The 135,247-nt window shown below is 48.1% G+C and overlaps 20 protein-coding genes across 24 annotated transcripts; 13 read left to right on the top strand and 7 right to left on the bottom strand.

Moving 5' to 3' along the window:
• Positions 1-113: 113 nt before the first annotated feature.
• LOC117835801 (protein ALP1-like) lies at positions 114-1,031 on the bottom strand. Its single transcript, XM_072290558.1, has 3 exons — positions 1,005-1,031; positions 653-878; positions 114-562 (listed from the first exon to the last, which is right to left on the bottom strand). Exons 1-3 carry the CDS (start codon positions 1,029-1,031, stop codon positions 114-116), a joined length of 702 nt encoding a protein of 233 aa, XP_072146659.1.
• Positions 1,032-5,753: 4,722 nt separating this feature from the next.
• Positions 5,754-9,849, bottom strand: LOC117839117 (inositol-3-phosphate synthase). 2 transcript variants are annotated; one of them, XM_034719373.2, is made up of 10 exons: positions 9,437-9,849; positions 8,732-8,800; positions 8,502-8,637; positions 7,775-8,022; positions 7,120-7,346; positions 6,925-7,040; positions 6,648-6,824; positions 6,346-6,534; positions 6,201-6,263; positions 5,754-6,106 (listed from the first exon to the last, which is right to left on the bottom strand). In XM_034719373.2, exons 1-10 carry the CDS (start codon positions 9,622-9,624, stop codon positions 5,987-5,989), a joined length of 1,533 nt encoding a protein of 510 aa, XP_034575264.1. In that variant the 5' UTR covers positions 9,625-9,849; the 3' UTR covers positions 5,754-5,986. The 2 variants fall into 2 exon arrangements, with proteins under 2 accessions (XP_034575264.1, XP_034575266.1); XM_034719375.2 differs by lacking the exon at positions 9,437-9,849 and adding an exon at positions 8,884-8,902.
• A 12,244-nt stretch (positions 9,850-22,093) lies between these two features.
• On the top strand, positions 22,094-28,649 carry LOC117837224 (scarecrow-like protein 21). Its single transcript, XM_034716810.2, has 3 exons — positions 22,094-22,418; positions 25,887-27,613; positions 28,165-28,649. The coding sequence occupies exon 2, from the start codon at positions 25,972-25,974 to the stop codon at positions 27,580-27,582; it is 1,611 nt and encodes a 536-aa protein (XP_034572701.1). The 5' UTR covers positions 22,094-22,418; positions 25,887-25,971; the 3' UTR covers positions 27,583-27,613; positions 28,165-28,649.
• Positions 28,650-28,804: 155 nt separating this feature from the next.
• Positions 28,805-32,005, top strand: LOC117837225 (putative yippee-like protein Os10g0369500). The gene is made up of 3 exons (XM_034716811.2): positions 28,805-29,913; positions 30,700-30,808; positions 31,689-32,005. Exons 1-3 carry the CDS (start codon positions 29,771-29,773, stop codon positions 31,767-31,769), a joined length of 333 nt encoding a protein of 110 aa, XP_034572702.1. The 5' UTR covers positions 28,805-29,770; the 3' UTR covers positions 31,770-32,005.
• A 5,118-nt stretch (positions 32,006-37,123) lies between these two features.
• Positions 37,124-40,239, top strand: LOC117840415 (uncharacterized). The gene is made up of 5 exons (XM_034720919.2): positions 37,124-38,319; positions 38,670-38,835; positions 38,917-39,080; positions 39,208-39,484; positions 39,582-40,239. The coding sequence occupies exons 1-5, from the start codon at positions 37,337-37,339 to the stop codon at positions 39,708-39,710; spliced, it is 1,719 nt and encodes a 572-aa protein (XP_034576810.2). The 5' UTR covers positions 37,124-37,336; the 3' UTR covers positions 39,711-40,239.
• Positions 40,240-40,247: 8 nt separating this feature from the next.
• On the top strand, positions 40,248-42,483 carry LOC140221239 (uncharacterized). Its single transcript, XM_072290557.1, has 2 exons — positions 40,248-41,205; positions 41,317-42,483. The coding sequence occupies exon 2, from the start codon at positions 41,365-41,367 to the stop codon at positions 42,481-42,483; it is 1,119 nt and encodes a 372-aa protein (XP_072146658.1). The 5' UTR covers positions 40,248-41,205; positions 41,317-41,364.
• Positions 42,484-42,834: 351 nt separating this feature from the next.
• Positions 42,835-44,221, top strand: LOC117837390 (putative pumilio homolog 7, chloroplastic). Its single transcript, XM_072290986.1, has 3 exons — positions 42,835-42,990; positions 43,077-43,240; positions 43,364-44,221. The coding sequence occupies exons 2-3, from the start codon at positions 43,143-43,145 to the stop codon at positions 43,887-43,889; spliced, it is 624 nt and encodes a 207-aa protein (XP_072147087.1). The 5' UTR covers positions 42,835-42,990; positions 43,077-43,142; the 3' UTR covers positions 43,890-44,221.
• Positions 44,222-49,689: 5,468 nt separating this feature from the next.
• LOC117839267 (FRIGIDA-like protein 1) lies at positions 49,690-53,208 on the bottom strand. 2 transcript variants are annotated; one of them, XM_034719563.2, is made up of 3 exons: positions 52,422-53,208; positions 50,676-50,854; positions 49,690-50,593 (listed from the first exon to the last, which is right to left on the bottom strand). In XM_034719563.2, exons 1-3 carry the CDS (start codon positions 53,083-53,085, stop codon positions 49,892-49,894), a joined length of 1,545 nt encoding a protein of 514 aa, XP_034575454.1. In that variant the 5' UTR covers positions 53,086-53,208; the 3' UTR covers positions 49,690-49,891. The 2 variants fall into 2 exon arrangements, with proteins under 2 accessions (XP_034575454.1, XP_034575455.1); XM_034719564.2 differs by having other exon boundaries at positions 50,682-50,854; positions 52,422-53,207.
• Positions 53,209-68,735: 15,527 nt separating this feature from the next.
• Positions 68,736-74,702, top strand: LOC117838584 (polyamine oxidase 1). Its single transcript, XM_034718666.2, has 9 exons — positions 68,736-68,901; positions 69,026-69,278; positions 69,482-69,628; positions 72,898-73,153; positions 73,230-73,373; positions 73,485-73,634; positions 73,759-74,016; positions 74,146-74,227; positions 74,335-74,702. The coding sequence occupies exons 1-9, from the start codon at positions 68,784-68,786 to the stop codon at positions 74,412-74,414; spliced, it is 1,488 nt and encodes a 495-aa protein (XP_034574557.1). The 5' UTR covers positions 68,736-68,783; the 3' UTR covers positions 74,415-74,702.
• Positions 74,703-79,947: 5,245 nt separating this feature from the next.
• Positions 79,948-83,687, top strand: LOC117838583 (polyamine oxidase 7). The gene is made up of 9 exons (XM_034718665.2): positions 79,948-80,109; positions 80,254-80,506; positions 80,893-81,039; positions 81,163-81,418; positions 82,274-82,417; positions 82,512-82,919; positions 83,048-83,129; positions 83,225-83,334; positions 83,427-83,687. Exons 1-9 carry the CDS (start codon positions 79,998-80,000, stop codon positions 83,433-83,435), a joined length of 1,521 nt encoding a protein of 506 aa, XP_034574556.1. The 5' UTR covers positions 79,948-79,997; the 3' UTR covers positions 83,436-83,687.
• Positions 83,688-88,536: 4,849 nt separating this feature from the next.
• On the bottom strand, positions 88,537-89,928 carry LOC140221433 (F-box/kelch-repeat protein At3g18720-like). The gene has a single exon (XM_072291049.1). It carries the CDS (start codon positions 89,768-89,770, stop codon positions 88,580-88,582), a length of 1,191 nt encoding a protein of 396 aa, XP_072147150.1. The 5' UTR covers positions 89,771-89,928; the 3' UTR covers positions 88,537-88,579.
• Positions 89,929-92,006: 2,078 nt separating this feature from the next.
• Positions 92,007-94,750, bottom strand: LOC117839658 (uncharacterized). 2 transcript variants are annotated; one of them, XM_034720050.2, is made up of 2 exons: positions 94,590-94,750; positions 92,007-93,619 (listed from the first exon to the last, which is right to left on the bottom strand). In XM_034720050.2, exons 1-2 carry the CDS (start codon positions 94,744-94,746, stop codon positions 92,265-92,267), a joined length of 1,512 nt encoding a protein of 503 aa, XP_034575941.2. In that variant the 5' UTR covers positions 94,747-94,750; the 3' UTR covers positions 92,007-92,264. The 2 variants fall into 2 exon arrangements, with proteins under 2 accessions (XP_034575941.2, XP_034575942.1); XM_034720051.2 differs by having other exon boundaries at positions 92,007-93,624; positions 94,590-94,745.
• A 2,205-nt stretch (positions 94,751-96,955) lies between these two features.
• On the bottom strand, positions 96,956-98,822 carry LOC117838573 (cytochrome b561 and DOMON domain-containing protein At2g04850). Its single transcript, XM_034718651.2, has one exon. It carries the CDS (start codon positions 98,704-98,706, stop codon positions 97,291-97,293), a length of 1,416 nt encoding a protein of 471 aa, XP_034574542.1. The 5' UTR covers positions 98,707-98,822; the 3' UTR covers positions 96,956-97,290.
• Positions 98,823-100,245: 1,423 nt separating this feature from the next.
• LOC117838576 (GCN5-related N-acetyltransferase 9) lies at positions 100,246-102,815 on the top strand. The gene is made up of 6 exons (XM_034718653.2): positions 100,246-100,538; positions 100,637-100,708; positions 101,407-101,494; positions 102,021-102,153; positions 102,228-102,266; positions 102,477-102,815. Exons 1-6 carry the CDS (start codon positions 100,295-100,297, stop codon positions 102,540-102,542), a joined length of 642 nt encoding a protein of 213 aa, XP_034574544.2. The 5' UTR covers positions 100,246-100,294; the 3' UTR covers positions 102,543-102,815.
• Positions 102,816-103,522: 707 nt separating this feature from the next.
• LOC117838575 (mitochondrial import inner membrane translocase subunit TIM22-3) lies at positions 103,523-107,238 on the top strand. The gene is made up of 5 exons (XM_034718652.2): positions 103,523-103,768; positions 104,351-104,415; positions 104,515-104,587; positions 104,674-104,727; positions 106,776-107,238. Exons 1-5 carry the CDS (start codon positions 103,594-103,596, stop codon positions 107,015-107,017), a joined length of 609 nt encoding a protein of 202 aa, XP_034574543.1. The 5' UTR covers positions 103,523-103,593; the 3' UTR covers positions 107,018-107,238.
• Positions 107,239-107,344: 106 nt separating this feature from the next.
• On the top strand, positions 107,345-108,798 carry LOC117836194 (cytochrome b561 and DOMON domain-containing protein At4g12980). Its single transcript, XM_034715570.2, has one exon. It carries the CDS (start codon positions 107,790-107,792, stop codon positions 108,624-108,626), a length of 837 nt encoding a protein of 278 aa, XP_034571461.2. The 5' UTR covers positions 107,345-107,789; the 3' UTR covers positions 108,627-108,798.
• Positions 108,799-110,012: 1,214 nt separating this feature from the next.
• Positions 110,013-111,891, top strand: LOC117835800 (auxin-induced in root cultures protein 12). The gene has a single exon (XM_072290966.1). It carries the CDS (start codon positions 110,271-110,273, stop codon positions 110,826-110,828), a length of 558 nt encoding a protein of 185 aa, XP_072147067.1. The 5' UTR covers positions 110,013-110,270; the 3' UTR covers positions 110,829-111,891.
• A 5,862-nt stretch (positions 111,892-117,753) lies between these two features.
• Positions 117,754-119,894, top strand: LOC117838086 (cytochrome b561 and DOMON domain-containing protein At5g47530). The gene is made up of 2 exons (XM_034717964.2): positions 117,754-118,482; positions 119,080-119,894. The coding sequence occupies exons 1-2, from the start codon at positions 117,874-117,876 to the stop codon at positions 119,629-119,631; spliced, it is 1,161 nt and encodes a 386-aa protein (XP_034573855.1). The 5' UTR covers positions 117,754-117,873; the 3' UTR covers positions 119,632-119,894.
• Positions 119,895-120,737: 843 nt separating this feature from the next.
• On the top strand, positions 120,738-125,768 carry LOC117838088 (uncharacterized). Of its 2 annotated transcripts, none has more exons than XM_034717967.2 (10): positions 120,738-121,049; positions 121,346-121,383; positions 121,715-121,761; positions 121,841-121,906; positions 123,267-123,307; positions 123,448-123,584; positions 124,022-124,112; positions 124,219-124,290; positions 124,844-124,950; positions 125,057-125,768. In XM_034717967.2, the coding sequence occupies exons 1-10, from the start codon at positions 120,973-120,975 to the stop codon at positions 125,359-125,361; spliced, it is 981 nt and encodes a 326-aa protein (XP_034573858.1). In that variant the 5' UTR covers positions 120,738-120,972; the 3' UTR covers positions 125,362-125,768. The 2 variants fall into 2 exon arrangements, with proteins under 2 accessions (XP_034573858.1, XP_034573857.1); XM_034717966.2 differs by having other exon boundaries at positions 121,712-121,761.
• On the bottom strand, positions 125,712-130,034 carry LOC117838087 (aminotransferase ALD1 homolog). The gene is made up of 8 exons (XM_034717965.1): positions 129,852-130,034; positions 129,666-129,724; positions 129,477-129,544; positions 129,282-129,398; positions 127,195-127,257; positions 126,970-127,074; positions 126,821-126,871; positions 125,712-126,725 (listed from the first exon to the last, which is right to left on the bottom strand). Exons 1-8 carry the CDS (start codon positions 129,875-129,877, stop codon positions 125,904-125,906), a joined length of 1,311 nt encoding a protein of 436 aa, XP_034573856.1. The 5' UTR covers positions 129,878-130,034; the 3' UTR covers positions 125,712-125,903.
• Positions 130,035-135,247: the final 5,213 nt, after the last annotated feature.

Below are 135,247 nucleotides of genomic sequence, written 5' to 3'. Positions count from 1 at the left end.
GTCCATAGCCTCAGTCTAGTTGTTCATACAACAAATTATTACATCATCATTGCACAAGTGCATAGGCTCAGCTAACAGAACAACAGTTGATCATTGCACACAAACAGCAAGCTCTACACATGAGAGGTGCCCCTATTGTTCCACATATCATTTGCAATTTCATTCCTTCTAGTACCCCAAGCTACATTGTCATCTATCTGAGTACCATCAGCAGGTGCAGTACTACAAAAATTAGGTTCCCATGTTGCTTCATTAGGAAAAACCTCATCTTGACCATGGCCAATTATCCAATTATGAAGAATACAACATGCAAGAACTAATTTGACTTGTGTCTTGAATGGATGGTAGGGATTGTTGTCTAGAATACGGAATCGATTCTTTAAAGCATCAAACGCCCTCTCAATTGTGACCCTTAGGCTTGAATGCCTCAAGTTGAACAACTCTTTCTTATTGGTAGGATAATTTCTTTCACCATATTCTTTCAAGTGGTATCTAGTGCCTCGGTAAGGGGGCACAAATCCAGGACGATATGCATAGCCAACGTCCACTAGGTAGAATTTACCTAAACAATTAATTAGATAGCCAAGAATCAGTTGTATTGGTTATGTGAAATCCCATTTGTCGTTTGCCTAAAAATTTCTGTTACAAGTACCTGGAGGAACCCTTAACCCATCATCCCTCTCTAGAGCATCAGCTAGAATGAAGGCATCATGTGCAGATCCCTCCCATCCAGCTAATACATAGGTGAACCTCAGATCAAAGTCAACTGCAGCAAGCACATTTTGAGTAGGATAGTGCTTCCTACCCTTGAATGCTGCAGATATCTTTGCTGGTACTCTAGCATGAACACGAGTACCATCTATTGCACCAATACAGTCCTACATTGTAGCAAGACTTGTGATTAAAGTTTGGTCAGGACTGCAGTTAGGTAGAGTTAAACCTTAGATTCATTTAATTAACTTAAAATAAGGATACCACCTTGGGCTTGTTCTGATTTTAAGTACCATCTCAGTTGATGGTGGCCTTATCATCTCTCCCCTAAGCTCACCAATAGTATGCAAGACCTCTCTGAAATACCTACTGACTGTTTCCATGGACCTCCAAAATGTTTGGTGGATTACTCTAAATCTCTGGTTGTGTCCCACAACATGGAGAAACATTGCTACTTGTTTCTCCACAATACTATTTATTGTGTCTCGTAGCAAGTTTCTATCCCTAAGCAGGTTACACAGGTTGAAAAGGGGAGCTCTACGCATACGCAACATGTTCACACATTCTATGTCATTACAATTAAAAATTTTGTTCAGGTTGGCTTGGCGTTCCTCATCCATGGCACTCATTGGGGCATATGTGATCCGAGTCTGTGAATTACGTGCCACTCTCAGCCTACTCATGAAGTATGCATAGATGACCGACACAAAAGCAGCAACTTTTATCACAAGCATGCGTCTTTGCTCGATAGGGTTCATCTATTGCAATTACAAAATGCAAAGCATGTCTCAGTAAAACAACAGATCATTTTCAGCATTCAACAAGTGGGTTAGGGAAAAAAAATATGCATCATCATCTAATGCACAAGTGCTCAGATATAGCTAATTCAGTGTAATAAGAATGCATCATTGGCTAAGGACATGTGCTCAGTTTTCATATTTATAAAGTAATATCATCGGCCAAGAACATGTGCTCACTTTTGAAAGTAAATAAGCATTCATCATCGGCTAAGAACATGTGCTCAGTTTTCATATTTATAAAGTAATATCATCGGCCAAGAACATGTGCTCACTTTTGAAAGTAAATAAGCATTCATCATCGGCTAAGAATATGTGCTCAGTTTTCAAAGTAAGTAAGCAACCATCATCGGCTAATGACATAGGCTCACTGGAAAAATCGTTACCGCTAGCTCCTTGCAAACAAAGTTGGAGGGCTTTATAGAGTTCAACAGGTAAGGCAAGATAAAGGCAGATCTACACACGAGGGAAAGGGATTAGTATCACAACATGGAAGATCCAACCGGGGGAAACAAGAACAGATCGAAACCCTAAAAGAAAAAAACTTGCCTTTTTACCTCCGACGAAATCACCAGCACAAATCGGACCCTACAAATGCTCAAAACATTAGGACCCAAAAAAACTGATAGGGGAAAGGGAGCAACACCATATCTGTGAGGGATTACAGGTTACCTTCTCTCTTTGCCACGAAACCCCGACGAATCGAACCTCAAACCTGCAGAAAATGAAAAGAGGGAGAAGAGATATGTCAGCCATCGATTGAATCGAGCCTCAAACACCATGGATCTGGAGCACGAGGAAGAGAAGATGCATGACCTGCTAGCACCAGTCGGATATGGACGAGCAGGAAGAGGGAGACACGAGGAAGTGGGAGAGCTCAGAGCGGAGAGCCAGAGGGCGAGTGCGAGGAAAGAGAATGGGGAGAGGGGCAGCGGCGGTGAGGATATAACGTGGATGGATGGCGCGAAAGGGGCAGCGGTAACCCTAGCTTCCCGCGCGGGTGCCAGCATCTCCCGCCTGCATCCGAAGAGCCAATTTTTCTGGTCACCGAGTGCTCGCTCGCGTCCCGCACGAGTCAGGCCGCCAAGAAACGGAATCCATTTTTGTTTCTCGGCAGCCAGGCTCGGGGGAGTGGTTTGCACGCCGAGGGCCACGCCCAGGACCCCATCCAGGCATCCAATCACTCGGAAATTGCATCCCGAGGGCCAGGCCAAGGTATATACGAGGAACCAAACGCGCCCTTGGCCGCACACACGCTATCAAGGTAGGAAACCCTAACCCTAACCCTTGCTCAATCGATCCCTTATCCCTAACCCTAACTCTTGTTTTTGTGTAGCCGTTGAGGAACCGGGGCACGGGCGTGTGACGATGGGCAGATCCGACGACAACGAGACGGTTCAGGGTGGGTCAAACCAAGAGAGGCGGCTTTGTAGGTTGGTCAGAGATGATGACGAGGACGACATGCGCGAGGACGCCGCAGAGCTCTTCAACCGTGTGGCTCAAGCTCCCATCGTCCTCGAGCCCTGCGATGACCAAGAAGTGGACGAGGACGGGGAAGAGAATAACGGTAAGCGCTCACGCCCCTCTACCTCGACCGTGTGGCTTGATTTCAAGAAGCTATTCAAAATGGTGAATGGTAAGAAGGTAAGGTATGCATCCATTGCTCTAAGGAGTACTCTGGGCGCTCTAGTGGTCGCACTGGTCACCTCACCCGCCATAGGGATAAATGCCCTAGAAGGCGTGAGAAAACTCGCATGTCTCAGTAACAAATCTCTTTTAATCCTGATGGTAGTATTCGTTATTGGGAGTACTATCCTATAGTTGCCCATACTCAACTTGTTAGACTGCTTGCTAGGCTTGATGTTCCTGTCTCTTTGGGTGAATCTTATGCATTTGAAGATTACATTAGAACTGCTCATAATCCTAAATTTGTTGCAGTATCTAGGCAAACCACCACTAGAGACATGCTAAAATACTTCAATGATTGTAAGGCTAAGCTTGTTGAGATTGTGAAATCTGCTGGTGTTAATTGTGTGTGTCTAACCTCTTATATTATGTCTGGTAATACCAAAGAGGACTACCTCAGTGTTGTTGCTCACTACATAAACTCTGATTGGCAACTAAAGAAGAGAGTGCTTGGTCTTAGGCTGATTGATTGTTCACACAATGGTCAAAATATTGTTGATCGTGTTGCATCTGTGCTTGATGACTATTGTTTGACTGAAAAAGTTTTTGCTGTTACTTTGGACAATGCATCATCTAATGTTTCAGCCATGCAAAAACTTAGACATGTTCTTTCTAAATATCTTGGTATTGAAGTTGTGGAAGATGATAAGGATGACAATGCACATTCAGTTAATTCTTTGTTGTTGCATCAGTGTTGTGCATGCCATATTATCAATCTGATTGTTAAGGAGGCTCTAACTGCTCTTAAGCCATTGATTGAGAAATTTAGAATTGCAATATCTTTCTTAAACTCATCTAATCAGAGAATTGCTGCATATAAAAGTTATTGCATTGCCACTGGTGTTAGGCCTAGAAAGTTTCAGCTAGACATGGAAGTTAGGTGGAATTCTACATATCTAATGCTTAAGCATTTGTTTCCTCAGAAGATCCCATTCACAACTTTCATCATTGCTCAATATCCTAGGGCTGAAGGTGATCGGTTGCTTTTAACTGATGATAATTGAGCTATGGCAGAAAAGGTGCTAAGATTTCTTGAACTATTTTATGATGCTACAGTTGCATTGTCTGGTGTGTACTATCCTACATCTCCACTTATGATTAATTATCTTGTTAAGATTGCTATGCACTTAAAGAATTATGCTAATGATACTCACATTAGACATGTGGTTCAACCTATGATAGACAAGTATAACAAATACTGGAGGGACATACCTTTGCTTTATTCTTTTGCATTCATCCTGAACCTAGAGCTAAAATGAAAGGTTTCAATAGAGTGCTTAGGAGGTTGGGTACCCTTACCAGTACAGATTACAGTGCTTACCAGGTTAGCACTAGAGCTTGACTTACTGATGTCTACAACAAGTATAAGGAGAAATATGAAGGTGTTAGGTTGAGGAGGACTGTACCTCCTAACCTATCTGGTAAGAAAAGGTCTGCTTGGAATGAAATTTATGATGATGATGATGATGATGATGTTGGTTCTGCTTGTGGCATGCATACTCTAGCTGCTACTCTAAGCATGGCTAGAGATACATCTGCAACTGCCCTTCTGCAGGCTACAAGTTCTTCAGGTGGTAATGTTTCTGAACTTGTTTCTTACTTGGACTATGACACAGTGAACCATTTAGAAGACGATTTTAACATCTTGAACTGGTGGTATCAGCACAAACTCACATATCCAGTGTTGTCAACCATGGCCAAGGATATATTAACTGTTTCTGTTTCAACCATATCTTCAGAATCCACTTTTAGTATGACTGGCAGGATCATCGAGGAGCGGTGGAGGAAGCTAAAGCCTGACATGGTGGAGATGCTCACCTGCATCAAAGATTGGGAGGCTGCAGGCTGCAACACATGGTGGAGGACAAGGAACTTGAAGAAGCTTTTGAAGAACTTTATCTTGATTAGTTATCATTTATGTAATGGGACTGTAATATTAAGTACTGGACTGTGATGAACTTTATAATTGGAGCTGGGCTGCACTCTTTTTTTCTGTCTAGGGTTTGTCACAGGGGTGAGTTTTACCTAGATAGGTTTTTAATGAGGCAACCATTGCACTAAAGCTCCCAATAAAATGTTATTTTGTTATCTCTGTGACTGTCTGTGTGACTGTGTGTTGTGATTTTGTAACCTCAATTCTAAATTGCTTGTGAATACTTTATGTTTGTGAATACAGCAAGATAAAGTTCTAATTGCTTGTGAATCTCATTATTTCTGAATTGTACTTGTAATTCTGTGTAAAAAGAGTGGTAGACACACTTAGTGCTAGGGCCGGCACGGGCACTGCAGTGCCGCCGTGCCCTGTGGCACGGCACGGCACGCTAACTACCTGTTAATGCCGTGCCTATGCCGACAATTAGGCACCGCGGCACGGCACGCTAACTACCTGTTAGTGCCGTGCCTGTGCCGACAGTTAGGCACGACGGCACTACACGGCACGGCACGACTAAGCTATCATACAGTCCTGTGCCGTATAGGGCCGTGCCAGATAGTGCCCGTGCCAGTGCCGTGCCGAGCGGCCCGTCTGGCCACATATAAGCCTAAGGAAGCAAAGTGGTCTTAGGAATACAGAGGGGAACTAGCACCCTCGATCACATTACCATACGATACAATTACAGGCTTCATGCCGCTAATAGCAGAGCCCTGATAGTTACGAGCCTGACGAACCCATACAAAAGTGTACAACAATGACCGGAAAAAACTAAAAAAAAGAAACACGAGACGCCACACACAGCCCCACAGCTAGTCTCGCCTTTCTTGTTCCCTTCCAGGCTTCCAGTAGCCCGCAGCGCTCATTTGTACTCCAGGATCATGTTGTTCTCGGGGGCCAGCCCGACGCAGGCCCTCATGATGTTCTCCAGCATCGCCCTCTGCTTCGCCAGAGCGTTCACCACCGGTGTGCCGGGGGGAACCTGTTTGTTCAGTTTGTGCAAGACGATCAGGGCCTGGATTATTGGAGCTAAATGCAATTGAATGATGCCAGAACGCGTGAGACTGAGAGCTTACCAGGGGCGCCTTGGTGAGGTAGCTCAGGATGGTGGCCACTGGGTGGAAGGAGTGGAACTTCTCCTGCACCAGAGGAAACGTTGATCAGATGGTGTTGCAGTGCTGGAGCACTTGGCACGGGGTCATTCAGTCTGTGACCTCTTACCTCTCCCTCAGCTTTCAGCTGGATCCTGGTGCTGAGCTCAGCCAGGAGCACCAGATCAAGTATGATTGGTGCAGCGAGGAGCGAGTCCTCGCAGGTGTTGTGCAGCACGATGGTGTTCTTGCCGCCCATGAAGATCTCAGAGGTGTACTCATCCATGGCTCTCTTGCTGTCCCCGACGTAGGGCACATACTGCAACAAGGAGTGTCAAGTTTCAGAACAAATCTAAATTATTTGATACTATTTGATAGTTGTGGGGTCTGCACTCTGGCACTTTGCACAAGGTGGAAGGTTAGATGACAGACCTTGATCACGACAACGTGATCAGGATGCTCGCCGGGCTCATAAAGGATAGCGTTGCTCGAGACCATGTCATCCACCACATTGCTCTTGGAGATCTCCTTGGAGCGGAATGTTTGAGGGGCTGACAGGTTCATGCCATCGTTGTTTCCCAAGTGGTTGTAGCTCACAATTGAGGTGGGCTGCAGGAGCATAAACAAAATTTATTTTTAGGATGGCATTTCCCGATAATATTTCGTCAATTTAATGTAAGAGAAATATGGTTTCTCTGATAATTTGTACCTTTATTCCAGCACCAACAAGGAAATCAACCAAAACAGACTTCATCTTGGTCTGTCCACTCTTGAAATCATCACCACCAATCAAGCAGTTGTTTTTGATAGCAAGGTCAATCAGGCCTGCGTACAAGTAACTTGTATCAGCCATGAAACAGAAATGAGACGCCATAGAAAACTTTGCACGCAGCAGACTACTCACCAGGCACAAAGGTGTTCTGGGGGCTTCCATTGATGAATGGTACACCCTCCATGACACAGGCAATGGCATACAACGTCGATGGTGAGATCTCTGCCTCGTTCTTGTCTACAGATGCCAGGAGGTTCTCCACGGTGTCGTTGAGACCAGCACAGACATTGCTGTACCTTTCAGTGTTTGCAGTCCAGAGCACAACTATCTTGTCCACCTTGTTCTTCTCCTTGAACTCCCTGTTTAATTAGCCACATAAGCCATAGTTTTTGTAAGGGATTACTTATACTAGTAAACCATGTTGCTTCAGCCATGTTAATCTGGATCCTCAAACCATACCTACCAAATAACATCATTAACTATGATAAACTGCTAATATTGACAGTATTTTCAACTCTCCGAGTCCTCATGGAATTGCCAGTGACTGCTGTATAGTTCATATACAAATGACACTACTTGAGACTGTACTATTGACACATTTTTTAGCACGCACCCCATAGAAACTTTTATTGCATCAGTTAAAAAAAATACGTTCTGTGATAAGCAGAGTGCCTATCATGGTTCACATGCACGAATTTTGTAGTATTGTTCCTTTGTTTTATGTTCACCTGAGTGTAATTCACTTTTTTAATTATGCAGAGGCACATTATCATTCATGTATGTATACCTGATGTCCTTGATGATCTGGTCAACCTGCTCTTTCTTGGTGCCCTTGATGACATTGTTGGCGCGAGAACCCTGGTTAGCTGCAATGAAGTCCGGATCATAGATGCCCGGAAGTGGCACCATGGACTCCATGTAAGGCCTGAGCTGCTTCTGCAGGTCGATGTCCAGCACCTTGGCCCTGGTCATGGAATCGGCCAGGTTCATGTTGCTGATGTCCCAGCCTCCGAACACAATGTCATCAGGGTTCACCTGTAAACCAGATCAGCTTAACACATGACAGGAAGGGACAACTTTTGCAAATTTGCGGCCAATCAGTGACATCAATGTTGCAGGACTAATGAACACTGCTACCATTTTACCGTCCAAAAATGCTGGAACCTTTCAACTGACCCACAGCCTTTTGACTTGCACAAGTAGGATCACAATATGCCAGAGTCTTACTTTTTCAACACCTTTTTAGGCAAGACTTTGCCTTTTGTTATGCAAAGTTTTAACATTCCTTTCAGAAAATCAGAACCTTCATTTTTTTATGCAAAGTTTAACGTTCCTTTCAGAAAATCAGAACCTTGATTTGTTTATGCAAGGATTAATATTCCTTGCACTTCAGAACCACTGGCCTTAAAAGACAGGTTTATTGTATAACATCAACTAGCACCTTACGGCATATGCCTTGTTCTGCATGTGTGTTTGCTTTCAGTAAAACAAGACTGCACACAATATTAGATTACCATGGGCAGGAGGCTCTTGAACGGGGCGTAGATCTCCTCCCCGTTGTAGCTGCCGACCCTGATGGTGGAGGCCTGGGTGAGGGAGCCGAAGTAGTTGGCTTGCTGCACCTTGTCCTTGGTCGCCCATGAGATCCCCCTGAAAAACACGACCAGCAAGTTCAGGTTTCATGGCACGCAAACGGCACGGGAACATGCAGGAACGGGAGCAATGTTGAGCGAGCACTACTTACTCCCTGTTGGCGATGACCCCAGCCGTCAGCGTGGACCCGTTGTTGCCGCCCCACCCCACGAGCATCACCCTGCACCACCGCACAACAGGAATCAGCATCGATCTGTCGGACAAGTGGCTAACACTGTGACAGGACGATTGCACGTAGCAGACATGTACAAGAACAGGAAGAAAACAAAAAGTGTTCGAGCTGGCACTCTGGCAGCATCTGGCTTCTTCGCACACTTGCCAGTAGTATACTAGGTGATGAGCTCTGTCTGCTGCTCATCGTCCCTGCTGGACTGGATCTTGCAGAAATACAGTTAAATTGCAAGTTCAGAAGAAAAGGACGCCGATAACGTTGAACAATAGCCAGGCAATGTTCCGCTGGCCTCCTGTAAATCCAACCGAGAAATTAACAAGGAAGGCAATTGGCCTTTTGCCATGTCCCTCTCGCGGTCTCGGCGCACGAAAATAACCCCCGGAAAAAAAAAAGGGGGGCGAGAAAGAAAACAAAAACGGAAAACGCAGGGCACCACTGAAATTCAAAATCGAGGAGATTCGACGCATCCGGCCGGGCAAGTGTGTGTGTAACTGTCGACGACGGCGGGTCGTCATCAGGCGAAGCAAGATTCCAATAAATGGGAACGCCGACTCGCTGATCTCGACGGAGGATTTGACCGAGCGCGAGGAGGGGCGCGAGAGGCTGGGATGCGTCCGTACGTACCCGAGCTTGGGGACGGCGGTGCTGGTCCGGAAGTTGTACTTGACGGACTTGGGGCGGACGACCCATCGGGAGGCGCCGTCCTTGCCCTCGTGCACCAGCTCCGTCGTGTCGTACCGGTACTCCGACTCGATCTCCGACGGGCCGTACCGCACGTTCGGGCTCTCCACGCGGAAGCTCTCGATGAACATCTTGCCTCTCCTCCCCTCTCGATCGGACCACTACCCCGCTCGCTGCTCTCCTGGAATGGAATGCGAAGAGTAGCGCGAGCGAAAGGAGGGAGGAGGCGGCTGCGCTGCTCTGGGGTGTGATCGGGGATGGGTGCCCGGGGCGGGGAATTTATAGCCGGTTCGACGGCCACTGCCACGTGGCTGCACGCGAGTAGCTGGCTATTCCGGGCCCCGCTTGAAAGTGCGGACCCCACGGGAGGGAGGAGGCGCGAGAGACGGTTTGAGCCGCCGGGGGCTTGCCGTTGCCGGAGGTCCGCCAATATCGCAGGCAGCGGAGACGGGAGACCGGAACGGGGGGGACTGGGGGGAGGGCCGGAGGGGCGTCGACCGGCGGCGGCCTGTGAGGCTGTGAGACAGTGAGAGAGAGAAGACGGCGAGCCGTCGGGATGGACGATGGTTCGGGAGGAAGATGGAGGAGCAAAATGATTTGTGCTGTGTGAATTTGCATATTCATCCTTCTTATTTTCCTGTTTTAACAGCGGTAGAGAGGATCTCTGGGTAGGGACCACAATATGCCATAGTTGAAACGGGCAACATGCCATTCATGGAATCATGGTCATGGCTCATGGCAACAGAAAAAAGGGATGTTTCAAAGAATACCATTGCGCAAGCCACAACGAATGCAAATCTGGGATTCAAACCATGAGTATGGTACGACACGATCACGATTGATAATGATACTAGAGCAGGTAGAAAAACTCGAGACTCGTGAGGTGACATAGCTTAATCATAAATTTTGTTCGGTTTCATTCCGGCTCTACCTTTAAACGAACGGAGTCCTCAATCTCATCTTGTTTTCTTAACGAGTTAGCTCGTGAACCGCTCATGAGCTATTCCATCGGCTCATTAAGCCGATAAAGATCACAATACCAATACTGTTACATTACTATTATTTGGTTAAAATAAACTTTTTTATTTAACTTCTAACTCAAATTTTCTATTTTGATTCTCCAAATATCTATATTATCTCAATTTTATTGACTTATATTATTTATTTCTATGATATTATTGTGAGCTAAATTTTTAGATATTATTAGCAGGCTTAAATTCTCATATATCATTTAATATCATTGTTAATCCTAACTTTAATGTTGAACCATGTTGGGTCATGAGTCAAATGAGCTAGCTCTAACTTTAGAACGAATCAAGCCAAACTTGATTTTTAACTCGTCAACTGAGCCAATTTGATTTTTAGCTCGTCAACCTTAACAAGCTGAGTTAACTATATCGTTATCAAATGAGCCATAACAAGTCGAGCTGGCTCATCAGCCACCCCAATGATAACGATAAACATGTATTATCTCTACCTAGATATATTTTTAAAAATTTTCAAACACATTAGATTTTTTTTCTTACATGCCATGTTATTCAACGTCCATTCTATGGTCTAGAGAAACTATCCTAGTTATGGCTAGGAGTGCCATAAGGCTAATTTTAACGGGTTCTCATATTGATGTTGATTTTTATGACATGATTTTATAGGCTGTAAATAGCATTTAATGTCATGACTCATCAAGAGTCCATGTGGATTACATATGGTTTCACACTAACCCTAGCTAAAGCCTAAAGGCCTACACGCATTTTTTTTTAAACATAGTACATACGCAGATGCTCACGTACACACAAGCACACATGGAGCTGGTAGATTTTGAGATTGACGAAGTCACCAACGGACACGTTGGTACCACTAAAAGAATAGTTAAATTCTAAAATAAATCTAGCAAAATCCGATCACCCAGGTAGGTAGGTTCTTCTATAAGAAATCTTACTTGTTGGGTTACCTTTAGACCCATATCAATCTACACGATTAGGATTAGACATTAGACAGTTTTATAATATCAGGGATATGGTAGTTGTGACAATTTAGATTAGTTGGGCAGTACGACTGTTTGAGGGTTTTAGGGCCAGTAAAGCCCGTCCCATTCTGCGTTGCATCAGGACTTACCGAGTTTAAGTTCAGGTGCAGGTTTAAAAAACTTGACAGAAAAAAGAATATAAACCTCAGCAGTCAGCACCCGTTGTTCTGTTCCCCAGGAGCCAGGAAGCACATCCTGGTCATCCCGCATCTTCGCAGAATCGCAGCCGACGCAGCCCGCTCCATCGGAGATCTATCGTTTTCGCGAGCCGGACGTAAACTCCCGCACGCACGTCCGAAATTCCAGGCAACCACGGGGGGCAGTGCGCAAAAGCGGCGTGTGTGCGTGGCTGAGAACCGCTCGCTCGGCGAGCCCACCCCACCAAGTGGCGCTTTTGGTGGCGTGGAGCTCCTGCGCGGCGGTCACGTGGTGCCCCGGGCCCCGCGCGGTCTCGAGCGTGGCGGAACCTCCTGGAACGCCCGCCTCACGCCGTCAGGCGCGGGCCCCGCTTGCGCCGTTGTGCGGTACAGCTTCGTCCTGGCTCCCCCGCGGCCCCTAGGAGCGGTCCATGGACCCCAGCGCGCGGCACTGACTCCGATGGCGCCGAGCGCCAGGCACCCACGAGTGGCCCTGGGCGCCTGTGCGCGTAGGCAGTGCGCACGGGGCACATGTGGTGGGTGGCTGGGTGCGGTGTCGGCCGCACGGCACGGAGCCGCTCGGCTTGTGATAGCAGGGGCGCCATGTGGCCCGAATTTTTTGTCCTTGCATGTAAGGCTCTTGTCCTTGCATGTAAAGCCTGAAGGCTCTTGTCCTTGCTTGCAAATTCAGGAAGAGCACGACACTGCTACGGTGCTGCCAGTGACACACCGGTTCTTGTGATTCGTAGAATCAGCGGCGTGATTGTCACGTTCCGGTTCGTGTTTTTCCCGGGCGCAGTAGTTGTGGACTGCAATCTATCTATCGTTACCGGATCATGGTGGTGTTACTTTTTTATAGTTGGGGTTAATCCTTGCAGTGGAAATAAATGACTTCGTTATATTAATACTAGTGTCCCAATGAATTGAAGGAAAACATGAAAGTTTCTTCAAACCTTCAGGCTTAACTGTTCGTTATTGGTGGTTACGCACTTCTGCAAACAAATTTCCAATTTTGTCACACATGGAAACCAAGATCCGATGGTTAAAAGAAAAAAAAAAGGATGCCGAAGAAGCACGCATGAAGCAACGAGGTCCACAAAGAGTTCAGTCCATACCAAGACTTCGAGAAGATAAAACTCCAAGTGCAATCTATAAATGTATTTCGAGAGAGCTTCTGAATTCTTCTGACGGCCAGGAGACGAGATCCTCTGGAATTTGCCGAGCTTCCTTCCCAAAGTAGTCCAAAATAAAAGGATGGGCAGATCCGATCAAACTGGAAGGAAAAAAGTGTGGAAAAGAGCTGCTGACATGGATGGGCTGGGAGCGTCTCGCAAAATTCGTGGTGGCCGCGCCGTTGCCCGCCCCCCTCGCCCTCCGGTTCATGCATTCTGGGAGAAGACAGGAGGCACCAAAAGGATCATCAACTACTACAGGCCCATCTCGTCCCATCTTTTACTTTTGTCTCCCCGCTCGCCCTTTTTCGGCTTTCGCATTCACCTGTTATCACTGCAGTCACGATCGTGGCTACCAGCGAAAGCTAGCGCATGAATTAGAAATTTCTCTGGATGTGATGCCACGCGATATGACGGGGGCTCTGATTATTGGAGCTTAATACATGCACCATCTAGCTAGTTCTTGAAAGTCTGTAGTCTGTACCTCATCTGTTAAGCAAGTGTTGTCATTTGTCAGAGCCTCACAGGGAGAAACAAGTAACGTTTTTGCTCTACCGTGAAGGTATTGTTTCAGTGTAAAACAACATGTTGATTTGGTGAGAGCAGGTCTCGAGCCAGGAGCGCTTGTGGTGGAACCGTAGAGGTGTACACTGTACAGTATGATTTCACCCAAAACAACCAAATACTGATGCATACGAATGCAGAAGTGCGAACGCGAAATTTTTATTTATTTTTATATTTTTACGATTTTGCATAAATAAATAGCAGAGGAAAAAATTAGCAAATATAGACGTATGCCGCCGGATGAAACAGTTACCGCCGGTTACGACGGTAAGAAAAGTTACAGCCGTTTCAGCTGACGGTATTTGTGCAAGGAATTAAAAAATGGAAACGAGGCGCGATGTCAGCAAACGTGCGATATCGTGGTGACGCCATGTCAGCAAACGTGCGACACCGTGGCGCCAGGTCAGGAGGGAAACTGCTTACCACCGTTCAGACGGCGGGCGACACGTGGAATCCTGGCGGATGTGGGGCTCACGGAGTTACCACCGGATGAAACGACAGTAGCTGGTTACCGCCAAATGAAGCGGCGGTAACAGCCTTCCGCCGATTCAAACGGCGGGTGCAGGAAGATCCCGTCGGATCAGTCGACGGTAGGCGCCCTGCCCTTTAAAACCCGAAGAACGGCTAGGGCCGGGGCGCGCCGGTTCATTCGGAAGGAGAGAAAGAAAGTGAGGGATGAGAGGAACTGGGAGAAGAGAAAGAAAGGGAGGGAGGAGAGGAGAGGAGGGGAGAAGAGAGGGAGAGGAGGAGGGTAGAGATTGAAGCAAAGCTCTGCCGGTGAGGTATTGTTTGAAATCTCGCAGTTTATCTTAACTCGTAGTTAGTAGATGTAGTAGTCGATATGATGTATAAATGTTGTAGTGTTAAGTATTAGATTAAATCTAGGTGTACATATGAGACATAGACAAATATTAGTTTGTCGGTATAGTGAATTTAGCTTAGTTATTTTGGTTATAGTAAAATTAGTTTGTTGATTTATTTAGGTAAATTTAAGATTAATATTATTGGCAATGCTCGAGTTATAATTTTATATAGTTATTTAGAATGTAGGTGTAGCGAGGTTGCTTGTCCCTCTAAGAAATGTTGTCGTGGAGGGATTATCAAAGGATTTCACCATGGAATGAGCGCCCCAAATGCCACTGTGGCTTCCGTGCATGGTTGTAAGTATGGGAGGATCGATTATCTCGGGGAAAGAAGAGGTGTAGGTACTTCAAGTGTCCCGACATTGACAATGATGTCAAGGTCCTCCATTCATAAACATTCTAAACATATTTTCTATATACCGATACCTATAACTAATCACGAATCAACATGCATGCTTGCACATTTATGAAATGGACCGACACTAGGCCTTTAGGGGAGGTGGGCATAATCCCAGTGGTGCTAGAGACCAAAGGCTAATACTATGCTAGGCTGGAAGAGGCTCGAGAGGTGGCACGTCTTGCTCGGCTTGAGCAAGAGCGTCGTATTCGCCAACAACAGATCCATTTGAAGGGTAAGGAGGATGAACTGTAGAGGCGGCACGAGCAGTTAGGTGCTCGAGAAGGCAGCATTGAAACGGTAGGAGGAAGAATTCGAAGCTCGTCAAACACAACTCCTCCAGGAAGAAGAGCGACAGAAGAACATGAAGAAGCAGGATGGAGAATGTTCCTCCAAAAGAGCAAGGATGGGGAAACTTTCCCGGTTCATCCAGTAGAACATTAGTTGTGATCCACCAATTTACATTACCTAAGGTCTTTTATATTAGGCAAGGTGCTCTTTACGTTTGTCATGTTGGACACCTCACATGCCATTGTACTGTTGTTTGTTCTGTGATAACATTTTTTCTCGATGCTTCAAGTACTCATATTCCACACTGTTGCCATTATACGGCTCTGATGCCAGTACAATACTCAAATAGTGCTAATCCACTGTTGACGTGAGCCGTCACTGAAAATTCTACACAATGATGCAAGCACCCTAAACGTGAGCCTTCTCAGGCAGATGGGACTCCACACTGAGCCCTACGTCCCTGCACCTGTAAAGTCTATATCTAAACTTTTTCAGGATTATTGAACACGACGGGGTACTGAACAAATAGGGGCACAGTGCATCTCCATCTCAACACTCCTTATATGGACCTTCCTCTCCCGTAGCCTTCCACACCACTGAGTAGTAGGAAGAAAAACAATAACATCCGCAAGAGGGAGCGGTCGTGAGAGGAGGGGAAGAGGAGGGATGCTCCTATTCCCATTATCACTTGGCTAGGTTCTTTTAACCCAACAGAATAAGAGGCACCCTTCGACGACTTCCCTCTATATGATATGGCTAACAACACCCCTCCAAACTGCCTTAGGTCTTATGACGACCGCCATGATGCGTGGCCAATGTGTCACCATGGCGTGGCTTGCGTCGTGCAGCTGTTTAATGGCTACGATGATAGAAGCTGATGTTTCTTTCGATGCCCATATGGCTTGGTGAGTCATGTTATTACTACCTTACTCTTACTAAGCTTTTCGTGCTACAATCTAACATCATGTTTAGTCTTATCTCGATTGAGGAAACTGCTGCTATACGAAGTGGGTCGATCATCCACTTCCTGAGCCCAACCAAGAGTACATCACTACCTCAAAGTGCAAGATCTTTGACCTCGAGCGTAGGGTGGAGGATCTTCAATCCGAAGTTGATGCAAATCCTTGGGCGGTTAACATCGCAGGTGACTTGATTTGTACCGATCCATGGTGCAAGTGCCCCTATCACCACAACCAGGATCGCCCACCATCACCGTCTTCCTCTGTGGGTGCTGGCTACTATGAGGCTGGGCCCTCCCAGCTCTCGCTAAGTCAGTTCTACTAGAAAGTAGAGATGGCTTTATCCCCAACTATTTCAATTACCTAAGGCATATTAGGTTTGGCAACAACACATGTTTAGGATAGCATCTATGCTGCACATGTCACTACAATCTATAATTAATTGTTTAGTCTAGAGTCGTTGGTGTTTGTATGTTGTGCACGAATTTTGTTTTTATATACTATAATTTCGCTAGAAACAGCTATGTATTTAATGGTCATGAGTTACTTCAATTTCAATTATTTCCTCGAAGTGTTCTATCTCTCTCAAATTAGAAAGTTTCATATTGCAACCAATAGTGACATATTCGAATATTTAGTGATTCCAATCTAACGTATATATTTTTTAACTCAGAGAAAAAATTACACAAAATCAAATAATAAAAAAATACTCGAACTTATAGCTGTATCACACAGCTATAGCCGTTTCAATCGACTATAGGTGGCTTCACCTCCAGCCACCGGCGGAATGGCAGGCCGGCCATTATCGGCGGAATAGCGGGCAGGGGACTTACCGCTGTTTGAAACGGTGGTAGCCATTTCAACCGGCGGTAAGGCCTCAGCCACTGCCACATCACCATCATGTAAGCAACAGCCGTTTCAACTAGCGGTAACTGTTTTTAATTTTTTTTCTAACCTATCACCGTTTCAACTGACGGTATCTGCTAATTTTTGGTTGGGTATTTATTTAAAAGAAAAAATATAAAAAATTAAAAAAATTCTGCGAACGCTTCTAATGATTTTGTTAACTATTTTTTGCAGCCTGCTTTCTTTATTAATTTCCTCGGCCCATTTTCAAACACGCCTAGAGAAAGCCCAGCAATCTCGAGTCAACAGGTCCATGAACTCGCGGGCGGGAACATCAGACAGGCCTTTGCTAGGCCCATCAGACAGGCCCATCCTGCCAAGGACGTGATTCGTTGGGATGATGATGGACCCCAACTAGGCCCATCCGCCAGGCCACACATCGGGCAGGAACAGGGAAAAAGGAAATGAAAAAAATTGACCCGCTGACAGGTGGAGCACAGATGTATGCGTACAAGGAAATGGGGCTAGGAAATAGGGGCTTTTAAACTTGCATAGATTCAATATTACCAAAATGCATAACAAACGGGCATGATCTATCCTATTTTGGCATCCTGACATTATAGTTTACATGATTATAAATCTAGTGACTTTCCTTGACTGACCTCACTCCCATCACGCGTTGAGTATAGACTATGAAAAAAGGTCTTGCGAGTGGACTAGAGCTGGGCTTCTCTGGTGCTAATCCATCCATCTAATATAATCCTGACCATGACTTTGCGTAACAGTCCCTGCATAAAATAGCGGCACGACTGACGCAGTGACGCGGCAACAACACCCACCCACTCGGAAGGGCCAAAACGTGCCGACCCAGTCCCAACTCCCAAACAAAACGCAAACTCGTGTTGTACACTTGTTAGCCTCCCTTTGGTTTAGCTTTCTGGGAACCAAAGGGGCCAGGGATACTCCTTGACTTTCAGAGAAAGTTACTTTTGTGTAGTTCATTTTTTCACAGCAGGGGAGCAGGTGCTTTCTGGAGCTTTGGCTTTCACAAGTTGGAAGAAATTACCCACTGCCACTGGTTATATTGTACCGATTCGCTTCTTTTTTCCCATCTCCCTCACCCGCCGGCTCTCTCTTGCTCGGCACCGTTCCTCCTCTCCTGGCGGTGGTGCCCCTCCTCCTCTCTCGGCGGCGGCGCCCCCTCTCTAACGAGTCTGACCTTCTGCCTCTCGGTCTCGCCAAGCCACTCTCTGGTGGTAGCCGCGGTGGTGGCGCCGTCGGCGGGGTCTGTGAGGCGGCGCGTGATCTGGCGGACGCGGTCGCGGTCGGCGGTGTCCAAGGAGGGCTTACGGTCAAAGGGTTGGTTGTCGTCGACGTGGCGGTGCCCGAGCTCGCATCATGGAGGAGAGCACCTCCTTGGCCTGGCGCGCGACCCAGCGGCTGAGGAGGCGCGACTCCCGCTTGCGCGTGGCGGAGGACTCAGCCTCGTCGGGCTCATGGCCAACGCCCCCTCCCCTGGCGGTGGAGCAAGAGGAGGAGGATGAAGGGGCTGGCGAAAAGCTCAACTTTAGCGGCGTCCTGCTCGAGAGCGTCCTTCAAGGGATTGGATGCGGGCGCGAGCTCCTCCAACCCGCGGGCACCGGAGCCACGTGCGGCTCCCCTCCTCCCTTCTCCTATCGATCTGTGCGCCGGGAGGAAGAAGAAGATATTGATGAGTGGGGTCCGCTTGTCAGTGAGAGAGGAAGAGAGTTCAATGGGGGTGGACTGTGAATGACACGTGGGTCCGCTCGTAAGTGTTTCCAAAAAGCCATAGCTGTTTCACCATACGGCTTTCAGCTTTCTCACATTTCTCACAGCCCACAACCTACAACAGCTTTTTCCACAGCCCACAGCTACTTTTGCAAAAGCCACAGCTCAACCAAACACACCCTTAGTTGAGGAGTGGAACGAGCGCCCCCCCGGGCGACTCAGGCGTCGGCCCAAACCCTAGCCGCCGCCACCCCCTCCTCTCATCCTTGCCGTCGCCGGAGGGAACCTGCCAGAAGTCCGTGTGGCTCCCTAGGATGACGGCGGCGGGGTCTCTCGCCGAGAGGTCTGGACACGCGCACCGGATCTGAGCGGGGAGTTGTGTGCGGTGGCCATGGCGGCGCCGCGCGGTGGCCTGACATGGTTGCGCGCAGGCGAATACGCCCCGGTGTCCAGCCATATGGAGTGGTTGCGGCAACATGGAGGGAGGAAGCGGCGCGACGATGGATGCGTGCAGGCATGGTGGCAGCAGCGACGGCTGGATGTGGCTGTGCGTCGGATCCAGCTCCACCCCGCTCGTTGCCGCTCTGCGAGCTGCCGGAGCTCATACAGGCATAAGGAAGGCGATGGCGTCTGTATGAGCTCCGGCGGGGCTAATCACACAGGCTTCCTTCCTCTCAGCGTGCTTTGGTGGTGGCGGCGGTCAAGAAGGAGCTTTGGGCGGCGAATCTGGCTCCGCCCCGCTCCAGCGTGCCGCGACTTGATCTACCCGCCCACGACGGCCGGTATGACGGGCGGTGATTTGCTTCATGGTGATGGCGGCAGCCAGCAGGCTTTTCGGACTGGGGCGTTTCGTGACCTGCTATGGCGTGACTGGGATGACGGATGGCAGAGGTGGGTAGTCGTCAGGTTTTGCAGGTTCTTGGACGAAAGCCATGCTCGGTCTCCGACTGTTGCCGGCAACGATGGTGCCATGATACATCATGTCCCTTCTTGAAGGTATTGCTGTGAGGACCTCAACACCTAAGGATTTTTCTAGGTGAAAACCGGAGAACTGTCTTGTTGGTTCGGGCAGCGGCGTCTTGACACTGCTTTCGTGCTGGGGCATCGTTTTGGGTCCTTAGGATGGCGATATCAGGGTCAGCTTTGGAGGGAAGACATTGCCCAGTTTGTTTTTCTGGTGCTTCAAGTGAGATTGCTGGAGTTTGTGGTAAAGATCAACTCAGTGCGGTATCTACACGACAAGATATCATCATGAAGTATTTGGAAGTCAGGCAGGACGATCTTATCATCATAAGTTTCTAAGAAAATAACAGACGCGAGGAGTTTTGTTGCTGCACAACGACCAGAACAATGTTAAGATCGGATATTTTTCCTAATTAAAAAACACTTGCTTAGTTGCATGGTTCCGAGTCGTGGACTCGTGGCCCATCGGAGGGCACGCGGTTTCGTGTAGTCCGGTTCAACGAGCCGGTCAATGGCATGGCCCGACCGAGCAGCACCAGCCGGTTTCCGTGAAACAGCTGCGGCCCCTAGCTTCTCTGGGCTCTGGCGAGCGGCGACCAGCGCTTACGTCCGCGTGCCGTCGCGCTGCCGTCATCATCACCCCACTGTTGCTCCTTCGCTCGGCTCAAAAGAAAACTTGGATTTTAGGCAGAACTTGACTGAATTGCCCTCCAATGGCATCACCACTACTATGCTTACAGCAAAATGCACTACGTCGAGGCCAGTAAACTATCTCTCGGCCTGGCGTGGCAGAGTTGTGGAGCCACACCCAGTAGACTTGGCTCGTGTTGCTGGCTGGTAGATTCACATGCGCGTCCAACTTAGGGCCTGTTTTCTTCCACTTGCTAAATTTTAGCACCCGTCACATCGAATGTTTAGATACTAATTAGAAGTATTAAACGTAGACTATTTACAAAACCCATTACATAAGACGAATCTAAACGGCGAGACGAATCTATTAAGCCTAATTAGTCCATGATTTGACAATGTGTTGCTACAGTAAATATTTGCTAATGATGGATTAATTAGGCTTAATTAGGCTTAATAGATTCGTCTCGCCGTTTAGATTCCACTTATGTAATTGGTTTTGTAAATAGTCTACGTTTACTACTCCTAATTAGTATCTAAACATTCGATGTGACACGTGCTAAAAATAAGACACGGGAAGAAAACGCCCCCTTATACTAATGGATCACCGTGCTTAATTTATTTAAAACAAAAGGATCACTGTACTTAACTAGTGATGCCACTGTAGTTATACTGTCCTCTGCACATGCTGATACAGTTGGGAAACAGGATGCGAGTATGCGACGACGATAACGACGGTTTCTCTGCAAGAACCATCATCCATAGAGAGCGAGCATAGGACGGACCTAGGCAGGTAGGCCTATGCCTGTTGAATGAAATTTGAAAAGGACCTGAAGGAAAGAACTCCCTGTGCGGATTACTAAATGCCATGATATCTTCCTTGGGGACAAAAGTATCTTCGAACAGCTCGGCGATTTGACGGCGCGCCCAACGCCTGATCAGCAGCTGGTGTGAGACACATGTGCTCTGGACGGGTTGGTTTTAACCACACAAGCTGCAGTGTAAGATCACACGTAAACCGCCGACGGGAGCAGCATTTTACACTTGTCGGCTTACCTGTGAATCCTGCGATCGAGCCTCAAAGCGAAGGAGCCCGGCCGGCGTTTCTTCGTAGACCGCCAGCTTCTTAGAAACCTCGAGAATCTGAAGGGAGTCGGCTTAAAAAGGTGGAAACCTTATTGTATCCCGTAGTGGTAGTGATAAAGAGCGCGACAACACCAGATTAGGGAGTGCACCGTGTAATCCTAGACTATTCCTGTATCGCCATCGCATTTGACCACACGAGACTATGACAATTCGTGGCAGCTGACTAGTAAGACCTGCAAGTACGTTCTGCAGGTACAAGCGTACAGCAAACAGACTAGATGGCACTGGTGAGAAATATATCCAATGTCCAAAAATATCTCGCCTCAGGAGTAACCTTTCTGCAACTTGGACACGGCAACCCATCAGCTTTCCTAATTGCCATGCCGTTGAAGCCATACCCTCCAAATTATTCCCAAACCACTGCCACGGATGGGGCAGTGATTAACGAACAGTGACACGGACACCGGACGCGCCCCCCCCCCTCTCCAGCAACAGCGACGGCCATGGCGCCGGCGCAAAAGGCCAAGCACGACGAGCCAGAAAACTAGACGCGTCGACGCCGCATCTCGCGTCAAGGAAAAAGAAGCGTGGGGGAGGAAAGGGGGAAGCGATTAATTTCGTGCAAGCAAGCAAGCAAGCGGATCGCTGTTGGTTAATTAGGTGGGCTGTGCCTGCCTGGTCATTATTCTGTGCGCCTGGTGGGGGATCATGTTTTAATGCCTACTCCTTTTAACTAATCATCATCGGGGATTAATTAATGATTTTTGTTTAATTATATCAAGCCCTTCGATTGCTAGTACAGTACTACTGCAGTTGCCGATGATGATCAGTGATCGCACAGGAGAATCACATATGCGAAGTGACGGGAATACCCCCGCCGCGCCGCCCCCTCGGGTCTCAACTAATCAACCCCTTTTCTTCCTCCCCTAGTCCTCTTGTCCTGGGTGCTCGTCATTCTGCTCGCGGCCACGGTGAGGCAGCGGACGCCGCCACCAATCCCGGCTCCCGAACCCTCTCCTTGCCTTCTCCGTTTCCGCACCACCACGCCGTTGAACTCTCGACGCCGCTCGCGCACGAAGCCGTGCCGCCTTCCACCCAAGTGAAGCCGCTCCGCCCACAATTATCCTGTACTGGCAGTCCTCCTCCCCCTCTCTACCTTTTTTGAGCAAGCTCCGCCTCTCTACTGTCTGCCCTGGCGTGGAGTGGAGATCCGTCCGGACTTGGATTGCTTTCTCCTTTTCGCCGGTAAGGAAGGATTAGATTGCTTTTTACGAAGTGTGTGGGTTTTGTTCTGCAGGAATCAGCATCTATTATTTGCTCTGAGAAATGGAATCCGAATCCTGCTCGCCGGGATAAAATTCGGAAACCCTAGTCCATCCAGTTTATTGCGGAATCGTTTGTTTGTTGTGAGGAGCACTAGTAGCAGTTTATTTTCCAGAAATTTTGGTGGTCCTCATATAAAGAAGGAAAAAAAAACGTTGCTCATGTTCAGCTCCTTTGCTTTGACCGCGTTCATATCTCTAGGAGACTAGGACCAGGCAGATATGCATAGAGCGTGGTCTAGGAAAATTTTGCATGACCAAGCAGGGAACAAAGTTCATTCATTATTAGGACATGAGGCACTGCCAATTCATCATCTCAACTTTTTTGACTCCCTTGTTTGGTGGATGAATGTGGTCATCCGGTACCATGCTGCGTCGTGCGACCCTGCGTCACCTAGTAATTCCAGGCAGGCACTAGGCAAGATTGCTTATTTCATCTTTGGACCATGATTTATGATGGCCACAGTTGCTTCTAAAATGTTGCTGCCATACCAGATCCGCTTGGATTTTTGGAGACCCCAGCTAAACGATTCTATTAACTCCAATGGATCAGAAAATGACATCTCTCTTGCCTTTTGTTTTTCTCTGTTGTCCTTTTGCTTTTGCTCCTGTTCTGCTGCTCTAAGGGGGTGTCTTGCATCCTAATCCTAGTCCATTGGGAGGGACTTTGGGTACTCTTTAGCTACATCGGCGATGGGCCTATAAGTGGGAGTTCTCAAAGAAGTTCAATAATTTGACATTCATCTTTATGAATTTCTTGGTTTCTTATATTGTATAGGAATATGTCAGGAATTGCTTGCGAAACTATTGGGATTCAACTTGCAGATTTTGTAGTTGCGCATGTGTTCTTTTCCATGTCATGCCACCATCAGCCTGCTTTGATACGCTTCCCGTGCTTAATTTATCTCTAATTGTTCACTGTGACCATGATTGTATCTATTTATGTGTTGGCTGTCCATACAGTTACATCATACACGTAACTATTTGAGTTATCTTTAATATCTGCAAGTCTTTTGTTTAATTTTTCTCTTCTTTTTATGCTGAAAGGAGCAACATCATATTGCCTCCCAGTCTCTTACCGCAATCATGTTCATATTGCTTCAAATCTCACTGTTCTAATACCAAGCACTGCAGGACCAAATTGAACATTCCACCAGTAGTAAAGAAAAATAGAGAACCTAGGATGAAGGTATCCTTTTCCCCACAAGAGAAAAAAACTAGGATCTTTTTAGTGAAGAAGAAAGGTGTCCAACTTGCAGCTGACAAGGATTCAAACCTCATGGTGGCAGCCTACACCCAAAGCTTTCACCAACGATGCTAGACTTCGTTCCTTACGTGCCTGTAGTAATGTCGGTGAATGCCCCATGTGTTACTTGCACAGATGCTACAATACTTACACGGACACAATTTCTTATGTACCACTAATACCAGGGATCACAGAATTTCGCATGTCGTAATCCAGCAGTTGCTAGAATACATGGACTGGCACAACATGCAAATTAAATACTGTACAACACAAAACGTATATGAAATTGAACATTTCACTAAATTTTCCACTATAATGGCTCGGGTATATGCAAAAGTAAAACACGCCAAACAGCATATACTTTGCTAACTTCTTGGGGTACGATTTGTTGCATTATATATTGATTATAGCTATCGATTTCACATGCTGATGAGATAGGAGGTTGCAGTTTCTATCCAATAGCATTACATTTTTGTATAAAATTATTGATTAGCTTCTGATCTTATTTCCTAGCTGTAAGGGGTACAGAAGTCAGCTATATAACCAAGTGTTTATGGCATGGTGTTGCTAAGCACACCACATTTTATCAGACACAATTGTGGCATGTTTGGATTGGGTGTTACTCCTAACATGGTTTGCACTGCTTTTGCAAACATCAGCATATCTCCTAAGTCTTAGCAGTATTACCCATGCACCCTGTCTTACATTTTTTATATATGGCAGATTTCCCTCTACTAGACATTCAAACGGCAGTTCTTCGCATCATTGCAAACAAATGCAATTAGAGTTTGAATCTTTGTAGGATCTAGGAGACCAACTAATATTAGTTAACCCATTACATGACTGCATATGCATTTACTCTTTACAGACCCGTTCTCTGTTTTGTTAATTCCCAAATCATGGTATGGATCATGAAATATACCCCTTGTGGTCAAATGCTATTTCTCCCACGGGATATATGTTATTAAAAGACTGTTTTTAGATTTTGCAATTCTGGGCAATATTTATTGCTATTTTGCACATATTTTTAATTATTTTTCCGAAACTTTACAAACCTGTTTCATTTTCTGGTGTCTTTCGTTAACAAAAGAATAGGCATCTCAGATACAGTAGAGTTCGCACTTTGTGCCTGGCCGTTCCAATGTTTCCAGTAGGGAATTAGTTGTGCTGCAATGTTCCATAAATTCGGCAAAAATCATGTATTAGTGCACATGAAGTTAAGTAAACCGTACGAATCCAGCATTAAATTCATCCTAGATGTCAAGGAATAAAATAGACAATGAATCTGGCATTTTTTAATGCTCTCTGTACTACGTACATGGTGTTCTATGTATTCTTTTTCAAACACAGCAATGTGTTGTATCATTATCTATTCACTAATGGGATACCATAAGCTCTGGTCACTAATGAATTCTCCAGATATATTTCTGTTCTTGTAGCCATGTTGAAGTGAATTGGTGACCGTTTATTTTAGTAAAGCGTTACCTATACTGCCCATATCTAGCAATGACTGCGAGCATGATAATCAGCTCCAAGATAACATTCTTAAACAAAATATGCAAATCCGATTAGCGATAACATTCTTAAACAAAATATGCAAATCCGATTAGCAACTTACCAGTCAAAGTCAACAATTCTGTCAAGTTGAACCGGTGATTCTTTTATAGGAAGATGATAGCTCTGAAAACATTTTTGTTTCTGAATGCGTAGTCTTTCAGAGCCCTCAGAGTATTTCTTGCACATAAGTTTGGAATAGTATGGTCTTTTCTATGAACAAGTACACCATCCCATCCAGGGGAAGTATTCCCTCCGTCCCAAATTACTATTCGTTTTGGCTTTTCTAAATACATTGCTTTGCTATGCACCTGGATATATATTATTTCTAGATACGTAGTAAAACCTATGTACCTAGAAAAGCCAAAACGAATAGTAATTTGGGACGGAAGGAGTACCGTACCAAATAGTCCACTGGATGGTATGTTTTAAGTACTGACATTTGATTTCATGTGTTGGATGGAAATTAATTTGTCTTGTTTCTACCTTAGAGGTTTAGACTATATATTTGTTCTTTTGCTTTGCTCTACAAGTATCTTGTTTTTGTACAACTGCAAATTTTTCTTACCTTTGAATGTTTGCCCTTTCCAGTTGATGTCATCATGCTGAGCATTTTGTGGTAGAGACGGCAAGATCATCTTGTTGTGTTCCAGCATATACCTCCTCCCCAGAAAATATGTCGACACAGGCCTCTAACCGGTCGTACAGATATCCGGACAATACCCAGATATCGTACTACAATGGCAATCTAGTGCATGTTGGGGGCAATGGTACTTACTATATGCCACAAAATCATGATGATGGTCATTACATTTCCTCTGATGATGGATCGCAGACCAGCAATTCTAGAGCTCAAGGTTTTCAAGCACAGTACTGCACCCTAGACTCGTCCTCAGCCAATTGTGTTTATCCTGCACATAGCTCTACCTCTTCTCAGAGCATAAGTGGGAGTCCTCTGTCTCAGCAAGAGAGCCACTCAGATCATGCATATGGTTCCTCTCCAAGTGCGTCGTGTGTTACTCAGGTCCCGAGTTGGACACTTAAGGATCTAGAAAATGTAATGCTTGGACCTGATTCTGACATAGGCAGCCCTGATAGCTCCTTACTACCTGGCACTGCTTTGCATGAGAACAACTGGAGAGAACTTTTGGGAATTAAAACTGGGGATTTGCGGCAGGTAATTATAGCATGTGGTAAGGCTGTTGACGAGAATGCTTTCTATATGGATGCGCTGATGTCTGAGTTAAGGCAGATGGTTTCTGTCTCTGGTGAACCGATGCAACGTCTGGGAGCTTATATGTTGGAAGGTCTTATTGCAAGGCTTTCTTTCACTGGACATGCCCTATATAAATCTCTGAAGTGCAAAGAGCCTGTGGCTACGAGTTCTGAGCTCATGTCATATATGCATCTTCTGTACGACATCTGTCCATTCTTTAAGTTTGGTTACATGTCTGCCAATGGTGCCATAGCTGATGCTGTTAAGGGTGAAAACTTTATTCACATCATTGATTTCCAAATCGCTCAGGGGAGTCAGTGGATGACTATGATCCAGGCCCTTGCTTCAAGGCCTGGGAGACGACCATACCTAAGAATCACTGGCATAGATGACTCAAATTCTGCTCATGCCCGAGGTGGTGGACTGGATATAGTTGGACAGAGGTTACACAGCATTGCCCAGTCATGTGGTCTGCCCTTTGAGTTCAATCCTGTTCCAGCAGCTAGTCATGAAGTTATGTATGAACATCTTTGTGTAAGACCTGGGGAGGCAATTGTTGTCAATTTTGCTTATCAGCTGCATCATACTCCTGATGAGAGTGTGGGCATAGAAAACCATCGTGATAGGATATTGAGAATGGTCAAGAGCCTCTCTCCTAGGGTGGTGACTCTCGTAGAGCAGGAGGCAAATACAAACACGGCACCTTTCTTTCTTAGATACCTGGAGACTCTTGATTATTACACAGCGATGTTTGAGGCGATAGATGTTGCTCGCCCCAGGGATGATAAGAAGCGCATTAGCGCAGAGCAGCACTGTGTTGCAAGAGATATTGTCAATTTAATTGCTTGTGAAGGTGCTGAAAGAATAGAAAGGCATGAGCCTTTCGGAAAATGGAGGGCAAGGCTTGCAATGGCTGGATTTAGACCATACCCATTAAGTCCAGTGGTGAACAGTACCATCAAAACACTGCTGGATAGTTACCACAGCTACTACAGACTTGAGGAGAGGGATGGTGTCCTTTATCTTGGTTGGAAGAGCAGAAAGCTGGTTGTATCTTCTGCCTGGTGCTGACATTTCCAATTTTGGAAGAAGCTTTGTTTAGGTATGTTGCTGGCACCTCACACCAAACTTATGCATGTCTGTAGCAACTTTTTAGTTTCCAAGCTTGGAACAACATCATGTTTCTTAGGTGATGGTATAGTCTTCCATTTAGGTGAGGAAACTAATTAGTAATACCTGACTTGGTGATTGCTACTTTCCAAGCTTGGAATCGTTGGTCTTTTTGGGTGGCTATATTGTTCCATAGTTAGGTAAGGAAACAAATCAATGATAAGACCCACTATAGTTTTTCCCAGAAGATATACTGGGACTTATAGCCCAATGTGAGTGTTCTACCTGCCCCGGACATATAAAATGGGATGGCAAGTAGCATTGGCCTTGCCAAATCTCCTTAAGCTCATGAAATAATCGAATGTCACGCTTCTACCATGCACCTTAGCTTAATGCATTTTGTGCTGTGTTGCTGCATGATTAAATAACGTCAATTGAAAGAAATAAGTTTGTCTATGGATTGAACACATGCTCATGCCATTCATAGGTACATTCCTTTCAATAACTCTATTGCTTAGTTTGTTTGTATTTTGTTCCTTGCAGGTTCTTCCGTGGCTTTGTGTTCAGCACATGAATCCAAGGTGGAACCTAAGCTTCTCAACGTGGACTTCATAATGAAAAACAACTTGGCTGCTTCCTTGCTGCTTGTTGTTGCCCGCTTTCAAACTCTCCTATGCTCACCATCATTTCGGACTCAATGGTTGTCGCTACCTCACTGGTATACCCACCATGACTCGGTTCCATCCTTATATAGGGGCAAACAGTGGTTTCCCCACCTTCTACTGGTCTCAGTATTGCATTTTAGTAGAAATCTGGTATCAGCTTCTCAATCTGGACAGCTGAAATCGTGCACGTTGCATTTAGGTTGACTTGTACAATGCTTTATGAGTCTGAAGCTTATGCCGGGCTTCGGTAGTAGGCACAAGGAGTGCCATTAGAATCTGTATCTACAACCTGCTGCAGCTCGTGTATTGTACTATTATACAGTCTGGGTGATTTAATTTGGTACTATCTCTGGCTTATGGTCATGACAGTTCTGTTGGGCGTTAAACCGTCGTTTGGCGATTAAGTTTTACTCTGCATTGGCGTGGCACAAGAATGCTGAGCCAAGATGGTAAGCGGGACTGCGGGCGCAAGGAGTGTATAGTGAATGCCTTGTGATGTTCGCCTGATTGGATGGTCGCACGCCTGATGCGTGACTGAACCACTCTGTGCACCAAAGAAGCATGCCAGGCTTCCGGCTTCCAACTCACAGGATCTCTGCTGAATGCCGTGTTGGGCTGTGTTGAACGGTGATGCTGCTTGCTACCTCGGGATGGATTCAGAACTCCAGGCCCTTTGTTGTCTATTGCCTGTAGTGGGTCTAACCTTCGCATCGTCGCATGCGTGTGTTGACGTGTTGTGATGCTTTGCTTTGAGTTGGATCGCTCCATCACAGGTCAGATTTGCTTCGCGAAACAGTAGAATCCAATCAGTGAAGCGGCTGTCATCTTGGGCCTGTTCGCTTCAGCTTATAAGCCGGCTGAAAAGCTGAAACGACTGATTTGTTGTGAGAGGAAAACACTGTTTGATGGCTGATAAGCCGGCTGAATAAGCAAATTCCCTTTGCTATAACAAGGTATCAACTGAATAGATGATGAAGAATCGTGGCGCCATTTTCGGTTTCGGTCGGACCATCGCTATAAATACACAAGTACACAACCCACCCGCTCACGGCTCACGCCACTGGACGCGCCGCGCAACGGCTCCCCACGGTTCCGCGCCACTCACATGCTTGGCGCTGCGCCGCTGCTAGCTGTTGCAGGGCTGGGGTCGCAGTCACCCACACTCCATTCTTCGTCTTCCCTTTTCCCCTCCCTTTCCCTCCCCCAACCCATCATCCATCGCCGCATCTCCCCTCGGTAGCCATCCCTTCAAGGAAAGGAAAGGTTCCTCATCTTTCTTTCCTTTCTTGGGAGCCGGAGCCGGGACCGGTGCCTTGCCTTTCCTGCTGTTCCTTCCCCGTCTTGCTGCTTTGAGTGAGTTTCTTCTCCTCGTCGATTCTTGGTTGCTGAGAGGGTGAGAGGGCGCCGGCGGAGGTTGGCTCCGATCGCCTGGTCGATCCGTCGATTGGCCGGGCAGTGGCGGCTGGCGGCGGTGCGTTTCCGGGATGGGGCTGCTGTTCGTGGAGCGGCTCGAGGGGGAGGGCGTGTTCAAGTGCCGGCGCTGCCGCGTCGACGCCGCCTCCAAGGACGCCATCATCTCCAGGGACTTCTACGGCCGCACTGGCCGCGCCTACCTCTTCGACCACGTGTATGTTCTCTGCCCCCTTATTTAGTTCTGTTCAAGTTGATCCCCGTTGGAATTGAAGCGAGATTAGAGAACTTTGTTCAGGTTACATTGAAAAGTCGTGGTCATTACAGGTTCTCCAACACTACTAGAAATGCTGCTGTGAATACCACGAATTTTGGCTTCCTTGCCAAACAAACTATATCATACCTGTGATATGCCTGTAAATGTGTTCGAGTTTGATTAAGATGTCAGAGCCTTTTCAGAGTTGAAAATGGTTCAGTCCATTCTTTGTTACGTCTCTGTGATCTTTGAGGTCCCGACAGATATGGACGCTTGTCCGGCCATCAGATTGTACTCTTGTAACTTGTTTCACAAATCAGCGTAGTGTGCTGTTGGATATTGTTGGTAGGGGTGGGGATCACATCAGTATGGCAGTTGACAAGGAAAACTCGTAGGTGTATTTCAATCAAGGATGACAAAAGGTTGAGATCATGTTGTTTGGTGATGGGCTGATGGTTATAGCTGCAGTTTGCAGTGTTTGCCTCAAAAGAAAAACCATTATCATAGTTCTCGATGTTTATTCATTGTTTTCGTACTTGCCACAAAATCGATATCCATTCCATTTTATAAAGCCGTTCTGATAAGCTCACTGCCACTCTGCCAGATTGTGAATAAATTGTATCCAAAGCAGCACAAGTCAAAACCCCATCTGTACCTTCAGAGTTCAGACTATCTGCCTTTGATCCATGCATGCCTGTTCAGATATGGTCATTTAAACTCTTTTTTTTTTCTTTGGCCATATTTCAGTGTGAACATATGCCTAGGACCTAATGAGGATCGGTATCTTGTAACTGGGCTCCACACAGTGAATGACATCTACTGTAGCTGCTGCCAACAGATTCTTGGCTGGAGATATGTAAGTGCAAACATGCTTTGGTTTATCTTGCAACAATGATTATCTCATTCTTTGTTCATGCTTGAGCTCGACACTAGACACAATAGCAAAATTATTTTGAAAAAAATACAGCAGAATTATTCGGTGACAATTTGCTAAAAATGAAAGAATGCCGAAGAAGACAAACATATCATTTCTTTACGAAACATATTGAAAATCAAGTGGCCATGAATGGGAAGAAGATTAACACTTCATTCAGCATAAACTGTTTTTCTTGGAACTATTATCTAACACTGAAGTGAACTTTGTTTCACCTTTTGGGCTTAATTATTGGATAGCAAGATGATTTAAAATCTAGTCTTCTGCAGATGTCATGCTCACATTATTCTTCGTGCTAGTTTTTTTCCTCCTGTTCTTGAAAGTTTTACTTTGAGATTGCAGTGAAGAAGTCAGGGATTTACCCAATTTGATAATATAATTTGCACATCTATCTATTCTTTTTCTTATGATCTCTGCATACTTCTCATTGCGCTGGTGGCTGTTAGTTTTGTTCAACCCAACTTCAGGCCTCATTCTGCTGTGATGTTCACAAGTCCCAAGAACACTTTCACCCCAATCATATTAACTGTTAGTGGACAAATTTTCTCTACCATGTAACACTGTAGCGCCGGTATCATTTTTCTACCGCTGGTTGCTTCTAATGTAAAAAAAAAACATTACGTCTCCTAGACATGATACCATTCCATTCATCAAAATGCTAGTCGTCAGGTTTTAGGTGGCCAATTGCTACCATTTCCTCATGCATCTTGCTTTAAATTTGCATCAACCAGTAAGCACAGTATCCATATTGCTACCCTATTCTTCACATGATGTATCCTAATTCATGGGTGGTGTGCTGCAGGAGAAAGCCTACGACCAAAGCCAGAAATACAAGGAAGGGAAGTACATCCTGGAGAGAGCTAGAATGGTGAAAGACGGCTGACGGTTAAGTCATTGGAATGTTCTTGCACTACTGAAAACCCAAGAAGCGCAAACTATAAAGATGTTGGGCAGCTTGAGCTCACTGCCGATTAGCTAGGAAGATGACTGATTGCATATGCTGTGATTTGTGGAATATTACTGGTTCTGAATTCTTGTAAGTTGTTAGCAGTGCTAACATTTGGTGAATTATTGGTGACCCGGTGGTGAATTGAACCGTAATGAAGCTGATTTCTCTCTGATCATTGCCCTTCAGGCTTCAGTCCCTTGTGGCCTGATTCGCATGTGCTGCCCAGTGGGTCCCACGCTTCTGGAACTCGGCGGCTCCTGAACGGCATGCGTCTCTCGGCTCTCCAGGGGCCCGCCTCTATATAAGCGCGCCCGCACACGGCACACGCCTCATTTCGAAATCCGCCACGCAATCCAGCGCGACTCGATCGCCATGGAGCCGAACAACTACGGGCAGGGTGGCGCTGCCTCGTCCAACCCCGCCGCCGACCTCAGCCCTCCTCCACGCGGTGCGGCTCGGCGATCCCTCCTCGTCGCAACTGCAGCCGCTCCATCCTGCAGCGACCTCGTCGCTGCTGCTCCACCCGCAGCAGGTGCTCACTCCTCCGCCGCCGCACATGTTCCAGTACCCGCCGCAAGTGCTCGCGCCTCCGGCGCCGCTGCGCCGCACATGTTCCAGGCCCCGCCGCAAGTGCTCGCGGCTCCGACGCCGCACATGTTCCAGTCCCCGCCGCAAGTGCTCGCCGCGCCGACCGCGACGCCCGACATGCGGCTGCTGCCACACCCGCACCAGCTCCGGGCATCGGGCACCGGGTACTTCTCGCCCGTATACGCCTCACCCTTCGGCGTGACCCCCCCCCCCCCCCCCCCCCCCCCCCCCCCCCCCCCCCCCCCCCCGAGCTTCAACGCCCCGACGCGCCCACCCCGTCGGCGGCTGCGATGCCGAGCAGGCTGAGCGCCGGCGCCGAAGAGTACCGCCCCATCTCCCTGTCCCACCTCTCCGAAGTGCAGTTGCCGCCGACGTTGTGGAATGGAAGCGGGAGCCTCCATCCGTACACACCCGCCCTTCTCAGAGCTCTGCGCGCTGACGCGGATCGCCCCCCATTGACACAGGAGGAGGTCCGGGCTCGCCTTCTTCGCGGCTCGACGGAGCAGTATCTTGTGATGTCCCCCGTGTCTTCGGCGCACGTTGTCGGCCTGCTTGCGGAGGGCGACGCGACGGTGCGCCGGCGCGTGATCGCCTGCGTCAGGCCCATCGTGCACAGGGTCATGACTAACAGGTACCCTGTGTTTCTCGCGCTGCTGCACGCCTGCAACGGGAGGGTGAACGAGCTCAAGGACATCATCGTCGCCATGTGCAACGGCAAGGGCTTTCTGATGCAATTCGACGGCAAGGAGGACCACAAGTAAGTTCGCCGATCAACTCCTCCCATCAAATTTTGCGAAAATTGGTGGGAAATCTGAAGTTGAGCCCCAAGGTTTTGCGATTCACATATTCAGTAGTGGAAACCAAGAGAAAGATCAAAGTACAAAACGCGCACTAGATAGATTCGAACGAATACTAATTTTGTTGAAATGTCAGAGATCTGCTGGATTAATTCTGCCGTAGAACTAAACAGCGATTCTTGTGCTTAATTTCTTGCACGGCTCTGAAGGAGCTCATCAGGGTGGTGGCGTGGAACCGTCCACTGTGCAAGACGCTCGTCCACGGACTACTCCGGAAAGAACGCCTGATGGTAGAGCGCGAAGGCCTTGCGGTGCTTCGCCATTGCTTCACCATGCTGCCTTACGAGGATTGCTCGGTATGTGCCCCTACCAGTGCGAATACGATACGACTGTGCAAACCGTTGGGCCGAATTCTCAGTTGATTTCCGTTTATTTCCTGATAGATGATCTTCAAGGACACCCTCGGTGCCATTGACGAGATACTATCGTCTCAGTTCGGGTGGATGCGTGGCGGTGTGCTTGGAGAACGCAAGAAACGGCGAGCTCAAGGATCTCGAGGCGACCATCTTGACGCGGACCAGCGCATTCGCCAAGGGCAGATGGAGGTGCGAGTTCTGCAGACGATGGCAATGATGCCCTGTCGTCTTGTGTGATGATCCTTCTCATCAGACAACAATCAGGTCGTAACTGACAAAAAAACCTCCTGCAGCTCCTACTTCCTGCAGCATGTCCTTCGGTACGGCAGCGAGCAGTTCAAGGCGCGCATCGTGGAGCGCGTGGCGAAGGACATCGTGGAGCTGTCCGTGGACAAGTTCGGCTGCTACGTAGTGGAGGCGTGCTTCCTCTCGACGGGATCCCTCGCGGGGCTGCAGCGCGTGCTCGACGCGTTCCTGGACCTGCACGACGACGATCTCGCGGTGGCGGTGAAAGGCTGGTACTCCAACTACGCCATCCAGAAGCTGCTCGCGGCGGGCAAGGACGTGAGTACCCTCCTCCCGCCTGTCAATTTAATTCAATGCAGTGACGACAACTAGATCGTTATAGCTGATGACTGCTGTTTGATCGGCGGCGGCGCACGCGCAGCACCTCCCCGTGCGCGCGACGGAGCTGGCGAGGCGGATCGAGGCGCTGCCGGAGGTGGTGCGGAAGCACGAGTTCGCGAAGCTGGTGATGGAGATCATCAATAAGCTGTTCCCCGCGCAGCCGATCCAGTAAACGATCCCTTCTTTCCATGAGGCCACAGAGATGCATGCGCCGTGCACTTGTGTGCGAACTGTATGTGGGTGTAGGCTTGGGTCTCCCAGACCGTGTCCATGAGGCCATGGAGGTGCAGCTGCGAAGAGGCGCTGCGTGTCATGTGTGTTCGTTCAGCTTGTGTCGATTGGTAGTAGTAGGTGATGCCACAACTTTGGTTTGTCGAGCTCTGCAGGGCTTGGTTTTGATTTCACGATGAAATGGCAAGTCAAAGGTTTTCTGAAGAGTTCTCTTTTGGCAAAATAGCTAATTTCGTCCTTGAATTCTTGCCCTTGTCAATGTCGTCCCCCAACTCTCACCCTCGAAAGGTTCAATTTGTCCTCGAACTTCCGGTTCAATTCCATCCATCATCCGAGCTGGCTATCCACGTAAACACGACACATCACCAGTGCAAAAAATCCGCTGCTGTAAATATCCTATATACCCTTGTGCCTTTCATTTTTCCGTCCCCCTCACACTCTCTCAATTCTGAAGCAGGACGGGGGTCGCAACTTGTAATAGCCGGCAACTCTCGTTTCCTTCCAATGTCCTTCTGCAACACGAGAACTGCAGCTCGTTCCCGTACTAAGCTACGAACCGAACAATCATGACCAGCGGCACACCCAAACCAGTGTCACTTTTCTGGTTACGTGGCTACGTAGTTGACTACGTACTTACTTCGCAAACCTGCTGCATGCGCTAAAAAAAGCTCGAAATCGGGAGCAACTGCACGGACCCAAATTCCTCCGCGCACGAACGCGTCCCGTGGCTGATCCGTGGGTACCAATGGTGACAGTGCAAGTGACGACCGTGCCCGCCTGCCTGGTTTGCGGCTTTAATTGTGCGAGCTTAATTTCTGAGAGAGGGACGTGCCGAGAGCTTAGCTGTGGCCAGCCGGCAAACGCTTGCCCCGGGTCGCGGAGCTTACGGCGGAGATGGCGTCGGGGTCTGGAAGTCGCGGTACGGGGCCGGGACCGGCAGTCCGGAACGGCACGGACGACAAGGCGGGCACAAACGAACAGTAGAGAAGCAGCGGCGGCTGCTTCTTCAGAACAGAGAGTGTGAGGAGGGATGGAAAAATGAAAAAGCACAGACATTGACCCTGCGCTCAGGTGATGTGGTGTGCTTATGTGGACAGTCAGCTCGGATGAGGGACGGAATTGAACCGAAATATTAGGGTTCGAGGATCAAATCGAACCTTTCAAGAGTTGGGGACGAAGTTGATCCGAGGGCAAGAATTTAAGGACGAAATTGGCTATTTTGCCTTCTCTTTTTCTGTGGCAATCGCCTCTTTTGTTGCATCTCGATTCGTTGTCAGGTCAATTGTGTAGTACTGAGGATGTTTGATTTTGTCATCGCGTGAAAGGCAGTTTTGTACCGCGGTGGTTTCCAATTTCTGTTGAGTTTGCCATTTGGGTTTTGGAGTCTTGGAGCCGTACTGGCCCCCACCTGCAGCACGGGTTTGTCACCGTCAGTTTTCCATCGGAGGGCCCGAAAACCCGTGTGGGGTCTATCCTTGTCTGTGCTAGACCGTCCTGGAAGTATGGAACTCCTGATTCCCCGTCCGCTGCCTCCACTACCGCGCGTGTCCGCAGCTCGGCAATCGGCACAGCACCCTCCTCTCCGCCGCGTGCTTCTCCCCGCGGTCTCCGGTCCCTTCCCACCTCCGCGCCTCCCGGTCATGTCAGCGCGACCAACGCCGGTGCCGGCACGGGCGTCGTCTCGGCCGAGCTTCAGGCCGAGGCCTGCACGAGGCTTGCTCGGCTGCTCAGATGTCGCGCCGAAGGTGTTCGACGGAATGCTGCAGAGGTCGCTGGTGCTGCAGAACATGGCGATCATGCAGTTGCGGTGGACATGAAGTTGGAGAGAATCAGAGAAGCGATCTTATACATGACATTGGTGACTGTCGTGACCACGTGCTCCAGAGAAGGAACCCTGAAACAGTTTGGTTCCTCAGCTTGGGACGTGAACCCCGTTCGGCAAGTGCTAGCAGCTAGCGGCTTCCAGAAATGAGGAAAGGAAGGAGGACGCATGGTGCTTGGTAGCGCGGCCGATAGCCTGGAATGGGTGCCTGGGGGACGCCATGGAGCCTCCTGCCTGAACAGAGGCATAGCAGAGGATTCAGCCTCAGGGCAATGTGATCTGTTTCTAAAAATCGAATGGCCAATGGTGTTTCATTGGTTGGTGATGGCAAAAAGGAACATGGCTCTAACGGACGGGTGCCAAAAACGGCCGTAAGCACAAGTTAGTAGAAAAGGTTGAAATCTGGAAAAAAAGGTGAAAGTCTGAATTGCAATTTACAAGGATGGGAAGTTCATTCTGGGAAAAACTTGAATGGTGAAAGACGCCTGACCACGATGGAATGTCCTCATTATCAGTTATTGTGTGCACAGTAGTCTCTGCAGTTACGAATTCAGGAGCCTCAAACTGGAATAAGATATGTCAGAATGAGCTGCAGTTTAAGAACACTGGCTTCTGCAGCTGTGATTTGTGGGAATATCATTTAACCCGGAACGCCCATTCTCATAGCTGGTTTATACGTGCTAGCATTTGGTAAGTTAAGAGTGATCTGGTGAATCATAATGCTGATTTCTTAGAGCTTGCTTGCCTCCATTTGTTGGTACAAGTGACATACTCCATTGGCTTCCTTGCTGCAGGGGTAAAGAGACTCAAGACACAACTGTATGCAGCGTTCTATGTGAAGGAGAGGCGGTTGCAACCCGGTGGGACCCTCACCTCTCCCCTCCTCGGCAGTCTGGAGCCAGCCGGCCAGGCTCCAACCGTCCTGCTATGCACCCGTCCCAAGAGCACCCCGCTCTATATATAAGCGCCTGTACTTCACACGCCGCCTCATTTTGAAATCCGCAGCGCAATTCGATCGCCATGGAGCCGAACAAGCAGGGTGACGCCGCCTCATCCAAGCCCACCGCCGACCTCGAAGCCCGCCTCCACGCGATGCGGCTCGGCGATCCCTCCTCGCCGCAACTGCAGCCGTACCATCGTGCGTCGACCTCGTCGCTGCTGCTCAACCCGCAGCAGGTGCTCGCGCCGACCGCGGCGCCCGTCGAGCGGCCGCCGCCGCACATGCCCCAGTCCCCGCCGAAAGAGCCCGCGCCGACCGCGACGCCCGACATGCGGCTGCTGACACACCGGCTCCAGTCACAACCCGAGGCGCGAAGCTACGGCGCCGTCGAGCTCTCCCCGGGCGACCGCATTCGAAGGAAGACCTGCGCCTGGCTCTTCGGCTTCGGCGTGAACAGTCCGAGCTTCAACGCCCCGGCCGCGCCCACCCCGTCGGTGCCGCAGAAGCGGAGCGAGCTGAGCGTCAGCGCCGAAGAGTACCGCCCCATCTCCTTGCCCCACCGCTCGGTGGAGCAGTCGTCGTCGACGCCGATCTTCAGCGCAAGCCAGGGCCCGACATCAGCCAGCGGTCCTCAGGCCGGCGCCACCGACCCCTTCTCCGCGCCGGGTGGTAACGCCAGCCTCAACATGCACGCCTCCGCCCTTCTGAGCGCTGACCAGGTGGACCCCCGATCGTGGAGTCGGCCGCCGGCGATTCCTCTCCCGTTGACGCTGGAGGAGGACCGAGCTCTCTGTCGCGTCAGCCAGCTTGTGCCAGGGGATGTGGGCTCCGCGGGTTTGTCGGCGTGTATCGTACGGTTGCTCAAGGAAGGCTGCGATATGGTTCGAGCGAGCGTGTTCGACGGAGTCATAGGCGCCTTGCACTTTGTCATGGGGAACCGCGAGTGGAGCGTCGTCTTCATCGAGCTGCTTCTCGCGCGAAGGTTCGACGAGCTCCAGGCCATCGTCCATGTCGCGTGCGAAGGCGAGGGCTTCCTGAAGAGCATCGCGAATAAGGGATACGGGTACGTTTGCGAATGAATCCTCCATTGATTTTGAGAATAAATGGTTCGGAATTTGAAGCTTCGCATTTCGCTTCCCTTAGTTTGATCAATCTATTGAACTAATTTAGCACAGCTATTAATTCAAATCGAGCCAGAGAGAAACCTCACTACAAATGTAAACTGCATAATATTCAGACAAGTGTCGACTGAAGCTTGCAATTAACTGAAGTTTAGCAGTTCCCTGAATCCTTCTGATACTAATTTTCTCGAAATATCTCAGACATTTGCTGTGATTATATTGATTCTTCTGCGAACTTAAATCTGGTTGATGTCAATGTTTGTGTGACCTTGCTGTTGCGTGCGCTGTGCAGGGTGAGATCTCTAAAGAAACTCTTCGAGGCGGTGAGGCTGCACGCCGGACTGCGCCAGCATCTCATCAATTGCCTCCTGAACGAAGGCCTGGACCTGTTTCAGCACAGGAACGGCCCGGATCTGCTTGGCAGTATCTTCGCCATGTTTGCTTGGGAGGATTCTTCGGTATGTAACAGAGCCCACGGCTTGGCAACAATGAGACATACCAATGCTCTCCTCCGTGTTCTCTGATGTACTCCCTTTTAGATTGTCATCCGGCATGCCCTTAACAACTCCACTGGTGTGCTCTGGTCCAAGTTCGGGCCGAAGTCCATGGTGAGATGCTTCACGGCCGCGAGAAACCCCGAGCTCCAGGACCTCGAGAAGATCATCTTGAGCCACACCGTTGAACTCGCCAAGGGAAAATTCAGGTGCGAGCTGAGCATACTGTTACAGAAAAAATCGCCCTCCGTTCATTCTGCTTTCAATTTTAGCATTCTCAAGATGAATCGTTGTGTCCGAATGAAACTAACGAAGCCTCGCGCCGGCGTGCCGTAGCACCTACTTCTTGCAGAAAGTCCTCAAGCACGGCGGCGACCTACTCAAGGAGAGCATCACGGAGCGCGTCATAGAGCACCTGGTGAGCCTGTCCTTGGACAAGTACGGGTCCCACGTGGTACGGGCGTGCTTCAGCCAGATGGGGTCCCGCCGCCTGACGCTGCTACAACGCGTGTTCACGGAATTCCGGGGCCTGTCCGACGGGCAGCTCGCTCGGCTGGTGCAGAACTGGTTTGCCAGCCTCGTCGTCAGCGATCTGCTCAAGGCCGGCAAATGCGTAAGTATCAGCTCCCTTCCTGTCACGTCGGCGCCGGCGCCGCGGCCTCGGTCCTTAGCTGCCTGCCGTTTTGATTCGTGTCGAATGTGACGTGCAGGAGTCCCCCGAGGAGACGGTGGCGTTGGCGCGGAGGATCCAGAAGCTGCCGGCGGCGGGCCTTGAACAAGTAGACCAGACTGCGCCCGTGAGGATAGTGATGGAGGCCGTCAGGGAGGTGCTCTCCTAGCAACCTCTGCACTATCCGGTTTTGTTCTGTTCATAGCGCACCATGAAGCTTGCAAGTACGTGCGCGGGACTGTAGGAAGGTAGTTAGGCTCACGGTCTTTCAGATATCTGTCTGTCTGTCTGTCATGTTGCCCAAGGATCATGGATGTGCCAGGCCGTGCTACAAAGCGGCGCTGCGTGTCGTGTCACTCGTGTGTGCTGTGGACTTCAGCTCGTGTGTTTGATTGGAAGCTGATTGTCCACGGCTTGGTTCTGTCCAGTAGTTTGCTCCGTGCAAAGGCACGACATAACTGTTGTCCACAGCTCCGATTGGTTTCATGATAAAAGGCAAATTGTGGGTCGTATTTTTGTGTAGTAGTTTGCCTTATGCAGTCTGCATCTTGTATCCATGTGTCGCAGTATTTGGCATCGTCTGGTCCGATTCAGGTACTGATCGTCTGATTCCCTGCAGCAAAATGGGCGCGGTTACTCGGTTAGTTATCGCTTTGGCCATGGGTGGGCCAGCCACCAGCCTGCTCGACCGCGCCGTCGACAGCTTGGGCCCAACTGAGAGGATAGCACATTAGCCCATTAGCACTGGACTGGCGCGGGCAGCTTGAGTCGAGACTCGTGAGATGCCTTGAGCTCCCGCCCGCTGCCTCGCACTCCCGCCGTCCCGCGCGTGTCCGCACTCCGCAGTTTGGCAGTCGGCACAGCACCCTCCTCTCCGCCGCGACCTTCTCCCCGCGGTCTCCAGTCCCTTCCCGCCTCCGTGCCTCTCCATAATGTCAGCGCGACCGATGCCGGTGCCGGCTAGGGCGTCGTTCCGGCCGAGCTTCAGGCCGAGGCCTGCACGAGGCTTGCTCGACGGCTCAGATGTCGCGCCGAAGGTGTTCGACGAAATGCCGTAGAGGTCGCTGGTGCTGCAGAACATGGAACCCTGAGTCAGTTTGGTTCCTCGGCTTGGGGCGCCGCGTGAAACCCCGTTCGGCAAGTGCCGCTAGCGGCTTCCAGAACCAGAAATGAGGGAAGGAAGGAGGATGCCGGAACACAGAGGCGTAGCAGCAGATTCAGCCTTAGGGGCTCAGGGCAATGTAGTCTGTTTCTAAAAATAGAATGGCCAATGACGTTTTATTGGTTGGTGATGGGAAAAGGGAACATGTCTCTAACGGACGGATGTCAAAAATGGTATGAGGCAAAAGCTAGCGGAAAAGATTGATATCTGAAGAAGGTGAAAGCCTGAACTACTACAATTTACAAGGATGGGAGTTCATTCTGAAAAAAGGTTGAATGGTGATAGACATTTGACGACGATGGAATCATGGAATGCCCCTAGCTATTGTCGGTTACTGTACGCACAGCAGTCTACGGTTATGAATTCAGAAACTTCAAACTGGAATGAGATATGTCAGCATGTGCTTTGATCTCTGCCGGTATGAGAAGAACACTGGCTGCCGCAGCTGCCATTCAACTCGGAGTGCTCATGCTCATAACTGGTTTGGACGTGGTAGCATTTGGTAAGTAATGAGTGATCTGATGAATCATAGTGCTGATTTCTTAGAGCTTGCTTGCCTCCATTTGTTGGTAGAAGTGACAAGTTCCATTGGCTTCCTTGCTGGTTGCTGCAGGGGTAACCGGGTGGGACCCTCACGAACTTCTCCGCAAGACACAAGTGTATGCAGCGCTCTATCGGCAGGAGGCAACTGCAACCTGGTGGGACCCTCACGAACCTCTCTGCTCCGCTAGAGCCTGCCAGGTGCCAGCTATGCTCCAACCGTCCTGCTAGTGCTATGCACCCGTCTCAAGAGCCGGCCGTTTTCTATGTAAGCGCGCCGCCCCTGCGCGCATGCCCCCCTCCCCAACCAAATTCAAGCGTGATCAACCTCGGCGCCTCCATCGCCATGGAGCCGACCAAGCAAGGTGTCCCCGCCGACCCCTCCTCGTCGCAACAGCAGCTGCAGCCGTATTCGCCACAGAGCGCGCTGCCGCCGGATCGACGCGCCGTCCAGCGCCCGCAGCCGCAGCAGCAGTATCCGCCGCCGTTCGCGCTGCCGCCGCAGCAGCCCGCCGTCCAGCGCCTGCAGCTGCCGAACTTGCCGCGGTGGTGGGGGCCGTACTTGTCGATGCTGCAGCAGCAGCAGCGCCGGGGGTACATCCCGCACGTAGGCGCCGCCATCCCTGGCAGCATCAACGCCTCGCACCACGGCGCAGACACCCCGCGCTTCAACGGCCCCACCGTGCCCCACTCGCCGGTGGCGCCGAAGCGGAGCGAGCTGAGCGTCAACGCCGAAGAGTACCGCCCCATCTTCCTGCCCCACCGCTCGGTGGAGCAGTCGTCGACGACGCCGAGCTTCAGCGCCAGCCAGGGCCAGACATCAGCCAGAGGTCCTCAGGCCGGCGCCACCGACCCCTTCTCCGGCCGGCGCCACCGACCCCTTCTGAGCGCTGACCAGGTGGACCTTCGATCGTGGAGTCGGGCGCCGGCGATTCCCCGCGGGTTGACAGGGGATATGGGCTTCCCGGGTTCGCCGGCGTGCGTGGTCTGGTTGCTCAAGGAGGGCCATGAGGATGTTCGAAAGAGCGTGTTCAACGGGGTCTTGGGCGCCTTGCACTTCGTCATGGGGAGCAGAAATTGGTGCGTCGTCTTCCTCGAGCTGCTTCTCGCGCGAAGGTTCGACGAGCTCCAGGTCATCGTCCATGTCGCGTGCACAGGGGGCGAGGTCTCCCTTCTGGACGTCGCGAATGGTGAATGCGGGTACGTTTGCGAATGCATCCTCCCTGCCCCGGCCCCTTGATTTTGAGAAGAAATGGTTCGGAATTTGAAGCTTCTCATTTTAGTTCCATTGGATTGATCAATCTATGAACTAATTTAGCGCGGCTATTCTTATGTTTATCAATTGATTGAAATCTAGCCTGAGAGAAATCTCAGTAAAAATGTTATAAACTGCATAGTATTCAGACAAGTGTCGACTGAAGCTTGCAATCAACTGAAATTTAGCAGTTCCTTGAATCCTTCTGACACTAATTTTCTCGAAATATCTCAGACAATTTGCTGAGATTATATTGATTCTTCGGTGAACTTAAATCTGGATGATGTCAATGTTTGTGTGACGTTGCTGTTGCGTGCGCTGTGCAGGGTGAATTCTCTAAAGAAACTCTTCGGGGCGGTGAGGCTGCACGCCGAACTGCGCCAGCATCTCATCAATCACCTCCTGGACGAAGGCCTGTTCCATCACAGGAAAGGCCCGGATCTGCTTCGCAGTATCTTCACCACGTTTACGTTCCCTTGCAAGGATTCTTCGGTATGTAATGTAACAGAGCCCACGGCTTGGCAACAATGAGACATACCAATGCTCTCCTCCGTGTTATCTGATGCGTTCCCTTTTAGATTGTCATCCGGCATGCCTTAAACAACTTCATTGGTGTGCTCTCGTCCACGTTTGGGTCGAAGTCCATGGTGAAATGCTTCAAAGCCGCGACAAACCCCGAGCTCCAGGACTTCGAGAAGATCATCTTGAGCCACACCGTTCAAATCGCCAAAGGAGAATTCAGGTGCGAGCTGAACATACGATTACAGAAAGCGTCCTCCGATCATTCTGTTTTCAGTTTTTGCATTCTGAAGATGAAGCGTTGGGTCTTATGAAACTAACGAAGCCTCGCGCCGCCGTGCCGTAGCAACTACTTCTTGCAGAAAGTCCTCCAGCATGGCGGCGAACGACTGAGGCTGAACATCACGGACTGCGTCGTAGAGCACCTGGTGAGCCTGTCCTTGGACCGGTACGGGACCCACGTGGTGCAGGCGTGCTTCCCCCGGACGGCGTCGGGCGGCCTGCCGCTGCTGGTACGACTACGACTACGACCCGCGCTCGAGAAATTCCGGCGCCTGTCCGACGAGCAGCTCGCTCAACTGGTGCAGGACTGCTATGCCAACTACGTCGTCCGCGAGCTGCTCCTGGCCGGCAAAGGCGTAAGTAGTCAGCTCCCTTCCTGTCACGTCGGTGCCGGCGCCGGCGCCGGGCCGTCATCGATCGATCCTCAGCTGCCTGCCGTTTTCATTCGTGTCGAATATGGTGTGCAGGGCTCCCCGGAGGAGACGGTGGCGCTGGCGCGGAGGATCAAGAAGCTGCCGGTGGCGGGCTGGGAACACATAGACCAAGCCGTGAGGCGGGTGATGGTGGTCGTCAGGATGGTGCTCCCCTAGTCCAGCGTCTGCACTATCCGGTTTTGTTCTGTTCATAGTGATAGTCTGATAGAGGCATAGAGCGCACCATGAGGCGTGCAAGTACGTAGCTAGCCTAATGGTCTTCCAACTGTCTGTCAGTCATGTTGCCCAAGGGGCATGGATGTGCCAGGCCGTGCTACAAAGCGGCGCAGCATGCCGTCTGTGAAGTGTACTTCAGCTCGTGTATTTGATTGGAAGCTGATGTCCACGGTTTGGTTCTCGTATATAGCTTGCTCCGTGCAAAGGCACGACATGACTTGCTGTTGTCTACAGCTCCGATTGGTTTCATGATAAAAAGACAAATTCAGATATTATGCAGTCTTGTCTTTTTGCATTCCTGCATCTCTGTTGCATCCTTGCTTCTGATGTTTGGTCGGTCAGATTAACAACTGTCGAAATTCGTGTATAGCACGTGTTATGCTTCTAATGTTTGGTTAGATTAACCATTGTCGCAATTCGTGTATCGTATTTGGCATCCGATTCAGGTTCACGTTGAGATTGCGTTGGCTCTGGTTTCAATGGAAGCATCCAGATCGCCCGTGGGTCGGCATGGAGCTACCTGTGGACAACATTGATATGGCACTTTTTGCTGCTGCAACAAGAGTCACAGTTAACAATGGACATACAGCTAGGTTTTGGACATCTAGCTGGCTGGATGGGTGCTCACCAGCCCTTATGTTTCGAAACCTCTACAAGCATAGCAAGAGGAAGAACAGATCTGTGGCAGAAGCGCTTGTCAATGACCAGTGGATTCGCGACATTGCTTATGACCTCACAGTGAACCTCATTGATGAACATGTAAACTTGTGGGGGATGATCGAGGAGGTGAATTTTGACATAAGCAATGCAGATCAGGACACGATCATTTGGACAAGAACATCTTCAGGAGAATACACAGCCAAATCAGCATATGACATGCCATTTGATGGAGGTCTGGCCTCACTGTTCCCGAAGATGGTGTGGAAGGTTTGGGCGCCGTCCAAGTGCAAGTTTTTTATGTGGTTGCTACTGCAAAACAGAGTCTGGACTGCAGATAGGCTGCTGCAGCGTGAGTGGCCGAACTCCTACTTCTGTCCAATGTGCCGTAGAAATTTGGAAACAGCCTTGCACCTCTTCTCTGAGTGCCCAATATCACAAAAAGTTTGGCGGGAGATCAGCAAGTGGGCAAACTGTCCGAGTTTGGACCCAATTCAGTGGAATGCGGGAGCAATGCAGGACTGGTTTCAAGCGGGTGCTGGAGGCGGACCAGGGCGAGGCGTCCGCGTGGGCGCGGCAGGTGATGCAGGTCGTCCGCAAGGTGTTATCCTCCAGGCAGCAACAGCGCTAGCCGCCGGTTTGATCTGCTCGTACGCGACGGTGCGTGCGACTGTAGGGGAAGGTAGCTAGGCTCACGGCATTCCAAATGTCTGTCTGTCATGTCTGATGTCTGCGCTCTCTCTGTGCAAAGTTACGGCGTGCTGTACAACTCGAGTGATTTCGTGATAACGGAAGATAAAGATGCAGTGCAGTTTAGTCTTGTGTAGCCAGCATCTCCGTTTGTATCCATGTTGATGATCTCGCGTCGGATTAATCGTCGCTGTAATTTATATGCGTGTACTTGTATCGTCTCAGCAGGTACAATTTACCATACAGCTGGCATGTACCGAAAGTGAGCAGTGATCCCTTGCAGAAAAACCACATCTTCCATTGCTAGGGATCACGAGCGTCGAGCGGCTAAGACAACGGCACCCACGCTTGCTAGCTAGCTAGAGCGTCGGCCAGCTCTCGCTCTTCCGCGCGGGCAATGCGAGCGAAAAACAAGCCAACAGCTTCTCGGGCCCAGGCCTTACGATGCGAGCGAATACAGGCGAGCGGTTACTCGGCCCTGCGCAACGAACGAGGTGGTGGTGGTTGCGACAGAACGAAATCCCAACGAACAGCCACCAGTATATCGATCTGCTGGTCTCGTAGTCGTGTTGGAGTCGGTGATCGAGTCCGACCCGGTCGCCGCGTCTTGCAGAGTCCAACAGGCTCACGGCCCCTGCGATCGAGTCGGACTCCTGCGCCGCGCGGGGTCCCACATCCCGAGAGCTCCAGCCCTATATAGTTTCGGCCGCGGCCCGCAAAATCCTCAACGGCAGATTCGCAACGCGATCCAAAGCGATCCAGTTTCAGTCTCGACGTCCCCCGATCGCCATGGGCTCGATTCAGCAGAGCGCCGCCGCCGCCGATTCCACCAAGGCCCCCGCCCCGATCGATCCCGCCGCGGCCGCTGCCGACCTCGGCGCCTACTTCCGCGTGATGCGGCTCGGCGACGACGACGACGACTCCTCGCCGCTGGAGCAGCAGCCCAAGCCCCAGCCGCCGCAGGTGCCCCTGCCGACCACCAGGGCCGAAGTGCTCATGCAACAGCTCCAGGCGGCGGGGCATTACCGCCCCCAGCCGCCGCAGGTGCCCCTGCCGACCACCAGGGCCGAAGTGCTCATGCAACAGCTCCAGGCGGCGGGGCATTACCGCCCCCAGCCGCAGAACTACTGCGTCGGCGAGAGCTCCACGGGCGCTGGGTACGTCCTGCCCTACGCCTCCTACGGCTCCGGCAGCTTCTACGCCTCGCACTTCGGCGCGCACAGCCCGCGCCTCAATGCCGCCGCCGCGCACACCCCCCCGCCGGTGACGCCAAAGCTGGACGCCGGTGCCGGGCACTTCGTCCCCGCCGCCCCGTCCCACCCTTCGGTGGAGTCGCACTCGTCGTCGACGCTGAGCCCGAGCCCCAGCGCCAGCAACTACCAGCTCATGCCCAGCGCCCCTCAGCTCGGCGCCGCCTCCTTCCCATGGGACGGCAACTCCAGCCTCAACCCGTACGCCTCCGCTTTCCAGAGCACGCTGAGCGCTTACCCGGCGGACTACCGGTCGTGGATCCCCACGCCTGCTCGCCGCTACTACCACCCGACGCTGGAGCAGGTCCGCTTGCGCCTGCTCCGCCGCCCGATGGAGCCCGACCTCCTGATGTTCCCGGGGGCGGCGGGCCACGTGGCCAGCCTGCTCGTGGAGGGCGACGAGCAGGTGCGCCGGAGCGTGCTCGCCAGAGTCAGGTGCGACGTGGGCTGCGTCACGGGGAGCAAAGAGAGGCGCGACGTGCTCCTCGCGCTGGTGCGTGCCTGCGCGGGGCGGCCCGACGAGCTCCAGGAAATCGTCCACGCGGTGTACAATAGCATTGGCTTTTTGATGGGCGTCGAGAAGCACAATCGCGGGTACGTTTTCCGATCGAGCTTTAAAATTGCACCTTGATTCACATGTTCACTTGCGTAGACATTCGAATCGAGACAGAGATTAAAGCACAAATGTTCAGATAACAAGTTCTTTTACATTACACGGCGCAGGCTGGCAGATATCCTGCAGGGGCTCGTCCAGGCCCTGGCGCCTTACCCCCAGATGCTCGTGCAGTTCATCTGCTGGCTCCTCCGTGAGCGCCTCATGGAGCAGTACAATGGCGTGAACCTGCTTCGGTCCTGCTTCACCACGATGTCTTACGAGGATAGCAAGGTGCTCACCAACAATGGATACTTACTGTTAATTAAGATTTGTTATATATCCACCGGTTTTCTTTTGCTGTTTTCTTACTTGATTTCTGCCAGATTATAATCCAGTTCTCCACCGCCATCATCGACGAGCTGCTCTTCTCGTCGTTCGGGTCGAGATGCCTGGCAGAATGCTTGGAGCACGCGAGGAACGGGGAGCTCCGCGCTCTCGAGGAGATCATCCTGAGCCGCACCGTCGAGATCGCCATGGGCCAATACAGGTGCGCGCTCGTCCGTCTAACGATGTATATATGATTTGTCTTGCCACGACGGAGCGAATGAAACTAACGGGATCTCGTGTGCCTGGCGCAGCAACTACTTCTTGCAGTGCGCCATCCAGTGCGGCAGCGAGCTCCTCCAGGTGGCCATCACCGACCGAGTGGCGGCGGACGTGGTGACCGTGTCCTCGGACCGGTTCGGGAGCTACGTGGTTGAGGCCTGCTTCCTCCTCGCGCGCACGAAGGTGCCGCTGCAGCGCCTGCTCGCCGCGTTCCAGGGCCTGCGCGAGCGCGCGCTCGCCGAGCTGGTGCGGGGCAACTACTCCAACTACGTGGTCTCCAAGCTGCTCGACGCCGGCAAGAACGTAAGTCGCTGCTGATTTTGATGCGCGCGTGCGGTGCTTTGTGGCTGGGTCCTTTTAGAGAGCTGACTGCTGTGTTGACTGGCATGCGATGCAGCACTTCCCGCAGGAGGCGAGGGCGCTGGCGCGGCGGATCGAGAGGCTCCCGGCGGCGGTCCAGCGCGAGATGCACGCGCGCGCGGTGATGACGGTCGTCAACAAGCTGACCCACAGGCACCTGCGCGGCCACGCCATGCTGTACTAGCCGGGGATGTTTGTCCTGTAGTAATTCTTCTTCGAGTATGTCATGTAGTGGTAGTCCAAGGGAGATCAAGGGATGATGTCGTAGGCCGTGCCGCGAGGAGGCGTTTTGTGTGTCTTGTGTGTTAGTGTGTAGTAGTACGTGTTCGTGTAGTCGATGAGGTCCATGTTTTTTGCTGTTGTAGTTGTTTTTCGGTAATGCTAAGACTCTGGTGTCCGGAACCTTAAAAAAATCGAACACCTCAACGTATATTTCAATAGTTAAATATCGATGTTACAACTATTGTTTCCGCATGTTTCATAATGAATGTTGCATAAAATATAGTGTTCATATTGCGACGGAAATTTTCTATCCCGAAATCGAACGGTGTAGTTATTTTTCGCATATTTTTTAACGTTGCAATTATAGATTTTCGATGCTGCAGATGTTTTGTTTCGATGTTGCAACGAAGTGTCTGATTGACGTCCGGGCACTAGCAATGCTGTTGTTTTTATCACGAGTAAGGTTTTAAATCTTCCGCTATGGTCCGCTATAGCTATTTAAGATAGGGTGCCAGATTTGTTTTCACGTACAATTTAGCCGCTATAGCTTGCTATAGCCTCATTTAGCTTCGCTAGCTTGTTTTAGAATTTTGCCGCTAATCCTCTCAACCTGCTATTTAAAACATTGATCATAACCTGTGCAAGTAAGCTACGTGCACGGTTACTGTTTCTATAGGCTTGATTTCACAATACGTATAATAAGAAGTATAAATGAGGAACTGTGGTATCGAATTTTTTCATTCGAGTGTGCAACATTCTTGTTCGAATCTGTGCTTCATGTTGGGACTCTCGATAGCACGAATACATTAATGGACGCGGGCGACATGAATCCCCTGCATTGACCGTCCCGCTCCAGCGCATTGGCCCCTGTAACTCTCTCTCTCTACAAAGGAGTGGGTCCCTGTAATTCTCTCTCTCTCTGACGCAAAGAATGCAATATCTAGTTTGGATTGTGAGACGGAATCCATATAAATCTCCGATATGAAGCTATATACGTAAGGGCACTCTATTGTTTCTCCTATTCTACCTATTATATAGGATGTCTCCGCGAAAAACAGCAACAATATTTTGGCCATCGTTGTTGGGAACAACTAGGAAGAACGTAGAAATTTCATCTACTCACAGATGCAAACTGCATCAAAGTACTCCTTCCGTTCCAATTGTAGATCATTTTGACTTTTTTAGATTCATAGATATTATTATGCACCTAAATATGCACTGTCTAGAAGCATAATAATATCTATGAATAAAAAAACTAAAATGACCTAGTAGTACCTCAAAAAACGCAAACTGCTGAAACAACCAGTCCGTTGTAGCATAAGAAGATCGTGTGAATTTAAAGAGAAAATGACACAGGCAATTTGTCCTTCCGGTCGGACTCCATGTTAGAGTTCCTACAATATCTATTGGATTTTGTCAAAGAAATTTTTATACAGATACAAATCCATGACCTTTGTTATTTACAACGAACAGTTGGCGTTTACAAAGGGACCAGGGCTCATTCTGGAACCCAATTTTCCAAGGTTAGTTCACTGGTTCCAGGTACATGAACCTAATCCTCTTCATTTAGGATCATAAGTTGACATGTTGGACAAAGAATAGTTGTAAGATGAACCCCTCTTGCCTGATGATCGGGAGACAGCCACGAGGGGATCTCCAGAATAGAGGTTTGACCTTGACGGCGAGTGCCCACTCGGAACATTCAAAGCACTTGGTCCAGGAACTAGAGTGCTGGACCTATATGGTCTGGAGGACATCCCTTCATAATCTGCCAAGCCACCATATTGAGTCAGAACAGCAGGTGCAACAGGGACCTGACTTTGGATGCCAACCGGACGATGATTCCCAGTAACAACTTGTGGAATCGGAGTAATCACAGGTAGTACATTCGGGTTTAAAGCAGCTTGATACCGATTTGGCGCTACAGCAGTATGGATGCTCTGCCTCAGGATAAATTGTTGGCTAGGAACTCCAGCTGAATGGACGTTCTGGCCTGAAGAACCTTGCACCACATTGTCTACCTTTGATCTCTTAGCAGGCTGCATGAGCTGCAGTATCTTCTGCTGCTGCTCAATGTTCTTGCTAACTTGTTGAGCAGCTGCTACTGCTGCAGCAGCAGCTCTCTTTCTCTCTGCACTTAGCTGCTCCAACTGTGCCAATCGCTTGTTGGCTTCTTCCAAAATAGGCAGTTCTTCTAGCTTCTGTTCCTTAATGAACTTCTGCAATGTTCCGAGCAGCGTGCGCTCTTTAGAATCAGCTGCACTCTGCCAAAGTCCAAGATAGTTTAGGAAATAAGAACTGTCTGTACAATGTAAAATGTGCACAATAAACAATACTGGAGCAGACATGTGCCTGAGAGGCAGGATCATCTCCCCTGATCTGGATCATCTTCCCAGCTAATGCAGCAGCACTAATGTACGACCTCAGAACAGGCAACAAAGGATACTTGTGCACTACATTAAGAGCTTGAATGAATTTGACCGCCTCAAGCTGTTTACCTTTTTGTGTCATTTTCTCAATGAGAACTGGTGCAAAGAAAAAGTTTCATCTTAAGGTCAATTTTTTCATCTAAGAACAATTACAAACATTGAAAGTGGAACAGAAAACAACATTACTGCCATGAACTTTTATAATAGCAAACACAGAGCTGTCCCTGACTGAAGCATAGATTATAGCGTATTGTGAATAAATACGTGACATACACATATGCCTATGATTGAATCATGTAAGGTGTTATTTCTTAAAAAACACTCATGAGCATGTTTGACGCTATAAGCAGAGCTGTCAAAGACATTCACTGCCTCCCGATAAGCATCCAAAAATCTTCCTAAGCTACAAGTAACAAAAGATTCAATTTATGAAATGTGAGAAAAATGATGGAAAGAAACAATACATTCATAGAGAAGCACACACCGTTAAGACACAGCTCAAAAGATTCCATAAAGAACAGTGCAACACACATTAAAGTCTTACAGAACAGGTGAAGAAATACAATTGCTGACAAGATATATGAGATGATAACAATAGCAACAAGATTGCTAAAACAGGAAAAAAAATGGCAGCGTCTAGGAAGCTATGATCAAGCCAAGTCACGTGCAATCATGCGTACTCGTAGAACATACTGATAAGACAGTAACAGAACTAGGAAGAAGGAACAGCAGCATGCTCTCTCACAAACACAAACACAAAATTTGTTTGTCGATTTATGGCCGAGTCAAGTTGAATACGATCCAGTAGGAAAGATTATCTGAATGATGCAAATTTTGAACGGATTAATTATCAAGTTTAATGAAGTCTGACTTGAATTGATTGAAGCATGAGTGAGTTAGCTTAGAAATTATACAGAATTATTCAAAGGATAATTGAGAGTTAACTAAAGGGTGCCAAATATCCTGACCATCGAGTTTTTGCGTGTCCCCAAAAAATATGTCGAATCGAATACTCACAGCCAAGTTGGACAACTGACACCCGCATCCATGTCAATGTAACTTACAATCAGGGCAGGGATGAAAATACAGGAGGATAGCTCTCCAAACAAGCCCTAAAGAGTAAGCATGGGTGTTTGGATCCCCGGGCTAAATTTTAGCCCCTGTCACATCGAATGTTTGAACACTAATTAGGAGTATTAAATATAGACTAATTACAAAACCAATTTCACAACCCCTAGGCTAAATCGCGAGACGAATATATTAAGCCTAATTAGTCCATGATTTGACAATACGGTGCTACAGTAAACATTCGCTAATTATGGATTAATTAGGCTTAATAGATTCATCTCGCGATTTAGCCTAGGGGTTCTGCAATTAGTTTTGTAATTAGCTCATGTTTAGTCCTCCTAATTAGCATCCGAATATCCGATGTGACACGGACTAAACTTTAGCTCCAGGATCAAACACCCAAGCACGGATCACTGCATACAACATATAAGCCAACTACGACTACAAGCATCATCCTGAATCTGCAGGCCAGATGAGTGACTGCCCAATTTGGTTGGACAATTCAGCACACAAACAACAATAATCCTAGCATTCCGTACTCCAAAGAACACAATGAAACCAGCAAAGTATCGTCGACAAAGTAAATGTGGCTTACCTGGCATATGCTGGTCGAGGTCGAGCCCAAGGCCGACGAACGCATCGACAGCACGCTCCCGGCCGGCGATCGACACAACCAGATCTAGCACCTCGCCGGCGCCGCCCACATCTTCAACCAGCCCAAACACCCCCACGAGAAGCAGGAATGCGACTGTTTCCTGCTTAAACATCACGTCCGGCCCGATCCGCTTGCCTCGTTTCCAGTCCGCCGCGACAGCTCTGGCCTCGTCGCACGCCTCCGGCGACGGTTTCACCCCAACCGCGCGCAGCCGGTCGAGCAGGCCGATGAGCAGGCGGTAGGACACCTTGATGTCCCCATCGCTCTTGGCCTCCTCCGGTGGCGCGCGGCAGAAACCCGCGGCCGCGGAGAGGACTAGAAGCCCCGGATCGGGCGCCACCAGGAGCGCGGCGTCGAGGGCGCGCGCGGGCTCCTTGAGCTCGTCCCTATGCTGGGTGAGGTGCGCGCGGAGCCCAGCGCCGTCCATCGCGGAGCAGATCAGCTCGAGCTCTGAGAAGCCGGCGAGGCGAGCAGCGAGGGTGGAGTCAAGGGCGGCGGCATGGGACTCGACGGCGCGCCACGCAGCGGTGAAGGCGGAGAGGGCCGTGGAGTAGGTCTGGAGGGAGTCGATCGCGGCCGGGATGGACGGCGCGGCGTCGGCCATGGCGGTGGCCGAAACCCTATCGAGGTGCGTGCTACGGAAGTACGGATTCGTTGGGGGAACCCCTTCTTTCTCCTCGAGACGCCAAAGGTGGAAGAAGGAAGGCAGGGTTGCGCCCAAATTGAGTATTACTCGAACTCCTCGTGTAGAAGTCCACCACCGGCCCATAGAAATGTAGCCCATGATGTGCGGCAATTCTTTTTCTTTTTATGTTTTCCTGTGCTCGGTGCCGTGCGTGGCAACTGAGCTTTTTTTGGAGCTGCGCTGCCCGTAGAATGTTGGGATGTTGCATGCCCACAAAAAAAGAAAAAAAATATTGGTGCCTACAATTCCAAATAGAATTATGAAGATGTATACAATTTCGTTTTGAAAAAAAAGGAGTACCTTGATTTTCAAACATTTTTTAAGCTACAAACAGCAATAATTTGTTATTGCGTTATCAATAGCTACACGTCAACCGCCTGCAGGTGGCCACTCTGAGATAGCTACAAACAGCAGTAATTTTGGTTGGGGATTATGGGTTACACCAATTGGTTTTCACCCCCCCGGAGATTGTTCCAACATAAACTATAAAATCATTGGACGCTTGAGAAACCATTTAAAGGAGAACGATGACTCTCGGTTATCCGGGAAAAAAACATTGTAAGATGTGTTATAATGACTTTAGTAATCTCTGTGCTCAATTATATGTGAATCTAAACTATGCATCTTTGTTACCTTCATTGTATGAGGAGCTTAATTAGAATAGCACCTTCTAGCGCCTGTGTGGATCCCACCCAGCTTTTGGAAAGATTTTGGTCCTAGAATCTGAAATCTAGAATCTAGATTCTCAAAATCTCATAAGCTGGAGTTGGGTAGATTTTGGATAGATTTTGCTAGATTATAAGAGAGAGAAAGAGAGAAGGGAATTTGGATTCTTAAATCTACTCTCCAAACAACCAACTCAAATTCTACCTAAAATCCAGCTTTTGAAAACTAACCTAAAATCTAGATTTCGAGAATCTAAAATCTAATCAAAAGGGACATAAGTGTCCATGAAGAGGCGAGCTGAATTATAAGATTTGAATGACAAGACGAGATCTTTTTTTGGTCCACACGGGAAACTCGATGGCAAAGGACAAGTAGTCTGCACATGCATTGCACTTGGACACCAATACGTTGCCAGGCCAGTGCAGCCTTGCAGCAGGGTCCCCTTCCCAAAAGGGTATGCATGCATGCATGATGCATCTCGCCAGACGAAAAACAGCGGCTGCCGCATCTTGGCGTACCTGCCTAGGTAGCTGACACCGATCCAAGACACGTCCTGATCTACACCTACACGTAAGGCCAACCGGCGTTTACCACCACTCTTGTGTAACAACCATGCACGAAAATTTCCTTGTTTTGAGTATTACTTGCAGCTTAAATAAGTGAAATCGTGATTCCCTCTTTCAGTTGTTCGCCTAAATGGGCCGTCTAAACGGCATTTAAACGTTAAATAAAGACCTCCCATGTCGTTTAGGTCCTAAAACGGTTGGACCGTTTAAACCCGTTTAAATCGTTAAAAACCGTCTAAACCGTTTAAACAGAATAAGTTAAACTAAACGTGATTAGATGAGCTAAATGACCATTTAATTCATAATTTAGTCAATAGGAGGATTACAACTACCACAGTCAACACTAAAGTAATTAGCATCGTAAGTATACGATGTGTTGTGGGATTTAGATTTGTTCCAAAAAATTATTTGGTAGAATATTTACATTTTATATTTATAAATATGTAGATTTTCTAGCATATTTGACTTTTATATATATAAATATGTATATTTTAGTGTTATTATACAAAGCTGTTTAGGTCGTTTAATCCTGTTTAAATATCATTTAAACGGTCTAAATGCCAAACAAAGGGTGACTCATTGGTTTAGCGTTTTGGACGTCGTAGGCGATTTTAGTATTTTTGATACATAAAAAAGTTAAAACGATGGATGGAGTAATTAGCTGTCAGCAACAAAGTTGTCAATCCAATGCGTCTTGCCGGCAACATATCCTATCCAGAAAATCGGAGTACCTTTGTCGGGATACGCATGTGCATGCATGACTCGCAGTGTCTTCATGCTACGCGCTACGGTGCTGCATACACGGTAGTACGTACTAGTAGGATACTAGTGGCGCAGCTTAGCTCGGAACGGAGCCTCCTCTAAAAAAAATTCAGCTCGACGTACATAACAACCGACTTTTTTTATTTTTTTAACCTTTTTCGAAAGATTCTCACAAATACACCTTTGGTGGAACTAATTCCAAAAATGGACCCTTAGCTTGGCGCCATCCACGTTGTCGCCAAGCTACAACGTCTCGGCGCCAGCCATCCGGTTTGAACTCAGGTCTCTAGGATAAGAAGTCCATGTTCTAACCAGTTGAACCACAGCTTAGTTTGTTGCACACTCCTCAGAATAATTATACTTGTTTAGTTCGAAACGCGAAGAGGTGCGGGGTAAATTGCTCGGCGCCAAGATCTACGGTGCCCAGGCTTGGCGCCAAGCCCCCGTCACGTCGGCATCCGCGTCAGCAGCTGCGTATGAACCTTGGCGCCAGGATGGCTGGTGCCGAGATGTTGTAGCTTGGCGCCAGCGTGGATGGCGTCAAGCTGCCAGGAACGTATTTGTGAGAATCTTTCGAAAAAGACTAAAAAACAAAAAAAGGTGCCCGACTTTTAGCCGAGGTAGTAGTGGTTCGTTTTTTTTCCCCGATCTTTTGACAAGAAACGGTACTTTGGGTGTCAAGGTGGATGCCGATGTCTGCCGCCAATCCAGATCTCATCTGAGGAGCCGAGTCATTTCCAGTAGCAAACGGTCAGATTCCAGGTAGCAGCTGCCGTAGCGGTATAATTTTGTGGGGAGGGATCTTCCTAGCATGCTTCGACGAGACGACGACCAAGTCTGTTCCTTTTTTTTCTGTTTGTTTTTTTCTTCAGTTCAGAGTTTATTCAGTCTATAGTTTCAAAAAAAAGTTTATTGAAAAAAAGTTTATTCAGTCTGTTTTACTAGTTACCCTACACAATGTGCTCCCGAGCCCCGATTTTTACCATCTCCTTTTCTTTTTAACCCTTTACTTTTCAAAGCTATGAAATGGTCGGTTGGTAATGCTCTGCCCGACTTTTTCATTTTTTTAGCTCTTTTTCGAAAGAATCTCATAAATACGTCCCTGGCGGAACCGATTTCAAAAATGGACTCTTAGCTTGACGCCATCCACGCTGGTGCCAAGTTTACACGTTTCGGCGCCAACCATCCTGACGCCAAGTTCCATGCGCAGCTGCTGACGCGGATGCCGACGTGGGGAGCTTGGCGCCATCCAAGCTCATCCATGATGGTGCCAAACCTTGGCGTCATGGATCTTGGCGCCAAGCTTGGCGCAGTAGGCCTTGACGCCGAGCAATTTACCCCATACCTCCTGACGTTTCAAACGAAACAAGTATAATTATTTCGAGGAGTGTGCAATAAACTATGCTCTAGTTCAACTAGTTAGGACGTGGATTTCTTATCCCAAAGATCCGAGTTCAAACCCCTGTGCGAAAGGCTACAGCTATACACAACGGCCAACACCTACGTCCGGTGCTACGCATGCGCGTCGACGTGAAACCTGATCAACTTAGATACGGTGACGATGATTTAGTACGGCAAATAATTTCGATCCCTTTTCTTTGGTTTGCCACCCTTTCCGTCGGAATCTCGTGTGGTACGGGAACGGGAGGACTCGTGCAGTCGTGCCGTCGTGTTGCTACAACATCGTATGCACCATTGAATCAACGTACTTGATGAACAACTCAACACTGTATATATGAGCGCAACTGATTATGGTGTAACTGTGCTGAAGTTCTATTGATAGTGCAAAGATGGACAAAAACAAACATATAGAGAAACAAAATCCTAGAACCAAAGACGTTGGTAAAGAGCAATACCAGGGTTGATCGTCACTAAAAAATATTTAGAATCATTCATACCGTACTCAAGTATTTTTTTTAACCTAAGTCTAGATTGAAACCTCAGGAGATCATTTCTTGCTGCCAAAGTGCTAAGATGTTAGATGTCGTTATGGTGCTGAAAAAAAAATAAAATGTAGAAAAAAATATTCAACACAGGGGTTTGAACTCAAGTCTTCAGGATAAGAAGCCCACATCCTAACTAGTTGACTAGAGCATAGTTTATTGCACATTCCTCGGAATAATTATACTTATTCGTTTGAAACGCCAGGGGGCATGGGGTAAATTGCTCGGCGCCAAGGCCTATGGCGCCAAGCTTGGCGCCAAGATGCACGGCGCCAAGGCTTGGCGGCATCCGCATCAGCAGCTGCGTATGGAGCTTGGCGCCAGGATGGCTGGCGCCGAGACGTATAAGCTTGGCGCCAACGTGGATGGCGCCAAGCTAAGGGTCCATTTTTGGAGTTGGTTCCGCCAGGAGCGTATTTGTGAGAATCTTTTGCAAAAAATGCTAAAAAACAAAAAAAATGGTAAATAATAATGTGATTTATTTTTTTGTTTCTCTGCGTACAAGCTGGGGTTTGACTTCAAATTTCGTGGAGTGGCTAACGACATCATAATCTATGTTAAAAAACATCAATAATTTTTTTATGATTGAACATCTAATAATGCAAGATTAACCATGGAGAGATAAAATTACATTAAAAATAATGATGAAAAGAATTCTTAAACTAATTTTTCTAACAAAGTACTACTCCCTCCGTCCCAAATTGCTATTCGTTTTGGCTTTTCTAGATACATAATTTTTGCTATGTATCTAGATATAATATATATCTAGGTGCATATCAAAGACTAGACCTGAGCATTTTACGGGTTAGGCATAGCTTGGGCCGAGCTGACAAAAAGCCTGGTTCAATTCGAGCTGAAAAATTGTGCCCACGAAACAGCCTATGGGGGTTGTCGGGCCGGGCTCGGGTCAGGCTCGAGCCGCCTGTTCTTTTTTAGTTGAAAAATAAATAAAATTAATTGTTTGGGCAGGCTCGCGCCAGCTCGATTTTTTTTCGGGCTTGGTTTCGCAGACCACGGCCGGCCCGGCAACTAGCGTGGGCGGGCAAAACCCATCAGGCTTGGATCAGGTTCGCTGGCTGAGTCCGGGCTTAAAATGTTCAGGTCTATCAAAGGCTATGTATCTAGAAAAGCTACGAATAGTAATTTAGGATGGAGTGAATATATCATGTCCTCTATCACCCCATATTTTTATATTAAAATCAAATTTCCTGGGACATGTGACAATTGTCACCAACCGCCCCATCACCATTAACTTTTTCACGTAGTGTTAACCAAATCCATCTTGTGCCACCCAAGGCACCTTCTCATAGTCCCTCTTTTCTGTTGCATCACCTAGTATGTGTTTGGTTTTGAGACTAAGTGAAATGGGTTGGGTCTAGTGACGGACCCATGGATCGTTTGGAGCCTAGGCAGAGAAGCCATGGACTAAAACAACTATCCTCTTGCAGATGTGGCGCCGTAGCTCGGGCAGAGCCCAGGGTCGCCGGGCCCTAGGACCGCCCCTTGTTGGGTCTATCCCAGTTTTCTGAGTTGGGTTGAACCCATTTCGTTTTTGGTTGAGAGGGATGGATTCATCCCAGTTTTTTGTTTAATTGTAAAGGTTGGAAGGGATGAGATGACAACCATTTTCACACGGTTAGCAACAGTATTCCGTGGAGCCCAACTATCATCTGTGGGACCCGTATGTCATCATCTTCTTCCTTAATTCTTTTTCCACTGCTAGCCTTATCTTCCTCCTGCATCACGTGGGGATCGAGCTTCCACTCCTTGTGGACTTGCAGGTGCTACCCCTGCTCCCTCCTCCCACTCAAGTTGGCCTCCTACACCGCCGTTCTCCCCGCGCCCTGCCTCAGCCTAGCCTCCACCCCTGCATCGCGCCGCCGCTCGCCGCCCTACGCCGCGCCTGCACCCGTGCACCGTGCCGCCGCTCACTGCCTCTGCTGGCTTCCGTGCAGCTTCAGCAGTGCTCACCCATGGCCCGCCGTGCCCCTCCCGGCTAGCTCCTGCTTTGCTCATCTCCCAACGAGCTCGCTTGCGGGACTCACAGACGGACACGATATGACATCAAAGTGGGTCGGCTGCATTCCTTAGTTTTGGCCGGACCAATCAAACCCGCATCCCAGCGGTATATTCCCTTAGAGGGACGAACCCAACCCACTTCAACTCTCAAACCAAACACACCCCTACTTTCTCTGCCTACGGTGCCGATAGCAAAATGTGCAGCTGTTCCTGTGGACTATGAATTCCTAGATAATATTCGTCCACAATGGTTTATTCTATCCAAACAGGTCTTAGAGCATTTCCAGCAGTCTTCATTTTCCCAATTCAACTACCATATTGGAAGAATTGATAAGAAAACAGTGCTTCAACAGTCTCCCTTTACCTTTTTCCTTTTCCCAATAACCTAATAATTCACCCCAACTCTCCCTAAATAAAGGAGGAGTTGTTACTCTCTCAATACAGTAGTTGGATTGTGATGAGATTATTGGGAGGCTGCAAAAGTAACTCTCTTAATAATGATGAAAGTGATATTGGGATATTCCCTAGTTATTGGAAAAAAAATTTTGGGGACTGCTGGAGATGCTCTTAATGTCTATGCTAATCCTATAGGTGCGTTGGCATTAGTATTGTATAAAAGAAAAATACGAGGCAGAAAATGATAGTAGATTAATAAGGAGGCAAAATGATCTCACTTGCCCCTATTTATTATCTATATTCAATGCCAAATGATTGCCGCATATACATGCACATACTAAGTTTGAGGGGAGGAAGTAACAATGACTTAGTTTTTTTTTCAAATTTTGAATCCTAGAATGATTTAGTTTTTTTTTAATGTTCTACGGAGGGGGAGAGAATCCCCCACTTGATTCATTGAAATGGCCCATAACGGCCCGCATGATAGTGCCGCATGATAGTGTTTACATAAGAGTTACATTGTAAGGTTTACATTATCGTAGTAAACAGAGTACACCATGCATCACATATGCTAGTTTCTGATTGCTTCATTCTGCAGCGCCACAACGCCACGTCCGCCTTGCAGGCCATCAGTGTTTACCAAAGTGTCATGTGCTCATCGCGGAAGACAATTCCATTCATTCTTTTCCAGAGCTACCAACAACACAGCAGAACCATGGTCTCAAAGTGCATGCTAGGTATGTGAGCTGGGCACGGTAGCTCATCAAGCGTTGTGGTGGTGACGCCCTCAAGCAGTTCAAACTGAAGTGCCCGCCAAAAAGCTTGGGCAAAGGAGCACCGAAAGATGATATGTGTGGCTGTCTCCTCCATTGCACCACACACCTTGCAGGTAGCTTCTGTTACCACATTCTTCTTCAGGAGGTTGGCTCGGCCTTGTACTCGGTTTTGGACAAGAAGCCAGGCAAAAAATTGCACTCGAGGCGGTGCTCGACGAATTTGGATATGGAGGAGTCAGTGCCAGCCAGTAGTAGTTTGTACAATGGCTCTGTGTGCAGCTTCCCTCCCGGCACCACAAACGGGCAGAGCCGCGTGTCTTCATCGACTGAGTGGCTAACAGCTTCCCTGATCCGGCACACAGCATCAAGCTCTTGACTAGCGATGGGTGTCATGCGTGGCACCATGTCTGGTTCCAAACCAAGATCAAGGACTTCCTGGACTGTGTGAGTGGATCGCTTGCAGTGACTCAAGAGAGTAGTGAACTTGTCAGCCAGGCACTCTTCGTCATGCCAGATATCAAACCAAAAGGATGTTGAACAGCCATTCCCCATTTCCACCGTGGTGATGGCTTGGTAGAGTGGCAGAAGCTCCCGAAGTGCGTCCCAGTGTTGGCCCATGAGTTCCCCTTCCAGACTAGCAATACTAGCATGCCGGCGCACCCATATTGCCTATGACAAGCCTTGCGGATGATGCAGTCGATGCAGAAGCTTTAAGAGAATGCATGAGTTCTATACACTCAGGTTGGTGATGCCAAGCCCACCCTAATCACGAGTCTCCTGAACCTTTTCCCAGGCCACGAGGTAGGAAGCTTTGGTTGCTCGTTGCTCCCCAGCCCATAGGAAGCCTCGCCATCTCTGATCAATTTTGGAGATGAACCTAGGAGGTAGCGGGATGGTGCACATAAGGTATATGAGCTGGCTGTCTAGAACGGAGTTGATCAAGACCGTGCGACCAATCGGGTTCAGGAGGAAGTATTGCCATCCTGCCAAGTATCCGTCGGCTCGCTCAATGTAGGGGTCAAAAGTATTGATCCGTAGCTTCGCACAAGAGAGTGGCAAGCCTAGGTACGTTTGAGGAAAACCTTCCTGTCGGCAGCCAAGAGCCCGAATACACTGGGAGGCAGTCTGGTCTCAGATATGCATCGGCACTACAGTGCTCTTCGTGAAGTTGATCATCAGTCCAGTGGCCTTGGAGAATTGATCTAGCAGAGCTCGTAGCTAGATGACATTCTGCAGTTGTCCCCAAAGGAGTATGAGTGTGTCGTCCACGTATTGCAATATGGGACATGCACTTCCTTCTACGAGTTGGTGATGAACACCACTGTCCTGCTTGATCATGGCTTGAAGAACATCAACAACCAATAGGAAAAGGTATGGTGACATGGGATCACCTTGGCGAAGCCCCCGACGACATGGGATCCATGGACCAGGGCAACCATTGACCAAAACTACTATTAGGGAGGTGTGGAGTATCTGTCAAACCCATGCACACCATTGGTCACTGAACCCCCGAGTGGCCATGATCCTCATCAGTCCTTCCCAATTCACGGTATCAAACGCCTTGGCAAAGTCAAGTTTCGTGGCATAGATGAAATTTTTCGAGATTGATCTTCCCTTGAGAAAACCAGTTTGATCAAGGTCAATCATCATTACAATTTCAGCCTGTAACCGAGAGGTAAGGATCTTGGCCAGTATCTTGACACAACAATTCTGCAGGCATATTGGGCGGAAAGCATCCGCTGTGAAAGCACTAGGTTTCTTTGGCAGTAGCACCATGTAGGCTCTGTTAATTCTTGCCAATTCTACCTCCCCTCTGTAGAACGTGTGGAGGAATGCCATGACCTTAGATTTTACCATTTCCCAAGCTGCTTTGTAGAAGCTAGGACCAAAACCATCTGGCCCAGGCGCAATGTTCTAGTTCATTGCACACACGGCCAACAATGCTTCTTGCTCTGTGAATGGGGCAGTTAGCACATTAGAGGCTTTCCGACTGTCCTAATACAGAGCGATGACATCAAACTCCTAGTCAGAGACGCTTGTAGTGCCCATATCCCCTTTTAGTAGCTTGTGAGTGCAGCAGTTTTCCCCTGGTGAGACATTACTAGCACACGGTCCACCTCGATTCCTTTGATATGATTTCGGCGCATGCGTTGGGTAGCATGCCCATGAAAGAACTGTGTATTTGTGTTCCCTTCTTTGATTGCATGGTGTTTACCTCGTTGCTTCCAGTATGTGTCGCTTTCCTTGATGGCCACGACCAAGCAATCCTGACAGAGTGCCCGGACCTGCAGTTCTTCAGAAGACAGGCATCGTGTTCCTAGAGTGTGTCAAAAAGCAAAATTATGAATTTGCAGTTTTGGATTAGAGCTGGAGGCACCCTGTTACGCATGTTCCAAACCTTTGCTGCAGCTCAAGTTGCCTTGAGGTAGCCGGCGAGATGGCCAGCAGCGTATGCCTGAGGGTAGGCCGTGGACCACGCAGAGAGAACAGTAGATAGGAAGTTTTGGTTGTTCAACCATGCATTTTCAAAGCGAAAGACGGTCGCTTTCAGGATGGTAGTGCAGAGTGTGACGAGCAAGGGGGTATGATCCGAGGTTGGGTGAGGGAGGGATGTGAGTGTTGTGTTGGGCTGGGCTGCACATTGAGCAGGGTTCGCAAAGACCCGATCAAGACGTGAGACGGTGGGCATGTTACATTTGTTGGACCAGGTATAGAGGCGATCGAGGAGTGGTATTTCAGCAAGACCTAGGTTATCAAGGCTTTCATTGAAGTTGTGGCTGATCCGGGCGTCGACACGGCCATTGTTCTTGTCTTTGCCTGACCGACAAAGGTTGAAGTCCTCGACGAGTAGCCAGGGGCCAGTGACATGCTAAGGGAGCTTATTGAGGTTTTGTAGGAAAATAGACGAGTCACGGTGGTCGGATGGAGCATAGACGTTTGTGATGGTGATAGTCTGGTCAGATGTGGTGGAGGCGAGCACCGTGGTGAGGGTGTAGCGCCCAGTGATGAAGGGGTGGAGCAGGAAGGTTGAGCTTTTCCAGGCGGTGAGAATTCCACCACGGGATCCCACGGCAGAGATCAAGTGGAAGGTGGGAGGAAAACCTTAGTAGAGAGATCGTTAATGTCTTGGAGTTTGGTTTTTTGAAGATAGGCAACGCAAGGAGCGCGGACATGATCGCATCACTCACCACACTGCACTTAATCGGGTTGCCCAAACTGCGCACATTCCATGACAAAAGCTTAAACGATCTAAAAGCAGTACCCATAGCTAAAACAACATAGCACCAACAAGTAAGTAAAGCAATGCACATGCAAAACAAAGATGGACTGCACAAACGACCCGCGAAAAGACAGCGATAGGGGCAACGAATTAACAAGAATGCTTAGAAAACGACAACAAGCATGAGAATTAAGCAATAACATTAGGTCCAGTTCAGTTGAAAGTAGCAGACGACAAACGGACATGTCACTCCCTAGGGGAACACAGGCCCCATGGACAGAGCACACACGACAACAGAGCTAGAGCAAGGAGCGGGTGTGAAGCGCCTAGCCTTGCCGCTCGAACTACCATAGACATAGAGACAACGGATGCTAACGACGAACACGAACGCGCGATAGAGGGACACGGAATGTGGCAAACAATTCTCCTCGTCGCGGAACCTGAGGCACAGGGTGATCATTCAACAGTTGGCAGCACCCCTCCCCCAACGACATTGGCGGCTGCAGTGCCCAGACCAGCAACGCCCACCATCTTACGCAGGTTAGCAGTGGAGATGGGCAGCTTAGTGCGCGAGAGGATGTTGCGCTTCTCCACATGAGTCTGCAAAGCGGCAGGGCAAGTGGACAGGGAGTTCTTCAGAGCAGCGCGCTGTGCGGCCTTGTCTACCACTCTGACGTATTTCCCATTGGCCATTGTAGGCCACACGTGAACTCTGGCACTGAGGTTTTGTGTCCTTAGTGTTCTTGTTCCTTGGGCATCTTCCACAGATCGGGGAGCGTGTGGCGGACACAACGCCATCAGTGGTCAGAGGAGAAATAGCAGCGATGTTTGCAGTTGGTGTCACAATAGCAGCAGAGGAGGGTGGCAGTGAGGCGGGAGGTAGTGGAGTAGAGCACTTCGTGTAGGCAAGCATCACAGTGAGGTGGAGTAGGTAGGTAGCCACAGCAGGCGGGGCTTGGGGGTGCGGTGGAGCGTGCAGTGGTGGCGCGGCGGGCAGCCCATTACCGGCAGCATTTGGTGGTGGTGGAGGGGGGAGTACTGACCCAGCAAGTCATGCAGGTGCATTGTCGAGTGCGTGCGGAGGTGGAGGAGGTGGCCCAAAGAACGGGATGAGGTTTCCATCAGTGTCCATCTGACCATTGCGGTGCCAAACACGGATTGGCATGAGTTGCGCGATGCTCCCTCCAAGTGCACTCCCCTCAGCATCAATCCAAAGCTCACTAGGATATCAAGCCGGTGGTTCACTGCAATGAGCAGACAAAGCGGGGAGTAGTCATAACAAGTGAGGCACGCTGGGTCGATCTCAAGCAGGTTGCAGAACCCTAGGAAGCTGTTGCTGATGTGTTCTTCCGTCTAATGTTCCGGAGGATAGTCCCGTACTGCAACGTATGCCAGGCACTCCCTTTCCTGGAAGAAACGGTTTGACATCTCTTGTGGGTGTTCCAGCTCCAGCGTGATGTCGTCATGGTGGATGGGCTCAGCTCACGCACCAGCTCTCGGTCCTGCTCAGAAGCGAAGCAGAGAAGCATAGCACCATGTGAGGAGGGCAGGAGCTCAACCCTGATCTGTAGTGCCACATGTAGGGATACGAGGTAAGCTACGCTAGCGCAAAACAAAATTTTCTACCGCGTAAACCAGGAAAACTGCCGTAGATGGATCACAGGATTACCACTAGACGTGCAGACGTGGAAGTTGATGAAGCACGTCGGGGCAGTGTAGTCGATCACACGTAGACGTCGAGCAGCTCCTCAGCAGCTCGTCCACGTGCAGCAGCGTCCTCCTCGTGCGCCGGATTGTCATGTTCCTCATCAACTCGTCAAGTTCCTCGTCAGCTCGTCAGAGTGCTGCAGATGCAACACCTTCAAGATATCCACACGTACGGGGAGGAAGCATCGCAAGCCGGACTGCTAGGTCCGCGAGTTGCAACAAAGGTTAGGGCTTGGGAGGGGGCGCGGCTGTGGTTCGGCCAAAAGGGGTTTAACCCTAGGGCGCCCCCCACCTCTCAATATATATGGGTTTCTAACGGGCCTCTGGGTCCGAGGCCCATTAGTACTCCTAAACCTGGCCCAATTCAGATCATATTCGAATTGGGCTTCCAGTCCTTTAAGTGTGTGATCCTATAGGTTCATATATGTATAGACATGGCCCGAGTACTCCTACTCGGCCAATAGTTAGTAGCGGCCTCTAGCAAGACATGCTAACTTCTATACACACATGAAGTTCATATCAAACGACCCATCGCAACATCACGTACATGCTATTCCCTTTGCCTCACGATATTTGGTCTAACTCCAAGCCGACCACTCTTTCTCGATGCTGTGATTCGGAATCCCTTTCTAGATTAACACTTAACCTCATGTAGCATGGCCATGCATTTCCGGATCTAATCACTCGAGGGGCCCAGAGATATCTCTCTCAAATAGAGAGGGGCAAATTCCATCTTGACTGACCATGCCTCACAGCATGTTTTTTTTGACAAAGCCAAAAACTACCTTTATAACTACCCAGTTACGGTGTAGCGTTTTTTATAGCCCCTAAGTAAGTCGATCCACATCTTGAGTACATGCGACAATCTCAGGTCTAAGGACAAAGCGTACACGTTGTGTAAAGAGAAAACTATCTAACTCGCGTTGGGTCAGTCCTAGTACATGTCTTTACACGTGCCCACATTATAAGTTTGACATCTCCATGTCCATGACTTGTGAAACATAGTCATCAACTAATACATGTGCTAGTCTAATATTCATGTGTGTCCTCACATGAAGTCCGACTAGGGACAACTTTTAGAATAACCATACAAGTAAAGAGTTTCACACACAATTCACATAATTACAAATCAATTCTAGTAGCCTTTAATGGATATTCAAGGAACACAATATAAAACATGGATACAATGCAATATCATCATCTCTATGATTGCTTCTAGGGCATACCTCCAACACCACAACCCCCAAAGCCTGCCGAATGAACAAGGCGACGCTACCCACTGCTTCGGCTAGTGTGATGTAGGAAAAAGCAAGGTGCACAGCGATATCCTCATGGCCACATGGCAGACAGACCTCTAGCATGTGAACTCTACCATCCCAGTTGTTGAGAGAGTCACCTTCACTCTCGATCTCTTCCTCATCCCTGGTGCTGGTGTTGTTGGCGGTGTCATCATCATCACCGTCGTCACCGTCGTGCCGGCCCACCAGCAGCTCGGCAATGCCATCTGCATCCATCGCCGGTGCGTCCGACACCACCAGGGCCCCCTTGATGGGCGAGGTGCTGGACGGTGGAGAACACCTTCCTAGCGAGGAGAGCGGCAACAGAGAGAGCGGCAGAGGGTCAGCCGCCGCCTTTCCACGGCTCGAGTGGTCGTGGATGTCCACAGATCTAGGGATGAGCGGTGGTGGAGCAGCGGTGGCCACTTGGGCTTCCGGCTGAAGCGAGCTTGGTGAGCAGGGAAAATAGTGCCCGCCTTCAGGGCTGACACAGGAGTGGCGACACTGCGGGGGAGCTCAAAATTCGACGTCATGGAGCTCGAGGAGGCCAGCATGGCGAGTGGGTCAAACGCCGTAGGGAGTGCAACACGCGTGGTCGTAGGCGGTGATGGGGGTGTCGTTGGTGGCGGTGGCGAGGCGGAGCGAGGTGTGTAAGGAACTGCGTGGACGACTGCATGGGCGGTAGGGTTGGGGACGGTGGGGTGACATTGCCAGGGGGTGGCCACTACCATAGCAGTTCCGGCATCTTGCACCCTAGCGATCGGCATCTTGCACTCGGAAAACTGGTGGCCGCTACCATAGCAATTCCGGCAGCGGATAGGGTCATGGCAGGAGCGCACTTGGTGGTCAGTGGTGAGGCAACGAAAGCAGCCGGCGGCGGTGGTAATGGGAGGGTTGCGGCGCGCTAGGGTTTTATGTGGTTTTGATGGGGTTAGGAGAGCTTGGAGGTATGGGGCGTTGGGTAGTTGGGTAGCATTGAGTGTCGCTGTGCCTGTTTGGCGGGGAGAGGGCGTGCCGGTAGTAGGTCGGCACACATGCGCTGCCTTGAGAGGGGGCACAATGCGAGCGTAGGAGTAAAACCAAAGCTGCCACATCGAGCCGGACGCTTCTCTGTGTTGGAAAATGTAGCGGCATTGAAGCTTGTTTCTTCAGGTTGGTGCAGAGTAACTGCTGGTTGGTGAGGGCCCATGATCCCGTCCTCTAACGCTCCGGTGGCCCTCTCCGCCATCGCATGGACATGTGAAACCAAAGCTTAGAGGCGCCCATGCACAGAGGACTCCGAACGAGGAGAGCGTTTGCCACATTCCGACAGGACACAGACACGCGAAAAACCCTAGACCGAATGCGCATGACGTACAGGCGACCCAGATGAACGGTGAGGAGGAAATTGAGCATGTACTGCACGAAAGAGGAATCGTAGTGTAGAGCAATGGTTGCAGGGGTGATCCAGATGGAGACGGGAGGGGTGGGTGCGATTTCACTTGGGACAACGGTGACGTGGAAGTCATGAAGGAAACGAGCTCGAAGTTGTTCTCCAGGCATGGTCAGGGCTGCGTTCCTCGGCGGCGCGCCGCCACCTCTCCGGGCCCCAAGACGGGGCTGAGCATGTGGCACTGGTGGAGGAGCATCAGGATGTGGTGATGGTGGTGTGTTTTGGCTGTCTATCACTGGGTAGGGTCGACGGCGGTGAGGTCGGGGAGGTTCGGCTCGTCGATCGTCGCCCAGGCGCTCACAAGACGGGAGCACCATCCTTCCTGGAGAGCAGAGACGAGGGCAGAATGACTTAGGCTGCGTTTGGTTCCCTTTGCTTATTTTTAGCACGTGTCACATCGAATATTTAGATACTAATTAGGGATATTAAACGTAGACTATTTACAAAATCCATTATATAAGTGGAGGCTAAACGACGAGACGAATCTATTAAGCCTAATTAGTCCATGATTTGACAAGGTGTTGCTACAGTAAACATTTGCTAATGATGGATTAATTAGACTTAATAGATTCGTCTCGCCGTTTAGCCTCCACTTATGTAATGGGTTTTGTAAATAGTCCACGTTTAATACTTTTAGTATCTAAACATTCGATGTGACGGGTGCTAAAAATAAGCGAACCAAACGGGCCTTAGTTTTTCGGCACGACTTATTGTAGGGCCTCACCCGTTTTATTTACATACTATATATGGGGACCCACCAAATAGTGTAGTATTATTTCTATATAAGCACGCAGTGTGTGAAGTGTGAGCGCCACTTCTCATCCTGTACGCATCCAAAGAGTTATAGGAAGAGATGATTCCCTCCACGGCAACAATTGCTCTCGTGCTTGCAGTACTGAGCCTGGCACAGAATGCTTTCCTCGCCACCGCCGCCGGACCCCGGGTCATCATTGTCGGCGCCGGCATGTCGGGTAAACATGCCATTATCCATACCAAATCCTTCATCTCTGCGCGTGTATAGTACACAGAGGACGCGCGCTCATGCACCGTTATTATTATACATGACTTTTAGCTTTGGTTTGTCAATGCATGCAGGGATCTCGGCGGGGAAGAGGCTGTCGGAAGCTGGGATAACGGACTTGCTGATTCTGGAGGCGACGGACCACGTCGGCGGGCGGATGCACAAGCAGAACTTCGCCGGCATCAACGTCGAGGTCGGCGCCAACTGGGTGGAGGGCGTGAATGGCGGCAAGATGAACCCCATCTGGCCCATCGTCAACTCCACCCTCAAGCTCAGGAACTTCCGCTCCGACTTTGACTACCTCGCCCAAAACGTCTACAAGGAGAAGTACGCCGTCGATGAGTGAACTGGAAAAGGCTTATGCTAAACCAATATGTATAATTAAACTAATCAGGCGCATGTGAACGGAAAAAATTGCACCAATCAGAATTATTAGACGTTAATTATACTCATATATATACATATATGTTAGCATGCATATTGTTGTCCAAATTAACATTACCATGTTATTTTGTATATTTTGCTGGCAGTGGTGGCCTCTATGACCAAGATTACGTTCAGAAAAGACTTGACCAGGCGGATAAGGCAGAAGAGAGTGGGAAGAAACTCTCCGGCACGTTGCCAGCTAGTGGCAGCAACGACATGTCTATCCTTGCCATGCAGCGACTCTACGATCAGTACGTACATAAACGGATTATTATCCTTAATTCATCTCCTCTCTGTTCTAAATAAACGTTTGTGCTGTAAAAGAATATTGCATTCATTTCAGTGTTGTTCTACTTCTAACAATCTTGAAAAAGATAGGGTATACCTATATATAGGTCCTATAGGTCCTGTTTAGATCCACCATTTAAACTTTAGCTGATTAAATTTAGTTGCTATGGATCCAAGCAAGACCTAGCTAAAGTTTTAGCTGGCTAAAAATTTCTTTAACTGGTTGAACCCAATTAAACCTAGCTAAAGCGATAAAAGACCGAACTGCTCCTCCACCTTCCTCGGGAAGATCCTCTCCCACCGCCTGTCCCGCCACTCCCTCGCAGGCTCCATCATCGGGGTTGTTGTGTACCGAGAAGCTTGGGAGTGCACGCGGAGAAGCTCCGGCCACGGCCCCCAGCTCCCGCTTGCCCGCTCCGCCGCGTCAGCCCCACTCTATCGTTGCTTGCCCGGTCGCAGCACGTCGGCGTGCCTGCTACCGCTTCGTCTGCGCAGGTTTGGCCGCGGCTCGCCAACGCACCAGCCCCACTACCGCGCGGCTTGCCCTGCTTCGGCATGCCGCCAGCCCGCCAATCTGACGCTCGCCTGGCGTGCTCCCCCTGCTCACCGCCTGCTTGTGGGAGGAGGGAGGAGGATAAGAGAGAAGAACGATGAGAGGTGGGAGGGGTAAGATATACAAATAACTCCTCAACCACCATTTAGCTGGTGGGTCCAACACACCTAGCTAAAATTTATCTAGCTAACCTTTAGCTAGTTAAAACAAAAGATACTAAATTTTAGTCAGCTAAATTTGAGATGGGTGGATCCAAATAGGGTACAGTTGAAATTAGGATGCCTCCGTGCTTTTCTCGAGAACTTGCGCATTCCATCAAGAAGATCCAACACGTGTAGCACTTCTCCGTTGAATTGAAGACCCTATTTTTAGGTTCCAACCACAATAACCCCTTTCTGTTTCAAAAATACGATGTTATATGAATGGATTGTTCAACGACATGAGGCTCTTGTAGGAAAAAAAATAAAGCGGTTAAACGTCTCATTGGATAGAAAAAAAGACATTTGAGGGTAGGAATACATAGCTTTAAAAATAAATTAGATAATACGGCATGACCCACAAATAATGATAGGACTCGCCGGTTTAAGATTTATCCATTTAAGATAAGAATATGCCGTATGCACACTCGCTGAGTTTGCAGCCTGCGGCAGCCCAGGACGCAAGACAGCAACTCGCGACGGCGGCGATGTGGCCTCGGGCCTCATGGCTCGCGCTAATCACCAAGGCGCCGGCAGTCGATCGTGTCGCGTGCGTGCATCGCGTGAATCACGTGTGTACTCACGCGGTCCTGTGGGCTTTAGCAAAAATGTGAAAGTCTTGGCTAGTAGTTGCTGATTAGATGCCCCTCCCATTTAGGGGCCCAGCGCAGGCCCTGAAGCCGAATCGAGATGCAGAGAATTGGACACACTTCAGGGTAAGCCAAATCGACCATGCATGCTAGCTATGGCTATTTTTTGTACTGTTGGCTGGTCCACCTCCAGCAGCCAGCGAATCGTTGGAAACATATGGTGGAGATTAGTTGATTACTTGAAAGATAAAGTGACAATTCTCATCTATACTACTCCTTCCGGTTCAAATTACAGGTCGTTTGATTTTTTTAGATTCATAGATATTATTATGCATCTAGACATACATTATATCTTAGTGCATAACAAAATTATGCACCTAGAAAAGCTAAAACAACCTACATTTGGAACGGGGGAGTACCAAATAAAACAGCAATTCCCATATATATTACCAGTAGCAGTTTGTGTAGTACCGCATTATGAAAAAGGTGTATATTTATTGCATTTTGATTTATGGCTTCAGCACAAAAACAAATGCGCCTGGTATAATAATAAAAAAATTGTCCCGGCATCTGGTTGCACCTATTAACGTGCCTTGCCAACCGACTGCCTCTTGATTGCTACCATGCCATCAGCGGCCACGTTTAGCCATTTAGGCAAGACATGGTCCTAGAATGGGCACTCTAGTTGGTGGCTAATGGATTGCTCCTCACACGAGTGATGCGTCACATAACAAGATCTCACATTTTGAGCTATATCTCTTTGTGATGAGTCATGGGTGTCCAAATTGTAAAATTTGTTAACCTTGTTTTGATTCAGATTCAGTTCCAGCTCTACTAGTGAAATAAGAGGTAGCGGTAGACATTAACCATAACTTAAAAATAGACATTAACCACAACTTGCTTGTATTTTAAATGAGGGCTCATTTGGTAGGCTATAGCTGAACCGGCTTTGACTGTGGTTTTTTTGTTAGAGCGATTTTTTCTCTCTAACTTATCTGGTTGGAAAAATGTTTGTTACAACGACTTTTCTTTAAAATGGATGGAAAAAGTCGAATGTTCATTCTACTTTTTTTTCCTCCTCGTTCTTTTTTCCTCTCTTTCTTGCCCACTCTCTCTTCCTTATCCACGTTCTGCTCCCATTCTTCTCGGCGGCGCCGCACACCACCGTCACCCACTACCCGTCGGCCGGCCCACCACCATTAGCCCGCCACGCCGCCATCCGTCCACCGCCCTCGGCCCCCCGCGCCGCTGTCCGCCCACCCTCCCCCCCCACACCCCCCGCGCCGCTGTCCGCCCACCCCCCGCGTCGCCGTCACCATCCGCCTCCATCCCCTCCTCCCTCCTCCCATTGGCGGCCACGCCCCCGCCGCCGCTGCCTCTGCCCACTTCCCACTGCTAGCTCCGCTTCCCGCTGCTGGCTTCCTCCGCCGCCCCCACCTCCGGCCGCCTCGCTTCACTGGCGGACCCAACCTAAGGGCTACAAAGCCAATCAATGAGGCGTTTTTTATTAAATGGCCCCTCTCACCAGGGATTCAGGAGCTTCTTTGCCGAAGCTGTTTACTCCCTTCCCATTTGGTAGCAGGAGCCGTCCAAAGAGTGGAGCTAGAGCCCTCCCAAAGGGTCCGAAATGTGCCAAACCGCAAAACACTACTAGAACACGGATAGATCTTACATGAGGATGGAGGTCTCACCTTTCTCGGTGGAACGGCATTTAGGAAGTTTTCTCCGAGGAATTTAGTAGAAAGCGGCTTGTGTTGGAATCCCGCTTTGAAGGCCCAGAAGTAGTGCTGATGTTTTTGTAACAACAATTTGCTGCATGTTATGGCCCCGTTAGGTTTCCGGGCCTCTTACTACAAACACATTAATTGATCAAGCGCGTGCAAAATGTTCAGCCAGCCGAATGGGCCGGAGATGCCGGTGGACATGGCGCTGGACTACTACAAGTTCGACTACGAGCTCGCGGAGCCGCCGCGCGTGAGCAGCATGCAGAACTGCGTTCCTCTCCCGACGTTCAGCGACTTCGGAGACGACACCTACTTCGTCGCCGACCAGCGGGGCTACGAGTCCGTCGTCTACCACCTCGCCGGCCAGTACCTCAAGACCGACAAGTCTGGCAAAATCGTCGATCCCCGGTTAAAGCTCAACAAGGTAAATGACAGTAACGCGAGATCTCAAAATCATGTGTACGTGAGCATGTCATGAGTTTGGATTTGTACATGCGTAGGTGGTTCGTGAGATCTCCTACTCCCCGAATGGGGTCACCGTGAAGACGGAGGACAACTCGGTCTACCAAGCAGACTATGTCATGGTTTCTGCAAGCTTAGGAGTCCTGCAGAGTGACCTCATTCAGTTCAAGCCTCAGCTACCTGTCAGTTCCGGCCCCTTCATGCCATGTTACATTTAATCAGTTCCATTAGCCAGTTAATTATATTAGCCTTCGTCATCACAATCATCTCACTCTTTCCATACATCGAATCAGGCATGGAAGGTTGTGGCGATCTACAAATTCGACATGGCCGTGTACACCAAGATATTCGTCAAGTTCCCCAAGAAGTTCTGGCCTGAAGGGAAAGGGAGGGAGTTCTTCCTTTATGCGAGCAGCAGGAGAGGTTACTACGTAGTATGGCAGGTACACACGCGAAACTTTATAACTGCCTAACTGGTAATATTAGCCCGTACTAGCTTATTAGCAGCAGTAACTAAGTAGAATTATGAATGCCACGCAACTAAACATTTTGAGTCAAAATTTTCAGGAGTTTGAGAAGCAGTACCCTGATGCCAACGTCCTCCTTGTCACCGTGACTGACGAGGAGTCTAGGCGTATTGAGCAGCAGTCGGACAACCAGACCAAGGCAGAGATCATGGAGGTGCTGAGGAAGATGTTCCCTGGCAAGGACGTCCCTGATGCGACCGACATCCTTGTCCCGAGATGGTGGTCCGACAGGTTCTACAAGGGCACCTTCTCCAACTGGCCAATTGGTGTGAGCCGCTACGAATATGACCAGCTCAGGGTACGTACCTGCGAATCCTTTTGTGATCTCATATATCTTACTAGTGTACGTGATTTTGCGATTGTGTGAATAATCTAACACATGCATGCAATGTTTTATCCAACATCGGTTATTTTCTATGCACTCTAGGCGCCGGTTGGGAGGGTTTACTTCACTGGTGAGCACACAAGCGAGCACTACAATGGCTATGTCCATGGCGCTTATCTTGCAGGTATATGTGCACCCACGAGGTCTTCATTTGCCTGTTCTTGAGCTTGCCAGCAGGGTTTCTTCTGATAAGTTTTGCATTTGCAATGTCAATTTTCGTCGTGTTGTCAGGAATTGACTCTGCAGAAATTCTGATCAACTGCGCCCAGAAGAAGATGTGCAAGTACCATGTTCAGGGCAAGTATGACTAGGTTCCAACCAATGCAAATAGAGGCCGATCGATCGTACTGCAACGGCGAAAGAGAAATAAGGCGGCTTCTTCGTATTAAGCGCGCGCTGGTGTGGTCTACCATCATCTAAGGTTTATGGTTAAGTAATTCTTCCACGCTTAAGTAATATAATAAGTACTCTTGTGTTGCTCTATTCTGTTGCGGATTGTAATGTTGCATTTTCTCTTAAATAAAACTTCTTTTGAGGAGGGATGTTGAATAAAACTTTGTGCCGCATATGCAATTTCACTAGGGAAAGTTTTATTGTCACATGCTGCCGGTTGGTGCTGACTGTTGAGGGCTTGAGGCCTCTGACCGGCCTGTCGGCAACCCAGTGTAAAGGAAATGACCCTCTAGATCATTATTTGTGATTTTGGCGATCCAGTAATAACATAATTATTGGGAATAATGTGTTTGTCAAGTGTGGATCTTTGTAGATTTTTTAAGTCCAAGGATGAAGTTAAAATCAACCATCCAAATCATAGTAAAATTCCAAAGAATTTTAGAGCATTCAAATGACGATATAAAATTGTGAGCAGTGTTTTTTGAGCGTTGTATGATTCGCCGGTGCTGCAAAGAAGAGCGTTGTATTCGCCGTATCAATTTAGTTATAGTCAATGTCAAGTTTTGTTTGGTCAAATTCAACGTAGCAATTTTTTTCTATTTTGCACAATTTCGCTAGAAAAAGGGTCGCTAATCATAATTTTGTTACAATACCAAAGAAATATATGAGAATATATCACAAGTTTAACATATTAGACAGATTCACTGTATAAAATTTCGGTAAACAAAATTTATCAGGCCCCGCAGATAAACACAAATTTCGGAAATTTGATTTTTTTTTCCAAGCTCCAACCATTCGAGAACCGTGACAGATTAGCAATATCTGTATGAGAAAAATTGCATTAGTTTGGATATAAATTATATCTTACGCGAGCAAGTTCCGCAGGACTAGAAGGGAAGATTTCAGTCTCTGAAACGTTCCAACAAACTCCCAACAATCTTCTGACTCAGTTAGTTCCTTTGAAGAATGATTCACCGGTGGTAAACAAGTTGCAGAATCTGCAATGATATATATCAACAGACAACACTGGAGTAATAATCTGATAGCACGGCCCATTTAGGCATTCAGAGTACAACATGCGATTGCTAGCAGGAATTATTAGTTAGAGCAAACTATAATAGATGTGGCTGACATGAACCTCAGCAGGTTGTTTGGAGGAGCACAACCACACCGTTTCTTCACTGTTTACCACACCGTAAAATTTAGACGTCATCTAAACTTTACTGTCGTGTTTGAAGCTGGATCTAATTTTTAGCCCATTTATTGGTAAAATGTATTCTATCCTTAGGAAGTGTAGAATCAAAAGATATAGTGAGAGGGTATTTTTGATCTTTTGTCATTCATGTCTAAAATTAGCTGGGTTTGGAGGGTTAATGAAAAGTTTAATTAGAAGTTGTCTAATTTTTAGCCCACCTTTAACCCGATTGCTTGGATTATCAGGAGCTAATTTTTAATTGACTACCCTGAATGCAAACTGTACCTAAAGCTCTGGAACAACGTGTCGGAGACAAAAATAGAAGTGCGGCTCGGTACACACAAATTAAATGAAGCGATATTTACCTAAACTTGATGGGAAAAGCCGCAGGTCGTTTGCTTCTTAAGCTAGCCTTTCCGCTCAAAATTCAAAAATACCAGTAACACGTTTAATTAAGCTCCGTATATAGTATATTAATAACTTGTGGTGCACACATGCATGTATATTATGATGTGCAGGTGGTGCGACAGATCGCCTACAACAACCACACCGTTTCTGATGGCAATATTAGCACTGCTTCTTTTTTTCAAGACTTGAAGTAGTGCTTGAACTATCAGAACAAACGCAGTATCCAAGAGAATTGAGCAGCAATCCAAGGATGAATCACGGGGTAAACCTACACGAACCCACAACGGGATAACCTATTCTAACCCCACCCAACATGTTTACTTGGTAAACCTAACCCCGCAAGACATTTAATTTAAGCTCGTTCCTACTCATCCCAAGGGAGTCAACCTCACAACTTTGGACATATGGCAGTGTTCCTACTAGTTTTTCGGGAAAAAAAAACCCGAGCCACTAGAAGGCCTGCTGAAATTCATCACGAAGCCGTGGGTTGTCCAATTCAATGTCATGAACTAGCATGGCTCGTATACGCACTCTCTTATAAACACCTTTGATGGACTAGATCTATGTATTTTGATATTGATGAAGTCAGCACAAGTGTCTCGATGTCTTCGCTATCGATAGGCACATAGCCTACCAAAAAAAATAATACTATTTATTCCTAAATTAAATATGCCAATACTAAGTTACGCTCCGTTCACGAGGTCAGTCATTTTCTTTCACAATAGTAGGTTCATAGCATCATGCAAATAGATAATAGGAGAGGGGCGCCAAATTCATAACACCAGCTCACTTTCATGCCTGACCACTTCCTCTTAAAATTACAGCAAAAATATTGCGCGATTTTAATTCGAGCACATGCTTATATATTCATGTCTTTTTCCAGCGAAATAATGTTTTGCATGATTGTCTGTCCAACCAGAAATTCAATTTGTGACAAGGAAACCATGCGAACCAATTAATTTGCATGGCCCCATCTTACGATCCCGTGGATCCCCGCTGTCCCAACCCAATCGATCCATGCACCGACAGCTCAAGCCCAACAAATATAGGCGACAGCAGCATGGATGGAAACGACGACGTGGCGCGGCGCGCACGGAACCTTCTCCTTTTACGCCGCGCCTCCAGAACCAGGCCGTGCGTCGCGCAATCTCTTTCCGTCCGGCCCGGACCCGGAGCTCTGCCTAGCGATTTCCACTGGAGTTGCTTTCTCTGCCTTGGACAGGCATGCACGATCGATGAAAATGGAATCGGTGCAAATGCAGGGTACTACTTGTGCAAGATGACAAACGGCTAAAACATGCAACGTGTGTCACGCATTATCCTTCAGAACCGATTGATCAAACTTGAGAGGTGGCTATCTGGCATTATTCCGGCTATCCATATCTGAACATAGAATATGTGAGTATCTGTGTCTTTACTTTACTTATTGAGGTAACCATCTCTAATAATGTGGATCAGCATGATGCTATAATTTGCCGATGAAGGATGCTGCCTTGGTAGTTGAATGATGCTATAATTGTGCCCACAAAATTAAAATCTTCGAGTTGCACCAAATACGCATAGAAGATTGCAGAAGCAGGGGCAGATTTAAGAGGACGACGTACACGTTAGCTGGGGCCAGTGCACCGACTGATAGATACAGTAATCTATGCCGTGTATTACCATGTTACCACTCACTCCAGCTGCATTCCTTGTCAGGAGATGGAGCCTTGGAAATTAAAATCCTTGTCAGCTGCATTCCAGGATCACCTTGGCCACACCGTGCATCAAAGAGATATGAGAGCATGGGGTGTCAAAGATCCACAAGTGATAGGAGTCATCACCTTCTCCCAGATCCGACGTTCCAAAATAGAGATCCACAAGAGTTTGCATGCATGAAAGATTTATCCCAACTCGCACGTTACTCATTCTTTTGACATTACATGAGAACTTCAGGTCTTCAGGACTAATTTTGTAGGGATTGCGCAGCCACGGTTCACCATCTAGTGGTGTTGTTTAGGTTCTAGTTGTTTTGGTTTTGGTTTCTGATCGATGGCGTCGAGGTGGTGGCCCTCCGATCCTGTTCCTCTCCCCTGGTTTCTAGTAACCATGTTGGTCATGTACTCATGTGCAAGGATGAGAGTTGAGAACAACTCTGACTGCTTCTCTTTTTCTGTGATTGGTCCAGAATTGACGATATATGGTGGTTTCTTTCGGATGGTGTGGCGCGATCATTGAAGAATTAATAAGCTGCAGGAATTCTATGCATATTTTTAGGGCCCGTTTGGCACGGCTTTAGCTCGTGAAAAAATAGTTCTAGCTCTAGCTCATCTGAAAAAATAGTTTTTTCTGACTCTAGCTTATTTTATAGGAAAACGTTTGGCCAAACAACTTCTCCTAGCTTTTTTAGAATATACAGAAGATGTCATTGTCCATTGTGCCCTTGCCTATATATGTGTATATAATATATATATATATATATATATATATATATATATATCGTTGCTTGCACATATGAGTTTTATGTGTGGCTTTATTAATAATGTGATTTTATTATTTCTTCCAATATATTTTTCCCTTTTCTTTTTCTTCAATTCTTCTTTTCCTCTTCCATTCCTATCTCTTTCCTTATCCATTTAGCTCGGCCTGGCGCTACCTCCACCCCGTGGTGCTTGTCCGACCTGCGCTGCCGGGCCTGCACCTCACCGGCCTTTGCTGGGCCATGCGCCACTGGAGTGCCCTGGGCGGCCACCCTGTCGGCGGTTTTCCACCGACCCTCGTCGGCTCTGCCGCACCTCGTCGCTCGCGGCACTGCCGGCTCCTACCTCACCGCTAGCCATCCCGCCCCTCGCCGCCCTTACTCCTCGCCTGCTCTTGCCTCGCCGCTGGCCATCCCGCCCCTCACCGGCTCCTGCCGCGCTGTTGGTACCGACCTGCCCCACACCTCCCCTCACCCACGCCGCCGCCAGCCCCGGCCCTCGTCGGCCATGTCTCGCCGCTAGTACCGATCCTCGCCACCCTCTGCCCCGAGCTAGCTCCGCCCCACACCGGGCCACCACGTTCCGGCCTACACCAGCGGCACCGAGGCTCAAGCTGCCAGAGCCACCATTGCTGCTGCACCCCCGCGTTGCTGTGCACCGCCGCCCAGTGGCAAAATGTTTGTAATTTTGATGACAGGACAAGGGCACATACGTCTTTTTGCGTTTGTGGAGATGGATGAGCCGGTAAAAGCTACTTTTTTTGACTTCTCCCACGCAGTAGAAAACTTGATGCAGCTTCTAGGGACTTTCGCACGCGAGCCGTTTTGCACGGGAGCATTTGGCAGGGCTTCTTGAGAAGCCGGTGCAGAAGCCACTCATGAAGCCCTGCCAAAGGAGGCTTAATAATGTGTTGTTCTTTTTCCCCGAAGAACTTTGTACTCTACTACACTTTATTTTCCTATACTAATGTCTTCGCAGAAAAAATTCCTATACTAATGAATACAAGAAACCCTTTAAAAAACCACAAATTTATATCTGTAACGTTCTACTCTTTGGGCTTTCTCTCTGTGTATGATGTGATATACTACCTTTTGTAAACACCATGCATGCATTGTGTCACAACTCACAACACGGTGCTCATTTAACAGTTCCACGGCATTGTGTCACATTACTAGCTCCCATCATGCTTTGGTGCAGTGGTAGGATATGATCAAATTTATGGCTTTGTTGAGTACGTAGGCCCTACATGCATGTTTTCGCAAATAAATTGAGCACACACATTTTATTATTCTCTGAAAAATTCCGGAGAAAATATCCACCAACCAGCTACGTGCACGCGCCTATAATCGTGCAACCATCTCCGCGTTTATAAGGACCCGCACACTGAGTTGCAAACTACCAGAGTTGCGTGCAGTAGAGGATCGGAAGAGGGAGGAAAGATGAAGCCCTCCGTAGTGATTGCTCTAGCGGCGGTGCTGGTCGCAGCACAGTACGCCTCCCTCGCCGACGCCTACGGGCCAAGGGTCATCATCGTCGGCGCCGGCATGTCCGGTAACTAACTGACCATGCACGCGCATAGTACTTGTGTTCATGGCTTCATCTTCGAGAGATCGAGATGCTATGCTACTGGCTGGCTCGCGATCGCATGCACTCGATCTCGTGACACAGCTGAACGTAACATTGCATTGCGTGCAGGGATCTCGGCGGGGAAGCGGCTGTGGGAGTCGGGTGTCCGGGAGCTGCTGTTCCTGGAGGCGACGGAGCGCGTGGGCGGGCGGATGCACAAGCACAACTTCGGCGGCCTCAACGTGGAGATCGGGGCTAACTGGGTGGAGGGCATCGGCGGCGAAAGGGTCAACCCCATCCTGCCCATCGTCAACGACACGCTCAAGCTCAGGAACTTCTACTCCGACTTCGACAGCGTCGTCGGCAACTTCTACAGGGAGAAGTACGTGCGTAGTAATATAAGAACGTGACTTAAACTGATGGATCGATGAACATTAGAGCTTAACTAATTTAGGAGATCTATCTGCATATATAGAACAGTAAGAGCCATCAGCGAGGCAGCGACTGATGCTAAACCTTCATCTATATGTATGGTACGTACAATGATGACCAAGACATTTTGAACCATGTTCCATTGTCCTCGAAGAAGACTGATCAGAATTACATGCAACAGAGATGAAGAAAGAATTAACTAATAGTAACGGTGCCTTAAAGAAATACGAAAGCATGCATCGATCAGTATTTGATTGATTTTCTTGCGCACGTTTTTGCTGAATCCTAGCTAGCTAACAACATGTTTTATGTTCTCATCATCTATCCTTTGCGCAGCGGTGGGCTCTACGACAAGGACTACGTGCAGAAGAGAATGGACCGTGCCGACGAGGTGGAAGATCTGGGCGCCAACCTCACCAAGATGATGGACCCCAGCGGCCGCGACGACATCTCCATCCTAGCCATGCAACGCCTGTTCAACCAGTACGTCCTTCGTCTCGTCGTCTACCTTGATCTGAATCTGATCGCGTTGCGTGCCGTGCGTCGCCGATGAACGAAATGATCGATCGACGACGATCCATCGTCGCCGTCGGTGTGCATGTGCAGCCAGCCGAACGGGCCGTCGACGCCGGTGGACATGGCGCTGGACTACTACAAGTTCGACTACGAGTTCGCGGAGCCGCCGCGCGTGACCAGCCTGCAGAACACGGAGCCGACGCCCACCAACGCCGACTTCGGCGAGGACTCCAACTTCGTCGCCGACCAGAGGGGGTTCGAGTCCATCATACACTACATCGGCAGCTCCTACCTCTCCACCAACGCCAACGGCAAGATCTCCGACCGCAGGGTCCTGCTCAACAAGGTATCTATACTGTGTACGTGGAAATTATTACACGCAACAAATAAAACGAGATCGGACAGAACCAAATTGATTGAGAACGCACGAACAATACGACTGTGATGAGATTGGTCCGAGTATATCGCTATCTGGAAACGACAATCATTTAAAAACTGAAAAAAAAAAAGACAGAGATGCTCCAGAGAGATACAGTACAGAAACTCAACCACAATATAATACGCACAAGTATGTGGTTTCAGGATGGAGGCCCACTCGGTAGGTTGCTATTCTTCATCGTTATTAAACGTTAAACGCCTGCTTGGATGGACTAAAACTAAATTTAGTCCCGACTAAAATTTACACGTCTAAACTTCACTCTTGTTTGGAGCAGGATTTAATTTTTAGCCTATTTATTAGTAAAATCTATTCTATCCTTAAGTAAGTGTAGTGTAGGATCAAAAGGTACGTAAGGTTGTAGTGAGAGGGTATTTTTGATATGTCATTCATGTCTAAAATTAGCTGGGTTTGGAGGGCTAATGAAAAGTTTAGTAAGAAGTTGTCTAATTTTTAGCCCACCTTTAATCTGATTGTTTGAACCATCTGGGCTAATTTTTAACTGACTACCGTGGATGCAAACGGTACCTAAAGCACTGGAACAAACGTGTCGGAGACATCAAAAACAGAAGCGCGGCTCGGTACACACAAATTAAATGAAGCGACATTTACCTAAACTTGATGGGAAAAGCCGCAGGTCGTTTGCTTCTTAAGCTGGCCTTTCCGCTCAAAATTCAAAAATACCAGTAACACGTTTAATTAAGCTCCGTATATGGTATATTAATAACGTGTGGTGCACACATGCATGTACATTATGATGTGCAGGTGGTGCGACAGATCGCCTACAACAACCGCGGCGTGGTGGTGAAGACGGAGGACGGCTCGTCGTACGCCGCGGACTTCGTCGTCGTCTCCACCAGCCTGGGCGTCCTGCAGAGCGACCTCATACAGTTCAAGCCCCAGCTGCCTGTCAGTTCCAGTACTAGCTGCATAATATGATTCCAATCATACGTGTCATCTATATATCCCGCCATTAAATCTGTTCTGAAATAAACTAAACCAGTTCTGGAAGATCTTCTCGATCTACCGGTTCGACATGGCGGTGTACACCAAGATCTTCCTCAAGTTCCCCCGGCGGTTCTGGCCCGTGGGCGACGGCAAGCAGTTCTTCGTGTACGCCAGCCGGCGCCGCGGCTACTACGGCATGTGGCAGTCGTTCGAGCGGGAGTACCCGGGCGTACCTGTGCTCCTGGTCACGGTCACCGACGACGAGTCCCGGCGGATCGAGCAGCAGCCCGACGACGTCACCAAGGCGGAGGCCGTGGCGGTGCTGCGGAAGATGTTCCCCGACGTCGATGTCCCCAACGCCACCGACATCTACGTCCCGCGCTGGTGGTCCAACCGCTTCTTCAAGGGATCCTACTCCAACTGGCCCATCGGCGTCAACCGCTATGAATACGACCAGCTCAGGGTATTGTAAATAAAACCTCATCCATCAGTTTGTTAATTACCTGGCGCATCAAATCAGGTTAGTAATTAACCGTGCTGTGTTAATTTTTTTGCATGCATGTACTATTTCTGTGGTGACAAAAATTGAAGGCGCCGGTTGGGAGGGTTTACTTCACCGGTGAGCACACCAGCGAGCGCTACAACGGCTACGTCCACGGAGCATACCTTGCAGGTCTCGAGTCTTTGGCCTCGTATCTTGAGTATATACGATGTTGTTTTCTGATGCAAAGTTGCAAGCTGCTTATGCGTTGAGAGAGATGTTTTCAGGTATCGACTCTGCAGATATCCTGATCAATCGCATCTTCAAGAACGAGGAGTACAAGGTCCGTGGCAAGTATGAGGACCAAGCTGCAGAGGTAAACGGCCAGGTTGCAGAGGTAAAATTAAACTAATTGTAGCAGGATCGACAGTTCTTTGTATTGGTGTCGGCACGACGACCACCTGACTGACAGCGCAAAAAATTTCACAGGCTAAATGAGTGATGATGACTCGACGTGCCTCGCTACGGGCACCGCATTAGCTCACCAGGGGAATAAACTGCTGATCGAGATGCCATGGTTACTTCGGATGGCTTTTTCAGGTTGCACAGTCGGTTCTTCATGTGTTTCTGTCGTCTAGTGTTCTCGGATGCTTGCGCAGCTCCGCTGGAGCATATATCCGTGTGATGTATTTTCTGCCGGTCTAATTCTAATAAAAGCACAGACACTACTCCGGTTTGCTGTTTTTTTTACGGCTGCACATCAGTACACCACTCGCGTCCTTCTGCACGTTTCATATGCGCATTGGAAATACCTCAATCATTTTGGTTCAATATCAATGATCAGAGGACGATCATAAACAATGGGCCTAGCTATATCTTTTCTTCTTCGCAAGTCTAGTCATCCCACGGTACCGTTGCTGCAAGCGTCGTCCTTCGATGCAGTCCCACGCCATACTGACAGTTGCCGAGCAATGCCAACCGCTACGATCCGCTGCAAGCAGCCAACCCAACAGCACTGCGATAACCCCTGGCCGCCACTAGAACCCCGGGCCTAACTATATCAACCCAAGGGATAATAAAATCACTTACCATGGGCCTAGCTACTTCGTAAACCAAATTTAAGATGCGTCACTGCACATCAATCGCATTTTAATGATGTGCGATGAGGACTTGGACAATTTCACCTCCATTGTTAACCAGAAAACATGAACAAAGTTTAGAACAAATAAACAAAGTGTTCAGACTTCAGAGACTCGTGCCTTGCAGAGGAGATCCATGCCTTAAGAAATTATTATTAGACTGTCATTTGGAAAAAAAACTCTTTAAGCTAAAAAGATAAATAAACTAAAAAGAAATATGTACAATTCAGGGGGGAAAAAACTACTGTCATCAGGAAAAAACACATACATTTAGCAACAAAACAGATATATGTACAATTCATACTAAAAAGATAGCGACCGACTGCATCAAGCTATCATTTAACTGTTAGCATCCGCTTCCATTAGTGCCGGATGTAGAAAAAAAATGTTAGGAGGGATTCTTCCATTCGTCTTCTACCTTTAGTCTCTCTCTGCCCCTGGCTTCCATCACTTGTTTCACAAAGCCGTAGAATGGGTAATGTTCTGGATGAAGAGATAACTATGCATCGCACGGCTCGCATACGGCCCACAACTCCTTTGCGCGTCACAAAACCAATGCGCACACGAGCAGAGCTGCACGATGGCCCAACAACCAGCTGATAAGACTATATGAGCAAACTGTTGGCTGCAGCTGCCGGCAATTTGATAGGATTGGGATATTGCGTGGCCATGCTTTTTACAGTTCTTGATTTGATGAATATCAAGTCACTACCGCCACAATACGTGTTAAAGCAATGGGTACGGGAAGCATGGAGTGGAACTATACAAGATAACCATGGAAGAAATATAATAGAGAATCCAAAGATGGATGCTAGGCTTCGGTTCGTATCTACGTCCCACAAATTTCTCAGTTTAGCACATCGAGTAGCTAACTTTCCTGAATGCACCATGTTAGTAGAAAGAACACTTCACATCCTTGGTAAGCAAATTGAAGACAAAATCAGTGAATGTACAGGCATTCTTGAGGATCCATATACAGTACAGTTCCAACAAATGCTAGTCCAACAAATGATTTGATTAATGCACGCCTAAAGAAAAAGGAGGTCCAAACGAAAAGTTCAAAACAAAAAACAAAGTGGCTCGATGAGAAGCACAAGTCTAGGAAAAAGAAGAAAAACAAAGCTACACCACAAGGGAAAAAATAAATGGTATGATGTACAGAACAATTCCATTCTACTGTATTATTTTTCATCCCATGTTTATCTGAGCCCTTGTATTTTGCTTTCTTGCAAGATTCAACAGGTTGGGGAAGAGACAAGTAACGATGGTGTACAAGAACGAGTAGTAGGTGATGATGCTTCTGAATATTTTTCTTTGCAGGGACCAATTACTGATGACCTTGATGGTGAACTGTCGGTAAAGGATAAGGAGAAGATAGGCTTGTTGGGCATCAGGAGAAGCATAAGGTTTTTTTCTGATTGCTTATCAAAGATAGGCTTAACACAAGAGATATTCTAAACAGGAGGTCCATGCATCTGGAATCCATTACCTGCGAAATGTGTATTCTTCAGAAAAGGGAAACAGCATCACACCTCTTTCTCCAGTGCAATTTTGCTAAAGCTTGTTGGGCGACCATTGGCATCACCTACGCCACCACGAGAGAGCCTTTTTTCTATTTTTAGTGTCATCAGGAGACGACTCCGATCATGCTTCTTCATGGAAATTATCGTTCTTATGAATTGGAGCATCTGGATAACTAGAAATGAATGGACCTTCTCCAACTCAGCTCATTCCGTCCAAGGGGTCAAAAGACACTTCACTACAGAACTGCGCGCGGTTGCTCAGCACAAAGTGAACTCTCAACTTCAGGAAGATATTCTAGATTGGCTTGATGCTCTTTAATTTCTTCAGATGCTTCTTGTATCCTAGCTCTACTTCCTCTGGATCTTCTTTGTTTTGCTTTGCTTTTCTTCTGTTTGACTTGGTCTCTCAGTCTGTACTATTACTTTCATTTTAATTTATTTCAATAGGGGTTCAGCCCTCCTGTTCCTTAAAAAAAAAAGATAAGGAGAAGAATTCTGAGGAGAAGATGGCCTTCAAAAGCTTCACTCAACTCTTGACTGGACCAATCAGTGGTGATCTTTTTACTGGAGATTTATTTTAGCAATTCTGGTTTTGGTGCAAGTCATTTTGCCACATCAGTGATCTGCTCCGGAGTGGAGTAGTGGACATATATGTTCTCTTTTGCCATTTTGCAAGCATCCTAGATTCATGGGAGCTCTAGTTCTATGAATATACATATATGTTTAGCTTCCAGTGATCTGCCACCTGAATCTCAATCTGTTTTGTCATACTGAATTGATATTAACAGATTGGCAAAATTACAATCATCGTAGTCTCAAATTGACAAAATAATCATGTTCAAATTGACACATACATTCAGTGATCACATTCAATACTGAGTCACAATCTCAGTTCACATCAATTTTGCAACTCAATTGAACACTTGCTATCTGAAGTTCGGTTTATTCAGCTTGCTGCTGTCGCCCTCATCCTGAAGGTTGTGTGCGGTGGCTGCCCTTCCTCCTGCGATTGTGTGGGCTCGGCAGGACAAGCCGTCCAATGGCGTTGCCGCGGGCTAAACCCCCTTTGCCAGCCGTAGCCATGGCCGGACCCCTCGGCGGCGGCGACCCATCAGAAGAACCCCGCGATGGCGGATGGCAGGGTTCGCAGGCCATGCGGGTGAGAAAGGGACGGCATCGAGCAGCGGGGATAGCGAAGAGTGAGGCGCGGCACCCGGCGGTGCTGAACGACGACGAGCGAGCCGCGTCACCCGACGGCGCGGTGGATGGTGGCGAGATGCGCAGGGCGGCGGCGCCCTTCGTTTTTTCCTCTGCGAGTTACTCGCGTGTGAGCAGGCAAACCTGGGCTTTGATAATTGGGCTGCTTTATGGACCGTTCTCGTCGTGTATACCCAAGCCCTTGCCATTAAGCTAATGTTCTCCTGAAGAATTTTTTTTATTTTAGTGTTTTGCAAAAAAATATATATTATAATAAATAAATTGCAAATATATACGCATACAGCTGTTCGAACCGGTTGAAATGTTGGAATTTACATTGGACCTACTTACCACCAGTTGAATCGACGTATTTCCCTTCTCTGAGCAGTACATCTTAAAAAAATCATAAGTTCTCCGTATAAACTTAAATGGAGATAAACTTTATATGAAAATTGTAGTGCGTGCCTTCCATGGTAGCTCAATTAGGTGGGACACCAACGACGGTGCAGCCGCACGGTAGCTGCTAGCTGGTGTTCCGGCGCGGCATGCAACTGATGAGCAGATGCGGTCGTAGCAGGGAGGTAGGCTGAGGCCAGGGGTGATGCTTGCAACTGCCAGCACGCTGACTGTGCCGAGCAGTCATAGGTGCAGCAGGGCTGCTGGCGGTCGTCATTGACTCATTGCCGCGGACTTCGCTAAAGCTGGCCCGCCTCCGTCGGCCGAGGCCTATAGTGGCTATGCTGGCTGTAGAAGCGCCGAGCTCCTCGAGAGGAGGCAAGGAGCATGGTATCTGGGTGGCGACCTGGCGCACGATGGCGAATTGGCGGCGTCCAAAACTCGTAAAGACAGCGGCGGTAGCTTAACAGCGCCGCCGCCGGCAAGGAGCTGGCGGAGGATAGCAATGGTGGACGTGCGGGGACGTGGCGGTGGCAGGGGGCAGGTGTATGCGGACCTTGAGAGTCCACAAAACGAGCAAGCTTCATGGTCTGCCGCCTGCGCGGGCGCAGCCTGTCTCGGCGGCCGGCGGCTGGAGTTGGGAAGGAATGGAGTGGAGCTCTCACTTACAAGTGGGGCTCACTTATCAGCCAGTCCACGTCAGCCACTTTTTCCACTTCAGCGTGCTTGTGTGGCTAAAACTGCTGTGTAAAACCACCTAAGGGAGTTCAATGAATGGTTTGGTAACGAGAGGGTTAAATAGTACAAAGTTGGAACAGATACCTAGGCCTCAAAATGAACTGGGAAGGAGGTGAAGCCAATGAAGCTAAAAAAGTGACTCCCCACGACTTCGGCTCCGTCTGATACAGTTGCGAAGCCGAAATCCCCCTAAACCATACTAAACGAGCTCTTAAATGACATGGCAGTGCTCCTGCCTTTAATTTCAAAAAAATTAATAGTACACGTGAGGCATAAAAGTGAAACTATGTATTATTCCCAACATGGCATACTTGAAAATATCAAATGAAGCATGTACCCAAGTTATTTTGTTATATGTGGTAGAAAAATAAAGCTTATTATTGTATCTATTGTATAGAAAAACCTAAAACGCATAGTAGGTGTGAAGCGCAATAAATATTAAATCAACATAGGCACTTAATAAACAGGAATATCTCGGTGCCCCGGTGTATAGGTGTGCATGGCCGCTGCCGACCGAGATCTGTGTTTGACAAAGAAAGAGCAATACTATTTTCCTCAACAAAGCAACGCCACAGTCGTGCGTTCTTAAAAGGAAGCAATGGCGCAAATACATATCATAGAACGCAAGTTGTGTTGATTTTTATAAGGATTACAGATTCGGCTCAAACCAGATGGAATTTACGGGCTCTATGTTTCCATAGGACGCTGGACAATACTGACGTTTTTTCACAGAGTAGAAGACTGCAGTAGCGGCACCATCAGTTTCAGCGAAGCTCTGCACATATATTCTGTTTCCAAGATCCTCTCGTGTAGCCGGCCTGGCAAGAACATTTCTCCTATCCATGAAGAGCACGACATCAGATAGATCTTCCAGCTCAGACCACGCCATCTGTGAACGGTCGAGCCTGAACGTACGCATAGGTTCTCCGTGAGGTACGGTAAAAATAGCAATCAACTGTTCTTTCCACACCACGAGATAGCGCTGCTCATTTTGGTCCATGCTGGTCGCATCGTAGAGAGGCTCTGGCTTAGCCAAAACCCTCCATGTCATCTTGTTTGGGTTGAACACTCCAAGCCTGCCATCTCTTCCCAAGCAATAAAACTCTCCGTCAAACAAAACTGGGTTATGGGAAGCCGTGGGGAAGAGGAACAGCACTTGGTATTCAGATTCTGTCACCGTCCAGTCTTCATCGTCATTTCGCCATGTCCTCGCTGTCATGGTTCCTAGGCCTCGCCAGTCGCTGACACAAACCACCATGAAATCCGGGGACCCAGGCTCGGAAATGAAGGTTATGCCGCTGAAGTAGTCGTTGTCCATTGGCGGGAGACACAGGATGACTCCTTTGAGTGGATTCATCATGGAGACATAGCCCTCGCCCTCAGTTACAAGTACCCACCCACGCTTGGAGCAGCGGAGGACTTGCGGCTCTGGGTCCCCGGAGCTGACATAGATTCCCAGATCGTACTTCTTCCGGGTCATAGGGTTGAAGGTGGCGAGCCTGCCCTGTGTCCTTGCCCGTGTGGTCAAGAGCAGTGGTGACTTGGCGTTGTGGATGGGTGTACTGCGGGTCAGGCCGCTCCAGCCTTTGCATACAGCTGGGAGACGCAAAGAATCCATGAAGGTGACCTCTTGGACGATCAGCTCCAACAAGTCTCTAGGGAGGCTGGACCAAAGAGATGTCGACGAGACATGATCTCCGCTCTCTTTCTGACCCCCTTGTTTTTCGTCTACTAGTTTGGTACCACTAACCTCACATGAGACGGCGCCAGCATTGTCTTTTGACGACTCCTGCTCAAAGCTGGAAAGCGCACGCGATATAATTGAACGTGCCATGCTCATTAAGTTACTACTACTTCGTACGTATCTTATATAGCTCGATCAAGTATAGGAGTTTATATACAAGTGCTGAAAATGCTGGTGTGCTTACCAAATAGGGACAGCCCAGTACGCTTCATCTCCTCCCGCATCAAAGAATCCCTGAATTAGCTTGCACCTGATGCTCATGTCATCCAAAACGATGGTATACAGCGGAATGCCGCCATCACGAGGCATCCCCAGGACGTGGATGCAGTTGGGCTGCAGCTTAGCTTGAGCTGCATTTGACACCAGAGAAGAATTATGGCCTCCAATAAAAATTGCACGGCCACCAATGTTGTCGACGCTCTCCCATGTATCCTTGGAGCGCGGCTTGACGTGGATATCGACGTCCACCACCCTTCGCTGCCGTCCATAGGGCTGGAGGTACAGGCGCACGCAGAAGATGTCTCCGGTTGATTCTAACAGCAGGTGACTTGTGGTACGCAGGTGCGTAGGGCAAGTTGGCGGCAGCGTGGCCTTGTAGCTCTCGACGCGCGGGACCGGAAACGTCGCGTCGAGCACGACCACGATACCACGCATAGCTGTCACGTACACCCTCCCGTCGTCGTCGTCCATTGCTTCGAAGACCGAGACCCTCCCCCAACATTCGTCGCCTGGGCGGCAATGGAGAAGCCACCGGTTCTCGTGAACGCTGAGCACGACGGTGCAGTCCGGCGGATGAGCTATCGTCTCCGACGAGTTCGATGCGAGAGCGAGAGCAAACGATTCGCCGGGGTCCGGGGGCTGCAGCAGCCGGGGGAGATGAACTCTGCGCTGCGAGGTGAGGTGCAGCAAGAAGCACTCCGCGGTGGCGTCGTCCCGCATCAGCAGCCACTCCCTGTGCCGACCGAGGCATCTCTGATTCCCCTGTGCCGCAGGCATCTCCGCCTCGTACGAGCTCCCGTCGAACGGGCTCACGAAAGATTGAACCTCTAGGCCGCCGGCGCCGAACTGGACGATCCACGGCTTCAGCGCATAAGGCCATCGATCGCCCTTGATTCGCTTGATTTTTTGTTGCAACTCGCCTGTAGCAGCCGGGCCGGGTACGGTACGTGTGTTTATATGAGCAAGCTTGGTGGTGGAGGTTGTCTCGAATTCCAACTCCGTGATCGCGTTAGCAGAGTAGACTACCCATATTGATAGTGGAGGAGAAGGATGACCAACTTAAATATGGAAGTTGTCTCTACTCCTCCAAGTTATGTGTGTGGGGAGAGAAGGAGAGCACCACACGCACTCGCTCGCTCGCCACGCCTCGCCGGGCCGAGCGAAGGGCGCGGGCGTCTAATCCCGATGGTCGTCCAGGAGCCGTTCTTCATCAAGAAAGAAACGAACGATTTCTTATCTCAAATTATGTCTTCCATACTAACTATTATGATCTGTTGTAGTTTGATAGCACTGGATAGTATGGTAGAATATGTGATTCTATTTGCAATGATAGACTTGTCTAGATCTTGCGTAGACATATCTAGTTTAATATCTGTTCATCGTATTCAGGATTTATTTATGGATTAAATTAAAACTAAAAGATGAATAAATGTCCAGAGACGTAGTATGCCTTGAGAGTTGAGAGGGAAGTTCCATGGCCCATGATGTTACTGCCAACTGGACAAAGAAATAAACGAATAAACTATGACACTACTCATGTCATTAGCAAAAGAACATATATGTGAAGCAATACAAATTGTCTGCCAGTTTCTCACCAGCTGTTGCCTCATGTATAATTCAGGCTAAAAGACAGTGGCCGGCTGCATCAAACTATCATTTTTGCACCCCTCTAGTAAGAAATCCATTTTAAAACCAGAGCTTAAGCCACTAGAAACAAGTAACTGTGATGGTATCAAGTAATCATTTAGCATCGTTTGTTCAAAGTTCCACTGTAAAATGACAGGGAAATGCTCGAGGCTTCCAGCAACACCCATTCATCAGAGTGCATCAGGTTCTTGCTGAAAATAGAATGTTTCGTTTCGTATACCAGTGCATTGCTGCTCTGTCATTGTTGTGCATCTATCAATTTCTGAGAAGCATCACATGGCTCACCTTGAAAACATTTCATGACAATATAATAAAATTCATAAAACTCGCAAGAGCCTATGGAGAGCTGGCATTAGCTAGAAGAAATTATGGTAAACAGGCTAGCCATAGGCCTTTCTGATGTGAATTGGCAAGCCATAGGCCCTTCTGAAACGATTTCAATTCATGCAACCTTCCAGGCAAACTCTAGTGCATAACTGATTTCATGACAATATTGTATTCACTGGCACATATTAGTACATAGGATCAGTATACAACTCTGAGATGAAATTACTCTGAAATTATTATCCTTTAAACAAAGCACAACACTATGAACCATACCAAGAGTGAGTCCTAACAGTATATTATGGTGACGAAAGTATGTCAATACATGCCACCCAATGCCTGACAAACCTGAACTGTATACATAGGAGATAATGAGCTAGCGCTACTTCACATCAGAAACTTAGAAGAAGGCCCTGCTTCCATAAAAGACCCTAGAACCCTTTGTTGCAGATGACGATGGGGATGGGGATGGCTTCTCAATCGTACTGGAGTCAGAGTCATCATTTGAGGGACTACTATTCTCAACATCCAATGGAAGCTTCATTTTTGCAAGAGAATCTGTGAACTGCTGCATGCTCTTCATGTACATGTCAACTATGTCCTGTTGGACAACTGACTGCTCCGGCTGAAGATTAATGCTGATCACAGGCTTGACAACTTCATCCTTGGGTGCTGCTAGTGCTTCAGAAGAATCAGCCTCACCATCGGTAACATCTTGGCTTTTCTCCCTCTGGCTTTGTCTTGGGGGTGCCTCGACAGTGGTCTCCGACGGCTCAGAACTTGGCTCAGAAACTGATTGTTGTGTTGCAGAAAGGGCAGTGGAGGAACCTGTGGTTGAGACACAACTTAGAGGGCTTTCATCCTGATGTTCCTCCAGCTTATCTGCACAGATTGCAGTACCAGGCACAGCTGCACCAAACTGCAGCAACTTGCCATTATCAGCTTTTACAGGGTTCTCAGAGTCTGGGAACTCGATTTTTCCAAGTTCAGAAGGAATATCGTTACCATTTCCAGAATGCAGCAACTTGCCATTCTCAGTTTTTATAGGGTTCTGAGAGTCCAAAGACCCCATCTCGAGATACTTTGAGACCATAATCTCATCCTCCTTCACGACATTTAGGTCTGGGAACTCAATCTTTTCGAGCTGAGCAGGAACCACACAATCATTTCCAGAATCGGGCACTCTTGACACTGACTTATTGGGTGATGAGATGAGGATGACATCTGGGGAACAACCAGTATATGACAAGGACAGCTGCACAAAACCAGCTGGTGTGTGGAACAGGTCAGTTGATGTCAGGGAGAACTCCTGGACCAGCTTCCCATCACCCATTACAATGTCTGCCAGAGGAACAAGGGCAAAGCCAAGGAGCTGGTCCTCCAAGTAGTTCCTCACTCTGCTTAACATCCATATCTCGCATTTGAGTGAAGCGTCCACAGTCTGCACATCAAGCCGTAGGCTTTCTTCAAACACTGGGTTGTGCCCAGCACTATTAATCACCTTGGTTGAGCACGAAAGATCCGGGCTGCTTGTGAGGCGCAGCTTTGCATATACGTCCTGCTTGTGGTAGATACAAACATTGTGGATATCACGTGCCTGGTGTACAAACACATCCAAGTAGCCAATGGATTTGTCTTTTCTGGCGGTGTCAGCAACAAAGTTGGTGGCCTTCTGAGCGATGATCTCAGTGTTCAGCAATTGTGGCTCAGGCACAAAGGCAGTTTGGTACGCGGCCATTGCAGATGTGCTAAGTACTACACTACGCACAGAAAAAAGATATAGGTTCAATGATCAATCAGAAAGAATGTTGTGTGAACAAATAACACTTGTACCCTTGTAAAAGAATAACAGTACAAAGTTCAGCCTAAGTCAAGTTGATACTCATAAATTCGATACATAGCTAAAACGATTGGACCTACATTGGAGATTTTGAGCTCGCAGTAGCAGAACTTATTAAATCATGTAAAACTGAAAGGTGGGGTGGTTGCTATTTCTAGATTTTAAAACTAAAGAACTGAAGCAGATAAAACTTGAAAGTAACCCTTAGGCCCAGGCTACTCTGTAATCAGAAGGCAACTTAGGTGGAATACTCGAACGTATTTGGGTTCAGATCTGAAGGAATTTTAGCTTTTAAAGATCTCCAACTGCAGCAAAAGACGAAACTTCTGATGTTAGAAAGGTAACGGGTACTGATTTGCTCGGAACAGTAAGAGCACGTGAGGATTAATAAACTGGGGACACAAACAGAACCAATATTCAGTGCGTAACGGCAATAGCCTGCAACCTTTTAAGAAATCAGAAAGAGGTTGCATTTGTATATCCAACGGGAACCTATTGTCCAGCCCAAGTACTCGAATCAAAGACATAATTTGATAATTCGCCGGCAAAGCGTTAACGCAAAATGACAGAAGAACATTGGTGTGGGGTACCGATAGCTAGGCACAATCAGAATGCCATACTCGACTCAGTGAACAACGAACAGAGATTATAAGCCTCTTGCGCTAATCAAAAACCCTATCCATAACGGAAAGGAATCCTTCAAGAACCTCTTATATTGGAGAAATTTAAGGATTTGCCCAAACAGGCAGGAGGAGATCCAGAACCCCCAAATCAGAACAGACAGTAGTGCGAAGAATCGTGTGGCCTCGGAACAGATAGTAGTGGCGAAGTAGAGGGATTAGCAATTCCGTAAAGCAAAATTACGGGGAGAATGGCGGTAATTACCTTCTTCGCTGGGGATTGACGGGGGTGAACTGAGGTGAGACGCGCTGTTGCGGGATTTTGTGGGGAAGTGTTCGCTGTTGGGTGCGCGAGACGGGAACGGGAGGGGAAAGGCCAAATATAAAAAAAGGAGCGCTGCTTTTTGCAGAAAGGACATCATTATTTTCTCAAACTACAGAATTTGGTGGCCATGCCATAGTTGAGGGGAGAGCGGCATGGCGCGGGATCATTATATGATTCCATGCCATCTTAGAAGCTTTGTGCAAAAGTGCCCGCAATTGGTAGTGGAGTGGAAAAGAGCCTCGTACAACTCCGGCCTGAGTCAGGTCAGCTGCGGCTGCACTAGCCGACGACGGGGATCTTCTGCTGCAGAGCTCCAACGGCGAATTCTCTGTGACTACGACCCGCTCCTACCGCGACACTCCAACGGCAAATCCATTCGTAGCAAACGCACCATTTCGTGCTAAATTTTAAAAGGGCTATTATTGCGACATGGCTTATCTCTGTACGTAGAAAATTAGCATATATTTGCCTCAAATTTAAAGAACTGCTGCCTTACAAAAAGAACGCAAGTAGGAACTGTTTACTTTGTAGATCAATGCTATCCCCGAGCATCTTTCTACAATATTTGGCCGTCTCATGCCAGTCTATATAAATGTTTTGTTTCCGGGTTCCGTTGCTCTCAGAGCTCTAACGCTGAAACTATTTTAATCGGTAGGTTATTCAAGAAAGTTATCTCGACAGGGACGATGTTTGTTGAAAAAAAGCATAGGTAGTTTTAATTGAACTCAGTCATCAAAAAAAAGTTTTAATTGAACTCGTACATTTTATCACTACCAGTGCCTTGTGCCTACTGCTTTGCTGCGAAAGTGCAGAAACCCAAATGGCATACAAGTGGAAGTGTGTAACTGCCTCGACCGGTGTCATCAGTTAAACTGCTCCATTCTTGTATGTGTTTTCTTTCCTGGCCCTCTCAACGGTACTGGCGCTTATATTGTAGCCAGTACCTTCAACCCAGCGACATAATTTGGTCAACGTCTCAGAACAAAGACCTCTAGAAGGAGCATCAGTGGAAACTTTCTTCATATTCTGGCAGTAGTCGTCAGTGAAGATGATAGGCTGGATGCTTGCAGAAATTCTCCCTGTTTCTTTATTAGCCTTACTGCATGCAGCTGCAAACAGAAAAATAAAAATCAAAGCATAGTCGTCGAGTTGATTTCTAGTTTTTCAACAAAGTAGCGCCAACTTTACACCATACTCCACCAAAGCGTTTTATCCCGGCAAAAAAGGAACTTCTAGATTCCGCTCGTGCCGAACAAACTAAAGTGCGACAAGATCATCCGCACTGTGCTGCCGGTTCTCACTTTCTTTTCTATTCCAAAATCAAGCGCTACTTCACTCACAAGCCCCCCAAAAAAAGGCACAATAATACGCATCTCACTCACTGTTTTTCTCTTTCCAGTGAGAAAAGCTTTGACGAAAGTTGGGCAAAAAAAAAAGTGCCTTTGTTCCTGTCCATCTCACAATGTGAACGCGGTCAGTGGTTCAGTCCAAGTGCTGCTGAGTGCTGACCAATGGATAATCTCGATCCCTAGCTGGTAGGTTAGCGAAGGTAAGCGCACGCATCAGCAGCCAAAGGCATCCCCATCATCTAGATAAAATAAGGCTGGGCTTGCAATAAGTCTTTCATCCGACCCAAAGAAACAAGCAAGCCACTAGGGATCAAGGAATTATAAAGACTAAGGAAAGCGCCTTTCTTGTGCGCCAGTCTATATATATGCCTAATGCGACTGTAATTTCAGCATCTCTGGCGAGTTAGTTAGCAGTCAAAAATTGCTGTTACTCTCTCTAAGGTAGATACCGTTAATTACTTCCTGCTTTCAGTTTCGCCGTGCTCTTCGTTTTCAGAAGTCCGCCCGAAAATTTGACCAAGAGGCTAGAGGGAACAGGCTAGCTCTGCTCAGTCCTTGCCTCTCCGCATCCTCTTCTAGTCTTCCGCATGGGATGTACTGTAGATGAAGAAATCAACCAGCCATGGCGTGGAGGGACGGTTTGGTGAAAGTTGAAGTCCGAGCGGGATGGGACGGGGCATACTGCGAAAAGACCGTAGCTGCCGGAGACAAAGGAGAAGAGTGGCATGACACGTACAGGTGCAGGTTTACAACAATTGCCAGCTACAGGGAAAGGCAATTAGCACAAAGAAGGCGTGGGCTACATCTAACCTCAGCATTTGTTGGGCCGGACCGAGGAAAAGCCCGGTACCTTCCCAGCTAAAAATTTGTAGCCCGCGCCCGTCCATTGAATCAGAGAGCCGGCAATTGAATCAAGACGTTGACTTTGTGCAATTAGGAACCTCTGTTCTGTGATCGGTCAGACAAAGGGTCTCTTCTTTACTTTGTGAGATAATTGGGAGTACATTTCTTTACAGAAAATCGCTATCTTCCTACAAACCATAGATTTCATTGGGTAACTGCAAGTCAAACTTATACAAGAATCTCTACTTCTCTCTATATATATCGAGAAAGGACGAAAAAAGATACTCTTATCATGCGAAGAAACAGAGCACGGCTTGCCATTTGTCCTGCCGGCGAATGCACCCGCTGTGGAGTATGGACGTGCCTGATGATATCCTTCGAGACATCGCTCTCACCGGCCCCGGCCTCCGTCCAACCCGCCACCGCTGAGGCAGCAAAGCGAGCGAGCTCTAGAAGGCAGCTGCCCTGTCCTTGACGACGACGTCCTCCACCTCCCTCCTCATGAGCTTCTCCTCCTGCTGCCTGCGGCAGAAGAGCACCCACGCGTTCACCTCCAGCGCGACGCAGGCGCCCATGAGCGTGGCGAGCGCCAGGCAGTAGCCAAGCTTCCAGTAGGAGGCGCCGAGCCCCATGACCTCGAAGCCCTGGAACACGTTCACCACCCCGACCACCACGCACCCGTACCCCACCAGGTGGTGGTACGACTTCCAGTACTTGCGGTACCGGTTCGTGGTCTTGGGCCGGAAGAACATGGCCAGCGTCTGCAGGCTCCCCGCCGTCGCCGCCGCGATGCCCAGCCCGCGGTGCAGCTTGTACGTCACCCCCGGCGACGCCGACCCCATCACCAGGCCCAGCGCGAACCCGGCCGCCCCCAGGGTGTACCCCGTCGCCTGCATCGCCGCGTGCGCGTAGAACCACGCGGGCCCCGCGGACGCGCACGGCCGCAGGTACCGGGCCACCGCCGCGCCGACCGGGAGGAGCAGGCCCCAGGAGAGCGCGTTCAGGGACCCGTGCAGCCACTGCAGCGTGGCCGAGGCGATGGGCGAGGCCTCGGTGGCGGTGGTCAGGATGTCCACGGTGGCGTGCGACGCCAGGTCGGAGGCGTCGGTGGGGTGGATGGTCGGGGAGTAGCCCTGCACGTAGAGCCCCCGGTTCCACACCAAGTGGACCCTGGTGCGGTTCGGTGACAGCCGGATGGTGGCGGCGATGGTCACCTTGGCGCCGTCGCGGACGGTGCGCGCGGGGGCGAGGAGCGACGCCGAGGACGCCAGCAGCGGGATGTCCAGCGGCCGGGACACGAGCGGCGACGCCTGGAGCTTGACGTCCGGGGAGAGGACGAACGGGAGCGCGAGCAGCGCGCCCGTGGACGGGTCGGAGAAGGCCGCGAGCACGCGCGCCCCGGTCATCGCCGGCGCGCCCGCGTTCACGCCCCAGGCCACCCACCCCGACGGCGAGATGAAGGAGCCCGTGAACGCGGCGTCCAGCGTCGCGTTCCGCGCGTCGTAGGTCCACGCCAGCGTCGCGCCCTGCGTCGGCAGGGCGATGCACTTGTCGTACGTCTTCACGGGCGTCGAGGTCGTGCACCGCCCGGCCGCCACCGCCACCGCTCCGTCGGGGAGGAGGGCGGCGACGGCCATCGCCATGAGTAGCAAGCCCCGCTGCTGCCACGACATTGCTGCGGCGCGCTGTGTCGCACGGCGAGTGGCGCGAGCAAGCTCAGCCACGCCCACGACGCCTCGAGCTAGTGAGGGCAGTGAGGTGCGTGGCGAGTGCTTAGTTTGGCTTTGCGTTGCGCTCGTAAGTGGGGTTTTAGTGGGGCGTTCCGGGGGTGTGACTGCGATGATTGCTCTGGGATGTGCGTTCATTGGTCGCCTCTGTTTCGATGGGTTCTTAGCTTTGAAGGCAAGGGACGAAAGGCTCCAAAAGGAAGGCTACATGCGGCCTGTGAACTGTGATCTGGATCTGTGTGGTGCCGACCCTAGCTTGGCCCCCGTCCTTTGCACCCAGCTCTTGGCTAGTCGGATTAGTAGGTGTGTAAATTGAAGTAGTGGTCGCCTGGCCGACAGAACAGTGTACAATGTACAATGTTACTTACAAGTCTTTTTTATACAGTCTTGGGGATGTACATGTACCCAGATGTAGCACCAGATGATAACTAGGACCTCCCAAGGGCAGTAAGAATCAGCCATCGTCTGTGTGCACATGCTTGATACACTTTTTGGGTGCAGTGCTGTGATCAGCTTCAGCTTTGCGGAACTCTGTGATGATTCAGTGCATGAACTCGTTAAGGTTAGGTGCGCGCTGATCCCAGCAGTGGAACAACTGATTGCAAAATGGAATGTTTGGTGAGCGCAATAGAATGGGCTCTCTCACTCACAGCATGGTATGGGGATGCGATGTGATGGATTCGGAGAATATTTGTTTCCAGCTTGGGACTTTTTAGTCATGCGTGGTGCTGCTGCTATGATGGTGGTGGTGATCATGATGATGGCCCTTGTCATTGTTAGCTTCAAAGGCACGGCTACGGCTACGAGATTGTGGGATTTCGGTTCGGAAAGCGCTGAATTCGTGAAGAAAGTAGCATGTGTGCCTCGAGTATCAAATTCGATGCACGTTTCCAGGAAAAGTAGGTGTGGTTTATTATATGCTTAAAAAAGGATCAGTGCAGTGTCTCAGACTCCGTCAAATAACCTTTTAAGTCACATTTAATCATATTTGTGTGCCGAACATAGTTGCAATTGCTGAATTGCAATATCTGTTTGGTCAATTATACTGTGACTATAAGCACAGCTTCTGAGCAAGGCATCAGTCATTAGTTAATCTGCATGAAATGGCTCTGCCTGAAGACTGATGCCAAACTAAATGGAAAGACAAAAAGAAAAACGATTAGGATCCTCCTCCTCCTTCTAACGATGTTTCATCACAAAATCAGAAAGACTGATCAGGATGGGAGAACTGTTAGAAAGCAATTAAGTTCTCATGAACCTACCCAACACTCCATGCCATGCTCCCTCTGTTGATTCACATGAGCAACTACCACGAATGGAGGTCTAGCAACAGGATATGTGCTTGATAATGTCTCTCATCAAACGTGGCGTTTCATCTTAGTTTTTCTCTCATCGTGATGAATTCACCTTGGTGCTGAAACTTTTGAGACACGTTGATGGTGCCATGCTTCAAAAGAAACAAAGACCAGAAAATTTTCCATTATTTAAAAAATGAGCAACTGCTTGCCTGAAATGGCTCAGTTCAGTTGCTTGGAACGATACCGGAACAGAACAGAGCAGAGCAGGCAGCAATACGTCTTCAGATGCTACACACGTACTTTCCAAACAGCGTTCACTTCAAACGGAAATCCGCCTTCACAAGGAGTCCGCGTATTTCTAACGTATTGCTTTTAGGTCTAAGCCAGTTGACGTCACTGCCGGGTGCCGAGTCGAATCCGTGCTTGCAATGGAGGTGTCCGGGGCGGCACCGGCGGCCGCCGCCGCGGTGGAGGCAGAGAGTGGGAGCGGCGGGAAGGGAAGCTGGTATGTGCTGGGGGAGCGGGCGGTGCTGGTGCCCTACCTGCGAGAGCACGTGCCGCGGTACCACGAGTGGATGCAGGACCCTGCGCTGCTGGAGGCCACCGCGTCGGAGCCCCTCTCTCTCGCCCAAGAGTTCGACGTCCACCGCTCCTGGACCCTCGATCCCCTCAGTTCCGCGACGCACCCGTCTTTCTAGTTTTGCTCGATTTGATTTGAGGCGTTCTGTTTGATTCGATGGATTCCCTTTTGCTTGCTTGTTTGTCCGCAGAGCATACATTCATAGTGTTGGACAAGGAGTTGATCGAGGGACGGTTCTCGCCCGGCAATCGGCACACCGAAGGTTAATTCCTCTGTTCTGCTCATTATCTTTGTAGCCCTCGCCCCTCGGCTTGTTTAGCTTACTGTTTGATCATGAATCAGGAGAACAAAAATTATGTTGTCTTGATTTTGACTTTTATTAATTTTGCAATGAATCCGAAAATTGTGTCTTAGTTGCTGCCACTAGGATGTTCAGATTATATATAACCTAAAACCGTGCTAATTTAGTACCTTTGTTCTTCTGTGGAGTCATACAATCAACGTACGCATCTCCATTCAGCAGAGAGCACAGCCCTGATGAATGTAAAGATGTTTTGGCTAAAAAAGTATGCATATTTTTTATATGTGATTTTTCTTAAATGATTGCTCATCTGTTCAAATATCTGTCAAACACAATAGCTACTGCTTGTTTATTTTCCTAATAATCGCACAGCCATCTTTATTTCTTTCGGTCCCAACATCAAAATATGGTATGTGAAGTGGAGAGTAATATACAACTGTATCCAAGTGGTGGGTCGTTTTTGTTCAAGCAAGTTCCAAGAGCATAGTAGTGTACATTGTATCTAGTAGAATGACAATACAAAGTTTCTGCTTGGTTAGGTTTGTTAAGTCCACTTAAGCTTTTCAACTTTTAAATTCTGTTTGTACTTAGTATTGTTTTTTTGCCTATAATAACTTTCCTTTTCTTGCTAGCATTCATTTCTACCTTATCCACTGCAGCTATGGTTGGTGATGTAAACATATATATGAATGACCCTGATGATATGCAGCTGGCAGAGATAGAGATTATGATAGCTGAACATAAGAGGTACCTTCTCTATAACACTGATCGTGTCACTGTTTTTACCGTCTCTGATATCTTTTTGAACTTACACCGTTCTGTTCTGTGGACAGTTCATGTATACATTTTTACTTGGTTAGTTATGATGTGAAATTTTTTTGAGAGATCAAACAAATAGTAGCAGCTATTGCTAGTCCTTTCAATTTTCAGCTGTCACTTTCTTCGCTACCAGATCTGTAGCATACCATAGTTTGTAATCTGCAACTATGCAATAATCTAGCGGAATTACGCTATCGCTGGGCAACTCATTTGTACTGCAAGAGAGACAAATTTTAGGTTGCATGTGATGTTCTGTACCTCTTGCTCCGGGGCTCCTGGTCCTGTAAACTTCTGGAATGATCTTTATGTAGGGACATAGCAGTTGAAGCAATAATTAGATATGTCACATGAAAGTAAAGTAGATGCTGAACTGAGAACAGAACGGCCGATTTAGCTTGAGACAGTGATACTTTCTGCTTGTGCTAACTAGAATATCCACTTTTTCTTGTCGCAGCCGTGGGAAGGGAATTGGTCAAGAAGCAATCTTACTGATGATGGCATTTGCAGTAGAGAAATATGGAATTCACACATTCAGAGCAAAAATTAGTGAATCAAATACGGCATCCCTTAAGCTCTTCAGAAAGTTGGTGAGCATCCCTCTTTTCTCATATTCTCGTTTGTTCTTGTTGATCATAATTATATTTCTCTGGTTTGGATACAGGGCTTCAAGGATGCTTCATACAGTGCGGTGTTTAAAGAGGTATGTATCATGACAATCTCACTTTTGCAAAGAACTTGTGACTTTATAAAGAATGTTTCTGCTAAACTACATCACAACTCATCGATATTGATGTGCCCTCGAGTCTCAGCGAGTCAAAAAAATGTAGTATTCGTCCACTGAAATAGCAGAAATTACTTCAAATCCATCTTGAAAAAGAACAATCAGTCAAAACTCATTGTCTTCTCTCAGGTGACTCTGGAGGCACCTGCTGATGCACTCCCGTTGAGATTTCCTCTAACCATAGGAGATTGGTGACAACTGATGTGGCCCGAGCTGGTGTCATCTAATTATCGAGCATCTCTGATTGGTTTTCATGGAGCGAGGGCAGAAGCTAACTCCGTGCGGCCCGCACTGCACCACAAGATGCCTACTGTTTGTCTGTCTCTCTGACTAAGAATTGCTCTGGATGATGATGTATAAAAACTGGATAACACAGTATCACAGTTGATCGTGTACAACCATTGTTAGCTTGAAGTCAATAGCATTGGCATCATGGCAGCATGGAACAAGTTGCAGGTATTACAGTCATTACATGGTTTTGAAATCGAACTAGATGCGGTTTTTACTTCTTCGGAATGGTAATCGATCACTCGAAGAGAGTGAGATACAGATACGTACTAGTGTGAGTGGTGTTTGCGCACATGTTCTCAGCCATTAGCCTCAAATGCCTGACGAGAGGGGAAAAAAAGAAAAGAAAAGAAAAGAAAGAAAAACTTTTGGTTTGGCGCACTTGGCTCACAGCCCGTCGGGGGCGTTTTCTTCCACTGACTTATTTTTAGCACGTGTCACATCGAATGCTTAGATACTAATTAGGAGTATTAAACGTAGACTATTTACAAAACCCATTACATAGGACGAATCTAAACGGCGAGATGAATCTATTAAGCCTAATTAAGTCTAATTAATCCATCATTAGCAAATGTTTACTGTAGCAACACATTGTCAAATCATGGACTAATTAGGCTTAATAGATTCGTCTTATGTAATAGGTTTTGTAAATAATCTACGTTTAATACTCCTAATTAGTATCTAAACATTCGATGTGACGGATGCTAAAAATAAGTCAGTGGAAGAAAACGGGCTGTAGTCAGTGCTCGAAAAATAAGTCAGTGGAAGAAAACGGGCCGTAGTCAGTGCTCGTCGAGCAGGCCGCCAGGCGCCAGCCCAGAAAATGGGGTGGCCTGCGGGCCCACACGCCACTCCAACTTGGGTACAAACCCTTGGGCTTGGGCACCTGGCGCCTGGGGGCGAAACGGGACGAGATAACGAGACAGGAAGAGGGGAGGAGGATCAGGGCGCAGACAAGATGGCGGCGAAGCGCGAGAACGAGTCTGACGGCGAAGAGTTCGGCGGCGAGGGCTCCAACCCTGTCGGCGGTGGCGCGACTCCGCCGCCCCTAGCCGCAGCCCCCGTCGTCTGCCTCCTCCGTTCCGTCGGGGACTTCGCCGGCGGCGCCTTCGTCGGATCCGTCTTCGGATATGGTACTCCAGCGATTTTCGATTCCCTTGTTTTACTCTACTCACCTTCTGATTATCCCGGGTCGTGTCGATATTTTTTGCTTTGTAGATTTTTGGTTCTTATTAGGGCACGTAAAGGATAGAAGCCTTTTCCCCTATCTGCCCAATTCCTTCCATAACACGAATTTGTTATTGTCGAAATCCATTAAATTTGTTGTTTCAATCCTCCTTAATAGTACTGTTTCCGGTTTTAATTGCACATATCATGCAAAGCCCATGAGTAAATTGAAACTTAAATCTTTATTTTGTTTGGACGATAAGGGTCCTATTATCACTCTAGTTGCCAAGGGTACCATCATAATGGTTTAGTTTATACTTAGCTACACGCAGGGGCGAATCTAGCTGGCAATATCACCGGGTCATTACCGTTGCAAGTCAGGGTCTCACCATTATGCAACAGTGCATAGGTGATTTTTCACTGGTTTGCCAAAGAATCGTCACGGTCAGCTGACCCCGATAAAAGAGCCTAGATCCGCCCTGGCTACATGTGTGGCTGTTTTTCTTGAAATAAAATTTCTTATACTGCATGTTGGATTCCTTGCGCAGGACAAGGCTTGATCACTAAGAAGGGTTTCAAGGGCTCATTCAGCAATGCGGGGTCCTCTGCCAAGGTTAGTTGATTGCGGTTCTTAATGGAATTATTTCTTTGATGACAATATTGTTATGTGCTTTCCTGGGCAGCTGCTCATAACAGAAATTTCATTGATTAGACTTTTGCAGTTCTATCTGGTGTCCAGAGTTTGGTTGTATGCTTGCTGAGAAGGTTGCGTGGGAAAGATGATAGTAAGTATACCATGTTAAGCAGCCATCTCTTTGCAAACATATCTAGAGTTCAGTGTTTAAAATGAACTGACCTGTTCTGTTGGCAGTTGTCAATGCTGGTATAGCTGGTTGTTGCACTGGCCTTGCTTTGAGCTTCCCAGGTATTTACATCGAACTTAATTTTTTGTCTTACTGTTTTCTGTATACTGTCCTCGATGTTGAAGCATCTTAGTTTAGCTAGCTGTTTCAGAAATGTGGTATTGCTACATGTTTCTCTCTTTTTTTTGTAGTTTTGAGTGTCTCTTGTGTTGTTGGAATTATATACCATTTGGAGAACGAATCTGAAATGTTTGTTGGATGTGCTTAGGCGCATTTACTTTTTCAAAATTAGTCTGCAGCCATCAATTTCAAGGGTTAGACACTGGGAAAAAATTAGAATGGCTTAATGAACATGAGTTAATGACTGTTTTTTTACATTCAACAGAAACTGAATCTTGCATGCATCTTTTTATGCTGACTAGTGACTAGCACAAGTTACATCAGAAAAATCATTGCTGCTAATGAATCCTGAGAACAACTAGCGTACTGTTATATATATATGTTCAGTTGCATGGTGCTTGACCTCATACATTGCCACCAGCACTTGGCTGGAGATATGCTATAAACTTTGTTATGTGCTTCTCTTGTTAGTTTGCACCGCATTTTTTGGCTTTCTGGCATTAATAGTGTTGAATGGCTATAATTGTGTTACTATTTAGCACTGTGCTGTTAGTATCTGGCTAATTGTCTAAGTTCAAGCGGAAGCTAATGTTCGTGCTTGTGCTACCCTGAGCTTCTATTTGCAATAACCTAAAAGGAAAGTAAAAAAAAAAGGCAAAAAGTCCATTTTTGACCATTGAACTATAGCCTCGGTTTGGTTTCGACCATCGAACTCAAAAACTAGGAATCTTTGACCACTCAGCTGTATAAACCGTGTATAAGTAGCCACCGCACCCCCTTCAACCCCTGTTTTGACTCGATTTAAGTGGTTCTGACCGCCATGTTGGATCCACCCGCTATGTCACCTTGCTGACTCAGATGGCCCCACACGTCAGGCCTTGTGCCTTCCTTATCTCTTCCAGACCTGTCATGGTGGCGGGGTGCGGTGGAAACAGGAGGATGGGCCCTCTATGGCGGCGGCGCGCGTGACCCTGGCGGACGCGGCTCCGGCACCGGCCCGGAGCGGCGGGGCGTCCGTTCGAGGCAGGGGTGGCGGCGGTCTCGATGGTTGTTACGGCCTGTAGTTACTGGCTCGCGATGCCACCACCTCGCCGAACGGCACGGAGGAAGCTGCCGCTGAGGCGACCGCCACGAGCTGGGGCTGGCGTGGCGGGAGCAGCCACGTCATCGGCTGGTTTGCCGGGGCTGCGTGGCAACGTCGACTGCCGGCGCGACGCAGCCGCTTAGCAGGCCCGTCACCAGCACCCCGTACTGGAACACCAGCCACACCCACCTCTCCTCAACCTGGTCAGAACGAGAACAATTTTCAATGTGATCGGAAGACTAGGAACCTGGGACAGACATCTAGCAGCAGCATCAGAACAGCATCCGGTTTCAGCTGACACGAACAGAGCGTGGAGGAAGAAGAGGTGAGGAGGAGTTAGGACACCTGGCATGGTGGGCTTCGTTGAAGTCGCGGAGCCTGACGACGTGGCGGTGGTTGAGGCGCGCCAGTAGCTGCAGCTCCAGGTGGAAGGTGGCCTTCCCGCCGCCGCTCCCTTGCTACTCGTCGTCCCGGGAGCGGCTGGAGCTGGTGGCCCGCTTGACGGTGGCGACGAGGCTGCCGGGGAGGCGCGCCCTGAACGCCGTGAACCCCCTGTAGTTGAACAGCAGCGACTTGCGCCACACCGTCAGCGTCGTCACCGGCTCCTTGCCGGCCCCGCCGCCGCCGTCGCGACTCTCTCGGCTGGCGACGGCTTCTTGATTTGGGGAAAGGGATGGGTGGATCAAAACAGGTGTTGAAGCGGTGCGATGGCTAATTATACACGGTTTATACAGTTAAGTGGTCAAAGATTCATGGTTTTCGAGTTCGATGGTCGAAACCAAACGGAGGCTATAGTTCAATGGTCAAAAATGAACTTTTTCCAAAAAAAAAAACATAGGACTACTACTTCATTTCTTTGGGACTTTTGTGTATCCTTCTCATACATGTTTGTTTTTGTTTTATCAGGAGCACCGCAAGCATTGCTCCAGAGCTGCGCCACCTTTGCAGCGTTCTCTTGCATCATGGAGGGGCTCAACAAGCAGAAGGCTGCAATGGCTCACACACTTGGCGCGACTGCATTGACAATTGGGAATGAGAAAGGGGGTGTTCTGCCCCCGTTCACCCTTCCACCAATTCTTGATGCATCGGATGCTTTAGCTTCATGCTGCCAAGCCTTAGTAAAGCCTAAACACTGGAAAACAGGATAGGGGAGAGAGACATGCTGAAGAAAGGTAGCGTCAGTCTTTGGTTCTTTATTATGTTGATTTAGCATACCTGCATATGTAAATTTTGTTTTTTGGACAAGCTGTGGAACGTGCCCGAAACCTAGATTTGCTTCAAGTAACTGGCAGGTTTTCCTGATGTGTTTATGTTGAGAATTTTGCTGGGTCTGGCATATTAAAATCATAAATACTTACCTCGATGCTCAGCTGTTTGGCCATCATTGATACAGTGAAGTGACAGTTTACACTCAGATTGTTAACTGTACGTTACGCATATCTAATCTGCATCAATGCAATACAAATTTGGCTCCAACGTACCGGATGCAATACACCGTCGCACATCGACGCGGAGACTGGACCGAACAAAGTTAGCGTCCAGCAGATTCGGTCCGTATGCAAAACCGCTTGCGTCGGAATATACTGGAAAATTTACAAATTCCTCCGTAGAAGCCAGAAAGCCACTTCAAGTTGCAAAACTCCTGCAAGTATTTTCGTTCAACCTACGGACCTACGGTCTAATTTCAACTCCTTTCGGGGAAATATTTTGCTTCTACACTGCGAGCATCGCGATTACACTTGGATTAAACCATTAGAAATCGGAGATTCTTCAGAAATCTTGGACACGACACGCCGGCAGAGGAGACCAAAGTCCCTGGACGGTACGACACGGCGGTGGATCCGACGAATAATAGGCTAGCGTACAACTGTACAAAAATCTGAAGAAATCGCATATACTGGCGTAGTTCTGTACGGCAAAATGCTGCGATGTTGCTGTAGTTTAGCACTGTATATAGCACATACCTCTTCCCTGCTGCTCTCACACTCGCAGGTCGCAAGCGTCACGCCTCGGGCTCCGACAACCTCGCTAGTGTGCGTTCGCGCCTGGACCTGGAGTGGGAAGGCTAGGAGCAGAATAACGCACGCACATACGTGTTCTACCTGCGATATGGCGCCACGAAACAACACGATGCGGCTCATCTCCGGGGCCATGCTGATGCTGCTGTTCGCGGCCGCCGCGGCAGCCCAGGGCTGCGCGCCGGCCAAGTTCCAGGCGGGTAGGTCGTCGTTCCAGCGGTGCATCTCCCTGCCCGTGCTCGGCGCCAGCCTGTTCTGGACGTACCACGCGGCGAACGGCACCGCGGACCTCGCGTTCCGGGCGCCGCAGGGCGCCGGCGGCTGGGTCGCCTGGGGCATCAACACCGACCGCCCCGGCAGCATGGTCGGCAGCAGCGTGTTCCTCGCCTCGCCCGGCGCCAGCGGCGGCGCCGCGTCCGTCCTGACGACCGTCCTCGAGAGCACGTCGCCCAGCCTGGCCAACGGGACCCTCAGGTTCGACGTGCCCGTCGCCCCCGCCGCCGAGTACGCGGGCGGCGCGTACACGATCTATGTGACGGTGGCGCTCCCTGGGAACAACACGGTGCAGAACACGGTGTGGCAGGCTGGGCCGCTCAGCGGCGGGCGGATAGCGGCGCACCCCATGTCCGGGGCGAACCTGCAGAGCACCATGAAGCTCGACTTCTTGTCCGGCGGCACTAGCACCGGGGCGACTAACTCCATGGTGCACCGTCGTAACTTGAGGAATTCTCGTGGATAAAAAAAAAAGGAAGCCCGCCACCAGTTACAAAAGTTCGAGTCTCAAGATCAAAATGCTAATAAATGTGTTGTATGAATATAATATGCTTTCAACAATTGCATTACAGGAATGGAGCTAGCATGCGTGCATGATTCAAGTGATGATTGAGTTTTAGTGTGTAAGCATCTTCATGTATAGCATTTTTTTAAAAGAAAAATGGTAAACTAGGACGAGAAAAAAGAGGAAGATGAGGAAGGACAGAATGGAGCAGTCATTAGCATGGATCGGATGTTTGATGCTAATTAGGAGTATTAAATATAGGATAATTATAAAACTAATTGCACAGATGGAGTCTAATTCGCGAGACGAATCTATTAAGCCTAATTAGTCCATGATTTGACAATGTAGTGCTACAGTAACCATTTGCTAATGATGGATTAATTAGGCTTAATAGATTCATCTCGCGAAATAGCATAGTGGTTCTGCAATTAGTTTTATAATTAGATCATGTTTAGTCCTCCTAATTAGCATCCGAACATCCGATGTGACACTGCTAAAGTTTAGCACCTAGTATCCAAACATCCCCGTTTCGCCGTTCATACGGATGATGTGGCATCCAAATTTAAATTCCTCTCTAATGAACTGAAACTAGATGAAACTGACGAACTGTGTTAGAAACAAACAAGCTAATTGCAAAATTATGAGAAAAAAAAACCCCCGAAATGTAACAAAATATGAGACAGAGGCAAAACGTGGTCCATCTTGATAGCAGAGGATTGTACCGGCGTTACAATAGCAAAATGTGTAAAGGAACGGGATGTTCTCCCCGAAAATACGAAATATGTACGCAATCCCATGTGATAGGATAGCAAGGCGGCAGGGCACCATCTGGAGGAAGTCAAACGCGGATAATATACTGTTTGGCTCTATGTTAAAGTTTAACACCCGTCGTATCGGATGTTTGGATGCTAATTAGGAGTATTAAATATAGATTAATTACAAAACTAATTGCACAGATGGAGTGTAATTCGCGAGACGAATCTATTAAGCCTAATTAGTTCATGATTTGATAATGTGGTGCTACAGTAACCATTTGCTAATGATGGATTAATTAGGCTTAATAGATTCGTCTCGCGAATTAGCACAGGGTTCTGCAATTAGTTTTATAATTAGCTCATATTTAGTTCTCCTAATTAGCATCCGAACATCCGATATGACACTGTTAAAGTTTAACACCTCGTATCCAAACACCCCCTTCGTCACCGTGTTTTTGGTTGTTCCAGATTTCAGGTGTTGGACAAGGGATGGTACATACGACACGTCTGTGGAGATGAATCTTTTGGTGTATAGAATGAAGAATTTACATACAGGCTCTGACTCAGTATGCGATTGCAAAATATTGATACTTTGACAGTGTCGACGTCGTCAAGCCAACAGTCCAAACAACCTCACCTGAAATCCCATGACGTCCAGCCATCTTTTATATAAAGCCGGCCTCCTTTTGCCTTTGCACCAAGAGTTCAAGAATCAGCAGCATCTGGCGCTTCCGGGCACACCTCAAGGCTGCATTGTGCAAAAGATCTAGCGACCCTCGCAGCACACGAGCGCGCACGCGCACTCGCACTCGCACTCGCATCTGTACGTGTTCGGTGCTCTCCACTGTGGATGTGGTTTCGTCGTCCAGCTCGGCATCCAATGGCTGGACGACGAAACCACTCGGCGTGGCTCCTTCTCAGGGCCGCGCTGCTCCTCGTCGCGGCCACCGCCGCGACGGCGCAGAACAACTGCTCGTCCGCCAAGTTCCCCGCGGGGCGGTCGTTCCAGCGCTGCACCTCCCTGCCCGTGCTCGGCGCCAGCCTGCACTGGACGTACCACCAGGCGAACGGCACGGCCGACGTCGCGTTCCGGGTGCCGCAGAGCACCACCGGCTGGGTCGCGTGGGGAATCAACACCGAGCGCCCCGTCAGCATGGCCGGCAGCAGCGTGTTCATCGCCTCGCACTCGCAGGACGGCAACGGCGGCGCGGTGTCCGTCCTGGCGACCTACCTGGAGAGCACGGCACCGGCGCTCGCCAACAACACCCTCAAGCTCGCCGTGCCCGTCACGCCGGCCGCCGAGTACTCGGGCGGCGCGTACACCATCTACGCCATGGCGCTGCCGGGGAGGCCTGTTCAACGGCGGTTTATCGCGGGTTTACACGGTTTCTCAAATCAAACCACATGATTACGGGTCAGGCGGGTTGGTTCGCTGGTTTGTGCGGTTTAAAACCGACGACAACATACGTCATTGCTGGAAGCTACGAGTGGCTCCCCACGTCGGCAGCGTTCGCGTCCATCCAGACCGTAGTTGCGTGTCCCGCCCCGGCGTGCGCCACTGTCATGGTGCGACCCAGAAAGAATAGTCGTGCCCGTGCTACTCTTGGCACTAGCCGTCGCAGCCTCGGCGCTCGGCGGCATGTCCGCGGAGCTGCCGCAGTAGGAGTTGTCGACGTCGGCGCTGCAGGAGTTCCTCGCGGGCACGCTGCATGAGCACGCGCTGGGCTGGAACGTGTCTGTGTTGGCCTGCACCTGGACTAGCGTCCGGTGTGACGCAGCCAACACCACGATCGTGGAGCTCCACCTCCCGGGCGTCACCCTCATCGGTGCGCCACCAGCCACGGTCGGCGTGCTGCGGAGCCTCCAGGTCCTCTCACTGTGCAACAACCGCATCTTGGGGGCATCCCCACGATTAGCTGCCGGTAACATATAGTGATCTGTGTTTAGCTTGATTCAATGGGACTCGTGTAATCGTCAACGGCCCGGCCGTCGCTGCCACGCAGCGTTGGTTGCCGATGAGCCCTGTTAGACGGATTTATTGATCTAAACCACGGTTTAGCCCAACCTAGATGGAAGCTGAGTAGCTGGTTTCTACAGGCTGGTTTGGCGGGTTGGCACCAACCCGGTGAACATCACGGTGCAGAACACGGTGTGGCGGGCCGGCCCGCTCAGCGGCGGGCGAATAGCGCCGCACCCGACGTCCGCGGCGAACCTGCGGAGCGCCCAGAAGCTGGACTTCCTGTCCGGCAACCACCGGAGCGCAGGGGCACCCAACTCCAGGGTGCACCGTCGTGACCTGAGGGAGTTTCTGGGTTAAAACGCTGCAGTGTTTTTTTACCGGCTGCCCACCAGTGAAGGAAATCGCACCCGTCGACTCGACCCATTCTTTTTTCTGAAATAACGACTCGACCCATTCTGTCTTGTCCGAATACATTGTATGCTAGTGCTTCTTTACATTGTTCCAGTCCAGATTGATTGTAGGTCCTGTACATGTGTTGCTAGTGCTTTCATTCATGATGATCCCAGGTTCATGTGTTGTCTAAATAATTACTTTTACATTCCATCTGCCGTTTCCATTCTTTTTAAAATTTTAAAAAGTTATGGTATTGTCGTCTCAAACGTAGCAGAGCCCATTTTCTGTGCGAACGGGGCAGACACAGAAGCAGCCTTTTTGGCAGCAGGGCATGATCAGGCCCAACAGTCACTGCCGGCGGCCTACCCCCACACCCACCCAAATCCGCACGGCGAGGCCCAGGCCTAGCCCATTTGATTGACTTGGGATGTCCAAAGCCATGTTGGGGAGGATCTCCGGGCGAGGCACACGGACACGGTCGGCGTCGCGTGCTCGCTGCAGCACCACGTCGGGATGTCAATTGTTGTGAATCATTTATCGGCGATCAACACCAGTAACTATCCTTGGTGGTTACTGATCGAGAGGGTCTCGCACCCTTTCACCGTGACCATTTATCTTGTGTGTGTATATATATATTCATATATGTACAAACAGATCAATGCAATACACAGAGATTCCACTCTTGTCATTTGTGTCTCCCATTTACATTAGCACAAATCTACTCTTAACACGTTATCAGCATGATTTGCTCTCGTCCCCACCCTTGACAACGACGGTCCCCACTCTTGGTCACGACGGTCCCCATCCGCACGGCGCACACGCATCGCTTGGTCACGACGTGATGTTTGATAGGATTAGTCCTGAACTCCTGATAATTTTCGTTGATCCGGGGTGAAATCACCGTGGGGAAAGGTCTGAAACCGACCTCTCGGGCAGGTGCCTTGACCCCGTTTAACGCCGCCGCCAGCTTTGCTTAACCGCGCGCCCAAGCATCACCATTGTCGTTCGTCCGAGTTATATAATACCAACCGCCCAACCCCTGCAGGGCTATAAAGCCGTCACTACGCCGCCGAAGGTTCCAAACTTCCATTCCATCCCGTCGTCTCTGGACGCACGAAATTAAAGCACCCATCGTTCCAAAACACAACAGTCAACAGGGCCAGGGCATGATAGGATAGTTTAAGTTAACACTACTACGCGGCGTGAACCAGAGCATCTCATTCCAATGTTCTTGGCTTCAAACTGAAGGCGCAGTGACTTACGGGGACGAGCTGACGAAACGCCTTCATCACACCACGTGCGGCGTTGCCGGGGCAACACGATAGCCGGGTTGGAAGAAAGATAGGGGGGGAAAAAAAAGAAGAAGAGCCGATCGGCACCGGATAGCGAAATGTGCAGCAGGTTCAGGTATCATCGTGCAACGCGACTTTAGGTGCAGCACCTGACCTGCTACAGCCTCGGCATGTACGGACGGATGCGTGTACCCGGACACATCCTGACCGGAGGGTTTTTCTCTCAGATAATCGCTGCAGGCCTCAACCTAACCAGGCTTGGCCTGTGTTGCTGCGGCGCCAGTGTCAAATGCACACAGCATGCATAGCTCTGAAGAAATGCGAGGCCTGCAGGGTGAAGTCTTGCCCTTGTACTTGTAGTAGGTTCCAGGTATCCAAAGAAAACACTGAAGGTTGTCACTTGTCTTGCGGATGAAAAGTAGCATGCGACAGGGGAAAGTATTTTCGACCTTCTAGATCCTGAGCATTACGGAATAAGGATGAGTAGGTGAACAACCAACGGTGCTTTACTGGTGCCAACTACCAGCTACTAGGTGAACAACCAACGGTTCTTCACAGAATCACAGGTGAACAGTTCACAATAGACGACGACCCAGCTAGGCGTATAGAAGGGATGAAAGCGCGTTTCGTGCTGCAAAACGGAGGTCAACAAGAAATACTGTAGTAGGCTAGTAGCCATGGAACCCAACTAGCCAACTGCTTGTTCGGACCTTGCAGTTGCAGCGACATGCAAGCAACATCTTTCTTTTTTATCAACGTGACTATATGTTTCTCTTATAAACTAAGGAGCTAACATACACTCCGTATCCTGTTCTGATTTCTGAATATGCTGTTCTTATCCACACTCCTGCATCACGTTACACTTTGACCGACTAGTACAAAAGTCAAATCCCAACGACCAGTTCCTAGTACAAGTCGTATGGCTTGCTGACGTATAAGTGATCCTGCTTGGCACCTTCGTTCCTTCCTCCATAGTTTGCTTAGTCTTTACCAGGGATCTGTTCGCTTCAGCTTATAAGCTGGCTGAAAAGCTGAAACGGCTGATTTGTTGTGAGAGGAAAACACTGTTTGATGGCTGATAAGCCGGCTGAATAAGCTGAAGCGAACAGGCCGCAGAACTTATTCTACTGTTTGTACTAGCTAGTAGTATGTGAACGATGTGTACTGGTAGCATATGCTTCCGTTAGAGCTAGCAAACCTTAATGTGAGATCATCAACAACTACCTCCCATTGTATTATCTTTTGTTGTGACCACCTGATGTCAGTAATGATGCTTCACGTTAGGAATCAGTCCGAGTAGTTCATTGTGTATTTAAACAGAGACACGCTTTCTCGTGTTCTATGAAGACTGACTATGAAAAACTGCAGTTGTATGTGTATAGAACAGATAGTTTTTACAGTCCTGTGCTGAATATTGTATTCCTTTCCAAAGCCCTGGAAAATAAGCGTGGCAGTCAATGATGGAAATCACCTTACATGTCGCACCCTGTCTTACCTACGGTTAATGTGAATCGAGAAAGCAAACGCACGAGTGGTAGACTTTTCAGTTATAACCCCACCAATCTATTCTCACAATACGGATAAGTGGATAACTTAAAAGAAGCGTTCCCTGAGATGCAGAGAAAAGTAGTTGATACGTAGTTTCGAATTTTTTATGCATGGCTGTATATTCCAGCATATATATTTTTTTGGACCTCACAAATTGTTCTATGAATTTTCAGTAAGACCACCACAGAGATGAAAAGTAAGACAACGACAGAATGAAGAGTAAACCAGCTGCCTTATTCTTTTTGATGTTTCGTGGCGTTGCCACCAACCATCGTTGCTTGTTCTGTTCTTGCATATATTCAAACTTTAGTCCACTGTTCAAAATGTGGTTAAATGTTTACTTCATCGACTATGTTTTCGCATCAATAGTTAGATAGGGAAAAAAAGGAAAAAAAGAATCATGTATCATCCATTCCCTCTTTTCCTTATCTATGTTTGAATCATGCATTATGTTATAAATGTTTGTTCTTGTAGGAACTAGCAGAGAGTACTACTGAGTACAAAATTGGAGAGCATAAGTAGGTTAGCAGGCTGATATGTCTTCGGCTTTTCAATTAAAAAGGCCAGAAAAGTAAAAAAAAAACGCAAAAAACGGTCGTGTGCCAATATTTTTTTTTCGAAAGAGACGCTAACTAGTGTCTCAAATCTGATAATCATCAACACTTTGACGCATGAAATGTACAAGTACATGATCGAACGAATGATTTCTTGGTGCAAATGGATTGTCTCGTTAGATCGTTCTCGCAAGCTAAAAGGTGTGTGCCCCATATATTGTTGATCGTGAAACGGTGGTGAAGACTGCTAAATATAATAAACATCGGAGTACGATGTGTCTCGAGCAAAAAGTGGGACACGTACCACACGTAGTAGAATGCGGCTTAACTGTAATGCTTCTGACACTTGTTCTTCAGCAATCAGCATCCATACGTAGTAGAATGCGACTTAACGGTGGTATTTGACTGTACTATCAAATACCAGCAAATTAATAGCACTGTTCTGAGAAAAAGAAGGTGCAGTAAAATGAGCTCGTTATGGTGAAGAGGACTGGTAGTGAGTTGCCGAGTTGGGCAGGTTTGGCAAAGCCGTGGCGTTTTCATTTCTTGCTTTGCTACGCATAAAGGTTTACTATCCAGTTACTGTAGCAGTTTGGTTTTCCGTCTCATCTTGCAAAGGAAATTTATTTTTACCGAGTTGTTCAATAGTACTACAAGCATGCGCAATTAACATCGCAATCCTCACGGCCATCTGCAAAGTTGAATACTATATGAAAGCGACTTTCATCTCAAAAAGTCTTCAGGCTTTGTCGTCACGGTGATTTCGTGTTCGGCTTCTCATCACCAAGTCTAAACCCTTTCAGTCAGTCTGCTCAATCCAGTACTCAAGATCGGCGTTATACGGTGGCGTCGTCCTTGCAGGTGCAGGCACCTACAACTTGCGATGTAAACTGAAGCCCAGAGCTGAGCTGGCCGTCAACATGTATGAGTCAGAGTTTGAATTTTGCTACGGTACATCTGAAGTGTCGCCAGTGTTTCTGTCTCGTAATCTACGAGTATCTACATACTGCATACAGTCCGAATACAGACAGTACATGCAGCAGTCAAAATCGACCGTGAAAACCAACACATCTACAACTAAACGGAAGATCCAAGGTGCAAGATCTACTGGCAGATTGCATCATCAACCCATATGAGCAGAAGCTGCGTTGCGTTGGAGTTACTAGGACTAATCTATGTGAAGAACAAGAACGAGTCGACCGTGAGCGGTGTCTTAACTGCTAACCATGTCTTGATCAGAAAGGGAATGGAACGCGTGGGTGGCCGGCGTCCATATGGCACGCGCCTGAGGAAGACGAAGACTTCGTGGAGACTATACCCCCGGCCGCCTCCAACTGCTGTCCTCCGTGCGTTCTGCGTAGATTTGGGAGACGAACCCGTCCGCGCCGGCCGCCGGGCACATGTCGCGTGCTCTCATGCACGCAGCGAAAGCGCATCGGCAGCCAATCAAATTTACAATACACTTGTTGGAAAAAAAGATGCAAGTGGAAGAAGAACTGTTAAAGAAAAAGAGAGATTCAAGTTGGGGAATGTTAAGATTTTTGGGGAGTTTAGATATATTGTGCAAGAAGCCCAAGATAAGCTTGTACCAACAGCTCGAGATATTTCGGAGCCTTTAGACAGCACAGTGGCCGCTTTTTAAATTTAAAATGAAACGACTGAGCTGTCCCAAGTCCCCATTCCCAAGCATACTCGATTGCTCGTCAAACAATTGCAAAGGCCAAAGAACACATGCCCAATTCTCTCCAAACAATGCTATTGCCTGAAGCGTACGAAAAGGATAGCCGCACGAGAAGGAAAAGGAAGCTACAAGTACAATAACACAACACACAAGAGCTGTGATCGAGTTGACCGAGGGGAACACGGTCTACAGTAATGAACTTGCCCCTGCAGCCTCACCTAATCCTCTTATCTGAATTCTTCTATCGCTGCCTAGTTGCCTTGTTGGCCAGCCTCCCTCAACAACTCTCGGCAACTCGGCGGCGTGGAACCGGGCCACGCCCCCGCTAAAACCGTGGAAAAGGTATGCCCCCGCACTCCGGGGGCAGGTACATGACTACGCGCCCAACTCACCATGGCATGGCAGGGATTTTTGCGATGGGTCCGTTCCTCTTGTTCGGACATACGGTGGACTTGCCTTTCCCTTTTGTACAGCAGCTGAAGCTAGCACAGCCTTCTTTGCTGAAATGGTAGCTGACATTATCTGTTATTATGTTAAAACAAAAATCCTAGAGCATATGCCTGTAATCATGCCATGTTTACAGCATGTCCCAGTTGTTTCAGTCCAAATAATCTGAACTCGCCGTATTATATCCTCCCTGGAACATTCAACACACGCTTGTCCCAAATGAAAAATACTACCTCGATTATTCAGCGCCTAAGAGAAGACCACGTCGTATCAACACGTTCGAAAACTTAAAAGTAGCAGCCAGGCCGTTGTGTGCTGTTTCGTAGAGATGGGAAATGAAATCCCCAGATGAGACTGCAAAAACTGTTGACCGGGTCAGCCCCGACCGAACCTTCCACGCACACGACAACCTCCCAACAACCGCGCGCGCTCGCGAGCGTGCCACCACCATTACATATAGCACGGCTGCCCTTTCCCGTCTTCACCAGCTGCAGCTTCAAGCCTTCACCTCCCGTTGCATCGGCACCTCTCGAATCATCAACGACAGCTCAAGCCAGGTGCTCCGGGTACCAGTAGCCATGGCGCGGCCAGGCCACACGGCGTGGCTCCTTGTCGGCGCCGCCATGCTCCTCCTGGCGTCCGCCGCGACGGCGCAGGACTGCCTATCCGCGAGGTTCAGCAACGGCCGGACCTTCGGGCGGTGCAACAGCATGCCGACGCTCGGCGCCAGCCTGCACTGGACGTACCACCCGGAGAACGGCACCGCCGACATCGCGTTCCGGGCGCAGTCGGGCGCCGACGGCTGGGTCGGCTGGGGCATCAACCCCAACAGCCGCGGCATGGTCGGCAGCAGCGTCTTCGTCGCGACGCAGAGCAGCGGCTCCCCTTCCGTCCTCATGACCAACCTCGACTCCACGTCGCCCAGCCTGCAGCCCGCGACCCTCAAGTTCAACGTGCCCGTCGCGCCCACCGTCGAGTACTCCGGCGGCGCGTACACCATCTTCGCCACCATCGCGCTGCCCGGGAACGCCACCCAGCAGAACACGGTGTGGCAGGCCGGGTCGCTCAGCAGCGGGCAAATAGCGCCGCACCCGACGGCGCCGGCGAACTTGGCGAGCGCCACCAGGCTGGACTTCCTCTCAGGCTCCAGCACCGGGGCGTCCAACTCCAGGCTCCGCCGCAGAAATGTAAGCTCCTCCTCCATTTCTCTTCTCCGGTTCTTCCCCTCCGGTTACCTTGACTAATTATCCAACGAAACAGATAACAGCAAGACGATATTTTGTATAATTTTTTAATGTTTGATTGATTGCCTCTTCTCCTCGTCGACTTATTCAGACGTTAGGTTTCTATAAGTTATTAGGATGAGCGATCAAGTAGATGACGGCGACGTGGTGTTGATTGAGAGGCGGCTGGGTTGGAGATGACAGGAAGTATGAAAGCTACATGATCGATCGCATCAGTTTAGACGTGACATATAAAATCTGCCAGATGGTCTAATAAAACTCGATTTGCTTGCTTCACCAACCGGATTGATGTGGGATATATAGCGGGGTGGTGGTTTGCTTTTTCTCTTATCATCCATTCATGCTAGACTAGAAATCAAAAGGATGGGGGTCAGAATCCAATTCCCAGAAGCAACGGCACGTCTTTCTGGGGAGTAGTAGTTGAACGAACCTGCTAGCCACTTCAAAAGTTGATGCGTGATGACAAATTTCCTGCTTCCTGACGTAACACAGACGATTTTGGCGCCCAGCACTTCTAACCTTGACTGAAACGTGCTGCAGATCCACGGAATCCTGAACGCGGTGGCCTGGGGCATCCTGATCCCCACGGGCGCCATCATCGCCCGGTACCTGCGCGTTTTCGAGTCCGCGGACCCGGCGTGGTTCTACCTCCACATCGCCTGCCAGTGCTCCGGCTACATCCTTGGCGTCGCCGGCTGGGGCCTGGGGCTCAAGCTCGGCAGCGAGTCCGTGGGCGTCACCTACCACCCCCACCGCAACATCGGCATCGCCATCTTCTGCCTGGCCACCCTGCAGGTGTTCGCGCTGCTGCTGAGGCCCGACAAGAAGAACAAGTACAGGCTCTACTGGAACATCTACCACCACTCCGTCGGCTACTCCGTCATCATCCTCGGCGCCATCAACATCTTCAAGGGGCTCGACATCCTCAAGCCCGCCAGCGGCTACAAGACCGCCTACATCGCCGTCCTCGCCACGCTCGGCGGCATCGCGCTCTGCCTCGAGGCCATCACCTGGCCCATCGCCATCCGGAAGCGCAAGCGCGACGCCAACAAGGCGACCAACGGCAATGCCGGCTGGCAACAGGGCGCGTGATGAGAATCCACGGCCGCGCACGGTTGCCACGATGCGCGTGTGGGCTTAGTTTTGCTGCGAGCGAGTGATGTGATATCGATGTTGTGCCTTTAGAGATACTGTTTGTACCTTTCTTGTTCCTGGTTCTGCAGAGTAGCTCCTTTCTCTTCTGTTTTAATTAGGGTTCTATGACGGAATTATTTGTACACACTTTTTTTTCTTCTTCTCATTATTGATGTATGATTAATTTTATTTATATGCATAGTGTATGGTTTAATCGACTAGTACAACTGCACAGATGTTGTGGATGCATTCCGGTCACAGTGGCAAAAATAACAGAACGGTTGCTTTCGGCCAACTTCTTCAGTCAGCCTGCAGGAAGCAGCTGTTGGAGATTTGGTCGTGTGCTCAGCAGGAGACGATAAAACAGCAGCAGGGGGAGTTCTCTAGACGGATATGGTATCGTCACGGAGCGAAAATCAGGGCATGTCTTCGTTGTCCCCTCTCGATTTGACGGCATCGTTTCAGGCCAAGTTTTGAAAAGATCACATGAAGAAGTTCTGAAGCTCACCTTTTAATTCAGACAATCTGACACCAGGACATATAAACCATGGATCGAAAAAATCAGGGGCAAAAATAAAAAGACGAAAATGATCCTCTTGTGAAGCAACCTAGTACGAACGACCCGAAGATGTAGATGAGCTACTATATTCGTGTCATGTCCGTGTATTGCTTTTGGTCTCAATCATTTTTTAAAAAAATCCCGGGACAGTGGCAGCGAATGAGTTGCCATGGTTGACACGCCAACGAAGGATCAACCTGCCCATGCATTTCGTCCAAGGTCAAGACAGGTATGCAAGCATGATGGTATAATGCGTTGATCGGTTGATGTGCTGGTTGCAAGGACATTCGGCCCACTAACACTGTCAGAATGTTGCACCGCTGGGCTGGACGATGATTGAGGTCCGGGCGGGGCTACACTCACTCAGTCACTCAGCACGGAGGGCCTGACTTATAATCCACATGCCTTCTTGACAAGCCCACCCCGAAAAGGCAACTGGCCTTCCAGGCCCATTATACGACAAGGAAGGCCCGCTAGGGCGCCGCAAGCCCTTCGGCATCGTCGCATCGCCCCGGGTTGCTCGTGCCGTGCCCCCGTGCGGTTGCGGCTGAGTGAGACCTGTGAGTTCCCTTCTCCGGCCGCCAGCCGCCGCCTTCGTGGGCAACCGCGTAGCCGACAAACGGAATCGCCACCAGCGCGGCGGTCCGCAGCCCGCCCTACCGCACCCCTACTAGTCATCCACCGCAAGTCCTAAACCTTCTCTTGAGCCGAGCGAAGCCGCCGCCGGGAAGCCGTCCGGGATGGGATACAACCGCCACAGGCGCGGCCGCGGATCCTCCTCCTCGTCTTCGCGCCGCGCCAAGCAAGAAGCATCCATGTAATAACACGCAACTATTTCATCTCTGCTTGCACTATATTTTAACGGTCTGTAGTTAGTATTAGTGAGACGAATCAGTTCAACTTAAGGTCTCGATTATAATTCTTAGCCCGTTTTTGATTAAATGTAAATTTTTTTCCGTTGTGGTATCGTTTTGTTAAGTTAGGTGGGGTGCGTTTGCTCTTCTTGCTGCATAGATATTGTTCACTTCAGTTTAATTTGTGCTATTGGATTATAATATTGATATCTTCTTTTTACAAATGGAGTAAAGCCAGACTTTTAATCTTCAATTTCAGGGATGATGGTCCTGGGACGTCACTTCCAAGGCAGGAAGGTACGTGTTTTTCTTGTATTTTTGGATATTCTGTGGTTTGAACATGTCGAAAACTGATAAATTAATGTATCATGTTGAGATATCTTTAGTTCTTTACATGAAAAGAAATTGTCTCAGCTGTCAATTATTTCAATTTTTCCTTGTGCGCCTCCTTAAACATAACAGTAAACATGACCAGAGTTAATTATTTCATATGCTCCATCATATCATTCTTTTATAAACCATCACATCCAGTTTAAGGATTCACCAAATCACTTTGCAAATTTACATCATGTGTCAGAAGTCAAAATCTTAATCTCACTGCTGAGAATATCATTTATTTATCCAGAAGACACTGAAGAGGAATTCAAAGGTTCAAGAATTCAGCTCGCAATGTGGGTAGGTGCACTATTTCGTATACAATCATTTGGTGCTCATTTGACACTTGTGATTATGCTCTGCATTTGTTGTTGTATAGGACTTTGGGCAATGCGATGTTAAAAGGTGTACTGGTCGTAAGCTTTCAAGGTTTGGGCTTCTAAAGGTAGCACACTACTTGATTCACCAATATTCAAACGACCAAACCCTTCTCATCCACTCTGAACCAATATACATGCTAAAACTGACGAAATACATGAAAATATACAAATTAGGATACCCATTGGTATAAGGCAAAATTTGCTGTGGGCATGCAAAGTGATGTCGATTTGCTGATGGACACCGAAAAAAGTACAATTGGCTGGTGGACACTCTAGTTTTGTGATAATTTGCGGAAGACACCGCATTAATTAAAATAATATTTTTGGGCTGAACATGATAGAGATATAGTGTGAATGGTCATTTTTGCCCCCTGGCTCCACTGGTCAGCCCCTTCTTCCTCCTCCCTTCTGCGATTTCTTGCACCTAGACTCGACCGATCGCTGTGGCCCCTGGACTTGTGGCAAGCCGCGCTGCGCCGAGCTCTACAAACCCATCCCTTCGCCAAGCCCGAGCCCTGCCGTCCAAAGCCACTGCCGACCATGGCTAGAGGCTCGACGACACGCGGTGGTTTGCATCAGGCATGAGGTCAGCAAGAGCGGAGCACTAAATCGAGCTAGACAAGTAGAAATTGAGGTTGTCCCAAGTTGGATTAAGCTCATCCACTCATGAATCTAAAGCTCCTAATCTTGTATGGAGTCTTCCCTTCACTTCTTTCCTCTTCCTCCTCCCGTTCCTCCTGCAGGCCCCACGGTACCCCTGCGTCTGCGCCCGCGGCGTTGCTATCTGCCATCGGAGCTCCTCCGGGCGAAGCTCGGGCCAGAGGCGGCGCACACCGCTTGGGGCAAGATGGCTGCAGGGAAGAGCAGGCGCATGTGGCCACCGGAGCTTCTTTGAGTGGGGTGGAGCTGGGACTGTGGGGCGGCGTAGGTGGAGGTGCTGTGGACGAAAGATGGATGGGATATGGGGAGTTGCTCAGGCTGGCGGATAGCACAGCAACGGCCAATGGGCCTTGGAGAAAGTGGAGGGAGAGGAAGAAGAAAGGTCTGACCAGTGGGACCAGGGGTAAAAATGAACATTCCCTCTATTTCTCTCTCCTATTCAGTCTAAAAATATTATTTTAATCAATGCGGTGTCTTCCAGCAAATTATCACAAAACTAGAGTGTCCACCAGCCAATTATACTTTTTTCGGTGTCCATCAGCAAATCGACATCACTTTGCATGTCATACAGCAAATTTTGCCTTGATATAATGGTGTAATTTTTTTAAAAAAACTAAAGATTGCTCCAACTAGTATTCATGCTGGCTCTGCTCAAACTAGTGTTCAGTTTGTTCTTGTAAACACACATTTTGTCAACACTAGCAGTCTAGCACTCAGCTACAAAAAAATTAGCTGGTCTTAAGAAGATTGTTATTTGTCTTCCAGGAGTTGCGAGTGACCAATGGTTTTGGTGGTGTTGTTCTCAGGTATTTTTACAATGTATGCGTTTAAACATTTTCTATGCTGTAAATTTTAAAAACAAACTAAAGATTGCTCCAGTAAAATTGGTCTTTGAGACACACTATTAGTTCTGCTGCTTACTTGTTTTCATTCCGTTCTGTTTCAGCCCTGTTGGGACACAATGTGTATCTAAGGCTGATCATTCTATTGTGCAAAGAAAAGGATTGGCTGTGGTTGATTGTTCCTGGGCACGCTTAAGTGATGTCCCTTTTGTGAAACTCCGCTGTGGTGCTCCTCGTCTCTGTAAGATAATTATATCTAAATAACTTCAATAAGACAGTGCATCTTTGATGTTCATTAATCATCATTACGAGTTATGCATGTGGTCCTTGGGATTATTCTGTCCTATCTGTTCTGCATGGATCCTAGTAATGCACATGAATACAATCTACTAAATGATTATGTATAATGTAGAAAGCAGTTATCATTTCTAAATTTGATCATTTTGTCAAATTTACTGTTGTTCGAAGTTTGATCCTGTACAATTCCATTTTGGGTTGTGACTTTGGCTCGTTGTTCTTTGCAAAGCTGATTTTCTTGTTTTTCTTTATCCAAATATTGTCCCACCTACAAATGGGAGAGAGCCTATGCAACTAAGTTGTCTGAGAATGTGGCTTTATATATTATACAAATCAGAATTGTATCTGTTCAATGGAACTGGTTTATTTTGACGTTTGCAGTGCCATGGTTGGTAGCAGCAAACCCTGTGAACTATGGCCGCCCATGTGAACTGTCTTGTGTGGAAGCTTTATCAGCAGCCCTCATAATATGGTAATTTTTTGAAAGCTTACCTAACAGAAGTTGCTGGCGAACTTGTTGTTGGATGTAGAAGTTAGTTGTTATCAGGTGTCAGCTCATGCTATTTATGTATTTGCAGTGGGGAGGAAGATACAGCACATTTACTGCTAGGGAAATTCAAGTGGGGCCACGCATTCTTGTCGCTAAACAGGTTAGTCCAGTGGAATATTTAAAGTATCATATGCAGGTTGTAGTGGTTCTGTACTTAATGATCATACATTGATTCCCGTGTTTATGATACATACAGTAATGGATGTTTGAACACTATACCATCTTGTGCAAACTACAATCTGTATTCTGTAAGCAAAAGCTGGATAGATGAAGTTATTTTCTGCCTCCATAAGCTGAATGGTTACCTAACCAAGGATGTTGCCAAAGACAATCCATGCTGTCCTGTATACACTAATAGCACATTGGTACCGTATTTCAGATATTTTTAAGAGGCAGCGTATAGCATATATCATTGTTCCGCTTTTTCACCATTATCCAGCAAATTTCAGAAGGCAGTTGCAGAGTCATGTTAAGGATAGAGGTCATTCAGTTATGGTTAAAATAATATGAGTCATTGCAACCATCCAACGTTATTTTTTCATGTCAAACCTTCAGCAGTTTATGAAGCCTGAATTCTACATACTAGGTGTGCCCCTTTCTACATGATGCATTTAGGTCTGGTTGTCACACCCTTCTTTTGTAACTATGTGCAGAGACCTCCTGAAAGCATACTCCCAATGTGAAAGTGGCTCTGAGATAATCAATGTGCAGAATTCCTGGTTATCAAGTAACTCGAGTGTTCCAAAGCCACCTGTAAATGGTAATAATCTCAGAGACACCGGGTTTTCCACAATCTATCCATCTTTAGATCACTAAATTGATTCTGTGGTCATTAATTTTGCTTAAATATTTTGTGTGACAAGCAGAAAAATCACGTCGAAGCACAGAGGAAGGATCTGAGGGTGATTCTGATGATGATTTGCCGCCTCTGGTGGAGAATTTGAACCACTTGAACCACAACCAAGATGAGGAAAGCGAGGAAGGATCTGAGGGTGATTCGGACGACGATTTGCCGCCTCTTGAGGAGAATTTGAACCACTTGAACCTCAACCAAGACAAGGAAAGTGAGGAAGGATCTGAGGGTGATTCTGATGACGATTTGCCACCTCTTGAGGAGAATTTGAACCACTTGAACCTCAACCAAGACAAGGAAAGCGAAGGAAGAAAGTAAAAGTGACTAAAAAGGAAGAGTTTAAACGGTGGGGTCTTCATAACAGTTACAAAATAATTGAGCAGAAGTGGTATAAGCGCTTGCTGTGAAACAACCCACGGTAGCATCTTTCAGTATCTGATCTGAATAAACTTCAGTTGTCTTTTCGTCTGAATCATGGATTCATTCATGGTTGAAAATGAATCCTTGTACAGCTGTGGTGCATACCTGTGTAGCACAAGCTATGGAAATAGAAGAGGGCCCTCGTAACTTGAGAATTATAGCGTGCGAATTTTTTGTGCCCCGTACCCCCTTTCCAGAGCTTTTGAAGCTCTACATCGTGAGTTCTTTTGGCAATGGACGGGTCCATGTGTGAAAACTGAAATTATTATTCGAATAAAGCAATGAAGATACATGTGCGGTGTGCATTTTTGTGGATTGACGAGTACACATTCTAAGTAGTATAGTTGTCAGCGCATCATCAGCGCGTAACAATGTTATTGATCACGTACTACATATACATATATATAAAATAAATGCGGTGGTGTAGGTCGGCGCGGCGCTCAGGCGAGGAATTTCCTGAGCCTGGCGGCGGCCTCCAACACCCTGTCCCTGCTGTTGAAGGCGCTGACCCTGACGAACCCCTCGCCGCCGGGGCCGAAGCCGCTGCCCGGCACGGTGATGACGTGCGTCTTCTCGAGGATCTCCGTGAACACGTCCCACGAGCGGCGCCCCGGGAAGCGCACCCAGACGTAGGGCGAGTCGGCGCCGCCGTACACCTCCTTGCCGAGCGACGCGAACGTGTCCACCAGCACCCGCGCGTTCTCCTTGTACACGCCCACGACGCGGCGCACCGCGCCCCGGCCTTCCTCCGTGGAGAGGCAGGCGACCCCGCCGGCCTGGGCGACGCTGGACGCGCCGTTGAAGCAGGTGCACACGATGCGGTCGAAGTCGCGCGCGACGGGGGATCCGTCGGCGTAGCGGAGCTCGGCGGGCACCACCGCCCAGCCGAGGCGGACGCCCGTGAACCCGGCGAACTTGGAGAAGGAGGAGATCTCGATGGCCACCTCCCGGGCGCCGGGCACCTCGTAGATGGACCGGGGCTTGCCCTCCGACACGTACCACGCGTACGCCGCGTCGAACACGATGATGGAGCCGTTCCGCCGCGCGAAGTCGACGAGCTCCCGCAGCTGCGCCGGGGAAGCGACGTGGCCCGTCGGGTTGTTGGGCGAGCAGAAGAAGATGACGTCGGTGCGCGGCACGCGGGAGAGGTCAGGGAAGAAGTCGTTCTCCGGCGCGCAACGCATGTAGGCGATGCCGGCGTACTTGCCGGCCTCGTCCGCCGCGCCGGTCTGCCCCACGATCACGCCGTTGTCCACGTAGCCCTGCACACGGACATCACGGTCGAGCATGTGAATCGTATCGATCAGCTGCTGCAGAGACGATCTGGCGGCCCTGCCTGTGAAATGGGTTGTCGTACCGGGAAGGTGGGATCTTGGACGGCGATGCTCACGTTGGGCCCGAACAGCGTCTGCGTGCCGTGAATGCACAGGGAAGAAGAAGGTGAGATCTCTTTAGCAGTAGCCAAGATGGCAAAAACAGCTCAGTAAACCAAGTCGCTGAGTGTACCTGGAGGCGTGCGATGTCAGACTGCGCTCCGTCCGAGATGAACACATCAGACTCTTTTATCCCCATGTCTGGGTACACTTTCTCAGCAATGACCTTGCGCAGATTCTGCACATTTTCACAAAGCAAAGCAGATCTTGGTTCAGTGAACTGCCACATGGGCTTGCTGTACGTAACTGTAGGATTAACTGAACTTCAGAGTTCAGTGCTGAGGGTTCTCTGCATTACCATCTGACCCTGCTCCGGTCCATAACCCTGGTATCCTTCTGGAGTGGATAACGCAAGTGCATACTGCAAAAACAGGACAGCATTTTTTTTAATTCCAAGTACACAAACTGGTAATCTATTTAATCAAGCCGATGAAATAATTTGTTCAATGGTTTCACTTCTCAGACGTGCATGAACCCGCACCAAAGTCAAGCAAGCAAGCCTAAAATTTGTTCAAGGGTTGCAGTCATCGAATCCCATGCTCCTTTCTGTCCCCTGCTGTCAAAATGTGGCATACCGGTACTTCCTCCGTTCCAAATTACAAGTCGTTTTAATTTTTTTTAGATGTATAGATATATCTAGATAAGGTACGTATATCTAAGTGCATAGCAAACTATATAAATCTAAAAGAGCCAAAATAACTTATAATTTGAGACATCGACGAAGACATCCATTGACCAAACGATTTGGAAACTGGAAATTGCTCTCTCGGGTCGGTGTAATTTAACCCATATTATAGGTTTGGCCAGGACCAGGAGAGTACGTCAGTTTACAGATGCTGTGGCAGTATGTGTGGAAAACAGCGAGAACAGGGAGGCCATGACGTGGCTGCAGTGACGTACACCAGGCCCTCGGGGTCTCGAACAAGGGGAAAACCTTGACAAAGGAAGGACCTTTCGAGTTTTCTCGGTAGAAAAAGTCCAGCATGTAAAACAAATGACACACAACAGTAAGTTCAGCTAATTTTCCAACTGGTGGAGCAGAAGGATCTTGGCACTTACTGAATACTAGTACAACATAATCTTCTTCTACGTTTAGGCGAAAGTTCTCTTATGTAAACGAAACGTGTGAGAATCTGGTAACACGCGAGCATGACGTTAACATGTTGCAGTATTGATTTAACATTGTGCAAAGCACTCATGCATGGTGAACAGCACAACCAAATATAATACTCCTTATGTTCTACAAACGTAAAAGCATTTCTAGTTTTGTCATAAGTTAAACTATATTACAGTAAGTTTTACCAACTTTATATAAAAAAGTATCAACAGCTACCATATCAAGGAAGTAGACTACGAAAATATATATTATAATTATAATATATCCAATAATACTAATTTGCTACTGTAAATGTTGTTATTCTTTTACCTATAAGCCAGTAAAACTGAAGATGGTTTGACTTTTAAAATCTGAAATACTTATATTTTGGGATGTACTCTGTTCCAAATTGTAGGTTGTTTTAGCTTTTTTAGTTCATAGGTATTATTATACATCTAGACACTATATCTAGATGTATAATAATATCTATGAACCTAGAAAAGTCAAAACGATCTACAATTTGAAACGTAGGAAGTAGGAAATAATTCAATGCTGATGACAGACACAATCTAGGACAACGATCATTTCGACTATTTTGGGTAAGAAACTAGCTAGAGAGCAAGTTTAGAAAGATAAGTATGTGGACCAAACAAGTAGGAGTAGTTCACTTCTTGTGTCTATAAGAGGATAATGTCAGGTAAGACTGCATTAACGGCCCTATATATCTCCTCACGCCCAAATTAGTTTTCTGCTGCAAACATTATTTCTTGGCAAGCCTAGCAAGTTCAGTCTGACTCAACATATCCGTTATTTATATCCAGGCAGTTTGATCAGTTTGGTCGTTGTAGCGTCTGTCCAAAGTTGCAAACGGATCATCACGACTAGACCGCCTGCTAGTCTCTTGCTCAATAATTTTTAGGATCCGTCTTTGAGATTAGATCTCAATTTGACGTTATGATATGATCTTATTTATCCATTTAACATTTTGTTTTGCTGGCTGCATGAGCATATAATTGATCAGCCACACGCATTTTCCCGCAAGGCAGGGATATCGTCTAGTTGCTAACCATTGCTCTAGTTTATATATCTGATGAAAACCGCCGGAAGTGTCACTAAAATAATTGGCTATTTATGCAGCCAAAAAATATAATTAGACTGACAATATATTTTTTTTATTAAAACACCTCATGTAGCTTTATATTGTTTAAAAAAATTTCGCATGCCTGCATGTTCAGAGAAAAAAAAGGAGAAAAGAACAGTTCAACCTTCAAATAAAGAACAAAGAATACCTCAGCCATAGCTGACGTTATGACGCTTGGAATGGGTTCAGTTGTGTCACCGATACCCAAGCTTATGACCTTAGCGTCAGGGTACTTCTTCAGGTGAGCTTCACGCTTCATGCTAATCTGATGAGGGAGGATCAACTTAACATGTTAGTTTTAGCGAAACAACACGGCAAATTACTACGCTTGTCAAGTTGGTACCTCCGGGAACAAGTAGCCCTTCTGAAGCTTCTCCATGTTTGGATTGCGAAGAACGCTGGTCCGCACAGCTGAATTGGAGTAGTAGTAACATGGAGGAAGATGTTAAACATGATGAGATATCAAGAATGCAAGAGGAAATTACACAGAAACAGCTAGCCATGCCATGGTCTTGGTGTAAGCATGCAGTACCTTCAGTCTTCACATGAGGAGCAATAACATCCAGTGGAAGGACAGCCTTCTCAAGGAACCTGCATGGAGGATGAAGCAAACGGAAGAGACAATTAAATGATTTGAAATCCCTAATTATGAATGCACGTATCATCCACACACTAAAAATAAGCTGAAAATAAATAAATGAACTGCTGTGTGCCGTACTTGGTGGAGATCATATTTGCCGGCATGGATGAAGCTTGGCTGCCTATACTAGACAGAAAGCTTGGGAGCTAGAATGTGATGTCACTAGGCTGATAGCGCTTGGAGGCAAAAGGATGAGCTCCTGATGGACGTGTTTGCAGTGTCGGAGCAGAACCAAAGGTGGCAAGAGCAGAATGCGAGCAATGCTGGATTTATAGAGTTCAGAGAGCCTGGCTATCGGCTAGCTGGGTCGAAAAGGCTCGCGTTGAAAAGTAGCCTGCTCCTTTCCGTAGACTGCTGCCCGGATAGTCCACCTTGAAAATGTTTTCCATGGTTGGAAGCAATCTGAAATGAGTTTCAATTCTTTCAGACAGATTCTCTAGGAGTTTTTAGGCGGTCCTTGGCTATGCATAGTTTTGTCCCCCTTGGCAAGCTATGTCCACACCGGCACTGATCACCGGCATGCCACCTGTACAGACAGCCCACCGGCATTCAATGCTTGCGTTCCATTGTCACCAGACCGCGAACTTGATGAGAATTCACAGGATGAGATCTTCTAATTTAGGCGGTGTTTGGAACACCGCGTTAAACTTTAGTACCTGTCACATCGGATGTTTGTATACTAATTAGGAGTATTAAATATAGTCTAATTATAAAATTAATTGTACAGATGGAGTCTAATTTGCGAGACGAATCTATTAAGCCTAATTAGTCCATGATTTGATAATATGGTGCTACAGTAACCATTTGCTAATGATGGATTAATTAGCCTTAATAGATTCATCTCGCGAATTAGACTCCATCTGTGCAATTAGTTTTATAATTAGCTCATATTTAGTCCTTCTAATTGGCATCCGAACATCCAATGTGACCCTGCTAAAGTTTAACACCTCGTATCTAAACACCCCCAGGAGGTAAAAGTTCCAGAACCAGAACACGGCCAGGTCAGGTGAAGAGTTCCTTGGACCATGTACTACTTTTTTTTAGATAACTTGGACCATGTACTACTTTTTTTAGACAATGGATGATATATTTTCAGCACATTCTCTTTCGGGAATGCATCAGACCGCAACTATAAAAGTAGTCACCCCTACAAAGTTACGCACATGTGAAGGACCCACAGCCGGGGAAAGCACCTTCAGTACCGGTTTCTAACCCCCATTTAGTACCGGTTGTGCAACCGATATTGCTAGTTCGGTATTAAAGGGAGGCCCTTAGTAACAGATCAAATAATCGGTGCTAAAGTAGGCCAATTTAGTACCGGTTTGTATAAACAACCGGTACTAAAGGTCTTTTTTTCTATTTTTTCTCATTTTTTATTTCTTTATTCTATATTCTATATTAGTATTTCGTATTTGTTTCGTATACTAGTTCTCGTACTCTAATATATATAAAGTTGTATTTATCTATAATATTGCATTTGAGATAATTATATATATAGACATATTGTGCATATACATATATGAATAATATTACATTGTATCAACTTTCCAATTTCAACATTTTGGATTAACTATTCTGAACCCAAGTCCTGACGGTGATGCAGATTTGATCCATCATTATGGAACTCCCCCGCTGGATTTACTACCTCGTCCAGAAGAAATCCATCCAGGTGTTCTTGAATTAACCTGATTTTTTCCATCTCGAGGAGTGCTTCCTTCATGTCTCTCACCTATATCATTAGCAAATATTATTATATAGTAGATCAATGGGTTTGCACAGTTAGAACTAATTTATTGTTAAGAAATTTGTATATGTACTCTGAATTCGTGGTCGACTATACGCTTGGGACCTACAAAGTCATGGATGAACTCACATACGTAGTATCCGCATAAATTATTCCCCAGATTCTATCTCAAACACTATGTATATGGCAAAAGAAGTTATGAAATATTTGTTGTATTCAAGGAAGTGTTACGAGATGTGGAAATTCAACACAGACTTGGAATTCAGGCTTGAAATCAAGTTCCTCCTTGAATTCACCTGCGTGATGTCGACGGAAGCGACCCAGGAGGTAAAAGTTCCAGAACCAGAACACGGCCAGGTCAGGTGAAGAGTTCCTTGGACCATGTACTACTTTTTTTTAGATAACTTGGACCATGTACTACTTTTTTTAGACAATGGATGATATATTTTCAGCACATTCTCTTTCGGGAATGCATCAGACCGCAACTATAAAAGTAGTCACCCCTACAAAGTTACGCACATGTGAAGGACCCACAGCCGGGGAAAGCACCTTCAGTACCGGTTTCTAACCCCCATTTAGTACCGGTTGTGCAACCGATATTGCTAGTTCGGTATTAAAGGGAGGCCTTTAGTAACAGATCAAATAATCGGTGCTAAAGTAGGCCAATTTAGTACCGGTTTGTATAAACAACCGGTACTAAAGGTCTTTTTTTCTATTTTTTCTCATTTTTTTATTTCTTTATTCTATATTCTATATTAGTATTTCATATTTGTTTCGTATACTAGTTCTCGTACTCTAATATATATAAAGTTGTATTTATCTATAATATTGCATTTGAGATAATTATATATATAGACATATTGTGCATATACATATATGAATAATATTACATTGTATCAACTTTCCAATTTCAACATTTTGGATTAACTATTCTGAACCCAAGTCCTGACGGTGATGCAGATTTGATCCATCATTATGGAACTCCCCCGCTGGATTTACTACCTCGTCCAGAAGAAATCCATCCAGGTGTTCTTGAATTAACCTGATTTTTTCCATCTCGAGGAGTGCTTCCTTCATGTCTCTCACCTATATCATTAGCAAATATTATTATATAGTAGATCAATGGGTTTGCACAGTTAGAACTAATTTATTGTTAAGAAATTTGTATATGTACTCTGAATTCGTGGTCGACTATACGCTTGGGACCTACAAAGTCATGGATGAACTCACATACGTAGTATCCGCATAAATTATTCCCCAGATTCTATCTCAAACACTATGTATATGGCAAAAGAAGTTATGAAATATTTGTTGTATTCAAGGAAGTGTTACGAGATGTGGAAATTCAACACAGACTTGGAATTCAGGCTTGAAATCAAGTTCCTCCTTGAATTCACCTGCGTGATGTCAACGGAAGCGAGGATCCAGTGGAAGCTGTACATATATGCATAGCCAAAGCTAGTTAGTCTTATGTTTAAGTGCTAGTTCAAAAAAGAAAAGAGATGGAAAACACGCTCACTTGAAGTTGTATGGTAGAAGTATGTACTTCTTGTAATGTTGGTTGTCTAGGAACTTATATATGTTCTTCAAGATCCGATTTGGTATATCTCTTAGAGTTGTCTCGTTTATAATATCCGGGTCCATGAAGCCGATGTCATAGTATCCTTTTCTCCGGCAAGTTTGAATCTCCATCCTGCATGATACAAAATCGAATAGAAGTTAATACATCGCACAGAGCAAATTAAAGACTTACAGAACCCAAAAACTGATGAGTGACTTGTCAAGTATATCTTGATTGTAAAGGAAATAGAGTTCCTCTAGCAGCACATTTATAATGTCTTCCCCACGGAAATAATGTTGATCTCCAATCCGAACTTCGAGCATTAGCCACCAAAAAAAGATTCCTGACCCGCCGCAACAGCATCTTCATGACATCTTTGCAAATAACGAAGCATTGTTCTCTCTCACGTGCTCATTTTCTTTGGCTTATCATGAGGGCCAACCCCTTTACCGCGAGAGGAACGACGATCGCCCCTACCATAGCCACTACCTCCAGCAGCAATAGCCATCTCTATGAACCACAATTTATTTATTAGCCTATATTTGCAAATGACTAAACTATGAACAAATTATATTTTTTCCCCATAATTTATTTAGCTCAAACATAACATATAAATGAAAAGTTTCTCCATTGTAGCTTATTCTAAAAATGAATAATTACGTATCTCTATTTCATCTTATTATCTCTATGTACCACACTTTATTTCGCTCATATTTGCAAATGACTAAAATATGAACAAATTATATTTTTTCCGATAATTTATTTAGCTCATATTTGTAAAGGACTAAGCTCAATTATTTCTCTAAGCTCATATCAATTTCTTTGACTAATACGAAATATAGCATACAAAAAATTGTAGCTTATTCTAAAAAACACAAATAAGAGCTCTAAATAACACATGCATATAAATGAATTTTTTATCCATTGTATCTTATTCTAAAAATCATAAATTACTCTAGCTCTAAAGCATAAAACTTAGTATACTAATCACGTATCAAGGGAGGATGAAGTTTCTAACCTTTAGAACACTTGAATGAGTGAAATCCCCATGAAATGGTGTCCAATCCGGCAGCACCTCCCCTATGGCGCCATGGATAGGATGAAGCCCGAACTGTGGTGAATGGCTCGGGTAGGAGGAAGAAGATGTGGGGTTTATAGGAGGGAAGTTAATAACGGTTGGAGGCTGCACTCGGTATTAAAGGTTGCATATTAGTACCGGGTGGAGCCTCCACCCGGTACTAATGTGCAACCTTTAGTACCGGTTGGAGCCTCCAACCGGTACTAAAGGGCGTCACGGGGGACTCCTAGGGACCGGTACTAAGGGTTAGGATAAATGTTCAGTTTTCCGGTAGTGACCATGTACTACTGTGTGATTAGAAGGACTCAGACTGACTGTAGAGATGGTTTTGTGCCTTCTGTGTCTGCATACCCTGCATGGCTACATTGCCCAACTAACAAAACTCTGCGGCGCTGCACTGAAGGGACGTGCACATGTGCAACTTTCCAGACAACTGCCTGAAACTGTTCTAACTGGGATTTTCACTGGCATTCCCTCATGGCCTGATTATGTGCTTGATTGATTTTGAATGTTCGTGCAGTTCCGGGAATAATTTTCTTTGCCGACCTCAGACCTGACCATTACCAAGTCCTCCGATCACTTGTGTAACCGTACAGAACGAGGTTCGTTGAACAACCTCTGGACTCCTAGAAGACATTAAGCGAACCTGTGCTCTTTTCCTTTTTCTCTAAAATGAAAGCTACTTATTGACCATTGTATAAAAATATGTATAATTGCTGAGTGCGTCGACGCACCTGCTAGGGTAAAACATATATATGCATGTGTCTATCATCAACTCCGTACTGCTCGACATCTACTAGTTCCATGTCTATTCTTCTTCTTTTTTTCGAGAGGGGCAAGGTCAATTTTGCCCTCATTGTACACTAGCTAGAAATTCAATGGAATGACAATTGCTAATCTATGTCTGTTGCTAGGTCCTGACCTAACCTTGAAAACAAGAATATCTACAAGGTGCAAATAAGCCAACTGAGTTGACTCCAAATCTCCTTATTGTTTTCAGGTAGACCTTCTGAATAGCTAGGTAATTAAGTCAAGTCACAAATTTCAGTTCCTCCTGTCAGGGTCAATGCTACGAAGGTAGTAGGTAAGAG

This window comes from Setaria viridis, chromosome 9, assembly GCF_005286985.2.
Source record: "Setaria viridis chromosome 9, Setaria_viridis_v4.0, whole genome shotgun sequence".
NCBI classification, from domain to species: Eukaryota; Viridiplantae; Streptophyta; class Magnoliopsida; order Poales; family Poaceae; genus Setaria; species Setaria viridis.
This window is presented reverse-complemented; position numbering and strand designations above follow the sequence as displayed.

Excerpts from the sequence above, each read along its gene's own strand:
- LOC117835801 (XM_072290558.1), bottom strand. The coding sequence starts at position 1,031 with ATGATAAGGCCACCATCAACTGAGATG. Across the intron at positions 879-1,004 it reads GGCCACCATCAACTGAGATG|GACTGTATTGGTGCAATAGA; the intron begins GTACTTAAAATC and ends GCTACAATGTAG. Across the intron at positions 563-652 it reads TGGGTTAAGGGTTCCTCCAG|GTAAATTCTACCTAGTGGAC; the intron begins GTACTTGTAACA and ends TTAATTGTTTAG.
- LOC117839117 (XM_034719373.2), bottom strand. The coding sequence starts at position 9,624 with ATGTTCATCGAGAGCTTCCGCGTGGAGAGCCCGAACGTGCGGTACGGC. Across the intron at positions 8,023-8,501 it reads TCAAGAGCCTCCTGCCCATG|GTGAACCCTGATGACATTGT; the intron begins GTAATCTAATAT and ends TCTGGTTTACAG. Across the intron at positions 6,264-6,345 it reads AGCTGAAAGCTGAGGGAGAG|GAGAAGTTCCACTCCTTCCA; the intron begins GTAAGAGGTCAC and ends CCTCTGGTGCAG.
- LOC117837224 (XM_034716810.2), top strand. The coding sequence starts at position 25,972 with ATGTCGACACAGGCCTCTAACCGGTCGTACAGATATCCGGACAATACC.
- LOC117837225 (XM_034716811.2), top strand. The coding sequence starts at position 29,771 with ATGGGGCTGCTGTTCGTGGAGCGGCTCGAGGGGGAGGGCGTGTTCAAG. Across the intron at positions 29,914-30,699 it reads GCCTACCTCTTCGACCACGT|TGTGAACATATGCCTAGGAC; the intron begins GTATGTTCTCTG and ends GCCATATTTCAG. Across the intron at positions 30,809-31,688 it reads AGATTCTTGGCTGGAGATAT|GAGAAAGCCTACGACCAAAG; the intron begins GTAAGTGCAAAC and ends GGTGTGCTGCAG.
- LOC117840415 (XM_034720919.2), top strand. The coding sequence starts at position 37,337 with ATGGAGCCGAACAAGCAGGGTGACGCCGCCTCATCCAAGCCCACCGCC. Across the intron at positions 38,836-38,916 it reads TTGCTTGGGAGGATTCTTCG|ATTGTCATCCGGCATGCCCT; the intron begins GTATGTAACAGA and ends ACTCCCTTTTAG. Across the intron at positions 39,485-39,581 it reads TGCTCAAGGCCGGCAAATGC|GAGTCCCCCGAGGAGACGGT; the intron begins GTAAGTATCAGC and ends TGTGACGTGCAG.
- LOC140221239 (XM_072290557.1), top strand. The coding sequence starts at position 41,365 with ATGCAGCGCTCTATCGGCAGGAGGCAACTGCAACCTGGTGGGACCCTC.
- LOC117837390 (XM_072290986.1), top strand. The coding sequence starts at position 43,143 with ATGGTGAAATGCTTCAAAGCCGCGACAAACCCCGAGCTCCAGGACTTC. Across the intron at positions 43,241-43,363 it reads ATCGCCAAAGGAGAATTCAG|CAACTACTTCTTGCAGAAAG; the intron begins GTGCGAGCTGAA and ends GCCGTGCCGTAG.
- LOC117839267 (XM_034719563.2), bottom strand. The coding sequence starts at position 53,085 with ATGGCCGACGCCGCGCCGTCCATCCCGGCCGCGATCGACTCCCTCCAG. Across the intron at positions 50,855-52,421 it reads CCTCGACCAGCATATGCCAG|TTCTCATTGAGAAAATGACA; the intron begins GTAAGCCACATT and ends TCTTTGCACCAG. Across the intron at positions 50,594-50,675 it reads ATCCTGCCTCTCAGGCACAT|AGTGCAGCTGATTCTAAAGA; the intron begins GTCTGCTCCAGT and ends GGACTTTGGCAG.
- LOC117838584 (XM_034718666.2), top strand. The coding sequence starts at position 68,784 with ATGATTCCCTCCACGGCAACAATTGCTCTCGTGCTTGCAGTACTGAGC. Across the intron at positions 73,374-73,484 it reads AGTTCAAGCCTCAGCTACCT|GCATGGAAGGTTGTGGCGAT; the intron begins GTCAGTTCCGGC and ends ACATCGAATCAG. Across the intron at positions 74,228-74,334 it reads CCATGGCGCTTATCTTGCAG|GAATTGACTCTGCAGAAATT; the intron begins GTATATGTGCAC and ends TCGTGTTGTCAG.
- LOC117838583 (XM_034718665.2), top strand. The coding sequence starts at position 79,998 with ATGAAGCCCTCCGTAGTGATTGCTCTAGCGGCGGTGCTGGTCGCAGCA. Across the intron at positions 81,419-82,273 it reads GCAGGGTCCTGCTCAACAAG|GTGGTGCGACAGATCGCCTA; the intron begins GTATCTATACTG and ends TATGATGTGCAG. Across the intron at positions 83,130-83,224 it reads CCACGGAGCATACCTTGCAG|GTATCGACTCTGCAGATATC; the intron begins GTCTCGAGTCTT and ends AGATGTTTTCAG.
- LOC140221433 (XM_072291049.1), bottom strand. The coding sequence starts at position 89,770 with ATGAGCATGGCACGTTCAATTATATCGCGTGCGCTTTCCAGCTTTGAG.
- LOC117839658 (XM_034720050.2), bottom strand. The coding sequence starts at position 94,746 with ATGATGTCCTTTCTGCAAAAAGCAGCGCTCCTTTTTTTATATTTGGCC. Across the intron at positions 93,620-94,589 it reads GTCAATCCCCAGCGAAGAAG|TACTTAGCACATCTGCAATG; the intron begins GTAATTACCGCC and ends TGCGTAGTGTAG.
- LOC117838573 (XM_034718651.2), bottom strand. The coding sequence starts at position 98,706 with ATGAACGCACATCCCAGAGCAATCATCGCAGTCACACCCCCGGAACGC.
- LOC117838576 (XM_034718653.2), top strand. The coding sequence starts at position 100,295 with ATGGAGGTGTCCGGGGCGGCACCGGCGGCCGCCGCCGCGGTGGAGGCA. Across the intron at positions 100,539-100,636 it reads CTGGACCCTCGATCCCCTCA|AGCATACATTCATAGTGTTG; the intron begins GTTCCGCGACGC and ends GTTTGTCCGCAG. Across the intron at positions 101,495-102,020 it reads ATGATAGCTGAACATAAGAG|CCGTGGGAAGGGAATTGGTC; the intron begins GTACCTTCTCTA and ends TTCTTGTCGCAG.
- LOC117838575 (XM_034718652.2), top strand. The coding sequence starts at position 103,594 with ATGGCGGCGAAGCGCGAGAACGAGTCTGACGGCGAAGAGTTCGGCGGC. Across the intron at positions 103,769-104,350 it reads CGGATCCGTCTTCGGATATG|GACAAGGCTTGATCACTAAG; the intron begins GTACTCCAGCGA and ends TTCCTTGCGCAG. Across the intron at positions 104,416-104,514 it reads ATGCGGGGTCCTCTGCCAAG|ACTTTTGCAGTTCTATCTGG; the intron begins GTTAGTTGATTG and ends TTCATTGATTAG.
- LOC117836194 (XM_034715570.2), top strand. The coding sequence starts at position 107,790 with ATGCTGCGATGTTGCTGTAGTTTAGCACTGTATATAGCACATACCTCT.
- LOC117835800 (XM_072290966.1), top strand. The coding sequence starts at position 110,271 with ATGTGGTTTCGTCGTCCAGCTCGGCATCCAATGGCTGGACGACGAAAC.
- LOC117838086 (XM_034717964.2), top strand. The coding sequence starts at position 117,874 with ATGGCGCGGCCAGGCCACACGGCGTGGCTCCTTGTCGGCGCCGCCATG. Across the intron at positions 118,483-119,079 it reads CCAGGCTCCGCCGCAGAAAT|ATCCACGGAATCCTGAACGC; the intron begins GTAAGCTCCTCC and ends AACGTGCTGCAG.
- LOC117838088 (XM_034717966.2), top strand. The coding sequence starts at position 120,973 with ATGGGATACAACCGCCACAGGCGCGGCCGCGGATCCTCCTCCTCGTCT. Across the intron at positions 121,762-121,840 it reads GAATTCAGCTCGCAATGTGG|GACTTTGGGCAATGCGATGT; the intron begins GTAGGTGCACTA and ends GTTGTTGTATAG. Across the intron at positions 123,585-124,021 it reads CTGTGGTGCTCCTCGTCTCT|TGCCATGGTTGGTAGCAGCA; the intron begins GTAAGATAATTA and ends TGACGTTTGCAG.
- LOC117838087 (XM_034717965.1), bottom strand. The coding sequence starts at position 129,877 with ATGCCGGCAAATATGATCTCCACCAA. Across the intron at positions 129,545-129,665 it reads TCCTCATGTGAAGACTGAAG|CTGTGCGGACCAGCGTTCTT; the intron begins GTACTGCATGCT and ends ACTCCAATTCAG. Across the intron at positions 127,075-127,194 it reads GACCGGAGCAGGGTCAGATG|AATCTGCGCAAGGTCATTGC; the intron begins GTAATGCAGAGA and ends GAAAATGTGCAG.